At 39.9% G+C, this 144,179-nt stretch overlaps 1 protein-coding gene across 1 annotated transcript; it reads right to left on the bottom strand.

The window, feature by feature from the left end:
- Window positions 1-54,076: 54,076 nt before the first annotated feature.
- STIM2 (stromal interaction molecule 2) lies at window positions 54,077-117,277 on the bottom strand (the record flags this gene model as incomplete). The annotated part of the gene is made up of 12 exons (XM_084233767.1): window positions 117,147-117,277; window positions 105,417-105,531; window positions 78,493-78,604; window positions 75,079-75,194; window positions 72,192-72,369; window positions 71,500-71,677; window positions 66,551-66,718; window positions 66,264-66,287; window positions 65,760-65,860; window positions 65,280-65,518; window positions 58,698-58,962; window positions 54,077-54,554 (listed from the first exon to the last, which is right to left on the bottom strand). The coding sequence occupies exons 1-12, from the start codon at window positions 117,267-117,269 to the stop codon at window positions 54,077-54,079; spliced, it is 2,097 nt and encodes a 698-aa protein (XP_084089893.1). The 5' UTR covers window positions 117,270-117,277.
- Window positions 117,278-144,179: the final 26,902 nt, after the last annotated feature.

Below are 144,179 nucleotides of genomic sequence, written 5' to 3' on the forward strand. Positions count from 1 at the left end.
GATGTGCCACTTGCATGTTTAGGGGTGAGGGGGATATCTTTCCCCTCAGCTACTTCCACTGAGCATCCTCTCTCACCCCAGAATGAGGCTCTGCAGTTCCCAATGCCCCCGGGTTTATTTTATTTTCCCCTACAATTTTTTTCAGCAGCTGGTATGAAAATCCTTCCTCCAGGGAGAGACCCACTTTTGTCAGGTAACTGCTTTGATAACCGCACTCAGGGACTCAGGTCAGCTGGTGCCAGGATTAGAGAAGCAGGTGGGGCTGCTCTGTATGAGATAAGAAAAAGGACTATTCTGCTCTGGGAGGAGGGAGAGGAGGAGGGAGAGGAGGAGCAGACAGAGGACAATCCAGGTCCATGCACATCCAAAGAAGTCTGGGAAGAAGAGACATGTGCATTATGGTGTGAGGTGCCCCAAAACCCCCTGCCTCCTTTATAAAACAGCAGCTATCCCCATGCACTCACGGCAGCCTCAAAAAGCCTGATCTGGTACTAGATTCCACGTCAAGGTCACAGTGGGACTCTGAAGATTCTGATCATGTGGGCAAAGGTGCAACATCTGGCTTAGGATCCCAGCACACAAATATGACAATGACCCAGGTGCCACACCTTAGTCGGCACCTGCTGGGAGCCCACGCTGGGCAGCATCGCACACACATCCAAGGTGAAGACAGCCCCCCCCCCCCCCCCCCCGTCTGCCCTGCGCCTTAAGGGAACAGGTGAGGTTCTAACAAGAATTCCATCTGTGAGGTCCAGTCCTTGTAAACATGTCCCCAGTTCCTTTTGCTTTGCTGGATCTTCCAACCTGAGGTCTCATCCTCTCTCTCCTTTCTCCCTCCTCCACACTGTGCCTTCCTCAGTCTGTCCTCTCTCTTTCTGCCCTCCCACCTCCACCTGGCAAGTTCCTCTCCATCATTCAGATCTCACCTTCCATGCTCCTTTCTCTGGGAACTTCCCCCAGCCCCTCAAGGCTACATCTGTAGCTCTGTTATGTCACCATAATTTCCTGGCTGACTTCAAGCATCACCCTGATCAACGCAACTGTAATTATTTGCTTGCTGCGGGTCTCTCCCATGTAGTCTACATGCTCAGTGAGAACAGGCCGTGTCGTCTTGATTTGACACTGCATCCCTAGCACGAACTACAGTGCCCATCAAAAGGCGGGTGCTCAAAAAACGTCTGTTGAAGAAATGAATAAATGAGGTTCCAAGAAAACCACTCACAGCCAATTCAGTCCCAGTCGGGTCAGCCCAGGTGGGTCCTTCTAGTCAGGCCAATCTTAGTCTCCTGGTCTGGCTGCTCCTGTTTGAAGGCCAGTGGAGCCCACAGCCCTGGCTCTGGCATCAGTAAGTCAATAACTCACGATGCACATGTTAGAAATAGAAGGACACCTGCTCCTGGGGGCCAAAGAACACAGCCTCAGGAAGGTGAGGCTGCATAAAGGGTCTTCGGAGTGGAGCTCTACCAGTCTGAGGCCAAGGGGCACCTCTGAAGACAACAGCAGAGAGAAGGCATGAGTGGCTAAAGGCCCCAGGATTGATTCTTCAGAGAGGGCCAAGGACAAGCCCCAGAAGATACAGGAACTGGTGGCGTCTGAGCAGATGGACAGGATTTGGAAGGTGCTGAGGACATCTAGAACAGGCTCAGCAACAAAGGTGGTCTTGGGAACACCAGAGGAGCCTTGGGGGGCAGCAGGGCAGGTTGAACCTTAATTCTATATAATAGGGACTTTGAAAGCTTAGGGGCTTCCTTGAAGCAGCATTTTTGGTGTTTTGTTTTTCATTTTAATGTTTTGATTTTATGTCTTTATGTTTTAATTTTAACTTGACTTGTGCCACCACCAGCAGCTGGGTGTGAAATTTGCCACCTTACCGGGGTGTTCTGGGAAGCTGTTTCTCCTTGGTGTTTGTTATATTTATTTATTTATTTAAGGACACTAACTTCAGGTATTGTTACTATGATGTATGAAGGGCACGTTTACATTCTGAAAGTCTGTAGATGATTGCCTTTCTTTTCCGTTCCCCTACCACCATCCTGTGTACCCTCCTACCCCCTCGACCTCAGAGACCTTAGGAAGTCTTGATGTTTTACTTTGTCAAATTATCTGTCTGAGTGTCCAATGTTTGTTTTGGTCATTCTAACTTACTTTGCTGCACATAATTCTCTCAAATTCCCCCTTTTGTTGAAACGGTTACACTTCACCCTTTTTGGGGCTGTATAATACTCCATAGTGTGTCTGTACCATGTCTTCTTGATCTGTTCATCCACTGAAGGAGATTTAGACTGCGCCCATGTCCTAGCTATTGTAAATAATGCTACTGTGAATAGGATGGAACATACAGGGTTGTGGTGTTAATGCTGGATATCAAGAGCAAGTATGCTGGGAGGGCGGAGGAAGGGAAAGAAATTGTCAGATGTGGCTGCATCACCTCCATCACATTCTGTTCATAGAAGTGAGTCACTAGGCTGTTCCCTATTAGTCTCCACCTTTCAGAAGGAGAAAGGTCAAAGACTATAAGCTGGGCCTCCCTGGTGGTACAAGGGGTTAAGCCACAGCACTATGAAGCTATCCACAGCCACTGCAGCATGAGTTTGATCCCCGGACAGGGAGTTGACCCACATGGCACGGCAGACCTCTCCTGTCTCGCCCACAACTCCCCTCAGCAGTGTGTTTCAGTCAATCCTCCTGTTCTCCTCCCCACTCTGTCTCTTGTGAATCCTCTCACCCCCACACCTCTGGCCTGTACTCCAGAGCTCTTATATGCATAAATAAATAAATCTTAAAAAAAAAAAGTTGTATAAGCATCACAGAACAAGGAAGAGGGACAGTCTTTCATACCAGATGGTTATTAGTAAAGGGCACCCCAATATCAGGTTCTCCAAAGAAACAGAACCATTGGGAGAGGATAGACAGCTAGATGATTGACTGATAAACAGACACATATACAGAAATACACACATAAAATTAAATATGTATTTTCAGGGATGTAAATGTAGATGATCAGTCTGAAAGTAATGGGGCTGCTGTTTGCTGAAAACCGAGGCAGAAGTTAAAGAATTAGAAACTACTGGAAGATTCTGAGGGAGGGAGCAATCTGACTCACCCCATGTAAAGGCTGCTGGAGGAGGGCACACGCCAGAAGAAGGGTGCCCAGTTTCCAGGCCCCTGGCCCAGGGACCTAGGAGTATGGGACCAAGGACAATGGAGGGTGTGGGTGTTTCAGGTCGGCTGACTGAGCACCATCCACCACCGACCAAAAAGAAAAAATCAAAATGGGGCTCCCATTTTAGAAGTTAGTCTGAAAAGAAATCTGTATAAGGCTCTTGAATCAAAACAGTGGAACTTCAGGACAAGAGTTCATGGACTGGTGTCCGAGCCTGCGGACTGATCAACGAGGTTGGGGGTGGGGGGAGAGCAGCGACCTGAAAGAACAGGGGTACACCACGGAGGGAGACACATACACTCGGTTCAGCTAAAGCATGTCTCATTTATTTTTGGGTTCAGCGGGGCTTTATAGCCGGGGAAAAGCGGAAGAAGCAGGCCAACAGTGCCTAGCCCGTGATGACACACATGACCTTATTTGGTGCGCCGGAGGTCGTCATGCGCACTGGGCCAGAAGGAGCACAGCTAATCCCGGAAGGGGGAAATGTCCCCGATGTCACAGGGCAAGGAGCCAACAGACTGGGGTGTGGGGGTGAGGGTGCAGCCACGGTTCTCGGAGGCCTTGTTCAGAGGTGATGACTTAAACCAGGCCTGAGAGCCTCCCCACAAGGGGAGAAATCCTATCTGCTGTGGGGACAGCCACTTATGATGATCTATTCATGGCCACCAAGAGGGGGTTCAAGAAACCAAAGAAAGAAACAAAAACAGTTTGAAGGGAACACTTCTCTGTTCTTTGTCTCCCGAAAAGACCTGGGCTGTGAGGTGTGAAAGGCAGGTGGAGAGACAGAGAGCCAGGCTGCATGCATTACTTATAAGCCTCCACTGAAATGTAAATTGGGGTGAGTTTATTGGTTCCCTCGGTCTTAAATGGAATCATAAAGTATTCATTGGGTCCAGCCAAGACCTTTCAGATCTGGAGCTCCGCGAGATATATGTGGCTTGCTAAGGTTACATTAATAAAAAATAAATAAATCCGTGTCCAGGAAACTCGTGCTTGTGCACTATAAAACTGCCCATTCTGTTGATATCAATGTTTAATGTGTTTGTAAAAAGCAGTCGGCTTTGCCGAGCACAGCAACAAAAATATCCCACAACCCTCAGTGCTTAACATCTCCGCAAGGCTTCGCCTAAGTGCTCCTGTGCAGCGCCGGCGAGAGGGGCTGCTGAGCCGGCCTGGCCTGCAAAGCTGCTTGGCTAAGGGGAAAGGAGGCCCTTTATCCCCAAGGCAAATTCAGAGTCAAACTGACCCACATCACCTTCCCTGACTTCCGCGGCCAGGACAAAACGCTGAGAAGCAAATGTTTTCAAAACTGAATGAATGCCCAGTGCAGAAACCTGGTTAAAGGAAAGCCCCCAAGAAACAGCAGCCAGTGCTTGACTCAGAGAAGCAAAAATACTTTTCTGCATCAAACCATTCCACCAAACTGACCTTTTGCTAGAACATTTCTAGGTGTTCTAGACACCTGTAGAAGGGGTACACCAGTCAGTGGAATGGGTGCCTCCCCCAACCCCACCACTGGGCAGCGAATAGGTTGTTCCTCCAGGGTAGATCTGTGCTAGGGAACCCCCCACCCCCACCCCAGACCTCTCCTCCCAGCCTCACTTCCGTCCCAAGTATGTTCTTCCTTACATGTCATCCTGAGGCATCACTTGGAACTGATAAGAAAGGACAGGGGCAGTGAACAGAGCTGAACCCTCAGGGCTGGGAAATGTACTTATGTGGTTTAAACAAGCAGCAGGGCCTCCTAACACCCCCCAACTGCCCTGAAAACTGGACAGGTACCTGCAAAGGAGCAATGAAGACAACAGAATTCCTTCTCCTCTTCTCTCTACACATCCTAGAATCCAGCAGATCCATTTTCATTCCCATCCAGAGTTCGCTGCCAGGGTCTCTCAAGTCAAGGACCAAGCTCCAGGGGAGCATACGGAGGCCTCAGTAGCTTGAGAAACACAGGGAGGGGCTGAGCTCTCCTATTTCTGCAGAGAGAGGGAGGCTGGCTCATGATGTCCCTCAAAGGAAGCTTTCTTCTCACACCTGGGGCACTGGGTTAAGTTGTACCCACCCCCTGCACTACTCCCTATAAAAAAAATCCAAGTCCTCATGCCAAAGACATGAACTGTTAGAATAGTGTTAGAATAACCCTAATGCCCACTTCTGGTGGCCAACTGGCAACCTCCGGTGTTTCTCTGCCAGGAGGTGCGTCACCTATCTCATCTTCCATTTCACATGGTGTTTCCCTACCTGCCTCAGTGGCCAGATTTCTCCTTTTTATAAAGACACCAGTCATACTGGCCTAGGACCCACCCCAATGACCTCATCTTAACTAAACCTCCTGCATAAACACTATTTTCAGGTAAGAACACATCTAAGTACCCTCCCTCACTCCCTAGTATGGGGCATTGGGACCTTAACAACTTTTGGGGAGACAGAGTTCAACCCGTTCATCTCCCAAGGGTGGCAGCAAGTGGAGAAGCAGGACTCACGCCCAGATCCTTCTGTGTCTGCCTTCCACCCCAGATCTGCCTTTGGCGACACTTCCTGGAAAGTCCAGCAGAAATGCAGTGAGAACGAAGTACAGTCCACCCACAGGGAGGAAGCTTGGGAGATTCCCAGGGCACGTCAGGCCAGAGGGAGACGTCAGGTTATATCTCAGAGTCTAATGCTGCCCTTTTGCAAATGAGGATGCCGAGATGCACAGAGGGGTGGCGACTGGCCCAAGTCAGCCAGATGGCAGAAGCAGGCTGGGTCTGCAACCCACGCCCCAGGTGCCCCTGTGGAGCTTCTGTCCTCCAAGAAAATCCTCCATTAATCCTGCAGTAGGCACCGGACAGCGGCCAGCGAGCACATTAACACCCTCTACCACAACCCAAGCTTCTCAGAAAGGAGGGGTTTCTTAGATTTCAGTTTCTGAGTAAAAGCTTCAGCCAGCCAGGGGCACCAAAGCCCGGCAGTCAATGGAGAGTCCGCCTCTAACCAGACAAAGAGATTGTTACGGCCATTAGTGTTATTCCAATCCTCAAGTCAGGACTGCCAGTTAAGACCAAGAATGCCTCTTTGCTCCTCTGTCCAGTCTTAAGAAAACAACCCACGGAAATTGAATTACAGTTTCAGCTAAATACATATTTAATTCCTTATGTATTTTTTATATTTTGTTTTGTGCAGAACTGTTTACCTAGTTAATGATGAAGTAGAATCTTATTGTCACCGAGTTTTGGGTTTTTTTTTCTTTCTCAGTCTTGAAGTGCCCCCTAGTGAAATGTCTTTATATTTAAGAAACTGAGAAATAAGCTGAAAATGAGATTTTCTGAGAGCTGAAGAGAATTTTAGAAAGAAATGGGGGCAACGCTGGGGGTAGATGGGATTGCTCCTTTCTTTCGAGGGGATTTGAACGTGATTCCTTTAAGGACTAATTCTAAGTCCTTCTCTACACGCTCAAGGCTGGTTCAAGGAGGTGCCTTGAAGACTCATCCCCGACACAGGAAGGTTTTACCCAGAGGGTACACAGCGGAAACCCTGTGAGCTGGCTGGCAGCCGGGCAGAGGGAACAGCCAGCGAGGCCAGACGGGGACACGGAGATGCTAGGATTCAGCCAGCCCCTCCAGCAGGTGCCCTGAAGCTTCTGCCAGCACTGGGTCTGGGCACAAGCAACTTCAGGGAGTATATTTGCAGAAGAAATCTGAAACTCATCCTTCGGTTATTTCCAGTTCTGCAAATTTGTATTGAAACAGCATCTGTGCTGCTTACTAAAAAATAAAGTTTAAAAAAGTTTTTTTTTTTAACCCACAACATTGGATAAAACCAAGGGAAAAAGTCCCCAAGAAACTAATCATCACAGAGGCAACTTAGCAGCAACTTCATCCACGAGGCAGTTCGCATCCTGGCCCTGCTTCAGAATCACCTGCCAAGTTTTTTAAATAGCCCTTCCCGCCCTGTCTCCACCCTCAGATGTTCACAACTGATTGTTTCGGGGCAGAACAGGCATTTGTCTTCTTTCAAAATTTCCCCCAAAGCATCCTGCTGAGCAGCCTGGGCTGAGAAACACTCACAGAAATGATGGCCTTCACTCAGACCCCAGATTCACCAAGGAACCTTCTGGGTTCTCTTGGGTCCTCCTAAAGCAGGAGGGTGGAAGAACTGCCATGTGCAGGCTGGTATTGTGCAACCATCCCAGGCTGGGTAGGTCACCGGCGGTTCTCACAGTCCTCTCGGAGTCTCAACTCAAAGTGATGCCGCCCAGGACCTCCCCAGTGGCACAAGGGGTTAAGCATCAGCACTATGAAGCAATCTGCAGCTACTGCTGCATGAGTTCAATCCCCAACCAGGGAGGTGACCTACATGGTGCCGCAGAACTCTCCTGTCCTGCTCGCTGCTCCCCTCAGCAGTATATTTCAGTCTATCTGCTCCCCACTCAGTCTATGGTGAATCTGCCTTTTCTGCTCTCCACTCAGTCTATGGTGAATCCTCTCAACCCCCCCCACATACCTCTAGCCTGTACCCCAGTTCTTACAAGCATAAATAAATAAATCGTTTTTTTTTAAATAAATAAAAGGGGCAGTTTCAAGCTGCCAAGTCCATCAGCCTTACCCCTTCTGGGCTTGCAGAGAAAGAAAAGGGATAGGGCTTCTTGAAGGATGAAGAGCCACAGAGGATGTAGTGACAGGACCCCGAGGGCCCTACCTGGTGTGGTTAAAAAAACCCCAGTGACTCTGTCCTGAGAATGTCACCCAAGAAAAAAGAGGGTGTCTCTGTCTAGGACAGGCTGAGTGAGGGGAGCCAGAAAAGGACCCCTACAGAGACTTGTCAAGGTCCAGGGGCCACATGGACATGGAGTCCTCGCTGCCAGCAATGACCGCTGCTCCTTGGCCCCTGATCGTCCAGCCAGAATGACCCGTCCATGCAAAGCACCATCCAGCGGCCCCGTGTAAACACACCCTCCCCTCCAGACAGCCCAAGAAGTCGCGAGCACAGAGGTGGATGGGCAGGGGTGACTGCTGAGGGATGGGGCAGGGGAAGCCTCATCCCCTATTTCAGAGGGAACACACACCTCCCTTGGGGGTTAGGGACACCCTTGATATGTCTGGGACCAGCCATGCTTTCCCTACTGGACAAGGAAAAGCAACATTATTCTCAGACACTCAGCACCTCTTTCCCCTTCACCCAGCCCACAGGGTCTCCAGTCAGAGCCCGGACACTGCCTAGGAGGTGCTGTCCCACCCCCAAGAGGCACTGCCCAGGCACAGTGCTGGCTCTGCAGGACACAGTAATTGTGGGTGAAGGGCCTGACCCAGAGACAATACTCGGCACGGTGTGCAACACCAAGAGTGAAACCTAATGGCAACTATGGATATTTGTGAATGATAATGTGCCAGTGCTGCCTCACCCGCCGTAACCAGTGCACTGCACTGACGCAAGAGGTTAATAATGGAATATACTGGGAGGCAGGGAAGGGGGAGGCTGCAGAGCATACGGGAACTCTCTGCACTTCATTGCTAATTTTTTATATAACATAAAACTCCTCTAAATAATAAAGTCTGGGGCCTCCCTAGTGGCATAAGGGGTTAAGACGCAAGCTGGGAAGCTGTCCACAGCCACTGCAGCATGAGTTCAATTCCCGGCCAGCCAGGGAGCAACACATATGGCACAGCAGACCTCTCCTGTCTCCCCACTGTCCCCTCAGCAGTGTATTTCAGTCAGTCTGCCTCTTCTGTGCCGTGCTCTGTCTCTAGTGGGTCCCCACACCTCTGGCCTGTACCCCAGCTCTTGTATGCATAAATAAATAAATCTTTTTAAAAATAAAAAAAATTAAAAACTAAAAATAAAGTCTATTCATTAAAAAGCAACAAAGGGCACCCCCTACCCGCCCCACCCCCCCCCCATGAGCTTCACTTGGAATGAAAAGAATGGCCTTACCCATCATTTTAAGAATCCTGTAAAATGTCAGCCAGGCAAATACAGTCATCCCAGCACAGAATTAAGTCCATCTGAGCAAACCCATGTGCATCTGCCCCTCCAGCCCTCCTGGCCCCATCAGTAGGTCCCACAACCAGGCAGGTATAAAGTCCCAATGCAAAACACTCCCAAGCTCTCTCTACCCCTCTCTTCTCCCTCCTGCCAGCAGAGGGCCTTGGTCCCTCCTCAATCAGAAGGAGTACTCTGCCCCCTGAAAGCTCACATTCAAGTGTAAATGGACCCATCAGGTGGAGATAGCTGATAAGGACTTTGGTATTAAAGCCGAACTGCTTCCAGGGCTGGGATTTCTGCACCAAGGTGAAAATGTTCTCTAGCATCCCGCCAGCAAGATTCCCTAGCCCTGCATCCTGATGAATGAGGACAGGAGACCACAGCAGGAAATTCTGCACGCCCCGCTGGACGAACCACCATGAAATCTATCCCAGGGCTGATGAAAGCGATTCTGCCCACCCCGACTTTGCCAATTTGTCTGCTTGGGGGAAAAAAATTACGGTGAAAAGAATGGCCAATTTTAAGACAGAGGTTGCTTTTTCATTATTGTGAAACATTTAGTATAAAGGGTTATTTATCACCCTTTGCTCACTGAGTTCCACTCTGCTTGCTAAAAATAAGGAGACCAATGATTCCACTGCCCTGAAAGTGGTTGGGATTGGGTCAGCAAAGCTACCGGGGACTGGGGAACACCCAGGGATATACCAGCAGCACCAACACGCGAGCTGTTTGCACAGCGCCCCCAACAGGTGCCTTCGCAAAAGCAACACCACAACCATAAGTCTGGATAATGAAGGAGGAAGATGCTAGTGGTTTAAAATAATAAATGAAAGCATCCCTAGTGTAAAAGTGTCCCTGCAAGACACTAAGAGAATATTTCCAGGAGGCTGAACCTCCTCTTTTAACCTTAGGATTATCCGCTCACCCACCCTATTCCCTCTGTTCCTCGACCATCTTGGGTAGGTGTAGGTTTCTCCACTTCTGTGCTCAAATGTATAACCCTACAAGTAAAATTCCAGCAAGATGCTCACTACCACTTCCTCTCCCCATTCACGTGCAGGAGAAGCACTATATCAAGCACAAGGCCTGGCCTTGAGGAGGCACTCCGTGAAGATCTGTTGACTGAGCAAAGAAAGATGCAAGCTCTTAGCCCACGTGCTGACAGGGAGGAAGCAGCTCACTCCATAAATGATCTGCTGGCACAACATACGGGCACAGGGGAAAATTCCCTACCCCTCTGAGTTCTTCTCAGATTGGCTGAGCAAACAAATTAACACTAGACAGATTAGTAGGAGAAAAAGAACAAATATAATTACGTATATACGGAGAGTTTACATGACTGTAAATTCTAGAGTAGGTGAAACTGAGGGCTTTTGTTAGTGAGCTAAGGAATGGGATGAAGACTTGGGGCATCGGGAAAGTGGAAGGGATTTCCCTTGCTAAGGAGGGGGTGACTCCTGTTTACTCTGCAAGTGTAGATAAATTTCTCAACTTCATTCTACAGACAGGACTACATTTGCAGAACGCCTGTAACTAAGGCAGTGGCATTCACTTCTCTGATTAGAGGGAAGACAAGAGATTCCCTATTGACATCAACGCAAAATAATCTGCTTGCAAATGCAGCAGGTCCTAAGGAAGCCAGCTCTGAAAATCTTGAGGAGACCTCTTCTGAATACCTTCAATAACAACCCAAGAAGTTGATCGGAGACAGATAAAATCCAGATGATGCTGGCTCTTGATGTCACCATCTGGCCACAGCATCTTGCCTCTGTCTGGTGGCTTTGTAACAGGGTGGTCCCCAGGAAAGGGAGAGGTTCCCTTCCCCACCCAAGGGAGGGTGGAGCTGAGCAGGGAGAGGAGAAGCTGCAGAAGAGACTGAGGAAGGAAGGAAGCAGGATGGAGCCAGAAGACCTGGAGGAGGCGCATGGAGCCTAGAGACACGTGAAGAAACTGCGCTTGCCTTTTGGTCATGGACTGGGTGACACAGATGTGGGTGAGACCCGTGGGGAGGTGACAGTGGCAGCTTTTATCTTGATGTTGATTTTGCTCTTTTCCTTCCAGGCTTGTCTGGTTGTATCTACCCTTTTCTGTGGGTCCCCACTGGAAGGTGCTTTAGACTTGTGGCAGGCTTTGGGGCCTTGCTCTGGGCCATTCCCATATGGATGGAGTTTTACCCACGAGGGGACGGGTCACTTTGGGTGCTTCATTTAGAAACTAGACTCTTTGCCTTACCGTATTGTTTCCTAGTTGTATTAAAGTTCCTTCCCATTAAAGTCTCCTATGTTTTGTGTTGATGCGGCGGATGGCAGAACCCATTTAGAATAGGCAGGTTAGCAGGGTTTGGGCTGCCCCTCTCCCTGTCCTATAACAGCTTCACAGTGATAACCGAGCTACTGACTGATGCACAGTGCTCAGCCTAGACTAGCCAGCAACCGCCAGCTGTGTGCTTAATAGGCCTGCTGCCCTGATTCAATTCCTGGTGATACAGGGCAGTAAGGGACAGCAAAACTGGCCAAGGACAGTGCTCAAATAGTTTACCGTTCACTGAGTTCTTTATCTGGAAGCACAAGTGCAAGACTACTCAGGGTCAGAGAACAACAATAATGGCATAGAGTTAACAAACAAGGGAAAACAAAGAGTCACCAAGGTCACAAATGGACATTTATGACCTGAAGCAGGTCCAGTGTTTTAAAGTCCTATCCCCACAAAAAAGGCCACGGTCCCAAGATGGCATCTTCCAGGCCACTGAAGGCCTGGGGCACACAGCAGCCAGACAATAGGCTGGGATCCAGCTCACAGAGACAAAAGAAGACGCAACAGGAGGTGCTCCCCGGTGCTGCCAAGATGAGCCAGCACACACCGGACAATCAACACTGGAAACAGCAGCTGCAGCAGCCAAGCAATCCCACAAACAGCCACACTCACAGCTCAGCGAGTCGCCCTGGAGCCTGGTCTTTGCCCTCCCTTCTAGGCTGTAACAGCAGCAAAGCCGGGAACACTTTCAGTCTCTCGGCTACCTGGAGAATGTCCACACTTTACTTCTCTGAGATTGGCTGCAATATTGGTGGGGACAGAAATGGCTGACCCTGGACTCGTTGAAATCCTGAAAATACTGAATCATCCCCAAGATGCTGAATCCCCGGGGTGCTTCTGCAGTTCCTTACTGTTTCCTATCAGAGTCTCCACCCCCACCCACACATAGTGCATATTTCGCCTGGGGCTATTCAACCTCACCAAGGCCACCCTCCTGGGACACCACCAGTAACAGCTTTTGGCTTCAGCCCTGGAGTTACATTTGGATAAATGTATTAAAGAAAAGTTTCTCAATTTGCAAGTTCCCCCAAAACTGAATATTGACAATGGCTATACCTCCTGACTGCACGAACGCCACAAATAGTGCATTTAATAAAAACAAAAAATATTTTTTTTATTTTTTGCATACAAGAACTAGGGTGTAGGCTAGAGGTGCAGGGGATAGTGAGAGGATTCACCAGAGACAGAGCGGGGAGCAGAACGGGCAGATCTACTGAAATACACTGCTGAGGGGAGCAGTGGGCAAGACAAGAGGTCTGCTGTGCCATGTGGGTAGCTCCCTGGCCAGGATAGAACTCAGCTGGTAGTGTAACAGGGTGGTCCCCAGGAAAGGGAGAGGTTCCAGGTTCCCTGCCCCACCCAAGGGAGGGTGGAGCTGAGCAGGGAGAGAAGAAGCTGCAGAGGAGACTGAGGAAGGAAGCAGGATGGAGCCAGAAGGAGACCTGGAGGAGGCGCATGGAGCCTAGAGACACGTGAAGAAACTGCGCTTGTCTTTTGGTCGTGGACGGGGTGACACAGATGTGGGTGAGACCCGTGGGGAGGTGACAATGACAGCTTTTATCTTGATTTTGATTTTGCTCTTTTCTTTCCGGGCTTGTCTGGTTGTATCTACCCTTTTCTGTGGGTCCCCACTGGAAGGTGCTTTAGACTTGTGGCAGGTTTTGGGGCCTTGCTCTGGGCCAATCCCATATGGATGGACTTTTACCCACGAGGGGACGGGTCACTTTGGGTGCTTGATTTAGAAACTAGATTCTTGGTCTTTCCTGTATTGTTTCCTAATTATATTAAAGTTCCTTCCCATTAAAGTCTCATGTTTTGTGTTGATGCGGCACATGGCAGAACCCCTTTAGAATAGGCAGGTTTGCGGGGTTTGGGCTGCCCCTCTCCCTGCCCTGTAACAGTAGCAGTGAGACTTAACCTCCTAGGCCACCAGTGAGGCCCCCTCCTCTGCATCTCCAAGAGTGTTCTTAGTGGTTTAGTGTCACTCTGCCTCCCAGCCCAGTTCAGCAGGTATCTGCCACCTCCCTTAGATTCCTCTAGCAAGGGCCTGAGAGATTCCACAGGACTTCTTCCCAGCCTAACTAGATCTTCACTGGCAAACATATTCATTCCTTTAGAGGACTTACATTGGTGTTCATTTACTATTGTAATCATTTGTTCATAAAGCATGCACAGATATTGTTCTGGGATGTGGCCATTAAACCAGGTATGGCAGGGAAGGGAAAAGCACATTTAATCAAAGGAAACCCCTGGGGGTAGGGTGAGGGCGATTGCTCTCAGCACCTGCCACAGCTCTTGACTTTGCAATGCACTCCCTTGAAAACTGTCCTCCGCTGGAGTCATTTGTAAAGCGCCTCTTTTAAAAGAACGCAGGAGGGGACGTGTTCTCCGCCATGACATAGCTGCAGGTTTGTTGTTTCCTTTTCTCAGAATTAATCTCCACGTTCAAGTCGACACTGGCTTTGGCTGAGTCAGCGCCGTTCCTTTAAATGACCTGATTCTGTAATTCCATTATTAATATTATGAAAATGCCTTTCCTCTACCCTGTTTTGTGCTATCAATGGAAAACCACAGTTCCACAAAGTATTAGCCAAGGCCGGCTCCAGGAGAGTTATTTGCATCAATATAAACCGAGTTAATCATCAGCCCATCTGAATAATCAGTCACATGACGCCCTGAGGCTTGCCAGTGGCTCAGCCTCCCCCAGAGCTGCGGAATGTCATTTGGGGCGGGTTCCCCTAAGCACTGCAGATTTTCTTCTCGCTATCCTGGCAGCATCTTGCTATTTACTTTGCAATTTTTCCTCTTCTTCCCTGACAGTGAGGTGAACCCGCGCCCAGCCCCCTCATCAGAAGGTTGGAGGTGGTACATGGCATGTGTTAAAACCAATAAGAGAAAGAAATGTTCATTAGGAAAAATAACGAGCCTGGGAAGAATTAATGTCTGAACAGCATTTCTGACGCCTCTTATTTTTCACAGTATTAAATTGCCTTTGGTGTCTTAGGCCTTGAGGCAATATTTTACTAATTTACAATTTTCAAAACCCAAATTAAGGTAGATAGAGACAAGGGTTGGGGGAGAGTGCAAATTAGATGATAATAGGGGCCTTTGGATGCTGTTCAACCTACTGGCACCTTCTCTCACCTGAACCTCCCAGAATGGCCGGGATTTCCCACTGCTGGTATTCTGGTGATCATCTGAAAATTAGAGTTGGAGACTGAGGAGGAAAAAAACAAGGAGAGCCAGGCCTCCCTGGTGGCGCTGCTCCCCTCAGCAGTGCATTTCAGTCAGTCTGCCTGTTCTGCTCCCCACTCTGTCTCTGGTGAATCCTCTCACCCCCTGTGCCTCTAAACTATACCCCAGTTCTTGTATACATAAATAAATAAATCTTTTTTTTAAAAATGGGGGGAGGGAGAGCCAAGGAAATATTTTTTCCTTTTTTTAAAGATTTATTTATTTATTTATACAAGCACTGGGTACAGTCAGAAGCGCGGGAGGGTGAGAGAATTCACCAGAGCCAGAGCTGGGAGCAGAACAGGCAGACTGACGAAATACACTGCTGAGGGGAGCAGCGGCCACGGCAGGAGAGGTCTGTCGCACCATATGGGATCCTCCCCAGCGGCCGGGGATCGAACCTGCGCTGCAGAGGCTGAGGGCAGCTTCGCAGCCCAGTGCTCAACAGCTGCACCACCAGGAGAGGACCCCAAGGAAATGTTTTTAAAATGTAAATTACATCACTTTATTCCTGCACTGAAAACCTGGGAGTCCCGGACCCCTAGTGTGGAGCTCAAGGTGCTCTCCAAGCTGGCAGGGCCCTCTGCTCCTCTCTCTTTACCCTTCACTCCTCAGCACACACCCTCTGCCCCAGCCCAGCTGCCAATCCTTCCCCTGGGAGATGCCTCCTTTCTTAGATCTCTGCCCTCCGTCCCTTGAAACGCTCCACCTGCTGTCACACTCTTCCTTCCATTTTCAGATGATGTCACTTCCTCTAACAAACCTTCCTTGACTCCAAAAGAAGAGACCTTTGCACCATTTTCTTGAGCTCCCTACGAGTCCCCTATGTAACACTACATTTCTAGCAATTTCTCATCATCAGTAGTGGGTTGAATGGTCACATCAGCACCTCTAGAACCTGTGAATGTGACCTTATGTGAAAGATGGGAATTTATAGGTGTAATTATGTTAGGAACACGAGATGTTATCACCCTGGGTTATCCATATAGACCCGAAACCCAGTGACAAGTGTCCTTATAAGAGCCACCCAGAGGCACAGAGACACACGGGAGAGAAGCCAGGTGAAGGCAGAGGCAGACCAGGATGATTCAGCCACAAGCCAGGGAATGTGGAGTCTCCAGTAGCTGGAAGAAACGAGACGGGATTCTCCCCCACAGTAGACTGCTGGGAACTCGATTTCACATGCATGGCTTTTCAGAACAGTGAGAGAATAGATTTCTAGTGCTTAAGTCACCAAGTTTGTGGCAATTTGTTAGGACAGCCAAGGGAAAGGTCAGCCCCATGAGGTGAGTAACACAGGCATATTGCCCCTCGGCCCTTCACAGAGCACCCCAGGGCAGGAGTCGAGTTCAAAATATGCTTATTAACAGAATGAATGAGCGGGTGATGAATGAATGGTCAATCCAGTATAAAAAAGACCTGGTTGAAACCAAAATATGTGTTTATTTGGAGTTTTGTTAGTCCACAATCAAAAGACATAAAGAAAACTTTGTGTTCCAAGGCTGAACAGTGTCCCAAGTTGCCGAAAAGGGTCAGGCTTACAGGACAATTCTCACCCTGTGCAGCTTGTACATCAAGTTCGGAGTGACAGGATAACATGCAAATTAGGTGGAAAGTTAGCTGAGTCACAGCTGTTTGGGCTTCCCTCCTGGGTGGTCTGTGATGGGCCATGGTGTTTCAGTTCCTCCGCAGAGGTGGATGTGCCTGCGCGTGCTTGGAGTTTGCTGGCTCCATGATAGTTATCCAGACTCAGATGACTCTATTTTGTTTATTTCTTTGTCAGAATGAGCCAACAAGTGGTGAAGCACACAGTGTTAAAGGAAATATAGACTTTGAGACTATAACTCTCTAAGTTCTCTGCTGGAGAAGGTGCATCTGTTTACATGTGATGGCAACTAACCAAAGCCACGTGGCAGCATCTGGGGACAGAAGTGTGGCCAGGCCACAGAGCCCCAGAATGAGTAACTGGGAAGTCATTAGCATCATTGCTGCCCACACATCTCTCATTCCAGCACCCCCCAAATGCGGGCACGCTCACACACACACATGTCATCGCTTCATCCTTCTGTCTTTCAGCACACTTTCCTCTGCTTTTGCCCGAGTCATCCACCCAACCAATATCTCCTAGAGGGTGTTGTAGGGTCAGGTTAAATCAAGTAAAGAGCTCTCTTCCAGGTCACAGACTTCTCATTGTGTGACAGGGCAAAAACCTCAGGGGATATGGGGGTGACCTGGGGTGTAAGTCCTCACCCACCTGCTTAAGAACATAGGAAGCAGACACATAGGGAGAAATAAAATAAAGTTTGATTTATAAGGGAAGTGAAAAGGAGGGGGGAAGGGGGGGCGCAGGGAGAGAGAGAGAGAGAGATTATTTGGCCAGCACATGGCCAGATGCTGTCTGTCCTACCAGCAGTGCCATCTGAGTGGAAACCAGGGTGCAAACCGGAGCTAGAAAAGCAGAGTGTGTGGCCCACTCATGTTTTGTCTTTTCAGTACAACACAGTCACTTAGATCCACCACTAGTTCCCAGCAGACATGCTCTACCCGCCTGTTGGGAAGTAAGGTCCATAGCATGCTGGGAGTTTGTAAAGCAACCAACCCATTCCGGGTAGGTTTGTGAACGGTTCTAGCAGCCACATGCTCTTCGCCGTTGTTTGTAGTCGCTGCACTCCTCCATACACTTCACTCCTCCACCCTCGACACTGCACTACCACCACACGGCACTCTGCTGCACCACCCTTACAAACCAGTCTCTTAGCTCAGGTGGACCCACCTACGCATGCCCACGCCCTACTCCTGGTGCCCGCCATCAGGCATGCATTCAGGACCCCAAGGATCCATCATCTATCCTGATGGCGGGAGGGCAGAAAAGCCTGACATTTTTCCTTACCCTACAGGTGTCCAGTTACTCAGAAAGGTGACTCTCTTTCTCTATCCCAATTTTAAATTCTCAGGGAAGAATCTCTGATTTGTCAAACCTGGGTCAAGTGTCTTTATCAGGAAGAGGCAGGGGAGAAAACACAGCTATAAGAAGTAACATAGTTTTGCATCTCTTAATGCAGAAGGGCTGAGCAGATAACCCAGGGGGGATACCCCACCCATCCAGCTGCCCTGGGCTGGGTGACCCACCCTCTCTAGGGACACCACACCTTCACCACGGCCCCCTTTGTGAGTGTGTGGTCAGTTGATGAACTTGAAAGTTGGCTTGTGTTTAGCCATAATATACCAGACTTCTGTGTGTTCCCCTCAATTAACCACAACCCCCAACTTTCCATGTAGTGTGGCCATGTTTAACTGGGAAATCTCCAGCCCATCATGGAACCAAAGACCAGCCTGGATGATGAGGTGTGTGCAAAGCTCACTGGCAAGAGATCAGCTCACAAAGTGAGAAATGGGAGGAAAAGGCTAGAACGACACCTCCCTGAGAAACGAATGCCCCAGCAGCCTTTGAGAAGTGCTAATAGTGAAGTCAGTCCCCATCTGCACAGGCTGGTGACTCAGGCTCTTGCACATGCAATTAAATCATAGAGAAAGGGTACATTTTTTAAAAAATCCCACAATTGTCACCAGGCCAGTAACCTTAAATTTCTTGCCCTAATCCTGTTCATCCTTGCTCTGTTTCTGTTAATCTTTCAGCAGACAAAATCAAAGACTGGCTCAGACCAGAGAGCTAGAAGACAAGTGTGAAGTCACAGCCTCATTACCATGGTAAAAACAAGCCGCCAGAGCCAAGACAGCCCTGTCAAGACCAAACTTGGAAGAAAAAGGATGTGTACGCAGTTCCTAGAAAAAACATGTATTTCTCTGAAATCCTGCTGATGTGACCCCCTTAGCCCTTCCCCCTCCTCAGAACACCCCATATAAGTCCCCCCTTCCCCAGTTGGGCACCAGGCCTTTAGAGCACGAGTTCCCTGCTCCATTCCTTGGCCAGTGAATTAAAGCCTCTGCTGCTTGAACCTCGTGGTTCCTGGGCTTGTTCAAGCGTTGCATGGGTGAAAGAACTCAACCGGTTGATAACACAATGAGAGAAAACTTAGAGGCACATATCACAATGAAATGCAATAAATAAATGTCCTCTTGAATGAGATTCCACAGATAAAAAGCTTCAATTGCCAGAGGGGGTCCAGGAATGGTCCAGGAATGTCAGGACGGGAAGGGAGCTAACAGGAATCCAATTCAAGGGTCTCCCCTGGACCATTGTGAACCAGCCTCTGGAAACTCCCGTTAGTTTCCCCCAAGTTCCTGGTTAGTGCTATTACCATCCCTCTCTCCTGGCGCACCTGTAAATAAAGCTGAGAGAGGGGGTAACGAAGGAAGGTCACGGTAAAGAAAGAGTAGAACCGAGAAAAGGCCAAGCCAACCATGCAGCAAATCAGAATGTCATAGTATTAGTGTGCACGATGAGGGGCACCCACGGCCCCCCAAAATAAGACACCCAAAGTTACTGATCCCCTCATGGGTAAATGCCCAGCCAGATTGGGTTGGCCCAAAGCCTGTCCCTCAGGCTCAAAAGCTTGGGTCCTGACAGGCCAGTGGACAGAGTGCCCCCAGCCTGCCTCCCAGGAAGCTGAATCTTGAATCTGGGTGACTTTGATTTGCATAGAAAGTATCAATGTGTTCTTTGTTCCCTTTCCAGGGGGAGAGTTCTGAATACCCATGAACCTTCTGTGAAGAGAGGGATAAAGGCGTCTTTTGTTACGTTAATGAAGCGACTTTTGGACCACACCTAAGGATGGGGGCTGTTTGCCAGAGGAACAAACCTGAAATTAGAGGTTGGAACTTGCAATGCTACTCCTTTCCAGCCCCACACACCTCCTCCACAGCTGGAGCCTGAAGCAGTCACCAAAGACTGGAGACTGAATCAATCACCAGGGGCCAATGAGTTAATCAATTATACCTAGGTAATGAAGCCTCCATAAAAATTCAGAAGGACAAGGTTCAGAAAGCTTCTGAATTGGTGAACTTGGGGAGAGTGGTGCATGGGAGGGGGCCTGGAAGCTCCCCACCCTTTCCCCCACACTATGTCATTTGCATCTCTTCCATCTGACAGTGGCTTCACACAGTCCCTGGGTTACATCCTTTTATAATAAACCACTTATCGAGTGAGTAAAATGCTCCTGTAAGTTCTGTGAGCATCTCTAGCATATTAACCAAACCAAGGAGGGTTTGATGGAACCTCCAATCTATAGCACAGGTGACAACCTGGACTTTCATACATACTCTGCCTGACTAAAAAGTTCACAGAAAATGTTGCTATCATCACCATTCACCTGCATTGCATAAATAAGCTCTTTCAAACAACTCTCTGCAGAACAAAGAGGCTTTAAACTTGCTTTCTGTCATAGTTTATTCCTACTGCAGCTAAAATATTCTCTCAAATAAAACCTGCCTTCCACACATGCACTAATTAATGGTCCCAGGCCTCTGGTTCTGTAGAGCTAACACAGACCTTTCCACACATGGTTCTCTGAAGGTTATTCTGCATATTGATGCTCCTTGTCTTTCATTTACTTATAACTCCCTTCCACATTCACACTCACACCAATTCCTTTTAATTAAAAAGGGTGTTAAGTAGTCTCTAAGTAGAATAGAGGCCACCACAGATGGAAGGAGATGAGGAGGGGTCCAATGGAATACAGGGGAGGGGACCGGTGCCTTGGTGGTGGGTGTGGGGTGTTAACAGGCATCTGACGAGGTGTGACCCTCTATCTCTGCATCATATACAGCATTGTAAACCAGTGTTATCTCAATTAAAAAAGAGGTAGAAGAAGGCTTTCAGGAGACCAAAAAAAAAAATATTCATGCAGTCCCTGTTCTATTTTCATGATTAGTGATACAGAGGTAGGCAGTGGAACAGATGTTGAAATCCATTAAAGTTCAATAATGCATTGCCCACGTCTCTGTATTACCGAGCACACAAGGGTCTCTGTCTAATAATAAAGGTTACCCACACTTTTCTACTTCAAATCCAGGGATAGCAATCACTGGTAAGTGCCCAGCATCACCTATGCATTCATTTATCTCCTAGAAAATAAGTCCTTAGCAATTGTCATTTAAACCTGATTAGGATGGGGAAATGAAAGGAAACCAGGATTTAAATAGGTTGGTGAGTTTAAATGTGATTCTATCGAACACACAAAATCATTAGCAAATGTGAATGTGGATGATGGAATACCGCCTCAAGAGCTGTTAAGATCACTTCGCAGTGTTCATTGATGGGAAGGCTGTTCAAACTTCTGTTTCCCCAATTACCCAATTGAGTTCCCCTCCTCAATTACCCACTTTAGTCCTTGATTTGTTTTCCCTCTAAGAAATAGCTACAAGTTGGGCATCCCATCCTACCCAGCTTCTGCTGGGTCCCTGTGACGTATCCAGAACTATGTCAACTGCCAGAAACAGACATGAGACACCATGGTGTGTCTTAAAAAGGCTCATGGTGGAATGTGCTGTAATGGAGAGAGAGAGGTTGAGAAAAAGAGCGAATATTTGGTAGCCCCAAAGCAGGAAGAACACCATTAACTGGGAAATCTTCACAGAGAACATGTTTCTGAAGAGCTTTTAAGGCTGAGGAGTTCACTGGGAGGGAAGGATTCCTGCATCTGAGGAAAACAGAAATTTGAAGGAAAGTGTCTAGTGCCTCACAGAAGAGCAAGCCCAATAATAAGGTTAAAAGAAAAATGATCTGTTGAGTTTTGTATTAGGAAGATTTTTCCACAAGTTCTGGAAGCCCAAGCAGCAGTATCCTGAACCATTAAGATAATTATTGGTTATCAGTAAACAGTGTGCCTTCTAGATGGTTCCAGGGTTTATTCCATGGTTCAGTCATGTCATCAGGTACTGCGGTTCTGACCAACCTTCCCCCGCAATGTTCCTCAGCACTGACCTTCTGCCCTTGGCTTGTTACCTCACAATGAAAAGCTGCTGTGCTGTGCCAGCAGACATCACATCTCCATCCAGTGTCTCAAGAAGGCTGGAAGAGACAGGAGCTAACAGGGCTTTTTTAAATCAGAGAGTAAAAGATTTCCGGAATCATGCTCTCCCCCTCACTTCCTCGTAGGTCTGAAAATAGGTTGTGTGCCCAGGGCCTCCCTGGTGGCTCATGGGGTTGAGACGCAACCTATGAGGCTGTTAGCAGCCACTGCAGCATGAGTTCGATCCCCAGCCAGGGAGCTACCCACATGGCACAGCAGACCTCTCCTGACTTGCCTGCTGCTCAATTTGCCTGTTCTGTTCCTCACTCTGTCTCTGGTGAATTCTCTCACACACCCCCGCCCCGCACCTCTGGCCTGTACTCCAGCTCTTGGATGCATAAATAAATATATCTTAAAAAAAAAAAAATAGGTTGTATGCCCAAGCCTAGCTAATAAGGGAGGCAGGAAATGGAACAGAAGCTCAATTAGATCAGCCCTGATTTGTCCCTGAGGAGAAATGTTTGAGTCAGTAACCAACAATGCTGCAACTGTGCATTATTAATGTTTGAGACACACAAAACAGCATGAAGACTCACAACTCATCACCAGCTGCCAATATACAGTAGTTAAATTCCCCTTAGAAGACCTCCAAGGTTCCTCTCCTCCCTTCTTCCTACCCACGAGGAACAGCCATCACAGTTATTTGCTTTCCTTTTTCCTCCTTATCTATCTATCTATCCATCCATCCCCAAATTATAGAGTTGTTGGATGTATGTAACTATCACATATATATATGTATATATCATACTGCGAATATTCCTTTGCAAGTTGCTTTCTTTTGATCAGTATTATTTTTATGGAATTAATCCACATTGATTCAAAAGTTCTAGTCCATTCCTTTTCACTGCTATGTGGCATTCCACTATAGATATAACACAATTTAATTAACCTCTGGATGGACATTGGGAAGATTTTTAATATTTTACTGTTAGAAACAATACTTCTACAATTGTTCTTTTTCATATCTCCTGACAGGTGTGTGCAGGTATGGTATATGCATATTTATAGGTGTATATGTACAGAGACACATTCATGTGTATGCATGAATACAGATACGAACGTATGCATATATGCATGAACATGTGTGTATATGAATTCATCTGAGATGTATATGTAGAAGTATAATTCTGGGTAATATGTATATGTGTATACATATTTTTAACTTTGTGAGTTGTTGCTAAAATTTTCTCCAAAGTGGTTATATCAATTTTAATTTCCAACGTGAAATGGTGAATAAGAGGTCCCTTCAAGGATAAATCACAGTCACAGAGAGTCCTGCAAGGTTGTGTTTCCTGCTCAAACCAGAGCTTCAAATGCAAAAAGAAGGCAATGAGCTCTTAGAAACAGGAACAACCAAAGAAACTGTCATGGATTGAACTGTGTACACACACATATATACACGCACAACCCACCCACCGAAATTTATATGCAGGATCCTAACCTCTATACCTGAAATGTAACCTTATTTGCAGTAACAAGGTCACTGCAGCTGTCTCAGTTAAAATGAGGTCATACTGGAATAGGGTGGATCTGAGGTTAGTATCCTTATCAAAAGGGGGCAATTTAGACATAAGAGAGAGAGAGAAAATACCAGAAGTTAGGAGACCTGGAAGGTCCTCCCCTAGTGCTTCGGATAGGGGGGTGGCTCTGCTGCCCTGCTCTCAACCGTCTCCCTCCAGAACTGCTGGTGGCACCTGGCTGCTGCTTCAGTCACTTGGTGTGTGGTCTTTTGTTAGGGGAGCTAATTTAGCAAAGCGATTCAGAGATCCTAGCATAGTCTTTGTGCTGTCACTTTTCTTTATTTGTCAACCACATGCGCTGAAAATAATGACAGAGGGAAGGAAAGGGAAAGATGGGCAACTCATAATTCCTTTCTGTTCCCACTTACCCGCAGGGCTCAGGTCGAGAGAGTCCGTGCAAGGTGCGTGGACCAAGAAGGAAAACCACACACAGCTGAGGCAGTTTTGTGCCACATTCTACCGCTCTGGTCAGAACCAAATACAGTAAAATATGAGTTATGTAATTTTGGTGATTATATGACTTAAATGCTCTTGTATTTACATTTAAAAGAGGGATTACACAATATAATGATGAACAATAAAATTCATATTAATAATTCAATGTTAATATTTCATCACCTAAAACAACACAACAGAGCAAATGTAAACCATCATGAGACGTTGGAAACAAGACTACAGAAGAAAGGAAAAACCTCTATATTTTATTACTTTTCACAACACTTTTTTCCTGCTTTTTGACAAGGACCTACATTTTCATTTTGCACGAGGCCCTGCAAATTATATTGCTGGCCCAGTTCTGGAATCAGCTAAGAGCTGCAGGAAATAATATTTCTACTCAGTGCTCTGAACTTTTGGCTTTCCCCCAACTCCAGAATCTGGATCTCCCTGATATTTTTCCTCATAACTATTTATATGCATATAGCAAACACGAATTTTACATAATCACAGAGCTCAGGTGTGCAAAAATGTCACCTTTTCCATTTATCCATAACTGACACAAATTTAGTTCTCGAGACTCCATTTATTACTGATAGAGGGAAGAAATTCTGCCAGTTCAGGAAAACTCAGTGACCTTGGGATTTGAATTCAGTCAATTCAGAATTCTCTCCTTGAAAACTCCACAACACACACACACACACACACATACACACATACACACACACACAGAGCTCCACAAGAAAGATTAAAATCTGGGAAGAAATCCCTGGCCTGTGGTCACAAGCATTATCCACGCTATTTGTTGAGATTGTCAGTATATGACGGAGGGGCACCCAGGAACCCCAAACTGTTAAAAAGGTGTTCGTCCAAAAGGGATCCAGCCATCCACATACACAAAAGCAAAGGAAGCAGACTTTTAGCATGAAAGATCTTTAATAGAATTAGTGAGCATTGACAAAGAAGAGAAGAAAGGATGTTCCTAAGAAAAGTTTCCAAATAAGACCCCTCAAATTACCATCTTCTCATAGGCAAATGCCCATGCAAACAGGGTCAGCTGCAAGCAGGACCACTGAGGCCCAAAATCTTTGCCACAAGTCTAAGGTACCTTCTGTTGGGAAACTACAAGAAGATACTTCCCCACTGAGGGAAGATTTGTTTCAAAGTTTCCTCACTCAGATGTGGCAGGCGTCAAAGGACCTGACCCCGGGCTCACACTACTGGGCCTCCATACAGGGTTAGTTGAAGACACCACAGCCTCCCCAGAGCAAGCAAGTTGGTCAAGAGAATAGATGACTCCTAGGAGAAAGTCACAGACCCTTTATACTCTGTTCTTGAAGTGACATCATATCACTTCTGCCATATTCTATTCTATTTGATCTAATGTGCCACATTGTGTTTAAGGACCCAGCACCACCACATTACTCAAAGACTTTTTAGAAACTCTGACCTCAAAATATCTTTCTTCAAAAAAAAAATTCTAGGGGCCTCCCTGGTGGTACAAGGGGTTAAGATGCAGAACTATGAAGCTATCGCCAGCCACTGTGGTCTGTATTCAATCTCTAGCCAGGGAGCTACCCACAGGGCACAGCAGACCTCTCCTGCTTTGGCTGCTGCTCCCCTTAAATACACAGGAGGGTATTTCAGTCAATCCACCTGCTCTGCTCCCCACTCTGTCTCTGGTGAATCCTCTCTCTCTCACACACACACACACACCCACCTCTGGCCTGTACACCAATTCTTGTATGTATAAATAAATAAATCTTTAAAAAAAATTCTGAGTCATAGTTCTTGCTGAAGAAAGCCTGGCTTTCAAACAGTTGTGTCTCTTTTTATCTCTAAATTCCATGCAGAAGTGTCTTGATGCTCCTCATCATCACAACTCTTTCCTTTCCTGAAGGCAATAAATACTGTATTTGATGAACAAATAAAAAAAAATACACAATGACTAAAACAAAAAGAAAAAAATTAGAAAGAATGACCTTCATCATTATCTTCTAATTGACCCAACCATAGGTACTTGCAAAGCAGCTTGGGTGTCTGCAATCTGTGTGCTCAGGCAAGGAAATCAGCAGATAAGATGAACCAATGTCAAAATTTATTTCTTCACTTCTTAGATAAGTCCTCAGCCAAATGGGAAAGAACTAGGAATCAGTGATGCTGTCTGAGGCTGCTCTGAGCAGGATTCAGAGCAGACGCTGCCATTTAAATATTGTCCTCCTTGTTCATTTTTTACAAATGATTAATTTTTATTTATTTATGCATACAAGAAGTGGGGTATAGGCCAGAGGTGCAGGGGTGAGAGGATTCACCAGAGACAGAGTGGGGAGCAGAGAAGGCAGACTGACTGAAATACACTGCTGTGGGGAGCAGTGGGCGAGTCAGGAGAGGTCTGCTATACCATGTGGGTAGCTCCCCGGCCAGGGATCAAACTTGTGCTGCAGTGGCTATGGATAGCTTGATAAAGCAGAGACTTAACCTCTGCACCACCAGGGAGGCCCCCTCCTTGTTCATTTCTAAATCTATTGATGAACTTTCGATTTTCCCCAGAACCTAAGCTGTATCAATTCCAAAGTGAAACAGGCTTCTCAGGGACATAGTCGCTTATTTCCAACTTACCTTTGGCTTGAAGCACCAAGCAGGGACCACATTCCTTCCCTTTGCTATAAACTGTGACTCCTACTATGTCAATTCTTAAAAAACCCAAAGTATCACTGAAGGAAGTCTGGCAGAATTTAAGTTTATTCTTTCATTACGGCAGATCAAGTGACATTTTTCCCAGTTGTCACTTCATGGGCTAAGTAAAATGCTTGAAAACTCAGACTTACGGTTTTGGTTCTGCCACTAATTGGTTATGACATCTGGAGCGGGTAAGTGAACCCTCGCTGCCTTACTTACCCCATGGGTAACACATACTTCACAGCAGTGTGGCAGTGTGAGACACCAGCAATAGAATTTAACTATGACAGCATTCCATGGAGTGGTAATATTTTATAGTCCTAACGACTTAATGTGTTCCCTTTGCAGACAGCTTTCTAATAAAGTGCTTAGTCTTAAAATACACGCAAAAAAAGATGAACCAATGAATGCAAATAGCCAGAGCAGTGTGGGCAAAAATCTTCCATATTTCTTGGCACCTGAACATTTGGGTTAGCTTTAAATTCCCCCTGAATTACTAGCCAGCAAGTTTTCCAAGAGCAGGAGAATATCAGATTTGCTGCTCTAGTCGACCCCCTTCTTCACCCATTGTTTCTCCTTCTCGCTGACTACTCTGTGGTCCTTATTCAATCCCATGTCAGCAAACATTTCACAAGCACACTTTGAGATCCCGGTATTGACCAAAACCAAAAGAAGGTGGTCTTCCGTCACCAAGAAGACTAAAACCCTTTCTTCAATTTCCTTCTTCCAAGAATGAGTAACAGTAAAAATAACAGCTTGTTTTCTACGTTCATGCCATCACTTCCTTAGACACTTTGAAATGCATTATCTGAGACTTAACCCCTGAGCCACCAGGTAGGTGGTTCTCATTTAATCTCATTTAATTCTTGGGCCTCTCTGGTGGCACAAGGGGTTAAGCACAGCACTATGAAGCAATCCACAGCCTCTGCAGCACCAGTTCCATCCCAGGCCTGCCAGGGAGTAACCCACATGGCGGGGCAGACCTCTCCTGTCTCACTCACTGCTCCCCTCAGCAGTGTATTTCAGTCACTCTGCCTGCTCTGTTCCCCACCCTGTCTGGTGAATCCTCTCACCCCCTGCACATCTGGCCTGTACCCCAGTTCTGTTATGCATAAACAAATCTTAAAAAAAAAAACTCATTTAATTCTCACCCTCACAATAATCCTGCTAGAGATTCTTTTATTCCCCCAGATGTGATTTTTTAAAAACTCAGAGAAATCAATTCATTTTGCCTAAAGGAACCCAAAATCTAGATCCATTGCTATTTGAGTTTATTCTCTTTACAAGGTGACCAGTTAAGGACTAAACAGGAGACACACAGCTTCCTGCAACATCGGTTATCTGTAAGTGCTCCAGGGAAATCTTATTCCCATATTAAAACAAACATGAATGCATTATGTGTGGAAAAATTACAATGCCCAGCTAATGCAAATGAATGCCATGCTTTCCAGCTGTGGGTCTGAACCACCCAGCAAGGTCCCTGAGGAGATGGGTTTCCTGTGGGTTGTGGCTGAAGTTTCCACCATTAAAACCTTCAAGAAACTCTTCACCCTCTGACTCCCCACAAGGAACCAAGCAACAACTTAAGAACAGCAAGATGTTAACTTCTTTTAATTTTTCATTTTTAACACACTTTTGAGTCCTTATGGGACTCTCAACACAGCAGAAATACAGCACAAATGAAAGGGATGGGTGTCTTTCTTTCAATCCTGTCTTCCCACCCTCCCTACTCCCCTCTCCCTGCCTTTTGAGTCCTGATACAATCCTGTTTGAGATCCTTATGGGGGGTGAAATGTTCCGATTTCTTTGTTGATTTCAAAGTCAAATCCCTGGGAAATCACACAGCAATTCTGTCCAAATTCTCCTGAGTAAAACGCTTGTGCTTATTAGAAAACAATCTGCCCTGGGAGGCAGCTGTGCAGGTGACTGAGACCAGCGGTGAAGTGTCCAGTCAGGTGCTCTGACGCCACTGTCATCTCTTAGGTGGGCTGAACTGATATTTGTGAGGAAAAGTGAAGGGCGCAAGGTGGGGGCACTGGACAGAGCACAGGTAACAAGTTAGGCCCCAGTCACTGGACGCGTGGACACTGCCTGGTCTGTAAACTAGCTCAGAGAGGACTTTGTTAGGAACTCTGCCCAGTCCTCTCAGCAGCGCTTTGGGGCAAGAATTCTGATGCTGTATCAACCGGAGACACACTATGCTGGGTGGAGGCAGGGAGAGGAGGGATTGGGGTCAACATAAGAGGGGTGCGATTGTATGGGGAATATAAAAAAAAAGAATCTTAAAAAAAAAAAAGAATTGTTATGCCATTTATTACACAACAATAAAATGAGGCAAAAGATTGGGACTGTCCCAAGAAGCTAAGGGGGGGCGGTATTCCAGGGCAGGGAGAGGGGGGGCAAGAGCCCCTGTGTTCCTCTCCCCTACCTTGACTTACTCCCATGTGTTCCTTAGCTGGAGCCTGTATAATAAATCAGTAAGGGGCCTCCCTGGTGGTGCAAGGGTTAAAGTCTCAGCACAAGCAAGCAATCACCAGCCGCTGCAGCAGGAGTTCAATCCCTGGCCAAGGAGCTACCCACATGGCACAGCAGACCTCTCCTGACTCGCCCGCTGCTCCCCTCAGCAGTGCATTTCAGTCAATCCACTCTTTACTTTGTCTCAGGTGAATCCTCTCACCCACCCCCCACTCCCCAAGAACTGCTGGCCTACACCCCAGTTCTTATATGCATAAATATATAAAAATAAAATCTAAAAAACAAATCAGTACATGTTGCACACATAAAAAAAAAAGGAGCAGCAAGGTGAGGTTTCCAGCTCCTGTCGGGCTCTGCAGGACTGTCAGTCACCCATACTGCTAGATCCTGGAAAATCCTCATTTAGGAAATCATCATTTTCTAACGCCCAATATCAGTGGAAATCTCCCCCACCAGAGTGGAGGTCCAGGGAGCCGCTGCTTGAGTTCATAAACCGGAAGGGCCAGGGCAGTGGGGAAGCTGTCTGCAGCCCCAGTGGGAGTGATTCCCAGCAGGAGCTCATCTAGAAACTGCTACAACCCTTCTGGCAGCATCTGCCCACAACTGTCCTGGAGGACACTGCTCCACTTTGTGTGCGTCTGTTTTTTTTTTTTTCCCCCCACTTTCCAAATTCACTCAAGTGCCCTGACTGGCTGGATAGGAACCCACAACCAACTGAGGAAAGGAACTGTGGGCATCTAGGTCGGGCTTCTGTCCTGGCTATAAAACACCCTCACCCACTCCCCGAGAGGAGCACAGCTGCATGTCTGCTTGGGGCCATGGGTTTTTTCCAAGGACCAGATATAATCTGGCCAGTCTGGGAGACCTGGGGAGAATCTTAACTACATTTTCCCTGACTCCAAAAGAGGCAGGGAGAGGAAACAAGGTTTGCTTAATTAAGAGGGACCCCTCTCCACACAGAAAAGACCTTAAAAACCCTATTCTCTACTGCTGAGGAAAGCTCTCCCACTATTCTGAGACAGCCCCCTGCCCCTGCAGGGTTCTGTCCTGTCACTTCCTAACAAACATGCTGCTGCCTTTATTCTGGTGATTCTGAAGTTCTTTCCTGAGAAACGCCTAGGCTCCTCCAGTGTCACAGCCACCAAAACTTCTTCCCCATAACACAGAAGAGAATGAATAAAGAGAGCGCGGTGACACTGTATGGATCACAGTCATACGGTTCATGACTCCCTGGTAGCACATGGGGTTAAGTCTCAACACCATCAAGCTACTGCCTGCCACTGCAACCTGAGTTCGATGCCCAGCCAGAAAGCTGACCCACATGGTGCAGCAGACCTCTCCTGTCTCGCCCGCTGCTCCCCTCAGCAGTGTATTTCAGTCAGTCCGCCTGTTCTGCTCCCCTCTCTGTCTCTGGGGAATCCTCTCACCTCTTGCACCTCTGGCCTACACCTCAGTTCTTATACGCATAAATAAATAAAAATAAATCTTTTTTTAAAAAAAGCTAACCAGTCCACCCATCGCCAATGATGAATCCCAATTTAAATACCTGTGACTTTAAAGGGACATTTCTTTAACTGAATGCCAACACTGTGTAATTCTTCTATTGCTGCCTCATGAACCACCCAAAACTTAGTGGTTTTAAATAATACCCATGTATTTGGCTCATGTCTTGGGTCAGCAATCGGGGCTGCATGCAGCTGGTCTCTCTCCCGGGTCTGTGGTCAGCTTCCTTCCAACAAGGAAGGAGGGGGTGGCCGCTTGCTGGCTGTGGTGCAAAATGGAGCCACATTTCTGGGATCCTCCTGCAGATTAGCTCAGGCGTATTCCCGTGGAGGCTGGCATTGTTCCAAGGAGGTGAACGGAAACCTCTCGAGGCTCAGACCAGGCTCAGTGTCATTTTGTCCACATCTATTGACTAAAACAAACTGCCAGGCCTGACCCATACAAAGGGCAGAGAAATGGGCTGAGCTGGGGGAAAAACGAGCCCCAAAGTCACAGCCTAGTGGGGCGCGTGTACACAGAGAGGAATGATTACAAATTCTTAAATATTTTATATGCTGGATCAACAAAAATAAAACAGATGATTAAAAAGAATGGCCAAAGAATTTAGGGGAGTTACTCCTCCATTGCTGGGGGGAGTGCAAACTGGTCCAGCCACTATGAAAGCTGTGGGCTTTCCTCAGTCTACTAAAAATGGAGCTACCATACGACCCGGCAATTCCACTCCTAGGGATCTACCCAAAGGACACAAAATCATTGATTCAAAAGAACACCTGTACCCTATGTTTATTGCAGCACTATTTACAATAGGTAAAACCTGGAAACAACCCAAATGCCCGAAAATAGATGCCTGGATCAAGAAGATGTGGTACATAAACACCATGGAATATTATTCAGCAATCAAAAAAGATAATCTCATGCCATTCACAGCAACATGGATGGAGCTAGAAGGAATTATGCTCAGTGAAATAAGCCAGTAGGAAAAAGAAAAATATCGGATGGTTTCACTTATAGCAGGGATACAGGGGAACTAAATAAGACATCAGTGTAAAAAAATAATAACAGTGCAAAACACAACAAAGCAAATATGGACAATTATAAACCAGAGACATCCTGCAGGGGAGGAGGAGGGAGAGGGGTCAGAGGGAGGGAGGGAGGAGCACAGAGGACTGAGGTGATGGTGCACGGGTGCCTTGGGGAAGGAACCTCAATGGGGACTCCACCTGAGGGGGTGAAGGGAAGCAAATATTGTTTTTAAAAAATAATAAATTAATTAATTAAAAAAAAAGAATTTAGGGGAGTTAGTAAATAAAGTCCAACGTATCCTCAAACCCCTCGCAGTCCTCAACGCACTAAGTAGGGCAGGCATCTCCAGAGGACACCCCACCGGGCGCCCCAACATGTGCCTTGCTCTTCCACAGTCTTTGTCTCTGTGGCCCTGAGACTCGCCCAGCAGCGCCCTCCCGTTGTGATTTCCCGGCCATCATCCTTCGATGGGGCAGACAGGGTAATGGGGACGACGGCCTGATGGCATCCCTGGGCAGACTGGAAACCAAAGTGCCACATCGCCCCGCCGCCCTGGGCTCCCGCCCTGGAAGGACCGTGGGGCACGGACGGCTCCCCGAGGTCATAATTGCTTCCAAAGCAGCTGAACGACTTGATGATAACAATTCTTTGCACTTACAGAATGTCTTTCCTCTGAGGCCTGCCAAGTAATTTACAATCACTCATTAATTAATCCTCAGCCCCCTCCTGAGATGAGGATGGGTTATTATGTGTCTTTGGCAGATGTGTGAAGTGGCAAAGGCAGACACAGTGACATGAAGCTTCTGCCCAAGGTCACTTGGTTGTCAGCTGCCCAGGGGTCACCCCGCAGCGCGGGGGACTCCCCAGGCCTGGGTGCCAGTCGGTTCAGAGAAGTCTCGGTTTTCCAGATCTTGCTGATCATTCCCTCGGCTGGGGGGCGTTGTCTCTGTTGTGTGTTGGTGTCTGCGTTGATGTGAGCAGATTAAATCCAGTGTAGGCGTCCGCCAGGACTCGCTTCTAATTGCATTACTTCTGCACTTTGTTCAGACACATCACTGGCTCCCAGGATGCCACAGCCGCTCATGGAGTGTGAACGAAAGTCTGAGAAAAGAGGGGGGGCGCGTGTGTTGCCTCTACCAGGGGCTTGAATTTTCACAGCAATGTCCAATTAGGAGATAAATGTGGATTTGCTTTTCCAAACAGCATGCATTTACACCAGCACTCAGGAAACTGAAGTCCACTTCCCTCAGCTGCTGAACTTGTTCTCAGGAAAGGCTCCTCGCTGCAGAGGAGTCTTTGAGATGGGCTTCAGGCATCATTACTACCCAGTTGTTTGGCAAAGAATCTCTTACCTAAGTGTGTTTTTCCACACGGACAAACCTATCCAGCCAGAGTGGGTCTGTTGTGTTTGGGAAGGAAGAATCTGTGACGTGAGCTATAGGGTGCATTGAAAACTCAGAAACTGTGACGTCATTGGGCCGATGATGAGGCAATGAGAGTTGGGGTGCCTCCCAAGCTGTACCCCGAACCAGTCACAGTCGCTGCCAGCGAATGAGAATAGGCACTCTGGGTGACTTAAAAGCAAGAAGCCACGAAGCAGTGGTGGTGTGATGACTTCAGTTTAAAGGAAGGTTGGTAACGCTCACCACAAAATGCCAATTAAATCAAAACCACAGCAAGATACCACCTCATGCCTGTGAGAAGGGCCCATCTCCAAAAGACCGGAAGCAAGTGTTGCCAAGGAAGCAGAGGGCAGAGACTGCTTGTAATTGTTGGTAGGAATGTAGATTGGTCTAGTCCCCATGGAAAACAGCTTTGGAGGCGCCCAAAATATTAAAGGTAGACCCACCATACAATAAGTAACTCCACCTCTAGGTAGCTACCTGAAGGCTGCAAAGACACTTACCTGAATCTATCTATGCACTCTTTGTTCATTGTAGCACTATTTAGAGTAGCCAAGTTAGGGAAACTAGGCCCCCAAGAAAAGGGGGTGAATTATGAAGCCGTGCCTAGAGGGCCTCTCTGGTGGTGCGGGGGTTAAAGTCTCAGTGCTAGCAGGCTAAGCTATTGCCAGCCACTGTGGCATGAGCTGACCCATATGGCGCTGCAGACCTCTCCTCTCTTGCCCGCTGCTCCCCTCAGCAGCGTATTTCACTGTTCTGCTCCCCACTGTCTCTGGAGAATCCTCTCACCACCCCCTGCACCTCTGGCCTACGCCCCAGTTCTTGTATGCATAAATAAAATAAATCTTTTTTTCAGAAAAGAAGACATGATGATGATATATCCACAATGGAATACTGTTCAGCTATAAAAATAAAAATAAATGAACCCGTGGCATTTGCAGCAACATGCATGAAACTGGAAGGTAAACACTGGATGGTTCCACTCATGTGGATTATAAGGAAACAAAGCAACTGAACAGACAAAACTAAACTAAAACAAAGTTTAGAAATCTGACTGCAGAACTGAGGCTAACAGAAGGGGAGGGGAGGCTGTAGGGGGGTAAGGACCATGGTGGAGAATTATTGGGGTTCTGGTGCTAGGAGTGGTGTAATAACTCCCTAAATCACATGCAGTGTTATAAACCAGTGTCACCTCAATTAAAACATTTTTTTTAAAAAAACAATGAAAGAGCTTTGTAGTCTTTGGAACTTTGAGAAATAATCTCTTGGGCCCGACACAAAGTTATGCTAACTGATGGGACACTTCTCTCCCTTAGCGCACTCTTTCATCACATGCTTACTGGGCCCTTACTTTGTCGAAGGCCGTCGCCTGGGGCTCTGAGGAGGGCCTGTTCTCCACAGAGTCGGCAGCCGGCAGCAGAACATTCAATGAGTTCATGTCCTTAGACCCTCTCCTCCTCCCTCTGCTCAGACCTGGGTAACATACAGCTCAGGTGTGATGTACTGGTGTGATGTACATCACAGGTGTGATGTACTGTTGGTCCCGCTTCTGGCTGATTAGGAAGCAAAGCATAATTCCCTTCTAGAGCACAACCCACTGGGGCTCCGGGAAGACCCAGAAACTCCAGGTCTCCGGGGAAGGAGGCCATGATGGCGGGCTGAAGTTTGAAGGGTGTTTTCCATTAAGGCACGTTATAGGGGTGACTCCACCTCCTCTCCCCCGCCCCCCTTTTCCCCCATCTGGGTGGCAGCAGAGTGGGGTGCAGGGGTGAGAGAACAGGAGGGAGTGTGTTCTCCAGAGGGGATGGGCCGTGAGTCCTGCTCTTGGCTCACTTCATGAGGACCCTGCAGGATCATACCACCCTGCCTTCAAACTTGTGAATATTAGATTTTATTCTAAGTATAAGAAGTCAAATATTAGAATGAGAGGCCTCCCTGGTGGTGCAAGGGGTTAAGATGCAGCCTATGAAGCTGTCACTGCCTCTGCAGCACGAGTTCAATCCCTATCCCCAGTCGGCCAGGGAGCCACCCACATGGTGCAGCAGACCTCTCCTGACTCGCCCGCTGCTCCCCTCAGCAGTGTATTTCATCAGTCTGCCTATTCTGTTCCCCGCTCTGTCTCTGGTGAATCCTCTCACGCCCCACTTCTCTGTACCCCCGCTCTTGTATGCATAAATAAATCTTGAAAAAAACCCAAATATTAGAATAAAATATTAGAATTTTAAATATTAGAAACTTCTAAGTACTAGAATTTCTCAACTCAGTCCCAGGTGCCACTGTTCTCTTCGTCATCTTCACAAGGATCCCGTCTGCTCATCCTGCCTTGCTTGTTCTCTGTTGTCCCAGGTCTCGCTCTCCAATCTGTCTCTCGAGCACAGTTTTCGCTCCCGTTAATTCACACTCAGGTTCTGCGCTGCCTCTTTCCTGCACTCACGTCGGCCTGCCTGCAAGCCCCCCTCATTGCGAGCTACGACGCTTCTCTTTTTTGTTCCCACGTCCCAAGATTAATCTTGCATATCTTTGTTGACAGGTGAATGTATGCCCTTACATGTGTTTTAACTAATTGCTCATTACTGAGTGAAATTTATTATCTTCAACTCGTCCCTTTCCCGCCCATCTGCCCTCACCCACTAAATCCTCGTGATTATATATGTTTGGCTAGTTCCACGCTCATCTCTGCCTTTGCGCTGGTGTGAATGATTTAACTTCTGAGTCTCATTGCTTGCATCTGAGATCTGTTTCAGAAGGTCATTGTGAAAAAGAAATGAAACAACCGATGTAAAGCACTTGGCACAGAGTCAGGATATGTTAATTCTTTCTATACCTGTTCCAAGTTTTTTCTCTGTGTCCCAGGGCAAATTGCTCAGATAACTGTATATTTATTTGACTCAGGTGGTAAGCTGCTTTGTAGAAGAGGTAGTGACAACTCAACTTTAAATTGATGATGAATAATTTAAAAGTAGAACCTATAACTTAAAGTAGAATCTCTATTGACTATGAGGTCACAAAGATAGAAATGAGAGGCATAGCTTGGGGATGGGGCGCTGGTGGTGGGAATCATAATTGATATGAATAGACACGTTCACCAGGACTTAGAAACCAGCTGTTTGCTTATTATCAGATCCTGTAATTTCAAATATTTACACAGCATTTATCAAGTCAACACAACCGTGTTTTCGAAGGTAAACTTCCAGAAAGGCGCCCTGTGTTTAAAGAGACAAGGAGAAATGCTCAATGACAATGAGGCAAGTCACTACCACAAAGGGGTATAAACAGAAGGACCCAAGAGAGCAGAAACATGGGGCATCAGTGCTCGCTTTGGTAGATCCTTGAGTAACTGCCAACATCAGTTTATATGTAAATTAAAATATGTACCCCATAAAGTGCAACGTTTGGCAGACAGCTGAGAAACAGCAACCAGCAGATAATGAATGAACACACACAGTTTGCAGAAACAACTCCATTTTTCCTGACCTATGTGGAAATGAGGGCTAAAAGAGGATAAAAGGAGATTCTCGAAGGAGCAAGAAGAAATTCTACCTCTTCACCTCAATAGTCTGTTGGCGGGTGTGCACCACCACCGGGCATCCCAGCCACAAAAGCTTTGAGAAGGACTAGCTGCCCCTCAATTATCCATCGCCCGCCTCATGACCAGCTGGAGCAAAACCAGGAGCAAATCTTCAAATATCCTCCTGCTTGGAGGCCTGCTCAGCACAATATTTTGATAATTCCGAGCTCTTGGGCAAAGAAGTGGACCCTCATCTGCTTTTAATTCTGAGCCAAATACACTTTGAGCAAATCAAATAGAGATGATTATGCACTGCCCCCGCGCAGCGATGTCAGATGGCTTAATTAAAGGCAGTAATGACTCTGGGGACAGAAAATTCTCAGCCAGTCCTAGCGTAGCACGTTCCCTTACCTCGCAGGGATCTGGAGGGAAAGAGAGCGTGAGGCCCTGGCCGGGGCACTGGGCTCCAGTTTGGAAGGGGGAGGCAGAGAAGCAAAAAAGCAGCAGCTGTTCATCGGCAGAGCCGTGCTCGCATTTGACCAAGGAGACAGGGACACGCTAGTGACAGACGGACACACTGACGACCGCCGGCCTCGCCAAGCGGTGCTGTGCAAGCCAAAGGGAGGGTCTCCAAGTTGGTAAGATGATTGGCTTTGCCCGTGCACACACGTGTGCACACACACCCCCCCCAGAAATATTGACTTTACAGAGAGGTCTACGAATGAAAATGGGATTTTTCTCAGCAGGTGGCATTGTTATAGAGCAACCCCGATATTAAACGGGTTCCTGGCTGCAAACTTGCCATGTCTCACGGATTACAATGTAGTAAGACAAACATAACAGATTTATTCAAATCAATGGTTTTACATTTTATTCAGCAATGGGGGTGGCTTTATTATGGTGGCTGCTGGAGACTACAAATTAGATTTCTGGTCCATAAAAGGACTGCTCTGAAGGAAAGTGAAGTCGAGAACAGAGAATCTGCTGAAGATTTATGTGTAAATAAAGTTCAAGCAAAAATGGAGAAACTGGATCCCTTACTATGACTCTGCTTTAGAAATAGTCATGCAAACCTTTGCACTGAGCTGGTAGCTCAGTGCTGCTACTACCACGCAGGGTTTTCAAAAACTTATCACACATTTAAAAAAACCCACTTTGCACCAAAAAAACCCCACACCACACATGCTAAAAAGCCAGAGTCATAACTAAGCAAAGTTTCCTTTGTTTTCCACCAAGAAAGACTCAAACATTTTGGTTCACCTTTTACATTCTGTGAAGGACGATCCTTTCCTTTATTGCAGAACTAGGAAAAAGCTGGCAGCTGCTTCACATTCTCCCGAACCCCCGGCAGGATGTCGTCACTAGCTCTAACTGAGCACAGTCCTGGGCCGGGAGGGATAATGGGTAACCAGTCCCCAGGTGCTGCCAGCACCGCTCTGTGAGAGCGAGATAGGCCAGGACAATGCAGGTCGCGGAAGCCCAGGTCACCAGTGAAGGCTTTCCAAAGAAGGCAGGCTCGCAGCCAAGCCTTGCAGCAAAGAGAGTCTGCAGAAAATTAGCTGTTTCATATTCTGCGTCTTTGCATAAACTCTTCCCTCTACCTGGAAAGCCGCTCTTGATTTCATCTTCTGGGAAATCACCTATTCTTCCTTTAAGTCTGAAGGGTAAAGATGACTAAGATCATGGCCTCAGAACTCATCAGGGAACATGCAAAATGGAGTGGGAAGGAGCTCAGGCTCACCCGCCACAACACACAGCCTGCGAACCTCGATCTAGAACCGCGAACATCACCCCCTGCAAACCAGGCTCTTCACAGGACTCACTGAGGCTACCAGACCCTGGCTTCCAAGAGGCCAGCTACCCCCACCCTGACCTGCAGGCTTTCCTTCCTTGCGCAGGCTTTTCTTTACCCTTCACAGAATCTCATTTCACCTCTAGAAGGAACCTCAACATTTTCCCCCCCCTTATAGAGGGTCCGTGACGCCTGGATTGTGATTCTCCTAAAGACCCCAAATAAAGCTTTGCTTGCGTTTGCAGACTGACCTCTGACTCCTTGGATTATTTTCAACAAAAGTCAGGGCGACTTCCCAGCAGACCAGCTGCAGCACAGCTCTTCCCTTTCTGTTCCCTCGAGTCATTCAGCTTTTGCAAATTCTGTCAATTACACCAGGAGCATTTTGACAGGAGAGCTGGTTTAACACGCACTTCCAGGCCTGAGGCAAGACGAGATTGTCCCAAGGTGGAAATGCAGACCTCAAGCTTCCCATAACAAGACCCCACTAGCCAAAGGCGATGGTGTTGAAAATACATGCTACCTATAAAAGGGGACTTGGCTTGAAATTTTCTTGAAACTAGAAAGGTTGTCAGAATTTTAAATGCTCCAGAGAAGGTGGATATTTATTTGCTCTAATTCAAATTTCACTTACCCGGTGGTCAGAGCCACTGAAACCCAGAGGTGTGGGGGACATTTCAGATTTCCTCTAACAGGACAGAAGGAGGCATGAGGCATTGGTGGGGGGTGGGGGGGTTCTCCTGGGGGCTTAAGTGTGTCTTCAGGAAGGACTGGTGAAAAACACATGGTCTTTTTTCTTTTAATTTTATTTTTTAATCAGGTTTTAATGACTTATCATTCATTTACAAAACTATATAATTTGGGAGAACTTCAGTCCTCAATAGGTGCCTTGCCTGTGTTTCACTCTCACCAAGCTCCAGTGACAACACCCTCTCACTGGAGCCCTCCCCCGCATCCCTTCTCTCATAACCACCATATTTTTAACCAAGTCTAAGAGTGTGTTTTAGTTGTGTTTTGCCAGTTTGTCTTCTTTGGTTGTTTATATTCCACATGAGTGCAGCCATCTAGTAATTGTCTTTCTCTTTTGATTTATTTCACTAGCACAGTCACCTCAAGTTCAAGCCATATTGTCACCAAGGACATGACTTCATCTTTTTAATAGCTGAGTAGTATTCCATTGAGCCAATATTCCACAATTTCTTTATCCAGTCATCCATCAGAGGGCATGGAGGTGGTTTCCATTCTTGGACATTGTGAATGGTGCTGCTGTGAAAGTGGGATGTGTAAATCTTTTCAAATCAGTTTTTTAAAGATTTATTTTATTTATGCATACAAGAGCTGGGTATAGGCCAGAGATGGGGAGGGGGGTGAGAGGATTCACCAGAGACAGAGTGGGGAGCAGAACAGGTGGATCTACTGAAATACGCTGCTGAGAGGCATAGAAGGCAAAACAGGAGAGGTCTGCTGCACCATGTGGGTGGCTCCCTAGCCGGGGATCGAACTCAAGCTGCAGTGGCTGCCAATGGCTTCGTAGCGCTGAGACTTAACCCCTTGTGCCACCAGAGAGGCCCAACTCATGCAGTCTTAACCCAGGCCCTGAAGTCACACAAGGGAGAGGTGGTGAGGAGTAGGCAGGGTGTTGGGAGGGCCTGGAATTGCCCAGGTCAGGATGACCCCAGCCAGGAGGATGGAAGCTTAGGAGGTCGGTCTGTGCCTCTGAGTGTGCAGGGCAGGCCCAGCTCATGTTAACCAGGAAGTTGCCCGCAAAGGCTGCAGACCCCTTCTCTAGACATCTCCCTGGGCACTGCCGACCGTGACCAAAAGCCAGACTCCACGCATGACGTGGGGACAGGGGGGTGCCATAGCAGAACTAAGGTAAAGCTTAGCACTGGACTTCAAAGCAGTCACGTCAAGCCTCGGAAGGAAGGCTGCCTCTGTCACGGTAGCAGTTCCCGGACAACTCCGCGCTGCCTTCCGATGCCTGGATAAACCTAGGGAGGCAGAGGGGTCTAGCCCACATGCTATTTCTGGTGAAATCACAGTAACTACCTGGGGGCTGTGCTGAGAAGGGTCCAAACTCCTCACTGGACCAAGCTGCTCACCTGGAGGCCTCCGCAAGCTCTGTGAGGCTAAATCCTGTCCCTCCATGAGCCAGGAGTGAGGCCAAGTCTCCCGCCACGTTCCCACCTCCAGGAGGCCCACGCAGGCCCTGGCAGCCCAGTCAGCCCGGGGAAGCAGAACACTGAATTCGGGAGGAGAGAGCGTCTGGAGCTCCTCCAGATGTAACGCGTTAGGATGCAGTTGAGCGGATGACAACAACAAAACTTAAATTCTACTTAGTGAATTCTTGGGAGAACTTCAGTCCTCAATAGGTGCCTTGCCTGTGTTTCACTCTCACCAAGCTCCAGTGACAACACCCCCTCACTTAAGATGTGATAGACCAGGTTTTTACAAAAAGGAACTGGACGGGGCTCCCCTGGTGGCACAAGGGGCTGGACACAGCACGGTGAAGCTGACCTCAGCCTCTGCAGCATGAGTTCGATCCCCGGTCAGCCAGGGAGATACCCACATGGCTCAGCAGACCTCTCCTGTCTCGCCCGCTGCTCTCCTCAGCAGTGTATTTCAGTCAGTCTGCCTGTTCTGCTCCCCACTCTGTCTCTGGTAAATCCTCTCACCCCCCCCCCCACATCTCTGGCCTGTACCCCAGTTCTTGTATGCATAAATAAATCTTAAAAAAAGGAACTCCACGGTCCCTGATTGACCCTCAGCTGTCAAGTGAATTACCCAGGACCCCAAAGACAGCATTTTCAAAACCCAAAATCAGAGAATTAGAGCAGTAAAATGTTAGTGGGTTGTGTTTGAAAATAAACTTGAATACTTCATTTTTGTCTGTCGTATACCAAAGCAAATTATACAAAGTAACTCAGAATGAAATATTTAATTAGCTGCCCTGAAGTGGACTTGTTCTCCAACCATTAATCTAATTAACTTACACGACTTCCCCTCTGCACTTGCCATGTTGAAGGACAAGGCAGACGGTCGCTGGTAGGTTGCCTTGTGCAGACGCACATCTCCCGGAGCCACCCCAGCACACAGACTGTTTGCTGCTCCCTGGCCTCCCATGTTTGTGGGTAACATTCATTAGCCACAAAACAAAATCAAGAAATTGCTCCAAATGAGGAACATTTGATGTTTCAAAGTGCACAGAGGGGGCTGTTTTTCCAGCGTGCACTGCAGCTGTGGCCGCTGAATGCATGTGTACGCACAAACTCCAAATGAACAGCCCGCATAATCGTGACAATTAAGCGTTGCAATATGTTCTGTTGCTACTAAACCACTCAAGAAATTCCAAGGAAGGGAGAAAACAAAAAGATTGGCTTTTTGTTCTTTTAAATATTGGAGCTTATGGACTCTACCTGCCTAATGATAAATTTGACAGTATTGAAAAAATACTGTAATAAATTTAGAAACAAAAATTATTCCCACTGAAAAATGATATAATTAACATTTTGACGGCGGCTGGGATGGAACCTGAGCTAATGCCAGTACAATACTGCCATCTAGAGGAATCTATGAGCAACTACAAACTTTTTTCCTGATGGCCCAATTCCAGATGTGAAAAATGGTGAAGGGATTTGCAGGCTTATCTGATAATATCAGGATAAAGAAACTCGAATGAGGGGGGCCTCCCTGGTGGCCTAGGGGTTAAGTCTCAGCGCTATCACCGCTACAGCCTGAGTTCGATCCCCGGCCAGGGAGCTAACCCATAGCTGATGCAGCAGACCTCTCCTGCCTCCCCCAGCTAACCCATAGCTGGTGCAGCAGACCTCTCCTGCCTCCCCCAGCTAACCCATAGCTGGTGCAGCAGACCTCTCCTGCCTCCCCCGCTGCTCCCCTGAGCAGTATATTAAGTCAGTCCTGCCTGTTCTGCTCCCCACTTTGTCTCTGGTGAATCCTTTCACCCCTTCCCACACCTGTGGCCTACACCTCAGTTCTTCTACGTGCAAAAAAAAGAAAGAAAGAAACTCATATTTTCAGCAATGAGTTCCCTATTATGGCTACATGGCTAACAGGTGAGAGTTCTCCAAACTTTTTCCCCCCTAAATCCTAGGGTATTTGGGAGGTTGGGGTAGGGGATACTGACCAGAGAGAGTTGCTGAAAAAGGAGTCACACTCTCAGCCCCACCCGGGCCCTCAGGAACCTAAGTGAGCGAGCAGGTCCAAGCTTAGTAATGCCTGCTCTTCCTTTTTTGGTTTTTGTTTGTTTAAGGAAAGCTGAGATTTGTATTTGAGTGCCGAAATCTCTAGATATTTTACTTTGGCAACTTTTTAAAAATTTAACTGTGAATTCTGAATAAAACATGTCTAAGGGCCAACTTTGACTCAAAGGCCAGCTTGTTTGTGACACTGGGAATGAAAGAAAAAATATCTTACTACTGAATACTGGCCAGAAAAAGAGGAAGAGAGAAACCAGGGGGTTGTTACCAGCATGGAAATTTACAAAGTGAGATCTTGTGTTGTACGGAGAAACACCAGTCCAGACAATAGGAAGACAAGGTTCTAACGTGATGTTAGCTTTATCTATCCAACTCCAAATTGCAAAAACTTCTGCAACATAGGACTTATTGAAGTGCGAACAGACTTCTGTGAGCAATAAGCTGTTCGTTCACATGTAAAAGTGTCCCCAATGCCGTGTCACCAGTGCGTTAGGCCAGTTCTGTCTCCTAACCCAGGTCACATCTGCAAGATCTCGCCTCCAAATCATGAATCAAGGGAGAGACAACATAATGGGGGGTGGGGGGTGGGGAGGTAGGGGAAGGAGAAGAAAGCTTAGGGGAAAAATTGCCAAAGGCAGAGAAACTATCCAAAAAGCAAACAGGAGTTCCAGGAGTAGCTCAAGGACCTAGAAGCTACCCCTCAAAATGTGGACTGGAATCCTGGAGAAAGCTAGTCACCCTGTTTTACACTCGGATGGCCTCCCCACATTGACTGACCTCCCCCCAGCTACTTCCAGGGCTTCTCCCCAGTGCACCCCAGCACATAACAGATCCCCACCTTGCCTGTGCTCAGTCTCTCTTATTGCAAGGGTCTTGAATAAAGTCTTCCTTGCCTGGAAAGGAAGGAAGGAATAATGAAGGAGGGAGGGAGAGAAAAAGGGGTTTTGTTCTGGTATTGTTTTCAAATTGCAGTGAACGAGTTAAAAATTGTTCACAATACCAAATAACAAAAAAGAGTTAAAAAATATACAAAGTGATGTCAGGCTCTGCTGTGTCTCCACTGAGCAAGTTCATGTCTGCAGGTAGCGAACAGAACCCCAGGCGAGTCTGGATGCTGCGACTGGCTGGCGCTCTTGGGTTGGCTGGTACCAGAGTGCTGAGTGCTCTGTGTTTTCTCTCTTGATTAAATAATCACAGTTTTGTGCTGTCACAGAACAAAGAATCATGCCATGCGCTTCATAATTTATTTAGCTCATTCCACATACTTTTGATAAACAGAGGGGGAAAGGAAAGACATTTAAAGATGTGGACAGGAGAGACCAGGAGGAAGTAGGGACACTGGGATGGGGTTCATGTGGCCAGCACAGATGAAGGGGTGCAGACCCCTCCAGCGTTCCCTTCTTGTTCTTTTTTCCTTAAAATTGATTAATTGATTGATTGATTGATACAAAAACTGGGGTACAGGCCAGATGCGTGGGCGGGTGAGAGGATTCACCAGAGACAGAGTGGGGAACAGAACAGGCAGACTGACAAAATACACTGCTTAGGGGAGCAGCGGGCGAGCCAGGAGAGGTCTGCTGCTCCATATGGGACTCTCACTGACTAGCTGGCCGGGATCGAACCAGCACTGCAAAGGCTGCAGACAGCTTCACAGCGCTGCACTTGATCAACTGCCCACGCCACCAGGGAGGCCCTATCTACTGATATGTTAAGTAATAGATTCATGGGTACAGAACCCAAGCTGACACCCCAGAGACAGACTATAACAGGACACTCAGTCAGGATTCCCAAGACCCCTTCTTAGTCCAGAAGAAGCCACTTTGTAAAAATAAACTGTAGGCCCTGCACCCAGTACAACATGTCATATTGACAAGGGCTGAACAAACTAATAAGGTCAGTATAAATGTGACTACTTGTTTTGGGATATTACTTATTTACCCATCGTGTATTGCAATTATTTTTATCTTATTTTTTGCATAGAAGAACTGGGGTGTAGGCCAGTGTGCATGGGGTGAGAGGATTCACCAGAGTGGGGAGCAGAACAGGCGGATCTACTGAAATACACTGCTGAAGGGAGCAGCGGGTGAAACAGGAGAGGTCTGCTGCACCACCGGGGATCGAACTCAGGCCAACAGCACTGAGACTTAACCTGTGGGCCACCAGGGAACCCCTATTTTTAATGTTCTGTTTTCCTGGCACATCGTTACAGGCCCAGCATGCTTCTGCTGTACCACTCCCTTATCTGTGTACACATGATTAAGCCCTTTGTCATTCCTCTTGATTCATTCCTAATCTTTATTTTAAACAAGGTGATAACAAACTACGATTCATAGTTGGGAGAAAATCCAACTCACCACAGGTCAAATCTAGAGGGCGGCAGGCTCATTGTTTACATACTGTCCCTGGCTCTGTTCATGCTACAGGGGCAGGTATGAGCACAAATCTTACAATGGAGGCCCATAGCCCATATGAAGACGTTTGCTCTCCTTTACAGAAGTTGGTATGCGAGTGCCGCCACCGTAATCGCTACGTATTAGCTGAGGTGAGGTATGTGAAGGCCTTTCCCTGAGCTGGTGCCTACCAGGTCTATCCATTCCGCCCTTCTTTTCCTTAAGAGCTATCAATCCTTCAGCCACATAGACTATCTGGAGCAGGTCAGGTGCTGTCCTGTGGAAAGAGAACTCCCCAGTCTTTATCCAGCTTCACAGATGAGCAAACAGCCTCTGTGAGCATAACTTCTTTGCCCAGTGTCACAGATAGGAAAAGTCAGGGCTATCAAGACTCCAAAATCCATTTTCATAGTCATTTCAGCATCTAGACCTTTGAAGAACAGGGAAATAAGGAAGCAGGATTCGGGCAGGGGAGAGAAGTGAGGAAAGACAGTTCACCAAGATGTATATTAGAAAAGCACTAGACTTCGCTAGTTGCCCTCTTACAGGTAGCAAAACTGTATGTATAAATGTCCCTTAAAATATTAAGATTAAAAAATACTGACGGTACCTCCCTGGTGGTGCAAGGTGTTAAGACACAGCACTGTGAAGCTGTCTGCAGAGCTTGATCCCCCGGCCAGCCAGGGAGCTACCCACATGGTACAGCAGACCTCTCCTGTCTCGCCCACTGCTCCCCTTGGCAGTGTGTTTCAGTGGATCTGTTCTGCTCCCCACTATGTCTCTGGTGAATCCTCTCAGCCCCTGCACCTCTGGTTTGTACCACGGTTCTTGCATGCATAAATAAATAAATCTTTAAAAAAAATTAAAAATACTGACAATCCAGAAAACAAGCATATGTTGAAAATAACAAAGAAGAACCAAGGACCTTTTATAGTTGCTCCCGTCTGCCATGGATGCTCCTTCTCCAGTGTCAGCACAACCATGGTCCTCACCTCCTCCAGGCCATTAGCCACATGATAGAATCTTAGGCCTGGTCTCCCATGTGCACCCACCACCTCAGCTGTCACTTCTTGGGCCTAGTAACCCGGTACTACTTGTGACATAAGTAATATGTCCTGTGACAGGCCTCTCCGGGCTGCATAGCACTTATTTATCTGTTTGTTGTAGCTCCAGCTTCAATGCAGTCCCCAGGAGGGAGCGGCCTTGTTCTCTCTTGTTCATGGTTGCATTCCCAGCATCTAAAATGGTCCCTGGCAGGTGGTAGAAACTCAAATATTTAAAAAGTTTATCTCAAGGTCAGGCATGCGGCCCGAGACAGCTCTGCAGTCACCATTCACACAGCTGCCCTGGAGAGCGGAGTTCCCAAGCAAAGCTAGCCCGGAGAATCCCGCTTGTCCCTGGCAAACATTTCTAATTCTTTAAGTCCGTTCCCCTGCCTTTTTTTTTTTTCATCAGTAGAACCTCGATTGTATGGGAGGGCCGCAGCATAAAAAAATAAAGAAATAAATGGTAGCCCATGAAATCCCCCAGTTTCTCTAGCTGAGAGGGCCCTGCGGCAGGCTTCCCACCACCAGCTGAGAGAGGAGGGGACTGGTTGAAGCTTCCTGAAAGATCTTTGCAAGGGACTAGCATTTTGCCTTTTCTTATCTGGCGTGTGAATATGATGCCAGGCCTAGCAGTTACCTGGGCCTTTAGGTCACTCAGGATGGCCCAGTTCATAGAGTGGAGGAGCCAGTTTCTGAGGACATGCCAGGGCCCCGCCCTGGCCCTAGGCCACCCTCCTCTAACACTGCCATATGATGAAACAGAACACTCTTCTTTTGAGTCACTGCTTAGTTGTGCTTTCTGTGATTTTTTTAAAAAAATTTTCAGATTTTATTTATTTATGTATACATACAAGAGCTGGGGTGTAAGCCAGAGGTGTGGGGTGGGTGAGAGGATTGACCAGAGACAGGGTAGGGAGCAGAACAGGAGACTGACTGACGTACACTGCTGAGGGGAGTTGTGGGCGAGACAGGAGAGGTCTGCTGCGCATGGGAATCAACTCCCTGGCCCGAGATTGAACTCATGCTGCAATGGCTGCTGATAGCTTCACAGTGGTCATATTTAACCACTTGTACCACCAGGGAAGCCCTGCTTTCTGTGATTTGCAGCTGAACTCAACCCTGTTCAAACCCCCAAAGTCAAAACTTTACCTTCGACTGGCCCTCCTATCTTCCAAATGTTAGGTGAGCTTGCACCCTCCCTCACTCCCCAGCCCAGACAACTATATGGAAGCTGTGGCTTCTAGAACAGCAGGGGCCTGGCAAGGCAACAATACCACTACAAAAAGGAAACCAGCTGCATTTCCTCTGCAGGCCTAACAAATGTTGGGTTCTCTGAATTTTTCACATCAAAAGAAAAAATATCCTAGAGAAAGTGGCAAGAAGGGATGAAATATTTTCCCAAAGTGAAGCAGAGAATTTCCTTGACTTACAGGATAAGGATAAAATGTAAAGATAGAGTAAGTGTTCCCTGATTCAATCGGTCACCCCAGGGAGAGTTTTTCAGAAATGTAGATTCTGAGTCCCTGACCTAGAAATAAAACAAAACAGAAACTCCCAGGACGGGTTACTGCTTTCAGTTTCCTGAACATACCTGACTCTTTCCCTCCTGCAGTCTTTCTACACGTGCTGTTTGCAAGCTCTGGACCATTCGGAAATCTGTTCTCCTACTGTTTCCTACTAACACTGCCGCTTTAATGCAAATATCAATTCCTCAGCAAAGCCCTGCCTTCTCTTCCAGTTAACTTAGAGCTCTCTTAAATAGTCTCAGCCCTGTGAACTTTTTCTTCATAGCAATAAGAACAAGGGTGGTAATTTAAATAATTAGGGAATGTTCAACAAGCTAAGGACTGTGTTTACTTTAGTTATTACTGTACGCTCAGCACCCAGCACACTATAGATTCTCGCTAATTATTGAAAAGAAAAATACAAGAAATGATCTACTAATACAAGAAATCACATGAATTACTACATATGTAGAACAGTCATTAAGTGCTGAGCTAAGGACAGGGCAGAGCATAGGGTCTGGATAGGCTAAGGAACCACACAGAGCAAATGGCCTAAATAGAACCTGTAAGAATGTTTGTCCTGTTAGACCTATTCAGACCACACTCATCATTCAGACCCAGCTCTGAAAACGTTTCCCAAAGAAAACATGTCACTCCATGCCACCTTGTTTTCCTTCTTCCTTGGAATCTCCATGTAAGACATTAACAACATACAATGCTCATTTGTACTGGGAAAGTCTTGAACTATTTCTTAACCACTAAACTTGTGAATGCACATAACTCCCTGGAACCTGAAGGCACAAAGTCTATTATTCATTTATTTGTTCATCAGGCATGTGATGTGTTCAGTGCCTGAAGTCCTCAGGAGTGCAAAACTAGACAGGGGAAAATTCAGTTTATTTGGCAAACAATAGGTTTGTGTAACATGATGTGACTCGTGCTGTAAGAAACATATACTTCTATGGGCCTCCCTGGTGGCGCAAGGGGTTAAAAGCCACACTGTGAAGCAATCCGCAGCCTCTGCAGCACGAGTTTGATCCCTCACCAGCCAGGGAGAAACCCACATGGTGAAGCAGACCTCTCCTGTCTCGACCGCTGCTCCCCTCAGCAGTGTATTTCAGTCAGTCTGCCTGTTCTGGTCCCTGTTGTCTCTGGTAGATCCTCTCACCCCCAGCATCTCTGGCCTATATCCCAGCTCTTGTATGCATAAATTTAAAAAACTTCTAGACATTCATAGAAGGGGTACTGCACTCAGGTTGGGGGCCTGCACCAAAGGCTTCCTGGAGATACCAAAGCAGAGGTCCAGGTTAGCATCAGGAGTCTGAGAATGGAGCTGACATCCCAGGCAAGAGCAGGAACAGATTCACAGTGAGGGAGGTGGGTGTGAAGCAGCCCGGCTTATCAGGAGCTGCATGAAGTTCTGTGTAACTGGTCCTGGGACATCCATGATGGCAAATCAGAGGCTGGTGGCACAAGCAGGGCTAGACATAAAGGTCATTTGCTAATCACGGCTAAATGTTATCCTACAGGCAGCAGGAACTCAAAGATTTGCAAGAAAGCGCACCATGAGGTTTAGAGAGTACACTGAGGAGGAAGGGGGTGGGTTCAGTGAGCAGATTGAAGTTGGTAAAATGGGCAGTGAAGGCAACACCCCAGGGCCACAGATGGAGGGGCCTGGCCAGAGAATCCAGGGATTCAAGGACAAGATTTGCTGAGCTGACAATAAATGCACCTTTTTTCTTTTATCTCCCCTCCTCAACCAGGATCACACACAGACCTATTCCCTGGTTCATTTTCTTACCTTTATGGGTCAAAGTCAACCCCAGGAATCCCAGCTCACATTTGCATCCAGGCTTCCTTTTGCTCCTCTCATCCAAACGCCTTTAATTTTTGCTGCTGTACTTTTTGCCTACAGACAAACAGCTTGTGTTCAAACAAGTCGCCTTCTGATTTCAGAATCCTTTCCCAGGTTTTACATGGTGGTGCCCCTCCACCTCCCTAGAAGCTGGTGGCACCACATATCTCAGGGACCCGAGGTCTGCAAGAGCATTTGAGCAGTTAACATTCCCACATGGGAAATGAGTCCATGTGGATGTTGTAGAACTGAGATGTTTGAAGTAAAGAAGTGGTTAGTTAAGAAAGAAAGGCAAGGTATTCTAAGCAGAACTGCAATCTTGGGATGGCTGCTCTGTAAAACAGCTATTTGGGGCAGTCTGAAGCAAGAAATGAATGCTTTTTTTTGCATAGAACTGTGGTGTAAGCCAGAGGTGCAGCGGGCAGGAGGTGAGAGGATTCACCAGAGTGGGGAGCAGAACAGGCAGATCTACTGAAATACACTGCTGAGGGGAGCAGCGGGCGAGACAGGTGAGGTCTGCCGCACCATGTGGGTCACCTCTCTGACCAAGGATAGAACTAGGCCATAGCAATGGCAGAGCTGAGACTTAACCCTTAGCCCACCAGGGAGGCCCAAAAAACACTTTTGACACAGACAGGATTTCTCAGAATCGTTCTTTGACAAGGAACTGTAATAGAACCTGCTGGGCCAACTAGGGAGAATGTGGAAGACAGAAGCAGAAGCAGCAGCTCTGGTATTGCTTTCTGGGTTAGGGATTTGAAATGGCTCAGTAACCAGGGCTTTCCCAGCATGCCTGAGGGCTGGCCTCACCAGGTAGAGGTAAACTGCCTGCCCTATCTTGAGCTTATTCTTCTCACTTATGGAGGCTGATATTGCAGCATATCCAGTAAAAACTGGTACATCAGGATCATGGAGAACCTGACAGTCAAATTTCTGTAACTCGTGACAAGATCCTTTGCATTGACTCAATCCCCCCAAACCAGTAAGAAATCAAGGTGTGGCCTGAGGTCTTGCTACCATATCGTCTACCACAGGAGGGGGTCCCTTTGAGGGCCACTTGGGAGATTTATAACTTCAGAAAATCTCAAATGCTAGACTGAGGTAAAACCCCTCAACTTGGCCTGAAGCCCAGTTGATACCAATTGATTAAAAAAAAATCAGGCCCAGCCGGGGAAATGTGAATAGGTGTGTCTTTCAAAGATTACTCTGTTGCAGGGCTGAGGCTTGGGGCAGGAAACAATCTTTCATCAGTATTATCTGGGATTATGGGGATTGATCAAATGCTGTTTCTCTCTGGTAAACACTACCCCCAAATGAACATCTGCACAGCTGTTAGGTTTTTGTTGAACAAGATTGGTAGTTAACTGAAGCCTGAAAACTTAACTTGCCCTTTGACCTGTTTATCACCCACAGCAAATATCTCCATGTTCTCAGCAAACTGACACCATTAAATTCAATCATCCTTGATTTAATAATTCATGAGTTACATAATACCCTTCCCAATAACGATCATCTCCCCAAAATTGGTCTGTATTTCTATCACTGCCCTTCTTGCAAGGACTTTGTCCTGTTTCTCCTGTCAAATACCTAGTTCCTTTAGGACAGGCTAACGGTCACCTTAGTCTCTAAACCTCCGGAGCTTATCACAATGTTAGGTACATGGTGGACTACTAAATATTTGTTGAGTAAATTAATCAGATACTGAATTGTCTCTTATGTATAATTTTTTGGGGGGAAATCCACCTTAACTCTACAAAGCTAAACTCAATTCAAGACCTAAAAACAGGACATCAGTAAGACTAAAACTTTTCCTTTTGCTTACCTTTTCAATGATCTTGAAAAATACATTGATTTTTAAATGTTTTAGCTGATAAATACAAAAATAACTACATTTGGAAGACTGTGAGCATTTAGAAAAACACTAAATTCTAAGAATTTAATGGGAAATAGGCACAATTCTGGAAATAAAAAATATAGAAAAAACTCTCCAAACTTACTAGATATTATCTAGCTCTTCACTTAGTAAAGTTTCAATAAAATGGCAATTCAGAAATGATGGTGTGAAGCCTAAGGACACCCATACACTCAAGTACTAGAGGAGTAACTGTGTATGTGTACATACATTGTACATACATAAGTACAATACATATATAAACTCAAATTACCTTTATACCTTTCTATTCACTTCTAAGAATATATATTTTAAGGAATCAAAATGTTGAATCTATGTGGTATGACTAAGAAGAACAAGGCTTTATCACATACTAGGTATGGAATCTTCAGCAAAATATTAAATTTCTGGGCTCAGTTTCTTATTCAGTGAAATGGTGATTTGAAAAGGCTGGGGGTGGGGGAAACAGTACCTACAGGGTTGGTGTAAAGATTAAATGAGAATATATTAGTGTTTAGAACATATTAAATAATGTTAAATGCTATTTTTCCATATCAGAAATCATAAAAGAGTAACTAAAAAAATTATGGTAAATTCATATAATGGCATATTACAGTCTTAAAAAGTAATTTTTATAACATTTTTAATGATGTTAGAGATGCATGTATTAAATGATAAAACATGAAAAAGATATAAAATTATAGTATGATTTCAATTATGTAAAAAATATATCAATATATAGGAAATGATCTAGCAGAAAATATACCAAAAATTATAACTGATTACTTTAGGTAGTAGAATTTCACCTGTTTGCTATTGTTTTTCCCTATATTTTTCTAGCATTGTTTTTATGACTTGTAAAATTGGAAAACATCATACTTTTATAAGGTCAAAATAAAGTAATAGCAAATTTAAAAAATTTATAGAAATGCTCAACTATTCATACGTAAATGATATAATACAGAAATTATGGTGGCTTTCCAAAACTCAATTATTTACTGTGGAATTTACAAATATAGAGCATTGTATTGATGCAAAATAAACATTACAGGGAACATAAAGCAGTAAATATCCCTTGTTTGAATCTGTTTACAAACTTGCGTGTGAAATTTGGCACTAGCAGTGTGCTCCCTGACTAAAAATGGTTCACATTCTACTTAGGCAAGCCTCTCCCACCCCCAACAACATGTTTTAGGGCCCAGGTTATTTGAGCCAGAATTCCCTTTTTATGCTGAATGAGCAGTGGGCCTTGCTAGGAACTCTTAGAACTATGCCTTCTCCCAGCTTACTCCACACTCTAGCAGCTTTTACCTTTTCTATCCTTCAAACTACAAATTTCTCATCCTTTTGCAAATTTTCAAAGGGAAGAACTCCTCCAGCAGATTATAGTAAGGAGAAAGAAGATATTCCCTTCAAACTTTGCAAATGCTTTTCAATTCTTTATACACAAATTTCCCCCCTTCTTGAATAGCTTTAGAGCCTATGTGCCTCAACTCTTTACCTTTCAGATTACCTTACCTTTTTATTAGTCCAAAACACCATCTTGGTTTCAATGAATGTTTACCCTTACAGCACTCAGCCTATTAAGTATATACATATCAAGTCTATATAACTATCATTCCAGACTCTAACAGTTTTTAATAACAACAGTACTAAGGAGAATAAACAATCACAATTATAACAGACTTCAGAAAACTGTTCATATTCTTAACACAGTTCTCCTTTGGGGCAAACTGCAAAGAAACTTATTGTTAATGAATCAACATTTCCATCGAAGCAGTACTGAGTTAGACATTAAGCACTTGAGCAATGTTGCTAAAAACCCATCCTAGCTAGTATGTATCAGCTGTTCATCTAAACACCCACCCACACTTTATTAATCAGGAACTCCCCAGATGTTAATAGATTTGGCTGCTCAATCTTCACAGTAAAAGCTATCCTCATAATCACCTATCAGTTTAACCAACCCCAAACTTTACAAATTAATACAACACAATCTAAATGCACCATAAATTTATATTTGTTAATATTGGTATTAGAACATTTAAACATTTCAAACTACATAAAAATATGACAAACAATATAAAATAGAAAGAAATTTTTTGACAATTTACTTCCAAAACATCACTGTTTCCTATAATGCAACAAGACAGCTTACACAATTTTCCAGAAAACATAGTGTTTTCAGTGGAGTGTGATCAACAAAAATCAGCACAGTCCCACACAATAATGTCTCCAATTTATTATCTTTTCCACAGTACAAATTTTTCACAAACTGTAAATCCTTTGCAGTTATTCAAAGTCTGTAAACAAGTGCCTGAATCCTCATATCTACCCTCTCAGTTTAAGATTGTGAATGTTTTAAGTCCTTCAATCAAGTTTCAGTTCTTCCACTTTCATAAGGAATCAAGAGCCTTCTGTCTTTAAATTATTTATATTTTATCATACAGCCTGCAATGCAGTAAATCACAGTGAAAGCCCTGGGGGAAAAAAAAAAAAACCAAGAAGATCTTTACAGCAGGACTTGAAACTTTATAATATTAAATGCATTTAAAGAAGCTTCCCATAATAAAAGCGTGGGTTTTCATTTCCAGAAATCAAGTCAATTAGAAATGCTAGGTTCTACTTAAAAACCCATTTTGATCTAAAAATGAAAACAGTCCCCAATCCATAGTCATTTTATAAACTCTATGCAGTTTCACTTTGCAGAGATTTTTTTTTTTTCCAGTCTGGAAAACAGTAGTGCAATTAGTTTTTATTTCTTTTAAGTTATTTAGTCCAAGATGTAAATAGCTCTGTGGAAAGATAAGAAGATGCTCTGGTAAACAAGAATTTTTGCAAGCCCATGCTGGCTTACTAGTCCATTAAAGCATGTAAGTCCATAGTGGCTTTCAACAAAATATTGTATATACATCACTAAAACAAAGCAAAAATAAATAGGCAGAAATGACTGTAAACTGTCTCATCTCTTAATGATTTTTCAGTAATAACTGGCTTGACGAACTGATTATAGAGTCATTTAAATAAGCAGACAGTAGACAGTTGCCCTTAGGGACATTCCACTATGGCATCCAGTCTGGAAAGCCCCACAGGAGTTACATTCCTAAAATTAAAACAACAGAGGGTTTGGAGGGTAGGAGATAAAAGTTTAAAGATGCCACTTGAAGGGACTCTCCATCAAGTCAAGTCAGTTCACTTAGACTTCTTCTTAAAAAGGCTTTTAATTTTTGATGGCTTTTTGCTTTTCTCTCCATTATGACAAAGGTCATGCGGGATGCTGCTTATCCGGGCAACATTTGGGGCTTCCTGAGCTGGTTTGCCCTCATTGCCAGCTGAGGAACAAGACGTGTGGCGAGCTTTTGGCACCGGGATGCCACTGGAAAGCTGGTTCATGCTACAGGATTTCTCCAAGATGCCATTGTACACTTTGCTCGCGGGACTAAATATCATGCTCTTGGTTTCTGTCAGGCCCGCGCAGTCAGGAGAGCCCCGAGAGACATCTGCGGTGATGGGGGAGTCTCCTCTGGACGAATCCTCGAGGGAGAGCTCATCTCTTGATATCTTTCGAGGAGACAACGTTTGGTATATCTCAAGGCTCGAAGGAGGAGACTGTTTCCTTCCAATGGAAGAATTTAAGGAGTCACATTCTGAAGCTGTGTCTGGCACCTCCCTGCATGACAGAGGCAAAGGTAAAACTTTTAAATTGGCGTGTTCTAACAAGTACCAGCAGACATTCTAAATAATTCTAACTAAATAATTTCCATCGCTTCATATCTATCAAAATTTAAAAGGGGGTGGGTGGGCAGATGCTAAATTTCTATACACATTTCAACAAAATTAGAAAACTACTACTTTAAATCACACAACATTAAAACTCAATGTTGAATTTTTAACAAAAACTAAAATGAGATCTTACATCTAAGAAACGTGGTAATTTAAGTTACACCTTTTTTACTTGTCACAAATATTTTTTCTTATCATTTCAGCTACTTTTGTGTTTTGTCTCAAAACAGTATTTTTCTTTCTAGGTAATATAGTTCACATATTTGAAAAGATCAATTTTAGTCACTACCTCGCCCTTTAAGTTTTTAGTCATTAAATCATGAAATGTGCCTTCCTAAGAAAGGAAAAAAAGGAATATATAGCAAGCTAAATGTAAGTACACTGAAATTAAAAAAAAAAAAAAAGAGGGATGAGTTGCATGCAATAAGGTGGGGGAGTGGAAGGGAGGTGAAAGGCAATGAAAAAAGGCTTCTCAAAAATAGACATTTAATAAATCCTCAGAGGTTTATTCTTTTGTGAAATTTTTCTGGTTTTGACACAGTAGAAAAGGTTTTCAACTCTAATGCTATCATTCATTCCTTCAAAACGTACCTCAAATCCACCACTTCTTACCTCCCCATTGTTACCAGCCCTTTTCCTTAACCACCATGAAGTCACCTCACTACTATAACAGCTTCCTAATTGGTCTCCCTGCTTCTTTTTTAAAAAAATTTTATTGTGGTAATATTAGTTTATTAATATTAAACTTTTAGTATACAGCATAGTTTGACATCTGTATATATCACGAGCACCACCAAAAGTCAAATTTTTAGCCAACACCATACAACTGACCCCCTTCACCTGTTCTGCCTACTCCCCAAACCTCTTTCTCCTGTGGAAACAAACCACTACCTGTTCTCTGATTCCGTTTTCATTCCTCCTTCTTATTTGCTTCTCTACACAATCATTAAAGTGGTTTTAAAAAACTCAAAGTAACATCATCACCTTCCTCAAAACTTTCCATTTTCTTCTCATACTCAGATTAAAATCCAAAGGGTTTTAACCCAAAATGGCCTACACTGCACACCCTGCCATCCTCTGCCTCGTTCCACCAAGGCTTCCTTGCTCCCTTCACAGGTCAATCCTGTGACTCCCTCTGGATCTTGGCACTTGCTGTCCCCTGTCTCACAGTTCCGCTCTCTTCCATCTCCCATGGCTTACACTTCGGGTCACTACTCAAATGTTGTCCCTTTTGGGGTGACTCCTTGGCCCTCATATCTGAAACAGCATTCTTTTCCTTTCACCTGTGTTTAGCAGCCCTGAACTTACCACACCTAACAATAATACTTTATGTGAACTTGTATATAAGTCAGTTTCCCCAGAAGAAAGGAAATTTAATGAGGACAGGGAGTCTTAGTAACATCTATATTATCTGCACTGGAATAGTGGCAAGCTCACGATGGGTGTTTAGTAAATAGTGATGGATCAATGTAATGAATGAATGAAATGAGGACTTGAAGAAAAAGAATATCGTATTTTTTTTAATGTGCCATGCCTGACATCAAAAAATGTTCACTCTATGAGAGAAATGGTTAAGAAACAAAACAGGAGAGTTGAAGTTAAAAATAACCAGAAAAAAAATGAAGTAGGGAAAGGATGAAAGCTTAAAACAAGGCAGACAGTGCTTAGAACAGAGCACAGAGGCTCACAATCCACTGGCGAGGATGAAGCCAGGACATTGTCTCACTTGTCTTGGCAGCTCAAGCTAACAGCAAGTGCACAGCACGCAGCAAAGACTAAATTCCTATTTATAGAATGAATGAACTGAACAATCTATCCTTGCATGACCTATGGCTGCTATTATTACTCATAACATACATGTTTTAGGTATGTATTAGACTGCTGAATATATTGTTACTTCTAAGTACTTCACTCACACATGCATGTGAAGATTGTTTTTATTACACTACAAGCTTTCAGAGGTACAAAATCCCCTGGAATGGTTTCATATTACACAGTGACATGTACTGCATAATTTTCAAGAGCTGATAAAGGGAAGTGCTAACAGAGGAGAAGAGGCAGTACAGAGAGAAAGAAATGATCAGATGCAGAAATCAATCTTAGGTATGGACTTTCCTGCAAGGCCTCCTTCTGGGGTGGATGTTCATAAGTTGAGTAGCATAGATCACTGTTTGCTGACGCTATTCAGATTCCAGAGAGAGAAAATGATTTAGTTACATTTTAGTGAGTTTACTTCATATTCTGCTATGTGCTTTGGCTACTTTGTGTGTGAAATTCTAAGCTACGTTAAAAATATTTCAGGAACTAGTCTCCAAAATCTGAATAATGTGTGAAAAGAATTCTGATCTAAGTTAGGAAACCTGGATTTCTATCATGGTTCTGCCATTTAATCAACTGTACAAACTTGGGCAAGTCAATTAAGTTCTTTAGGTCTCAATTTTCCTGTTAAAGTAAGAGAATTTAATTAATCTCTAACATTACTTCTAGTTCTAACATTCTAGTTCCAAAACAAATAATCCCAAGTTTTACAGTTTTATATTGCAAGGGTATGCAAAAAAAGCTAATCATAACGTGCTACTAAGCAAAGCTGCATCAAAATCTCCATTGCAATGAAGACACAAAATTTGGATTATCTCCTTAGGCATATGCTATAAATGAACGATCACTTGGCAATCGTAAATTTTACTTCTACTAGGTGAAATAACATATAAAAAATGATTATTAGATGGTGATGTCAACTAAAAACACCACATGACAAGAGACAACAAGGGATCATTTAGAGCATCCAGTCCATTCCCTTTGATTTGTTTTTCACATGAAGAGAGTAAGACTTTGGGGCCAGGTGGCTACCAAGTGTCTAAATTAGAAACTAACACCTGTCTTTCTGTCACTTAATACCATATGGTTTCAAAAGAGGAATGTGGTTTAAAAAGAAAAATCCTTAATAGCAACAGGCTTACAGAACTCTGCAGTCCTTAAGGTGGATGAGAATACACTGCCGCTACACCTATTTTGTAGAAATGATTAAATAATAATTTTCTCCTTTCAGTTGCTGGCATTTCCTGAAGTCTATGGCATCTGATACTTCTTGTTTACTAGCAAGTACTGGCACATAACAGAATAATTAGGTGACAACACACTTTCAAAACTCAGTCGTATTTGATAGTTCTTTGTGTTCAAGCATATTAAGCTCATGCCTTTCTATTTTACAAATAAAACTATATGGAAGACAAATTTACCTTCTGAGACTTGAGTCAATTGTGTGTAATGACCACAATTGTGTGTAATGTAATGACTGCAATTATACTCAAAATATCTATGTTTGTGGTAGAGAGAATTCTAAGATGGTCACCAAATTCCCAGCCCCAGGATAGACATATCTTCTTCAGCTACTTATCCAATTAAATATTAAAATAGGTGCTGCTGTGAAGGGATTTTTGCCATGTAATTAAGGTCCAAACCTGTCAGTCTTAATATTGAGAGATTTCTATTGAACTAAGTCTTTTAAATTTGGGTATAGAGAGAGATCAAAGACAAAAGTGAGAGATGCAAAGCAATGAAGGGATTTGATAGAAGAGAAATTCTCTGTTGCAAGCTCCGAAGACAGAGGTCACATGGAGAGAACAGCCAGCAGCTGGCAGGAACTGAGAGCAGCCCCCACTGACAGTAAGACAGAATCAAGGGCCCTGTGCCCCTGCCACAGGCAGGCAAATGCTGACACAATCAAGTGAACTCTGAGGAGGTTCCAAAACCCCAGATGAGAATGCAGCGCAGCCAGCATCTTGGTTTGAGACTTGGGAAAGCATGAGCAGAGAACCTGGCCACATAGGCTTAGACACTGACATAAAGAACAGAGAGCTAATAAATGGGGGTTGTTTGAAGCCACTAAGTTTGTGGTAACTTGTTATGCATCGAGAAAAAAGTGACAGGCCACATCACTGCCACCCGCCACCCCCCCCACCCTACCCCACCCCCGCGTCACTGCCACCCAGCCCAACACCTAGGGCAGTGGTCTGCTCACAGCCAATACCATTGCTTCTCAGCGGAGAAGTAAATGGCCTCCTCCTCCTCTTCATTTCGATAGAGCGCGGGGCAACTTGACACTGACAGGATGTCTGGATCAGGGGAAGGCAACGAATGCTGCGTGTGCTGGGCAAGCCTCGGGTGTGCTGAGTGCGGGGCGTGCAGAGGGAGCTGCGCGCGCTGAGACTGTGGTGAGGCCGGCACGATGCTGCGGCGCGAGCGACACAGGCTGCTGCTTCTGGCCAGTGACCCCGCGGGTTTGGCCATGGTCCCTGGATAAGCAAAATACTCATGAAATCCACTGCTCCTTGAATACACGCTACAGACACATACACGAGAACGGGTGCTAGAATGTGTCACCATTTACCTACCTTCGTTGGTGACTGCACAATTATTACCATCCTCTATACCTACACTGATTCTTAGGAAAGTTAAGAAATAAGAAGCAACCATTTAATAGAAATGAAAACAGGTCTGAAAAATAAACAGAAGTGAACATGAACATGAGCCTTTAATATAACATTTGATATTATTAACCGCAAGGCTAAAAATTTGCCCCCAACAACAAATCTTCAAATTTAAAAAATCCAATATGGCCTACTTGTAAGGAGTTTGTACTTTGTTGCAAAGCTCTGTATGAATTTTAACATCTAAAGAGGAAAACTGTAAGTAAAAAATAGACTGGATTTTCAACAGATTCCTTGATATTTCACAATTTGTTTGCTTAAAAATTTTTAATCAAGAATCATTATGAACAGACATTTCAGTGTGTCCAAAGAAGACACACCAGGGGTCAAGAGATACATGAAGTATTGTTCATCATTACTTATTACTAGAGCAATGAGCTATCACCTCACATATATGAGAATGGTTATTTTCCAAAAGACAAGAAACATGTTGAAGAGAATGTGGAGAAAGGAAAAACCCTTATTACACTGTTTGTGGGAATATAATTGGGTGCAGCATTATGGAAAGCAGTGTGGAGAGTTGTCAAGAAATTAAAAAAAGAAACACCATTCAATCCAATTGTCCTATATTTGGGTATTTACCCCCCAAAATACAAAAACACTAATTCAAAAAGACATGACCCCCTATATATATTGCAGCATTAGGTAGCAAAGAGCTGCAAACAACCCAAGTGCCTATTGATTGATGATTGAATAAAGAAGATGTGTCATATACACACAACAGAATACCATTTGGCTATTAAAACAAAAAAGAAAAGATGAAATCCTGCTCTATGCAACAATATGGACGACCCCAGAGGGAATCATGCCCAGTGAAGAAAGCCAGACAGAGAAAAAGCACTAAGCTTTCACCATATGTGGTATATAGAGAAAATAAACAAGAGAATTAAGAAAAACAAAAAATACACTTTTGGACTATAAAGTAAATTAGTGGTTACCAGAAGGAAAGAAGGGGAGAGGGTGAGGAAATCAGGAAAAACAGGTCAATGGCATGGTGATGGGACAGATATGGACCTCCAGCAAACGAACTTAATTGTGGTATATACACATTGATTCTTAGCGATGAATACTGGAACAGAGAAGAAAAGTAAAATTCAGAAGAAAATGGCTAATAGTTTTTTATAATTGATCGAAAGAAAGAAAAGGCTATTTTAACTATTTTATATCATGTATGATTAATTTCCTTTGCATTTCATTAATCAAAGGATATCTATTATAGCTATTTTGATATCTGATAACACAGACTTAAAGGCAAAAGTATTAGCCATAAAGTAGTCTCCATATTATTATAAAGGGAAAAGTTAAACAGCTACTACATCTGAACCTCAAAATATATAGTTTGAACCTGAATAATTTGATTCAAACTATATAACAAAAATGAGCACAATTTTAAGTTGATAAATGAGAGATTTTAACAAACATCTCTCTGCAACTGAGAAAAAAGCAGAGAAAAATAGTTAAGTATAAATTCTTAACTAATACAGTATATTGTCTCTATAAGAGTAGAAAATGGGGCCTCCCTCGTGGCCTAGGGGTTAAGTCTCAGCAGTATCATCCCTAAGGCCTGCGTTTGATATCCAGCCAGGAAGATTCCACATATACCACAGCAGACCTCTCCTGTCTTGCCCGCTGCTCCTCTTAGCAGTGTATTTCAGTAAATCCACCTGTTCTACTCCGCACTCTGTCTCTGGTGAATCCTCACACCTCCACCCCTCTGCAACTCTGGCCTATACCACATTTCTTCTATGCAAAAAAAAAAAAAGAGTAGAAAAGAATGTAATGGCTATGTTATGATACCAATGTAACCCTGACACCAAAATCTAAGACAGTGTTGAGGAGGAAAATTATTGGCTAATTTACAATTAAAGATGTAAAAACCTCCAAATATTCCAAAACAAATCCAATTTATTATAAAAATAGTACATTGTGACAAAAAATAGTTCTAATAACATCAAAGGAATTTATTTAAACAGATTATAATTTGATAAAATAAATACAAATAAAAGGAGATCAACTCAAAGTATGTAGAATAATTTGGTAAAATTTAGTCATTGACTTAAATGAAAATCTATTATCAGCAAAATAGAAGATGTAATTTCATTTAGTTAAAAGAAAAAAAACATACTTCAAGGTGAAATATTGGAAGCATTCTCTTGACAATCGTTACTGCCTATAATCACCATTTTTATTTAACATTTTACTGGTGAGCTGAGATTGGACAATAGGGGGTTAAGACATAAGGATAAGGAAGGAAAAAGCAAATCATTATTACTGTCCACACACACAAAAAATTCTCATAACAGAATTCAGTATTTCTAAATATAAAATCAGTACACCAACAACCTTTCCTTAAATATATCAGCAACAAGCAATATGAAGTATTAATTTCCTCTAAAGGTAACATGTATTACTACAAAAAAAAAATCTACAAAGGTCTTAGAAATTAATCACTTAAAAAAGGGCAAAAGCGCATGCAAAAGCTATGCAAATAAAATTATGGATTTAAAGATATATAAGCAATCTCAAAAAATGGAATTTATCAGCATCAATTCTTACAAATAAAGCTACAAATTCAAAGGCATTCTAAGTAAAAAGCCCAATGCAACTTTTCCACAATGGAATGGAATTCCATAAATTGATCCTAACAGTCATAAGAACATTTGATCAGTAACAGCAATTCTGAATTTGAATAATAAAAAAATATTTCAACTATCAAATACCAACAATGACTACAAAGCAATATATAAAAACGAAAGCAGAATGGGACCAGTCGAACAAAATAGCAGGCCTGGAAACATTTGTAAGTCTAAGGAAAGCAGCAATAGTATTCCAACTCAGCAGGATAGAGCTGGAATGAGGATAGGATAACTGTTTACATATATATATTTTATATATATATATATATTTAGATTGCTATCTCACAATAAGAACAAAAATAACTTCCAGGCAGACTAAAAAACTAAGGGATTAAAGTAAAACTTTTAGGAGCTCAAACAACAATCTATCATTTTTTGAAAAAGACATTATAAGCACAAATCAGATTTATAAAGAAAAATAACAGTACAGTTAAAAAAAAAAAAAGTCCATAACATGGTATCTGTAACCCTCAAATAACCAGAAAAAAAAATATATATATATATATGAGAAACTCTTACAGATCAATAAGAAATGTGGAGGGATTCCACAGCAGTAACACGCAACTCAGAGAGGAAGAAACATGAATGACAAATGCCAAAAGAAATGGTATTCTACCATTCATTAGTAATCAAGGAAATAAAAATATTAGTAACAGTAAGCAACATATCACACCTATTCAGTTACAAAACAATCTTATTATTCCAAATATTGGTGATACAAGCAGAGAGTCTTATAAATGGTGGGTGTGCAAAGTGATGGAATCATATGGAGAGCAACTTGGCAGAAACAAGTAAGAGCTGTCTTCCCATGCACCCAGCAATCCATTTCTATGTGTCCACCTAGAGAAACTCAAAGTTATGTACAAGGAAAGACAGAAAAGGATGCTTATTGCAGTACTGTTTGTAAGGAGAAAAAGGCAGAAAGACTGTATCTCAGTAGAAAAATTAATAAACTGGTTTATTATCACAATAAATAAATATATATACTGTGGTTAGCTCAAACAGTTACAGTGTCAACTGTTAATTCACGGCCGTTAATAATATCATATAATCTCCATATAACTAATTATATACATAATTCATACACAAGCTGTATGTAAATACGAGAAGTTTCTAAAGCATGCATTTGAACAAAGAGTTACAAAACCATACCTACAGTTTGATGGGGTTTATGTAAATTAAATACACAACAACTGCATCTGTTGGTTAAGGTTATATCTTTATGTAAAGAAAGTACAACAGGATTTATAAAACAAAACACATTACAACTTTAGGTTAGTGGGAAGGGTGGGTTTAGCTGTACCAGTAATGACTTATTTCAGAGGAAATAGGAGTAAGGCAAAATGTTCACATCTGTTTCTTTGTGGTAGGTAAACATAGTATTTTCCGTATTTTAAAGTACATCTAAGGGCTTTATATACCTATAACAATAGTATGTTTAATGGTATATATTAAAGGGCTCTAGTATTGTATATATAAGAAATTTTCAATAAATTACTACTATATATGCCCACTATGACTATTCAGCAGATACTATAAAAAAATAGAAAACAACTCTCCTGTTTTCCTAGACACACAAATTTATCCTCTGATATTTTGTCTCTCTTTTTTTACACATAAACACAGACAATATTACTCTGTGTATAGTTTTACAATCTTTCAATTTGTTCTTCAACACTAGAGGTATATTTCCTTGTCATTATTTCACCCTTACACAATTTACACATACCAATTGTGAAAATTTAAAACTGCTCAAGAGAGTGTATCATGACAAGCCTTTATGTTATTCTAGACACTAGTCCTACTGCCAAGAATTTCATCCTCACCAAGTCCAACAAGTAGCTTCTGTAATTCAGTAGAGTTACTGCCACCGCTGTGCCACTAGGTGGAAGCAGAGCTCTCAAACTGTAACCTTCAGCAAGGGTTATTTTTCAGAGATAGTAAAGATAGTAAATTTGGTCACATCATCTCTAAAATATCAAACTAATTTTAAAATTAATGCTTGCACTTTTTTATATTTAATAGTTCAAACTTTCCTATGTACCACAATCACAGCCATACCAAAGAGTTCAATGCACAGCATTACTTTAAAAAAAAAAAAAAAAAAGGCAGAGGAAAAAAACCCAGTGAATTTAGGGAATACATCTTTATGCATACTTGTGATATTGAGTAATTATGAATTCTAAGAAGGAAATGACCTCTTAAAAAGCTATTATTTTCAAACAAAATTATATACTCACGAATTAGTCTTGCCTTTGACAAGTTTAAGAACATAAAATTCAAGGATACAAAATTTGATCACAAACTAACCAGCTGGCCAGAGCTAGACCCATCACTATCTCACAGTGGGAGGCAAGCGAGCTGAGGTCACTCACTACCAGTATTTGCTGCATTTACAATTTGTCCTCTCCCTCCTCTTGCTGCCTCCCCTGCCTGTGTTATCTATCTGCCATTAAACCGAGAAATAAACCACAAGCACATGCTCACTATTCATTTGTATATTTAGGACTTTATTTCATAAAACTATCTTTAAAAAGTAGAATTCTTTCTAAGTTGTGACTTCAGGAGAGTTGTAACAATTGAAGAGAAAATTTTGAACTGTAAATTGTTTCTATCATGATTTTCCTCAAACACTAAAATTTCCATGTAAGATTTCAACCTATTAATGATTAAATTCTGATGTCCATTGTTTGGAATCTTGTTCTCTCTACATGCTTTCAAATAGGTCACAAGGACTGGGAAAATGAACCATGTGAACGACTGTAAGGTAAAGAGTCTTTCAAATTATTTCTAATATGAAAAACATGCCATTTTAATAAATTCAACTCTTTAACTTTGCAAAAAATCAAAATATTAAATAAATTCTAAAATTTATTAATAAAATTAAAAAATTTCACCTTCCTACTGAAATGTATTCTCTGCTATGAAAAATTTTCAAATGGAGCAGGTACCAAAGCAATGAAAACCACATATTTAAACTCCCTTTGGGAAGAGCCCCATTTGTATTTTGTATCCTTGCATTTTATGCTCTTAAACTTGTCAAATGCAAGACTAATTAATGAGTATATAAAATATTTCTAAACATAAACACAGTTTAATTTTGTTTAAAAGTAAATGGACTCAGTGCTTCATGAATTAAATACAGCACAATAATACTCTTTTAGTAAGAGGAGAAAATGAGAAAAGCAAAACAAAAAAACAAAAGACTTTCCTGTGGGAAATAGCAACTCAAGTAAAATGTAGTCACACAGTTAGATTGTGGCAGAACTAGGACTAGAACCCTAGCTTCTGAGATCTTCTCCTAATTTTTACTTTTCATTACAGATTAAGCTGCCATTGGAATTGAATTAGCATAAAAGATATTTGCCTGTGTGTGTGTGTGTGTACACGCACACATATCTATATTCTCAAACAGCAAATACAAAAATTAAAGAATGATCAAAATTTTTCATACATTTCAGAGTCTTTGTTGAACTCACCACTTACCAGGAAATTGCGACACTATCGGGGGTGTGTCTTCATCTAAGTCATCAACTCCCCCAGCAATTGGATAGGGTGGAATGGAGACTCTGGGCATCACCACCCAGCTGTGATCAGAATAAAGGGAAGAAGTCAGGCTGGGCAGTCCCGAGTTATGGGCTATCTGAAAGCCACAGATTTTCTCAATTTGTTGCCAGCGAAAGAGTCGTTCTCGTAAACAAGTTGTCAGCTCAGAGAGAGCTTTCCTGGAAAAGTAAACATAAGAATTAGTTGTTGCATCAAAGAGTCTTTAACATACCACTGAAAAAAAGGCAAGCGCAGAGACAGAACATGGCAATTAACTAATTTCACGAAGAAAATATCCATTCTTTGGGTGAATATGAACTTTGTAATTATAAATGACTAAATGACAAATTAAAATATAAATTATTTACAAATTACTCATTTTAACACCATGAAAGTAAACAGCAAAAATAATGTTCTTACTTTGCTTCCAGAATTTTGTGGTCTACCTCATCGAGGGAGGAGCTATGTGCCACATGCAGAGTCCCAAAGACTGTGCTTCTCTTCTTTTTAATTTTCTCTGCCTAGAAACCCAAGGACAGGAAATAAGGCTAGGTTTGAGGAAAAAATATACATAAACAAAGTTTATTTTGCTTTGACTATATCAATAATCATACATCAGAAGAGAATCAATAGTCAAGATACAATGCTATTTTCCAAAAAAGAAAACAGATGAAGAAGAAAGCATGCTTTCTTAAACTAGTCAGTAAATTCAAAACTTTGTTCTGGAATATGTTTCCCTTATTTCTATGGTTTAGGAAGACTTGAATCTTTTATTAAAACTAACAGAACAACATTAACTCTACCCTACTGCAAATGGAGGTGTTAGTGAATAAACTATACTTTTTTAAACAAGAAACAGATTAACACTTAATCTTATTTCACACAATTTAATAAGTCAGACATTAATTTCTAGTAACTACTAACCTGAATCAGATATGAAGCAGCAACCTAGAGGGAAAAAGCTCTGTATAAAACATTTATAATAATAATAGGAGTGATTTCTAAATGACATCAAGGTCATTTTGAAAGGTACGTATTTTTTTAAATACAGAAATTTAACTTTGTAGCCTAAGTTTATGACAACCAATTTATGCAATAAGCCAATTCATGAAAAGAATCTTAGATAACAAAAAGATCTGGGGATACAGATCTTTGTATCCCAACTCGTAAACCCCTTTGGAAATTTAGTAAATTTTCGAAGATTATAGTACCTCATCCTTAGCAATAGCTAATTGCATTTCAGCATTTTGTCTTTTAATATTGTAGTACTGTACTTCTACTTCATGTGTTAACTGAAGCCACTTCTGAAGGGCATCTGGAACAGACCAGCTGCTTCTTAGTTCAAATTCTTTCTCAGCCTTTTTAAGAGCCATTCGAACCTGGGAGGGAAGGAGGTAGGGAGAAAAGGGGTAAGGCAGGAAGGGGTGGGACAGAGTAGTGAGAGAGAGAGAGAGAAATTTCTCTTTTTAAAAGATAATAAAGATATTTTTTAAGAAATGAATTTTATTCCAAAATTACAACAAAAGTAATTTATTATGCTATTAATAAATATCTTCTTAAATCACAATGTCTAAAATAATACATTTCTAAGCTGAAGTGCACCTTAAACTCACTAAGCAAAGTTATAAAGTCAGAGGGTAGAGGAAGGGCATTTTACATATTTTAAGTTGCAACGTTAATTTTGTATTTTGTAATAGCCAGACCCACTAAGAGGGAAGAAAATCCAGGCCAGGGCATGTACAAACTAAAACTGACTATACTTTCTCACAATTCATTTTTTCTTTATGGAGTTAAGATATGAAAAAGTATGTTATAAGCATATCTGCCTATTGTAGTCTGTTTGACCAATTCTATTTAATCCACCGATTCTAATATGCCAAAAAATAGACAAGTCACCATTTGTAGACCCTATATGGATTTTAAGATATTAGCTTCTGAGTGAGTATGTACTTGATTAATTTCCACACGAAACTATGTGCAGTCCTTAGTGTAAGGATGTTCAAGTATTTCTTCCAGTGGCCCTTTGGAGGAGTCAGACAATAAACAGAAAACTAAAATGTTTAGTGAGTCAGGTGGTACTAAGCGCTAAGGATAAAGACTTTTTAAAAAATTAAATATATATATATTGTAAAAGATTTATTTTTATTTATGTTTTATCTATTTGTTTATGCATACAAGAACTGGGGTGTAGGCCAGATGTGCTGGGGGGTGGGGAGGTGGGTTTAGAGATTCACCAGAGACAGAGTGGAGAGCAGAACAGAGAGACCTAATGAAATACACTGCTGAGGGGAGCAGCGGGCAAGACAGGAGAGGTCTGCTGTGCCATGTGGGTCAACTCCCTCGCCAGGGATCGAACTCTGGCCATAGCAGTGACAGCACTGGGACTCAACCCATAAATCACCGGGGAGGTCCAGAACGAAGACTCTTAAGGAAAGAAAATACAGAGAAGGAAGAAACAACCTCTTCTGGGGTAGAAGAACTCAAGCTAAAGATGTGTAAAGATACATGATGGGATTTATGAAATGACATATGCACATGCAAGACCTTCTGACACAACAGTAAGTGAACTAAGGAGATCTTGCTTTTGGAGCTCTATAGCTGGCAAATTAATTTTCCTCAAAGATAAGTAAGGTAACTAAAACTCCATTCCCAAACTAACATGCAGAAAAATGTTTGATCTGAACAAACCCAACTTATTTAAGTAAACTTTATCATGTGCCAGAATAAACTAAGAAAAGTACTACACACAAACTTTTGATAAAGAAAATGAACAGCTGTCAGATACTCTAGAAAGAAATTATGGAGAAAACTTTCAAAAATCCAAAAAAAAAAGCTCACAGTGGGACACTAACAGCTTCTGCAGTTCAAAGCAGACATTAAAAGTAAGGGTAAGACAGCACGTGCTCACTGAAAACAAATCCTCAGCAACACTTGCCTGATATGACTCACTGTGCAATGTGCTTGGGACAATATGTTTAAGATGGCTAAGCTGGGGCATCCTTGCTATTCTCTCAGGAAGAGATCAGGTTCTGTGATGTGGAGTTGTAGTTATACTACAGGTCCTTTTTCTCACAAGATTTTAAAGTGAACATTTCTATACAATACTCATTGTTTAGGAAGTATAATGAGAAACTGAATAAATTTCACTTTTTCTCTTTAATTTTAAAAATTTTCCGGGCCTCCCCAGTGGTGCAGCGGTTGACAACGGGTTGCGAAGCTGCCCGCAGCCTCTGCAACGCCGGTTTGATCCCGGGCTGCTCCCCGGCCACTGGATAAGGGTCCCACATGGCGCGCAGACCTCTCCTGCCGCCCGCTGCTCCCCTCAGCAGTGTACTTCGGTCCTTCTGCCTGCTCTGCTCCCTGCTCTGGCTCTGGTGAATTCTCTCACCCTCCCGCGCTTCTGACTGTACCCAGTGCTTGTATAAATAAATAAATCTTTAAAAAAAATTTTTTTTCCTTAATATTATATCCACACATTATTTATAGAGTTCAACAAACATCTTTAATACAGAATTGATATATTTCTAGTATAAACTGAAGTTAAACATTGATTGACTGCAAATAATGGCTCAAAAAAAAGTTGTTACCCAGTTACAGCAACTATTTTAACTGTTTTGTGCCACTATTCAGTTTATCATTTGACCGAAATTCAAACCTTTAGTTTGATTAACACTGTCATTTACAGGGGAGTGGATGTAGTGAAAACTGAGTAACAACTTTTACAAATGAATTACTGGATTGTTTAAAAATATGGTAAAAATCCTTTGCATAAGAAAGTACTCATAACTGCAATAAGTAAAAAAGCATGATGTCACAGAACAGGCTAAACATCTGAAAAACTGGCTTCTGGACCCAACTTTCTTACTATCTTTGTGAACTTTAGCATGTTTTTAACCTTTTTATGACAGTCTATAGTCATAACTTGTCCTACTATAGGCTTCTTGAGACCTTAAAAACAAAATAATTTATGTGAAAAGTATTTAAACCACACAAAATATAAAGTGGTACCATCATCCACTCAGAAGTTCCTGTTTTAAGGAAAATATACAAAACACATTTAATTATAAGTTTAAGTTAATTATCCCCCTAACAAGAAATAACAATGACTCAAGCTGCACAGAATTGTGGATTATGTGACATTTATACACAAATTAATTTCCCAGTTAAACTCACTTGCATAAATAAAATTTTAATAGTAGTATGGGAAAACATGGACTTTGCAATAAGACACATGAAATCTTGCCTTTGCAACATATTAAGTTGTGTGACCTAAGATGAGTTATTTAATCTCTCTACACATTTAACCTATAGATGAGGATACTAACTATGTATAGTGAAGATTAAAATTTATCAGCAAACCACTTGCAGTGTGCATAGCATAGGCTTCTGGCACACATAAGCACAACCTTAAAATTCTGTCTTTTATTTACTATAATCAAAGATAGTTATTTTGACATACCAATTTCCTCTTTTAAACCATCTCTTACTGACTCAATCTCATTATTACTGATATATTTGTAGTGGACATAATATCAAAGTAATCTATGGGTCTACTGGACTATGCAACATTTCTGTGCCAAAATCCTAAGATTAGAATGTTTGTGGTTCTAAAATCCTTTTTTAGAATGTGTCTTCTCCCTCACTGTGAGGCAGTCGCCTGTAAAATACTGCTAAAGGTTTACGTAAAAGAATCCTCATTACTGCTTTCTGATTTGCTCTTAGGAAAGTTTAGAAAAATAGCCAACAAGATTTTCAGCACTGAGAACAAACTACACGTTAAGAGGTCTTGGTGGTAATGGGGAATCCTCACAGCAGTACAGGGTCTCACACTGAATTCTTAAACATAGCATAATACCGGCTAGGCCTTTTTTTCGGTCAACTCCTTGGTTCTTCACCCCATTTTTTACAGATAATAGTTGTGGGTAAATGACACCTAACTGCAAAATATGTGTTAAGACTCAAGAGAACAAATTCCTCACCAGGAAAGGATCCCAGAAATTGATCTCTGGGGTATAAAGGAGAAGAACAGTTAACAAAAGAGAGAGCTACATTTAGCTGAACAAATCCTATTAAAAATGTCAGTCTTCAAGGAAATAGTACTACACACTGAACATTTTCTCTTGGGTTGAAATTAAAACTCATCCATCACATAATCTTATTTCTTATGTAGCATCTGAGAAGGCAACAGTGCATAAAGCAAAGTGGCAGGAGCTGGAGAACAGAGTATCTAGGTTCTAGCTGTTCTACAACTGAATGTCTCTTCAATCTTGATCAAGTCTTTTAAAACTCACTTTGGCCTGCAGTTTCTTTACCAGCAAAGAAAAAGTCAGAAGGAGATGAGACCACAGAAGCAGAGGTTGGAGCAATATGCTTAGAAGATGAAGGAAGAGGCCATGAGCCAGAAATGCAGGCAGCCTGTAGAAACTGGAAAAGGCAAGGAGAACAGATCCTCCAGAAGGAATTAGCCCTGGGAGCCTATTTTTGACTCTGACTTGGAGAACTGTAAGATAATACGTGTGTTGTTTTAAGTCACTAAGTTGGTGGTAATTTATTACAGCCGGAATATGAAACTAATATACCTGCCTATAATTAAATTCTCCCAGAACCCACCCCATTTTCCAAAGGACTTTGCAATGCCTAAATGCCTACATTCCATCTTGAGTAAACGCAGAGTCTACAGAAGCAGACAGTAGAGAGGACATTTTTCAACAACTTCAGAATTTTTAGCAGATTATGTTTGCTCTAAAACCAACTAACATGATTCAAATGGATGCTTAAAAGAGAGGCTTTACCTCTGCAGAAAACCTTAGCACATTAGATAGGCTTTATTATACTACATTAATAGTCAGAAACAAATATATCACAAATGTTAAATTAAATAAACACCTTAAATTTACTCAAGATAACTGGCATGGCAGGGAATAAGATGTCATGAGTAACTACGATGGTAACTTCATCTTCAGTTATTACTTTCTTATTTTGTTATATGACTTTGATCAATGCCAACAATATGAGCAAGTGATTTTTTAATTAGCTAAGGAAGAGTATATGATGGAATTAAATGTAGGAAATTCTACAAGAACAGAACAGGGCTGGGGGGAGGGGGAGGAGAGTTTAACACAAATAACCTAACAAAATAATTTTTTAAAAATGTAAATACCTGCTCTAATTCCTGTTCTGCATATTGACGTCGACTCAATTCACATTCTGCTCCCTCCCTCAGCTCTCTCAGCCGACATGCTTCCTCCTTGGCGTAATTGATTTCATCCATCATTTTGCGCTCTAGATTTTGTTTTTCTACAGCAACATTTCTGTTTTCTTCCTGTGCCTTTTCAAGCCTTATGGAACAATAAAAATGAAAATTCCTCACAAAATTTTCCCAACTTTCATTTCTTAATAAGGAATAAATATGTATCAAACAATAGCTATGCTTCAATCAGAATGGCATGGCATTTCCTATTAATCTTAAATTTGGATAACAAGAATATTAGGTAGCTACATCATAGCTGTTTTGATTATCTTGAGCTCAAAATACAGGGATAGCAGGAAAACTCTTCACAGACACTTATTGTTGAAATCATGCTAAAATCAAACTTAGCAATACATAGAATAGAATCCCACCTCTATTTGACTTATTTCCACTGGTCTTCTACCAATTTATTCCCTAGTGCACATCTTTATAAAAGTCTGTAGTTATGATGCTATTTTCTAAAACTGAAATGAAATGCACATGTTCCTGATGCATGTGCCACCTATATGAAAATATGTAATAAGCACATGCCCATATTACATTTCACAAATTGTACTTTTCTACATAAATAACAAGACCTAGAACTTTTTTCACTCACTCACCTCTCCTGTAAGTCCATCAGACTTTGTTCTGCAGTTTGCAGACTTTCTAAGTCTTTCATCATTTTTGCAACATGTTCTTTTGATGTCTTATTCTGTGTGTAAGCAAACCAGCATCCTCCAACACCAATTACTATAGAAACTGTGAGGATAAAATCCTTCATCCAGTTATGCGGAGGACCTATAAAGAGAAGTAAAGAATATGAATCTTTGAATGTAATAGAATCCCCATACTTAAGGCACTTGAGCCTCCCATAAACTCTAGTCTAAGTCATTTCTTCAAATAATCATTGTGTATTTATTATAACTACCGAACACACTAGCCCTAGAGGGTGGCAGAAATAAAGCTGCATAGATAGAGGCACCAAGGCCCTGCTGGTAGGAACAAAAGTCCTGGGGAACCCTGGAAAAACAACAGCATCTCCAATTACATACTAGCAGAATGGTCTGCTGTAGGGTGAAAAAAGACCATTATCATTCTTTCTTCTTTCCTGCAGTTACTGTTCCAACTCCTTGTACCTTTCCCTCCACCCCCTTTTGCTGTTAATAAAGAATTATATAGCTCAAAATGTGAGCCGAAGTGGGGAAGCTGTGCGTTAAAAGGTCATCAGACTGCTTTATTATTATTATTCATTTGTCAGAAATGGCTGGGTCACTGGAGGGAAGGAACAGAATCTCCTTTCCCTCCTTCAGCGTGGCTGCTAAAGTAAGGAGTAAGGAGTCAGGACCTACAGATACCACTATTCATATAATTTTCCAGTTTATCCCTACAGTCAAATAAACACAAAATATTCAGAGGGTTCTCTGAAGGGAAACACGATGGTAACTAACACAAAGTGAAGAATACCCAAATGCTCACGCCAATAGGAAGACAATGCATGTTTGATGAGATGACGAGCTCTACGGAAATGGCAAATTGCTGTTTGTAATTCTAGGGTTAATCTGTCCCCATGGTGATAAATAGCATGCTCAATGCCAGAGACCCCCAGGGTTGCACATATCCAGAGTACATGCTCTCACCTACAGCAGAAGAGCTGCTATACTGTAGAAGGCTAGAGTCTAGAAAGGACTGATTTTTATTTGTTCAGCATCTGGTTCAAATATAAGCCCTGTCCATATTGAAATATAATCACCAGAAATAACCACAAATATATATTCAAGTACTAAACTCTAGTACCACTAACCAGCAGCATTCAGAGAAACCTTCATATGGCAATGCTTGTTTTTTATAAATCTAACCCAGGTACTCTAACTGTAGGGTTCATTCACACACAACAATTCTTAGGCAAACACATTAAAAAGGTAATGCACCATTAACCCCTTAACTAGCCTGTTTATTAAAACATTTGTTTTTGACATTCTTTGGGACTACTTTAGTTTCTTTTCAAATGATACTCTATTGCTTTTCTAGATTAAAAAAGAAATTTGTTCCTAGATTAATAAAATGTTAATGTTCCAAATCAGATTGTATTTAAGAGAAATTCTATAGTTTGATGCCTATTTTGAGCAAATGATCACATGAAAAAGTCTAAATCTCCTTTAGTACATCTCCTAACCGATTAAGTTGAAAACTTAGAACAAGGAAAGGTGAGGGCCTCCCCTAGTGGCGCAGTGGTTGAGGGCTGGGCTGCGCAGCCTCTGCAGCGCCAGTTCGATCCCCGGCCCCCAGGCGAGGGTCCCACATGGTGCGTAGACCTCTCCTGCCACCCGCTGCTCCCCTCAGCAGTGTACTTCGGTTCTTCTGCCTGCTCTGCTCCCCGCTCTGGCTCTGGTGAAGTCTCTCACCCTCCCGCGCTTCTGACTGTACCCAGTGCTTGTATAAATAAATAAATAAATCTTAAAAAAAAAAAAAAAAGAACAAGGAAAGGTTAGAGAGGGTGTCATCTCTGCGGAATGCTCGGCATTTCAGTAGTCTGCTGTTTCTTAGGGTCTGTAATTTCCACCAACAGTGCATTTCCACACCCTTCACAAAGAGGGAAGTTCCAGCTGTTTTACCAGCTGCTCTTACTGTAGCCAGAGTCAAAAAAGAACCATCAGTAAGTCATGGAATCCATGCCACCACTCCAGTAACCTGTTTATAGCAGTTACCTCTCCCAAGATGGTCTCACAGAGAACTGCAGGTCTCCTAACTCCAAGAATTGAGGGAGAATAAGCATTAGTTTTCTAGTTTTTAATTTGTGTCTTTTTTTTTGGTATTAATTTTGTTCATTCGTTTTGTATCATTTTTGGTTTCTGAAAAATAAAACATAATTCTTCTAAAATGTGTACTCCCCCGGATCTTCCCCCAAGCTTTCTTATATTTGAAATTAAATGATCAGTTTCAACATCCCTTCTGGAGAAAAATCATTACATTAAAATAAGTACAAGGTTCATATCTTCCTTATACAGATGACAAAGCAATTTAAGAACAAACAGCATTCTCCACCTTATGCTTCTGCCAGACTAGTCTGTTACTTTATAAAGTTTCAGTGAGTCTTTTCTTTTGATCCACATCTTAAAAATCTTCTTGGTGATTAGTAAAATCAGGTTAGGATTTATTACTTCATGGAACCAAGACAACTGTTAGATTGCAACAATTTTTAAAGGGATTCTTCAATGACTATCCAGATATTACAACATCAACATTAAATTACCATAAAGATCCAAAGTTTCAAATCTAGAAATTTAAGTCTAAATTACCGTTTTTACAACTTCTTGTATGTGTTTTGAAGATGTCATACTCCATATTTCAAGGTATCAATCTCTAAATCTTTTAAGATAGCATTACATTCTAATAGATTTCCTATTAGATGATTCTTCTTAGTGGACTATTTTATTACACTTTCCTTCTTTAAATAACAAATAAACAATCTGATAATTCTTTTGCACCAAACTCTGTGACAATACTAACGTGTGAGAGGTCCAAACAAAACCACATCCAGTGCCTTGAGCTGAAGTTTCTGTCTGTGACTCCGGTCGCTGATTTTCAACTGAGAGGTCATAAATGAAGGTTCATGCACTGCTATCCTGTTCATTTAAGAAATACACATAATATTAATCAAAAATATTACTAGTATGTAAACACTTGAGCAGCATATTTAATACTTAACATATTAGTGATGATTGCTGGAAGAGCTCATCCACTTTACTACAAGTATTGAAAATCTTTTCAGAGGAAGTTAAGGTTGTACAAAGACTCTGTTAATAATTTAGCTGCTATATGCATGTTTGCTTTCTAAGGTTATTTTTGCTAAAACTCACTATGATTTAGAACTTTATGAAGTTCCAAATACTTTATAATTATCTCTATTATTTTACTATTTTATGAAGAACAAGAAAAATATAGTTTACTTAACATCAATTGACTCTGAAAAAAGTTTTCAATTTAAATCATGCTGCTTTTCTTTAACAATATTTCAATATTCTTTAACAATATACATTTACATTCTACTGTTTAAATTGCTTGAAAATTAAACAAAGTTCAATGAAGTCACAAGTGGGAAGGAAGAACCCATCACTGGTTGGAAATTAAAGAGTGTATATAAAAAGTACTAACCAATTTATCAGCAATGACCAAAGATGTAGGGGAGCAAAAGGCACAGATGAAATAAGACAATAAAATCACTTTGTTTTGGACTTCAAATCCAAGCATCCTAGAATTAAATTTTCTTAAAAACCAAGTATGACATCAGTAAGTATCTTAAAACACAAAGTCTAATAATAATATAATTATTAATAACAATGACGATTAAAACAAGCATGTACTATGTGCCGGGTACTGTGCCAAAGGTTTAAAATTCAAAAAACTAGGAAACTAAGGTATTAAGAGATTGAGTAACTTGCCCACGGTTATATAATTAAAAGAAGTAAAGCAGGGACTCAAACCTAAATGTGTATGATTCCAACAACTATATTAAAAACCACTACCATTTTATTTAGGAAGATATCAAACATCAAAGTATGGAGAAATTACAGGAAATCCCATGAGGCTTCTATAAAACTTTAAAGAGAGTAAAGAAAAACTCTGTTTCCCTTTACAAAACACTTTCCTTCATCTTTCCACAGGTACCTTTCCTGTTTGTTTCTCATACACCTTTAACAGAACACTTATTAAACTGCTTGAAGGCAAAATAACTGTCTTATCTCTATATCCCCAAAACTAGCATGGTGCTTGGCAAAAGTAGATGCTTGATAAATGTTTGGATAAGAGATTAATGAATGCATGGATGGATGTATGAATTAACTAATAGCACACTATCAATAGACTAAATTTAAGAAAGACAATGAGATGTAATAAAAAGGAACTATATAACAGAATTTTATGCAAATTCATCATGAGTCCAGAGGTGGAAGTGATTCTACCTGAGTGGGTGAGGATGTCAGGGAAGTTCACACAGGTCTGAAAGGAATGAGGAGGCATGTGTCAGGTGAAGAGAGCCTGAATAGAAGCTCTGGTAATAAGAATTACAGAGTATAGAAAATACAGTAAAAGGCTTAAGATAACCATTGTAATTATCATAAAATTAACAATTTTGATTAAGGACTGCAGATGTAACAGTACTTCAATGTCACAGAAAGGAAACAAAATAATGACTAATTAGAGGCATGTATACATCTGGAGTGTGTAATACATTTTCTTGTACACAAACCTTGTATCTACAGTCTCCTATATAAAACTCTAACTTACATAGTAGTTTAGTTCATTGACATTGCCCCTGTAAATGGACACATCTAATTGTCATTACCAGATAAAATAGGTCTTGATGAAGAACCTTCCAGTTTTCCCTTCTCCTCCATTCAAATAAGGCTCCAAATGGACTGACCTGAAAGCTAAACTTCTAAATTTATAACTTTTCTAAGATAACAACATACTCACTATTCTAAAAAATTGATCTTGATTTGTGTGTAATATTATCGCAACAATTCTACCAGAATTTTAGGTGTCTCTGATAACCTTTCCTTAACCAAAAGAAAAAAGTGGCTGTAACATTTACTGTCAAAAGATAGAGCCATCCATTTTATTTTACGTTGTTTTATGGAAAGAAAGCATCCCAAAGACAACTTAAGAAAAATATAATACAATGAGCTCCTTATAACCAGAGTAACACATATAACTTGAAAACCCCTAATTCCATTATAATGTTCTCCTACCCTGCTCCTTTGTGTTAACTTAGGAACCTATCTTATATAAAAGTAAGAACTACATCTTATTTAATTGTATCTTCTATGCATTCTATAATACTTACTTGTTTAATTGACTTTCATTCCTAAAATTTTATCAGTCATTTGTACAATAATGCTGGTATATTCAGAAAACATCTTATGGGAAGTATGAAAACTTTCAACTTGATCGAAAGTACAAATGTCAAAGCAACAAAAGCTGCTAATTTTAACAGAATGTGTATACAAATTAATTAGAAATACAATGAGCATATCACATGTATAGTAGTTAGATAGTAAGAAGAGTCTTTTTTGACACTAGAAACAATCCAGGGAGGAATGGAACATAAGCAACCTTGTAAAAGTAAAGTTCTGGTAGAATCATTGCAAATTTTACATTTAAATCTTAAAAATAAGGTTAACTAATTGAGATTTAAAAAATATAATTTAGGAAGTTAGTAACAGTGAATTTTGAACACCTCATGGATAAACTGGGATCCCAGATTTTGCTATCAGGTCTGTCTGGGTTCAACACTTGCTTGGGCAAAATGATTCACTTCTCTCACTAGGTTTATTTAATCTGGTAAATGGGGATAATAATAAAACTTCATTTTAACCATGAAACATAAATAAAATAAAATAATATAAAGTACCTTCATGCAATATATATTTTTATTTATTTTTATATACATTTTTAAATGGTTGCTATTATACTTTATTATACTTTATTAAACTTCATCATTTTGAGGTTTAGTTAGGGTCAAGAAAATTAAGTGGTTATTGTTATTTTAAAAATATCAATTAAGAATAACCTCTACATGAGTCCATTCAAACAGGGATTTTCATAAAGGAAAATTAGTATCAAATGAATAAACTTTTGTCATATTCATCGGATGGTCATAAATTGGTCGGCTGATGCCATCTTAAAAAGATGTAAGTGGCCCACCCTCAAGTTTTCAAAATGACTTCCATGACAATAAACTGACTATTTGAACAAGAAAAATTAATTAAAATGTAAAAATTCATATCTTAAATAATTAAAGGATGGAGACAGATATTTCCTTTGAGCCCTTAACCCAGAATTTGTAGATTCAGCATAGAAAAGTAACATCTAGTATATAATTCTCCATGAGCATAAAAATACATTTGAATAATAATTACTCACCGGGGAAGTGTTGTTCCTTTGACATTATTGTCTCTAAAATTCTTCTCATATTGGGGTAGCTCAACAAATTCTATTAACCACTGCAGGGTATCCTCAAGAGTCCAATTATGAACTGCAAGAGACAAAAGAAAAAGATACATTTCAAACACACATGCTTTCAGAATTTATATAAATTATATAAAGATATATGTGTATACATATATACACATGTATGTATATAGAAACGTGTGTGTGCATACACACTACTATAGCTGTTGAGGAAATAAAGATATTAGATCGAATTTTCCATTCAATCCAATCACCAATAAGTATTAAATTGGCATTCAGCATTCTAAGAGAAGCAAAAAATAATGGAGATATAACTCCTACCCTTAGGGGCTTACAATCTAGATGAGACACATAGAAGAGTACAAAGTATTAGCATGGGTAGTTGTAAAACAAGTGCATAAATAGTTTATACAGGATGAAATAGTACAGTACTTCTCCAGCTGCATAAAACTTATCAGATATATTGGGTTGTAGGAAAAGTCATGATGCATTTTTGCATAGAAAACATAGGAAAAAAGTCATGACTTTTCCAACAACCCAGTAATTTTTCATTCATTTTTTCACTTAGTCATTACTATGTAATCTGTCTGCACCTCAGGTTCCATTTGAAGAACTGGAAGTACAGCAGTAAACAAGATGGATAAAGTTCTTCCCCTCAGGAAACTTAAAATTCCTCTGGAATGGGGTGGGACAATTTATAAAAGAAGGTAGACCCTAAAAGTTTTCAAAACAAGGAGAAAACTTATTTTCTTTATTTTTTTTGTATCTATGAGATGATGGATGTTAACTAAGCTTATTGGCGGTAATCATTTCATGATGCAAGTTAAATCATTATGCTGTACGTGAAAGTCCTGAGAAAGAACATGAAAGAATAATCATCCTCACATGTGAAACAAAAGTATTATGTAGGGCCTCCCCGGTGGCGCAGCGGTTGAGCGCTGGGTTGCGAAGCTGCGCGCAGCCTCTGCGGCGCCGGTTCGATCCCCGGCTGCTCCCTGGCCACCGGAGGAGGGTCCCACATGGCGCGCAGACCTCTCCTGCCGCCCGCTGCTCCCCTCAGCAGTGTACTTCGGTCCTTCTGCCTGCTCTGCTCCCCGCTCTGGCTCTGGTGAATTCTCTCACCCTCCCTCCCGCACTTCTGACTGTACCCAGTGCATGTATAAACAAAACAAGCAAACAGACCAGCAAACAAATAAATAAAGCATGCCTCTAAAAAAAAAAAAAAAAAAAAAAGTATTATGTAATAGTTCACATACAGGCAGCTGGTAATGATCAGGAGTAATTAACAGAACAGTAAGGTGATATGTAAATGTGTCTTTAAAAAAGGAAAAAAGAGGAAGACATTTCAGATAGCAAGCAGCTATTAAAAAGAAAGGAAGATTTTTCTTTTTTGATTTATACAAGCACTGGGTACAGTCAGAAGCGTGGGAGGGTGAGAGAATTCACCAGACACAGAGCGGGGAACAGAACAGGCAGGCTGATGAAATACACTGTTGAGGGGAGCAGCGGGCGCGGCAGGAGAAGTCTGTCGCACCATGTGGGACCCTCGTCGGCGGCCAGGGATCGAACTGGTGCTGCAGAGGCCGCGGGCAGCTTTGCTGCCCAGCACTCAACCACTGCGCCACCTGGGGAGGCCCAAGGAAGATTTTTGATGATGTCACCAAGATGGTGACAGAGGAGGTTCACTGCTTCACTCCCAAGAGGAACACGTAACAATTAACTGAAGAGACACTATATTGAGAGTTCCAAAGCTCAAGATGAGAATGAAGCACTCCTTGAACCTCAGAGACCACACAGACTGCATCAGAGGAGATACACCGACAACAGTACAGCCAAAGGGCCCAGGGAAAGGAAAATGAAAACGATGTGGAGGCACATCTCTTGGTCAAAATAAAGCCCATACAGAGGAGCCAGATTATGAGGATAACAGAGAAGTCTCTCTAGATGACACAACCTCTCCCACACCCCTCAGGGCTGGTCCTGAGTTCATGAAGTGCATTGTGGACAGGAAGCTGAGTGTCAGATCTGGTTGCCCAGAAAGTAGGGATAAGACTTGCCATAAACATGAATCAGCCCCTCAACCATAGCATGCTCTTGACAGCAGTTGGACCTCATGTCTCTCCCTCACCTGTTGACACAGCAACTGCAAATATAGGACTTAGTATCTACAGAAGGCAGTAGAGGCCAAAATATCAAATTAAATCAAATCAAGCCACTGTGCCATCTTCTGGGAAAACAGACCAAAAAAAAAAAAAAAAAAAAAAAAAACAGTTCAACTCTCTACATAGCTGATTCAGATTTTTTTTTAAAAGAAGGAAATTTAAATTAGCAAAATGGGGTAACAAAAAATATAACATATGACAACTTGAGACCTCAAAGGAGTATCACAACACAAGGAGAAAACAACTCTCCAAAATCCAATAACAAATTCATGCAAGATAATAACTCCCTATCAGATAGAGTTCAAAATTGTTACAGAAGGAAGCTCAACAATGCATTAAAAGAATTATACACCATAGTCAAGTAGGATTTATTCCAAGGATACAAGGATGGTTCCACACATGCAAAACACTAAACACTGTATACCACATCAACAAAAGGACAGAAATCACGTGGTTATCTCAATAGCAGAAAAAGCACCTGACAAAATGCAACATCCTTTTATGATAAATCCTTCCACAAAAAGAGTAAAAGAAGAAACAAACCTCAACATAGTACGGCCATATATGACAAATTACAGACATTATGCTCACAAAGTACATCCACTCTCACCACTACCATTCAACACAGTGCTGGAACTTCTAGTTACAATAATTAGACCAAAAAAGGATATAAAAGGTATCCAAAATGGAAATGAAAAACTAAAACTATCAGTATTTGCGGATAACATGAAATATATACTGAAAATTCCAAAGACTAGTAAAATGCCACAATAAATAAGTTAAACCGATGAAAGTTAATGTACAAAAATCTGTTCACTATATACAATTAGTGAACTAACAATAAATCAGAAAAATAATCCCCTCTAAAAATTAGATACCTTGAAATAAATTTAACCAAAGGGAAAGACCTGTACAATAAAAATTATAAGATAATGTTGAAAGAAATAGGAAAAGACACTAAGTGTTCCATGTTTACATCTTCAATGTCCGAATGGCATTCTTCACAGAAACAGAACAAAAATCATGAAATATATTTGGAGATACAAAAAAACCCTGAATAGCAAAACATTTGTAGGGGAAAAAGGAGGAAAATGGAAATATAATGTTCCATGTCTTCAAACTATACTAGAAGGCAATAGTAATTAAAATAGTATGGAACAGAATTGATGAGTCCAAAAATAAAGTCTCAAATATACAGGCAACTAATTTATGATAAAGGAATCAAGTGCTTGCATTGGGGCAGCAAAATCTCTTCAATAAATGGTGCTGGGAACACTGGATAGCCACAAACAAAAGAATGAAACTAGATCACTATCTAACACCGTATACCAAAACACCATATACCAATTCAAAATGGATTAAAGACTGGGATATAAGATCTGAAGCTGTAAGATACATGTAAGAAAACACACAATATATTTCTAGACAATCAGCCTTAAAGATTTGTTTGGTGATTCACTCAAAGGCAAGGAAGAAGAATGCAAAAATAAAATGGGACTTCATAAAACTGAAAAGGTTTTGCCCCATGAAGGACATTTGCATCAAAATTAAACGATATCACACTGAACAGGATGAGATATTTGCACATCATAAACCTGACAAGCCTTTAATAACCAAAATACACAAAGAACTTATAAAACAACCTGACTAAAGAACAGGCAGATGGTCTGAGTAGACATTTCTCCAAAGAAGACATACAGAAGGCCAATACGCACATGAAAAGATATTTATCACCGGTTATTATCATAGAAATGCAAATCAAAATGAGGTATTACTTTACCCCTGTAAGAATGGTTATTATCTAAAAGATAAGACAAGGGTCTCCCTGGTGGTGCAGGGGTTAAAGTCTCAGTGCTATCAAGCTATCACCAGTGGCCTGAGTTCTATCCCCAGCCAGGGAGTAAACCCATATGGCGCAGCAGACCCCTCCTGTTTAGTCAGTCTGCCTGTTCTGTTCCCCACTCTGTCTCTGGTGAATCCTCTCACCTGCCACACCTTTGGCCTATCCCCCTTCCAGTTCTTGTATGCATATATAAATAAAAATAAATCTTTAAAAAATAAAGATTAAAAGGTAAGAAACAAGAAGGATTGGAGGGAATGTAGGGAGAAGGGAAATGCACGTACACACAGTTGTTGAGAATGTAAATGGACACAGCTGTTGTGGAAAGCAGTATGGAGATTCATCAAGAAAGTAAAATAAGGGGACTCCCTGGTGGCACAAGGGGTTAAGCACCGCACTAGGAAGCAATCCTCAGCCACTACAGCATGAGTTCAATCCCCGGCCAGCCAGGGGGCTATCTACATGGTGCAGCAGACCTCTCCTGATTCGCCCACTGCTCCCCTCAGCAGTGCTCTTCAGTCAGTCTGCCTGTTCTGTTCCCCACTCTGTCTCTGGTGAATTCTCTCACCTCCCACATCTCTGGCCTGTACCCCAGCTCTTGTGTGCATAAATAAATAAATCTTATTTAAAAAAAAAAGTAAAACAAGAAATTCATTCTATCCAGTTATCCCATTCTTGTATTTACCCCCAATTACAAAAACACCAATTCATGGAGATATGAACCCGTTTGTTGCAGCGCTACTTACAATAGCCAAGAGAGAGTTGGAAACAACCAAAGTGTCCACTGACTGATGAATCTGACATATATTCACAGGGGACTATTACTTAGCTGTTAAAACAAAAGAAAGATGAAATCCTGCCACACGTGACAACACAGATGAACCTACAACGTACCATACTTGGCACAGTAAGTCAGACAGGGAAAGACAAATACAGTATGATTTTACTCATACGTGGTATTATAGAGAAAACAAACATGAACAAAATTAAAATAAACTTTTGGACTACTAAAAAAAGAAAGGAAGGAAGGAAGGAAAGATGTCAGGGTAAAATTTTCTAAGAAGCTGTTATAAACTGAGACCTAAAAATTGCAAAAAAGCAAACACTGTGACAATCGGGGAGAAGGATATCTAAACAGGGAAAGGTCTCAAGACAAGAATGAACTAGTTGTTTTAGAGAGAGGAAGAAAACAGAATGGCCAGGCCACAGAAGACTTAAAAATCTGGACATTTTTCTAATGTCGTTAAAAAGAAAAGGAATGGACTGTGGGAGGCAAGACTAAAAAAAGTGATAAGGAGAATATTCCTTACATAGCCGTAGAGATAAAAGAAGTTATTGCCTTGAACATAATTTAATAAGAATATTGTGCAAGTGGTCAGATTCATATTCTGAGAATAATGCTGTTAGATGTGCTGTGAAATGAATGGGATTTGGTATCTAGTGGAAAGCCCAAAAACAGAAAGTACAGAAGACGGCGTCAGGAGAGGGTGTGCCATTGACCGAGATAGAAAAGAACAGAGAGACAAGTAAGGGCAGGTGCTAGAGATTAAAAGTTCTGTTTTCAGAAAGTTATGCTTGAATTATATAGTAGACATTTCAGTGTAAATAAATAAAAAGCACTCAGATAATCAAACAAGTCTGATGTTTAGAGAACAAAGAGGTTAGCAACAAAGATAAATTAGGAGTCATCGGAATACAGACTGACGGTCTTTAGATTCAACGAGCTCACCCAGGAGAGTGAAGCTAGCTATTGTGGCTATTAGAAGACTAGTCCCAAATGCTAAAATAATTTTCTCCTGAGTACTTATTTTAGTTAAATCCTTTATAGGCACTTTTTTCTTTTAGGGTTAAAAAAAAAAAAAAACCTTATGAGATATTCTCTATTTTGGAGATGAGAAACTGAGAAGTTAATGGGACCAACAGAGTCAGTGGCAGAACTGTATCTGAATCCAGTTGATGAATGTCAGGACCTGATTCTATGCTATTCTGACAGAATTAAATAATGATAGAGACACAAACAAGGAGTAAAACGGAAACAACTTTTTTCTGCTTAAAAAGTAAGAAGGACAATTATGAATGTATCCAAAGAAAAGGAAGCAGGGTGCTTGAAAGATGAAGACATATTGTCTATATTTAAGTTGAGAGTATGGGAAAACAAAGTGCTAACAGACCATAGAAAAAGTCAAAGAGTGAAGAAAACAAGTGAATAATAAAATGAAATCTGAAAAGAGATCTTCCTGATAAACAACAGAAAATTACTCGCTTTTGCTAGCGAATCTGATTTTTCGCAATATTCCTTTTTCATGAAGTGTTCTTTAGAGTAAATGCTTAAATAAATCATAAATTATATTATATTCAGTGGAAATGATTTTTAAAAATCATCGAAAAATTTTACTTTGAGACAGGGTTATTTATTTTTTTAATGTTCTCTCATGCCATAAGCTTGGACATGTGCTTGAAGCTGCTACATCCATTTAGCCAAATAATTTAGGATATCAGCCAAAGGTTCTGGTTCTGGGTGCCTTCCACTGAATATAATACATTCAAAGTAATCTTTTTACTCTTCAATTTCTTCTTATTCAAGCTGAAGTACATTGAGAATTGCCCTGTCTTGACTGCCAAGAAACCGACAGTGCAGCTGCACCTCAACACACCCACACAAAAACCTCAGCCAAGAACACAGGATAAGAGTCTCTCTGTCATTTCTATGGCTGTTCAACTGATCAACAGCAAAAATCCCTCATCTAAACACTCCAGATCATCCAAATATTTCCTCAATTCCAATAAACCAGCATGGAAAGGAAGAAGAAAATGAATAATACATCATCAAAGTGCCCAAATCCTAGATTACTCTGCCTAGTAAACAGAATATTATAGTGGTTCTAAAATATATTTACAGTGAATATTTAAAATAATAAAATTCTAGTACAGATCACACCATTTTCTTTGGGAGGAGGTTCACTTATTGTGCTGTTTTTGTTTCTTCAGTGATGGCTCATAAATACCTTCACTTCTCTTCTCATGACACAACTTGTATTTTGCATTAGATTTTTGTTCCAAATACACAGCTGTCTTTCAACTCTTACAACATAGCACACTGTCCCAAAGGCCCTACCTCAGGGCCTTTGCACCTGCTATCTCCTAAATAGGAGACCCCTTTCTTTCATCCTTCTGACGTATCTTAGCCTATTTACTTTATTGAGAATTCATATTTTAGCTAAAACTTTGATTTCTTCATGGGAGCCTTCCCAAATGTTGCTAGATGATCCTATGTCACTCTGTACATTCTATGCACATTAAAATAATTATATTTTTTTGTATGTTTATCATCTCAACATCTGTTTATTTCATTGAAGCAAAAAATTTTCATTCTCCATTCCATCCCTAGCACTTGGTACACAAGGATGCCCAACAAATAATTTATTGAGCCCTCTTAATTAGCAAGTATGAACATCTATTTTCACTTTTCAGTAATATAAAAAAAAAATCCAGAAATAAAAATGTCTGTATTTTTAATGGTAAAGGAGTTATTCATTTAAAAATGACCCATTTCTTTATTACATGTCTCTCAACAGTTTTTTCACACGTTGCCAAATAGTACTTCTACCAAATGGCAGACAGAGGAGGACGTGGAAGCCCTTTAAAATATATATTTCCTGCAAACTGCATGTGTTTATCTTTTTTGATTGCTGAGTAATATTCCATTGTGTCTATGTACAACATCTTCTTGATCCAGTCATCTATTTTTGGGCATTTGGGTTGTTTCCATAGCTTAGCTATTGTAAATAGTGCTGCTATAAACATAGGGATAGTGCTGCTATAAACATGTGCCCTTTGGAATTAATGTTTCTGTGTCATTTGGGTAAATACCTAGGAGTGGAACTGCTGGATCATATGGAAGCTCTATCTTTTGTAGGTCAAGAAATCTCCACGCAGTTTGCAGCAACATGGATGGAGCTAAAAGGGATCATGCTCAGCAAAATAAGTCAGAAAGAAAAAGAAAAATACCAGATGGTCTCACTCATAGCAGGAATTTAGAAAACCTAAATAAGGGACCAGGAAAAAGACTAATTAATACAAAGTAAAAATCAAAATCAACAAGCAACTATAAACCAGAGACACACTACGGGGGGAGGGGCGGGGAGAGGAAGGACTAGGGTTAAAATAAGGGGGCGGGGGGGTGCAATTTTACGGGGAATATAACCAAAATGAAAATGCATACATTGTGCAAAAATGAAAAATGATCTAAGAATTATATAAAATAAAATATTAAAAAAAAATTTCCTTCTCTTCAGGGGTTTTTTTTGAAACTTTTTTTTTTAAGATTTTATTTATGCAAGAACTGGGGTACAGGCCAGATGTGCGGGAGGGTGATAGAATTCACCAGAGACAGAGCATGGAACAGAACAAGCAGACTGACCAAAATACACTGCTGTGGGGAGCAGCAGGAGAGACAGGAGAGGTCTGCTGCACCATGTGGGTTGCTCCGTGGTTGGCGGGGATAGAACCGGCACTGCAGAGACTGCGGACAGCTTCACAGCACTGCACTCAACTGCCTGCGCCACCAGGGAGGCACTTACCTGCAGTTTCTATACCATTAACTTACACTGTTTCAGCTAGAAGTGGTGACCAGTATTATAGATTGGTGTCCCTAAGAAATTTTGACAAATTAATGCCACGGCCAAGAGAACGAATTCAATAATGGAAAGCAATCTTACTGTAGTCCCAACAGTCAGAGATCCACTGTGACATCACAGTCAAATTATTTAACTGTGATACACAAAAACAATAAAACTGAACTAGATCATCTTTAAAAGTCACTCAGATTCTTTGATTCTATTATAACAAGTAAGAGTCAGTATTTAAAATACTGCTAACCCATCATTCTAGAAATTGCAGAATACCGAGGGGGAACTTTTGAGAATTTTTGGGACAGCAACAAAAATAGTCACTAACATTTATTATTTACATGATTTAATTATTATTATTTTTTTTTTTGTGGGACCCTAGCGGGCAGCCGGGGAACAAACCAGCGCTGCAGAGACTATAGGCATCCTCGCAGCCACCAGAGGAGGCCCAACATGCTTATTAAAACACCACAAATTTTGCAAATGTTACTTCAAATAATCATTGCAAAAGCCATTTGAAATACTTTTATCATCATATTGGGGTTTATGAAGTTGAAGTTCTTAATCAGATATAACAGATTAGTAAATGGCCAATTCAGGTTTCAGGCCAAGTCTGTTTCCAGAGTTGTAAGCACTGTGCAGTAAGTAATACTGCTAAGGTCTAGTGCCTGATAATCAGATCAGGCACTAGAGGCAGAAAATTTATGTCCCAGCCCTATCTGCAGCTTTCTGAATGCACCGTATGCTACCCCTTAAACCTGGAGTGGCTTCCTTTCCCTTCCTTTTTCTTTGCTAAATGGCTCTTCCTGAGCCTTTAAGACCCAGATCAGGAACTCCCCATTCCATGAAGTCTTCCCAATCCATCTATTTCCAGATCACAGCTGCTCTTCTGTGTGTCCTCTGATCACAGGTACATATACCTGCCATCATCACAATCTCTATGTAACTCTCCATGTCTGTCCTGGCCCCTGGACGATGAATTCCTAGAGAACAGGAACTTTTCCCTTCACCTAACACCCGTGATTATTAACACCATAATACTACATTCCTTGGATACAGGATTTTAATTCTATACTTCTGCATACATTCTGTTTAATCCTATGCCTTCCATAGAAACACATTTATGAGATAGTTATAATCTCTATATATCAAAGAAAACCTAGGCCAAGCAATCACACACATGCCCGTATATTTAATAATTGGGAGAGTTACAATTTGAACTCTAATGTGATTCCAAATTCAGACAATATAGTTACCTCGTGATGTAGAACATTAGCTCATGATTTAACTCTAAGAAAGAAACATATTTTCTCTCAGAAGATGAACTTTCCACATATACAGTACCAAGAGCACTGCAAGAGTTAAATGAGCAAGCTGCCATGGATAAATACACTGATGGACTCAATTTGCACTAGATAAATCCAGTATATACTGTGGCCTAATGAAGACCTGGAGCTAGTAACAGAATAGGTCAATGGAGCTTTGCCAGTTCTTATCATAGGGGTAACTCCTATGGCTTGAAAGACTAGCAGCCTAAAGGCAGAATTTCAGTGAACAAGGGAGTTGGAGCTAGAACAAGGCTCTAGTCCTCCGAGACATGCTTTGTTCCTTATTTTTTCCCTCAGTCATTTGTTGTTCATTCTGTATATTATAGGACCATAGCTGTTAGTAACAGAAGAACTTCTATGCTGGGACATTGTTGTATTTATTGTGGGTTATTGAACAGACAAATGACATCTCAACTAAAGGTTTGGAAACCAAATTCCAGAACATAAGGGGTTGTGGGTACGAGGGGTTATACATCATGTAGGATGTGTGGGACACACATTGATGGATTTTCCCAGGAACAAGGACAGGCTGAGGATTCTCCTTTTCCTTACCCCTCCCCTTTGCAGCCAGCTATCAATAAGGCTACTTCTGTAACAGAGAATGAGATTCCTGATTCTGCACCAAAATAGCTTCCCTGCCTTCCCCCACCTATATGCAGTCAGTCCACCACCAAATAACTACTGGGAGCAGCATTTGGAAAAAAAAAAAAAAAAAGATAACTGTGCCTACGAAAAGAAAGTTTTCAGACAGCAGTAGAGTGTGTAGTAAGGGGGAGAATAAAAATAATAAGATGAGCTGGCAACAGCAAGAGAGTTAAGGAAACTAGCATTCCTATGGCCATGGAGCAAAAGCAGCCTTCAAAAAAAGACCAGCCATGTACAAGCACATCCTCAGATGTACAAACTAGGTTATACATAGAAGAAACACTCCAGCTGAAAGTGATCTCTCCCTCTCATGAATTTCTAGAGTACTTACTATTTCTACCAAATGGCATATATTAGGAGCTGCCTTATTTTGTAGAGTTGGCTTAATTACATCTTATATTCTTATTATATTGTAAGCTTACTTAAGACAGAGACTATTATGTCCAGGATGAAGTTGCCATTTAAGTATCAGCTGAATGTATAACTTACTTTCTTCTTCCTAAAGACAAGAAACTGTTTTGCTTTTAATTAAATGCCTTCTTGCTATCACAAAGTTGTGTGAAAATCAACTCTCAAAACTGTGCAAGAAAGAAGCCATACTGATTTCATTATATCTCAAAGTGGCAATGGAAAATTCTTGATCACAGAGACCTATAACATAATGGAAGTCAGAAGAAGACAACTTATAGCAGCATATTTGACAGTGACAATGTGTGTACTTCCAGTCCATCCTTGCCTTAAGAAATTGTAAAAGAGACAAATCAGTGTGAAAGATCAAATTGAAAAGATTTAAATATATATTTACTTGCTCCTGTCATCTATAAAAGGAAATCTTATAAAAACCAATGCACCCAGTGCACTTAGCCATATACTTGTATTAGGTTACCGTCCTAAAAATACTAAACAGCTTAGTGAAGTACCACCATATAAGTTTTCATCTGTTATATTTAATATAAGTACATGCTGTCCTAAAAACCTTCAAAGATGATTTGTGAAATCACCTAAATACGATAGGAAAAAACTAATTTCTAATTATAAAGCATTTGCGTGTGTATGTAGAGATATGTTAATAATAGCAGAAGCTAACATTTTGTGAGCACTTGGTAATTTCCAGTAACTGTGCTAAATGAATTATCTCATAAAAGTCTCTCAACAACCCTTTGAAGTAGATTTAAGAAGTAATATTATAACCTTTGGTTTATAGATAAGGAAGCTGAGGCTCAGCAAGTCTAACTTCATAGCCCCAACTCCTAACCATTATGCTCCTCTTCCTTTCTTTCCTGTGTATACTGAAAAGGTTTGGTAATGGGGTCAGAGAGGAAAAAGAATAAGCATAAAGGGTAGCTATACTTAAAGTTGGCCATAAGAAATAAAAATTTATTTAATGTTGCCATATGAATTTATTGAAAGAAGTTCTTATATATTGAAGCTTCTCTGATATATAAGCTAAAAACTATTAGCAGTTTGAAAAATATCTGAACTACTGACATGCTTACATGAAGTACGATAGGTACATACCAGCATTAGTACTTTTCTATATTCAATTTCACTGAGATTTTCAAGTCATAAAAGCCTCCAAAGTGCTCATTACACTGACAGCTACCACTTACCACGGGAAACTGCAATTAAGGGCAAGTTTAACACAGTAGAACTTTGGTGAAAATCAAGTTTAACTAAACGTAACATAAACATTAACATTAAAAAAAAAAAACTTTTAACTCCCTAAGTGCAGGCTTTGTGGTGTCACTTCTGTGTGAGATTTCAGAAGATCAGCTGCTCCACAGACTCAAGACAGGCTTATCTTTAGAACTGTGCCAGCATAAGAATGCCTCACTTGCACATTGGTCGGGGGGGCATGTCTTTGTAACATGGACTAAATTCCTGCAACATGCTATATTTGGACACCTAAAAGTCACACCCTGAACTTGGGAAGTTATTAGTAACTAAACCAGAGAGAAATACATACTTTCTCTGAGTCCCTTACCATGTGACATGCAAGAATTACACGTAATTTTTAAGCACACTAAATAAATGTTGGTAAGTGTCTAAACATTCAGACTTAAAAAATAACCAGGAAGCTCTCTTCTCAAGAGGCGCAATGGATATTTTATTACTTTATTTATTGTAAAATGCAACCTAATTATTAAGCAGTTTCCTTATAACATCTATTGATAGTTTAGTGAAGATGGTGAGAAAACAAAGACAGATCTTAAAAAATAAAAATTAGAGGGGGCCACCCTGGTGGCACAGGGTATAAAGTCTCAGCACTATAAAGCTATTGTCAGCCACTGCAGCATGAGTTCAATCCCAGGCCAGGGAGCTAACCCACAACCAACATGGCCCAGATCTCTCCTGTCTTGTCCACTGTTCCCCTCAGCAGTGTATTTTAGTAGATACACCTGTTCTGCTACCCACTTTGTCTCTGGTGAATCCTTTCACACACACACACCCACACCTCTGGCCTACACCGAGTTCTTGTATGCACAAATAGAAAAAAAAAATCTTTAAAAAAATAAAAATAAATAAAAATTAGAGCCATGAGTCTCAAAATTAGAAGACTGATGGAAGATAGAAGGTTCAAAACCATGTCTGCTGTCTTCATAGCCTTAACCCCTCACCTTTAGGCTCCTCCTCCTCTCTCTCCTCTGCATGCTGAGAAAGTTTCAAAATATGGCCAAATCCACCATCAGCCCTCTCAGATCTTGCATTTAGAGAGAGAGACACCAATATATTTATTCTGAATTTCTTAATCACCAACTACTTTTTAGAAACTGCTATTTCTTAAATTTAGATTAGATTAACTATCAAAATGCACCTGTAAATGACTCAGAATTGGTAAAAATGGTCTATAAATGTAAATTATTTTCAGACACAGAATTAGAGTGTTTTTATAATTAAAGAAACTCAAGGAATGCATTCGTTTTATAAATCATTCAATAAAACCAAGGACTCAGTGGACAAAAATGGAAATCAATATTTATCAATCAAGTTTCACTAAGTATCTCGTGGTATGAATAAACATACCACCTTTGGGACAGTGACCGAATCTCTGATTATTCATTCTTTCATTGTTTACACTCAGCAATGTCATGTGTGTGTGCGCGTCTCACTGAATTGAGGATAAAAAAGAACATTTCATGTCAAATGAAAGTAAGTTGCTTAAGAGCCAACAGTATTTCTTAATCATTTCTATAATCCCAACACCTTATACAATGCCAAAAATATAGCAAGCACCAAACAAATGTAGAATGGCACATACACTTTAGGAACAATAAGTATGTCAACTGAGTGAATGGATGACAAAATGAGTCTATTAACAAAGGCTATGAGGGCCTCCCCTGGTGGCGCAGTGGTTGAGACCTGGGCTGTGAAGCTGCCCGCAGCCTCTGCAGCGCCGGTTCGATCCCCGGCCACCAAACTAGGGTCCCACATGGCACGCAGACCTCTCCTGCCGGCCACTGCTCCCCTCAGCAGTGTACTTCATCAGCCTGCCTGTTCTGCAACCTGCTCTGGCTCTGGTGAATTCTCTCACCCTCGTGTGCTTCTGACTGTACCCAGTGCTTGTATAAATAAATAAATAAATCTTTATTAAAAACAAACAAAAAAAAAAACAAAGGCTACGAGAAAAATGTCACCTTCATTCACTTTTTGAGTGGAATTTCTAGATAAAACAACAAACTTTTATAAATATGACTAAGTTTCATAAAATAGACTGCTGTTTCACAAACAAATTTAACAGCTAAAGTCTACTTCTAAATTATAGTTACAAATGAGTGCTTTAATTTTCTATTAAAATTATCAAAAATGTTCTTTTTTTTCTTTTGGAATTTGAAAGGTTCTTCAAAATTTTTTCTGTACAAGTGACTTGGGATTCTTTTACTTAGCAAATATATGCAATATATGCTGAGTATACAGTAATTACTACCAGGCACAGGATAAAATAATTTTAAAACATCAGAGTAAAGAAACTACCAACACTAGCAGGAAGCTTGACATAAGAAAATGTACTGACTTTAAGTGGGAGGATAACAAAAAATGAACATAAACACCCAGTTAATAAATATCTTCTTTCTTTTTTTTTAAAAAGATTTATTTATTATTTATACAAACACTGAGTACAGTCAGAAGCGCAGGAGGGTGAGAGAATTCACCAGAGCCAGAGCGGGGAGCAGAACAGGAAGGCTGATGAAGTACACTGCTGAGGGGAGCAGCAGGCGGCAGGAGGGGTCTGCGTGCCATGTGGGACCCTCGTCCTGCGGCTGGGGATCGAACCGGCGCTGCAAAGGCTGAGGGCAGCTTCGCAACCCAGCACTCAACTGCTGTGCCACCGGGGAGGCCCTAAATATCTTCTTTCTATATGGTATTACAAGCCAGCTAAAACTGAGATTTTGCTGTCACAAAATCACAATGTATAGGGACACATTACAATCAAAACTTATCATCTAAGGCAATATGAGTCTCTTTAAAAATAAAAAAGACCTACTAGAGAGCTCTGTAGTAAAAAATAAAAAACATAGTCCAAACACAACTTCAATCTACTCAACAAAGCATGTTGAACAATCAGTTATGCACAGGAATTTATTAAGCATTTAGTTTTCTAATATTCAGCCTCCAATACTTAATATAGTGCAGATTCCATTAGAAACTACAGATATTACTTTTCTAGGCATTCCTAAAAACCACTCGAAGACTCTAGTCACAGTCTTAAAATACATATCCACCAACTTAAAACTTAACCTTCTCTTTTACAAAGACTTCCAAATACACATCTAAGAGAGAATGCAGTCTAAAGTCATAGTCAGAATCATGCAATTGAGCATGCTCATTAAAAAATGGATGAGAGAAATTTAGACAACTACCAAAGCAAATAAATATTCAACTATCTCACACTGCAATCTGGGATATGCTTACCTTCGCTAAGGTCACAGGCTCTGGATCAGTGGGTAGGGAGCTAGTGCACAGAAACCTATTATTATTCATTATAGTAGAGAGTAGCACTATCATTAAAATTCTGCCACAAAATATTTGTTACATGTAAAATAATGATACTAGAATTCTATATTCTTAAAATATACCAAACAGAAACCAAAGATAAACATAAGTAAGTTTAAAAGATAAGGAATTTTTTTTTTAAGATTTATTTATTTGCAGAACTGGGGTATAGGCCAGAGGTGTGGGGGCAGGGGTGAGAGGATTCACCAGAGACAGAATGGGGAGCAGAAAAAGCAGATCGACTGAAATACACTACTGGGAGGAGCAATGGGCAAGACAGGAGAGGTTAGCTGTGCCATATGTGTGTCAGCAACCTGGCCTGGATAGAAATCTTGCTGTGGCAGTGATTGCGCTAAGACTCAACCCCTGGGCCATCAGTGAGGATCCTAAAAGATAGGGAACTTCTTGAGCCTCCTCACTTTAATTACTCACCCCTTCCTCCTTTTCTCCTTTTCCCAGCCACCTCTATTCCCTTCTAAAGAATTCAAGAAAAGTTCAATTGTTTTAGAAGAATTTTCATTGAAATTCTTCATAGGATATGAATTCTACAAAGGATTTGAAAATGGTTAGTGGCATACCTGTGAATCAGTGCCATCCAGCAGCAGAGAACTGTTCTGTCAACAAATTTCTTGCCTATCTTAAATTCACTTTTTATTAAACTAAGAAAACCTTTTCAATCCATACACCAACTCAATTACACATGAAGAAAGTAAGTGCTGACATTAATTGGAGAGCTGTAATAAGGTAGACTCTCAATCACCAACTCTTACACATAGCAGTAGTGCTTTTTAAACAAAATATGTTCTGAACGGAAATTTACTTTGAATATTTTACTTTTTGAAATGCCAGTAAAATGTTTTCACTTTTCTGAAAGCACAGTCTAATACAACAGCTTTTAAGAAAACTTTTTACTTGATCATACTACCTATTTGCAACTACCGTTCAATTTCCCTCCATTTTCCTCTCTATGCCTTAAAGAAGTTTCCCCAGTGTTTTACTTCATATGTATTCACTCTCTCAAGTCATTTTTTTTTAATTGTGGTAAATAAAACACATAAAATTCATCACATTATCCATTTGTAAGTGTGTAGTTTGGTGGTACAAAGTACATTAACATTGTTCTACAAGGATCACCACCCTCCATCTCCAGAACTCTCTTCAACTTGCAAAACTTGAAATATTTTACCTAATGAACAAGAACTCCCTACTGTCTTTCCCCTAGCCCATGGCAACCACAATTTTACATTTCTGTTTCTATGATCCTTACTACACTAGATACCTCATCTAAGTGCAATCTTACAGTATTTGTTTTTTGTGTTTGGTTTGTTTCACCTAGCTCAAGGTCTTCAAGGTCCATTCATGTTGTAATTGCCTTCCTTTTTAACACTGAAAAATATTCCCTTGTATATACCTGCTGTATTTATCCATTTATCTATTAATGAACATTGGTGTTACTTCTATGTATTTTGTAAAATTTATTTTGTGTTTGACCAATTCCTTATACCAAAGTTTAAACTGACTGTGAACGTTAATGACTTTCTTCTTGCCAAATCTTACGGCTTTTTCCCAGTCATCGTATTTCTCCGTATCAGAACTACTAACCATCATCTCTTCTCTCTCTACTTCAGAGACAGACAAAAAGAAGAAATGACTTACAAACATAGCATTCATGTAACATAAGAAAATAAAACAGGAAGGATATCAATGAGCCAGGGAAATAAAATGAAACTAAGCATGTACAAAATATACTGAGATCCTTAATAAGAGCTATGAAAAGAAGACAAAGAAGATAACAGGACTCAGACAGAGGATGAGCACAAAACATCTCCTCAGAAGCACGTCTATTCCAATTACTATAGAAACCTTAAAGGAACATTCTTCACAAAGGCACTTGGCATATGCTTTACAACATGATCAATTATGCCTACAACCCATCTACCAGTTCTGAAACTCCTCTTTCTAGACTTTCAAGTCATTGTACCTTCCTAGTTCACCTCCCATGTCTCTGACAACCATCACTTATTTCATTAGCTAACCTTCTGCATCTGCCTTGTCAGCAGTATTCCCCAAGTGGCTATTATTCTTATTCAATAGAACTCTCATTCATATGATTTTAACTGTTAGACCTTTTTGTGAGTGAAACACAATTCTGTATTGTTAATTTTTAGAACACAGCCCTTACGCAGCTATAAGTTCTTAGTGATAATCACCTATTTTGTACTTTTTTTTTTTTTAAGCTGACATGGTAAGGAAAAAACTGATTCATTTTCTTCAATAACATTTGCTGTCAGACTGAGCCAGACTCCTACTTTCAAACTAATAACTTAATTAAGCAGTTGATTTTCTTAATGCTATGATTCAACGTATTTTAGTGGTCCCCTATTTCAACATCCTGGAAGAATTCATACTGATACAAAGAATAAGAGAAACAGAAAATTGACCAAATGTTAAAAAATGCCTAGTGAGGATCTTTTTTTTTTTTTTTTAAATATCCTTTTTTTTTTTAAGATTTATTTATTTGTTTATACAAGCACTGGGTACAGTCAGAAGCACAGGAGGGTGAGAGAATTCACCAGAGCCAGAGCAGGGAGCAGAGCAGGCAGAAGGATCGAAGTACACTGCTGAGGGGAGCAGCAGGCAGCAGAAGAGGTCTGCGCGCCATGTGGGACCCTCCTCCGGTGGCCAGGGAGCAGCTGGGAATAGAACCAGCACAGCAAAGGCTGCAGGCAGCTTCGCAACCCAGCGCTCAACCGCTGCGCCACCGGGGAGGCCCCATGAGGATCTTTTTTGAAGAACATCTAAGCCAGTTGAGAAAGTCAAAATAAGCTTCCTTAAAGTGAAAAGATTTTTAAGTATGAGATATATTATGTGCTTTATCCTATTTTTTAATCATTCACTCCCTCACACATGCTTATATAAGAATATACATCTATCTTCCAAAATTAAAGAAATGTTTAGAATTTTTAGAAATAAGCCATGTTTGCATTCAAATTGAAAAGGGTCTCTCTTTGAAATATTTTCATTTTACCGGTAATTTGGATTATTTCTGTTATAGTTGCTCCTAAATTGCTTAGTAATATCCAATGGCAGGGAAGTAAAGACCCAAATTAGCTTAAGACTTATTTGAAAAGAAAAAAGATTTTTGCTAAACTGACCATCTTTAAAAAGGAGATTACTATGATCAACAAAAAATGTCCCTTATTTTAAAAAGAAGGAATAAACATTTTTCCACCCCAAGGAGAACATAGTAAATCTCCTGCAATAACAGATATTTAACATTCAGAAGTAACCATAATCTCTCCTACCCACACTCTTCCCAAACCTAGGATTAGTAAAGCAAACTTGAACACACATCCACCTGGAATTGATTCCCAACTGTTGAGGAAATGGAGGAAAGAAAGAAGAGTAATATGTTCAAGAAAGCCTACAGTTCTCTAGATAGTCCATCACAGTGAAAAGTGGACAGCCCTCATTTTTACCTTCTGCAGAAGGTTCTGTTACTGTACTCCAAACTTGAGGTATCCCTTGAGTCTGTGAACATAGCAGAGGAGAAATGTAGAATAATTCAGGTATATAGAAAACCATAAGGCCCATTTAAAAAAAAAAAATTTTGACTAGTAGTTCCTTCAACTATAAGAAAAGTCTAATCATGCGATGATGGAAAATTTGTTATGTGAGGGGAAAAAAACAACTCACAACATACCTATCTGTGTTTCCACTGAAGAGAAACTCAAATTTTCTATAGTCCAAAGTACAGAGAAATATGATAAGCAGTTGGTCTCTGTATCCTATTCTGATAAGTGGTCTCTATTTCAGAATAAAACCAAGAAACATCTATAAAAGGAAGACAGAGCTGTCTTAAAGTCAAGCATCTTCCACAGATTAAAAAAGTATAAGTTAATTCTAACAAATCCGTATGGGGGATGACCCTAAATTTCCAAAAGTCAAGTATGCTAAAGTAAACAAGTAAGAAGGTTAATAATAAAAGTGAAACAGAAAAGACGACAATAAAAACTAAAAATTAAGCCCTGATGCACAGATCTGAGAGAAGGGGAACAGAGAGACTAAAATGCTAACATAGGTTGATGGTTAAGAAAGATTATCAGCACTTAATTGTGAATGGTCTGAAGTCATGCAGATAAACGTGTAATGAAAACCACTTGATTATAAACGAATAAAGGAAGCACTTTATCAAAGGACAAAAACCAATTCTGATTAGTAGAGAACAGTGTTTTGCAAATCGTGAAGTAGTATTTGTGCTACTCTTCTAGCAAAATACATGTTAATTAAGCACACTTAAATGCTGACTGAAAGAGTAAATAAGTAATATGTTCATGTCAGCTATTCACCTATTCTCTATATACCAGAAATCCTGACCACAAAAGATTTTTGTTAGATGCAAATAAATGACAATTGTCATTCTGAAACTAGACTACTTCTAGAACAGGACTTTGAATAAACCACTTTCTATGGACAATGAAAATTCATTATCTTTACAGGTGGCTAGCAAGTATTATATTAAGTTGGAGAGTGTTGAAAACCTGAGTTAATAAAACAGCACAAGCATCTGAAGCATATCGAGTATTGAGGTCTTTTTTAAATGTATATTAATATATTAATTTGTATATTAATTACAAATATTCTTCAAGTTATTAATCCACAAAGTGTTTCACAGGGAAGGGGTAACAAGAAACGAAAGGTAAATGTCCTTTAAAGCATCTCCTCCAGCCTTACTTAACCATTGCAGGCAGACTAGCACTCACAGTGCCTACTATAAATGACAGAGCACACCCTCTAATTACCTGTTTGGGGTTATTTTTTTCTATAATAAATTTTATTTTTATATTCCCCATACAATTGCAACCCCCTTATTTTGACCCCAATCCCACCCATCCCCCGCCCCCTACCCCCCATAAAGTGTCTCTGGTTCATGGTTTTTTGTTGATTTTGATTTTCACTTTCTTATAGTTATTCATTTTCCTGGTTCCTTATTTAAGTTTTCTAGATTCCTGCTATGAGTGAGACCATCCGGTATTTTTCTTTTTCTTTCTGGTTTATTTCGCTGAGCATGATCCCTTCCAGCACCATCCATGTTGCTGCAAATTGCATGTGTTTATCTTTTTTGAATGCTGAGTAATATTCCATGGTGTATATGTACCACATATCTTCTTGATCCAGTCATCTATTTTTGGGCATTTGGGTTGTTTCCAAAGAGACCTTTCTACACTAACAGATTTAGACAGGTAGAGACAGAAAACAAATTATTTACCTGTATATCTTAAGTGTGTAGGGCAAAGCTTTGCTCATAATAAGTATTTGCTAAAATATGTCTAATGTATAAATCAGTCAAATAAACCTAGTCAAGTTCAATGGGTCAAAATCACAATGGAAAAAAAGGAGAAAGTTGCTTCAAGTCTTCCTTTAAAATATTTTTCAAGATTCATGATTTTTCATTCTTCCCACTCAAATCCACATTGGATTTAAGTCAAAGTTAGTCTTTCTGCCAGTGATGAATTCATCTTCCTATAACTCTTACTACATTGTAAGATTTCCTAGAACAAGAACCTCCTAATGCTGCAATGATGATTAAAATACTAAAATATGCTACCACCCGCCAGAAACACAGTATATCTTGCTAACCAGTAATTTCTACAATAGGATCCTTCTTTGCTACTGAGACAGACACAGATCAAGCTCCCTTAACATAAAGATGCAGACAACCACCATCACTCGGAAAGGGCTGGGATCTCATTTGCCAAGCCTGGAGCAGTTCATCAGCCATTTAAATACAAAGGCTCACGTGTTTGGCCTCATTCTCTGAGACCCTACTTTCCACTGTTCCCCTAACTCAGATGCCTCTTTCAACAATATCAGTCTCCAATGTCCCCACATGTGTCATGTTCACATTGATATCACAAATATAGCTGTCACAAGGGATAGTCATTGATCACTTGCTATGTGGTGGGCTGTATGGTAAGCACTTTACATACAGAGTCATTTCATCCTCAACAACCTTATGTGGTAGATGACTCTTAAGCCCATTTAACAGATGAAACCAAGACAGAAAGGCTAAGTGGTACTGTCAACAGCAAAAGGTATTCTGAGTTACTCTTCTGCGAATGCACTCATCCTATTACATTTTTTTTCATCCTAGTCTCATTTTAACTAACAGCACACACCTAAAGAAGCTGGCAGATTTTTTTAATCTTTAGAGATTCACTTACAGTTTTATAACCAGAAGAAAATCCTTATGAATATTAAGAAACTGTATTAAGGACATAACTGTCCTTACTTTTGGAAATTTAACATCCATGGTCAGAAATTCTTTTCCTTTACATTTCCTTTTATGTAACATTTACAGTTTTGGTGTCCTAAGTAGAAGAAAAATACTCTTGGTCATTCTAGCTAGGCTTTATATAACCTTGAAAACTACCAGTACTAAATCCACAGATCCCTATCAGTCAATTTCATTATGTTTCTTCAAATTTTTAACCCCACCCCTGTGAGATCAGGATCAATTTCTGTGTAACAATATTTTGCTTGGGCAGTCACCTTCAGAGAATTACACACTACTATTCTGATTACCTTCATATATCCATTCACTTTATTAATATAATGAGACAAAATCATAAAACTCTAATAATGGTTAAGCACTTTAATTTATTCAGCATCATTACAACGATAAATCAACATTTAATAAGTGCCTGCCAGGTGTTGCCATGAATTATGCCAGGCACCTTTTACTGTTATTCATTTCTATCTCACAAGAACTGCATTTTACGAATGAATTTTTAAATTTGCCCAATGTCTTAATGTTCACAAACAGTAGGACCAGGATTTAACTTTGCATATATCTTGAAGGCTCACACACCTCTACTTCTAAGAAATTTTCAGGAAACAAACAAACTCCTGGTCATTCCTTAGCACCTATAACAAACACCATCTTCATGTTTAATTCTACAAAATAGTTAATTACTCCTTCCAGTGCACTATCTCTATATCCTAAATTTATTTCTATTATTGTAAATATCACTCACATATTGTAATGATTTGTTTACTTCATCCTTCCTACTCAACCATTTGCTCCTAATAAACCAGAGAAATGTTAAATTCATCTTTAATACCCAGAATCCAGTGCAATGTCTGCTTAGCATATAATAGATACAACCCGTTCTTCTGCATGTGTTCCTGTAACATAAACTAGCTTATGCGCCTCTGAATAGGGATCATGTCAATGACGCAAAAGTCTCAACATTTCACCTATGAGTTTTCCTCACATTGCCATCAAGTAACAACAAATGGATACAAAGTACACAGAATGCCAAAACTGCGAGCTATGAAAATGCCAGCTGCTACTCTTTTCCTCTTAAGTTCTATTTAGCCATAGCTTGTCTTAGAAACTGTTGCTCAGTTTTCATCTCATGTACTTTTCGCCTGTCTTTATAATTTTGCAATCTCAACCCTACTTAAAATCTATTATCTTTAGTTATATCTTTAAAGTGAAGTCGCACATCCACTATACCATTTGTTGATTAAGGATTTAACTTGTCTTTTGCCTGTGCTAGCATTTTTATTAATACTCTTAGTCTGGGTCTCCCAGGTAGCGCAAGGCGTTAAGATGCAACCTATGAAGCTATCCACAGCTGCTGCAACACGAGTTTGATCCGCAGGCCGGGAACCACCAACATGGTGCAGCAGACCTCTCCTGACTCACCCGCTGCTCCCCTCAGCAGTGTATTTCAGTCAATGTGCCTGTTCTGTTCCCTACTCTGTCTCCAGTTAATCCTCTCACCCCTCACACCTTTGGCCTGTACAGCAGTTCTTGTATACACAAATAAATCTTTTAAAAAAATACTGTTAGCAGTCTGGTTACAAAGTTCTATAGGTTTTAAGTAGTGTGCCTCAACCCATTTCCCCAATAAACTTAATTCATAATTTTGCAAAATATAGATTTTTTTTAGGAATACTTGTATTTCATTATCACAGAAATACCTATACTCAAAGTATTTGATGAACTGAATTACTGAGTATGCAATGTTTAGTGAACATTAAACATTTGGCAAATTTTTACTGAAAATCAAAGTTACAAAAAGGCATTGTTCTAGGCACTGGGTATAACATAATGGGCCAAGTATGACTGTGTATGTTTGTGTATGCTTGTGTGAAAGTGTATGAGTACAAGTGTATAAATATGTATTCACATTCAACTAAACAACCTAGAATTACGTGTTATTGCTGGAAGTACTTTCTAATCTCTATATTAATAATTTCCAACCTCTTCACAAGAATCATTTTTTTGTTCCCCAAGATAACTCTTAAACAGACACAAAGAATACCACATTTTAAAAAAAGTTGAATCCTGTGTATTTAGCATGTTCTGTCCATGAGAAACCTCTAGGAAACCTGGCGTGTGCCAACCTGTGATTTCTAAAAACCAATGATCTAGCAAGAATGCTCCCTCTTTACATGATCCCTTTAGTGAAGGAAAAAAAAAGTGACATGTGCTGAGGTCACTATAAAGCTTTTCAAAGAGGCTTATTTCACTCTATTCTTCTCTTTCCCCTCCCTTGCAGCTGCTTTAGTAGCGGTTCTAAGTTTCCTGATCTCAAGCTCTGATCCATTAAAAAGGTTATGTAAGAGGTTTGGGTTTGGAGAAAATGAGAGGAAAGGAGACAATTAGGCCAAGTCTTTTAAGACTTAGGGGGAAATCTCACAATCCTAGAGGTAAAATTTTAGAGGCTGGAAATTAAGGTGACAATCTAGGAGAAGGTATTTTAAAAGGACTTAAGCTGAAAAAAACATTCTCATAGATCACAAAAGATCTCACCACACTCACTAGGGTGAGAAATCACTTGGGTGGGAAATCAAAATTTCCCACTAGGGTAGGAAATCAAAAGGGGACAGAATCCCTTCATATTTGGGACACTTTAAGAAGAAGATAGGCAAAGATCCCCTGCTATCTGAAGTTTACATGCTCAGGCACAGAGTAACAAGAGAAGGAAGACAAACATAATGAGTAAGTCTATTATATAATCTATCTTAGAAGGGGATACATGATACAAGGAAAAATGAAAGCGTGAAGCTGAGTAAGAGGGATGGGGCGTGCCAAAAAGCAAGAGTAAAGGCGGAGGGGGGGATGAGGGGAAGGAAGGGGTGGAGAATGTGGTCTACAGTTTTAAATAGAGTGGTCAGGGAGGAACTCACTGAGAGACAAGCCCTTGATAAAGACTTTAATAAAGGATGTAAGGGAGTTCTCCATGAGGACATCTGTACTCCTGCAGTTATGGAACAGCACGACATCCAGCTGGGATGGAACAGTGACAGAGAGATGAACAGGGCGGAATAGGGCAAGGAAGAGGCCAGATCAGGCAGAGGATGACAAGGAGCCATGGCAGGTTACTGAGGAGATCTGGTTTATATTTACATTTTAAATAGATTATTCTGCTAAATGAAGAACAGACTACAGCAAAGTATAAATATACATAGGGATTACCCAGACAAGGGATGGGGGCTGAATGAGGTAGGAGCACAACATGTGATGGAAGAGGGGAAAGAGTGTCAAATCTTTTTTTCCCTCATTCAATCATAGCCAAATGGGCTCCATTCAACTTATCACAAATCCAAATTCTAAAATGAACCACTAGCAACAGACTGTTTTTTTTAAAGAGTTATTTATTTATGTATATAAGAACTGGGGTTTAAGCCAGAGGTGCTGGGGTGAGAGGATTCACCAGAGACAGAGTGGGAAGCAGAACGGGGGAATCTACTGAAACACAGTGCCGAGGGGAGTAGCGGGCGAGACAGGAGAGGTCTGCTGCGCCATGTGGGTCAGCTCCCTGACTAGGGATAGAACTCAGACCGCAGCAGTCATAACGTGATAGCGCTGAGACTTAACCCCTAGGCCACCAGGGAAGCCTCTAGCAACAGACTCTTTATTACAGTTCCAATTCCTTAAGCAAAATCTACATATTACTGAGATATTTCGTATAAAGTCTGTTAACTAAGTTTTCTGCCATTCTAGCAATTTCTCCTGAAAAATCTGTATCCATTTATTTCTATTCCAACCAATAAAAATGGCATGGGGAGGGGTAAAGGGCAGACACAATTTTTGAGTCAACGTATCTAAGTCAGTAGTAGTATTTTTCCTGCCTTCTTTGTCTTCCTCCCAGTATATTTCAACAGATGCCCCTTTCAAAAAGTGAAAACAAAAATGTAATCAAGCAATAATTTTTTTAATTAATTAATTTATTTATACAAGCACTGGGTACAGTCAGAAGTGCGGGAGGGTGAGAGAATTCACCAGAGCCACAGCAGGAAACAGAACAGGCAGAGTGACGAAACACACTGCTGAGAGGAGCAGCAGATGTGGCAGGAGAGGTCTGCACGCCATGTGGGACCCTCGCCGGCAGCCAGGGATTGAACCGGTGCTGCAGAGGCTGAGGGCAGCTTCACAACCCAGCGCTCAACCACTGCGCCACCAGGGGAGGCCCCAAGCAATAAATCTTTTTATATGTTAATAAAAATACTGAGCACTGGTGGGGTGGCTTTCTATAATTTCCCATTCCCAAATGTTAACATTGGCAATTTAATAAATTTATTACTTTTTTGTATTCCTACTTGGTAATCTATTCCAGCCTCTTTTCATTCTATTATTCAAACTCTCAGAGAAATATATATACTTGACATAATCACTTGACTTTGATTAAAAAATATATAAATATTAGGAAAAAAGACATTTTGGTTGACTCTGCGACTCAATAAATATATAAATAAATTAGCATGCAAGCAAGCTTAAGGGACCTTTTTTTCCTTCAAACTAGTAGCTTCCCAGTATTAGGGATCAAGTTCAGGTTTTAGTAATATGCTTCCTGACATAAAACAATTATTGTCCACAAGGCAGCTGGAGGATTTAAGGGTAGAAAAAGGAAGAAAATATAAATATACAACCTTATCATGAAATATTAGAAGACTTCATAAAGAGCTAACTTAAGGAAAAGCTAAAAGTTCCCTGTCCTCTAAAGACTTTAGAACTGTTCTCCATAACTAAAGCACACACTTTGGGATCCATGATTTTTTGATAAACCTTTCACAATAAAATGGAACAGCTGAAATAATGCTCTACAACTTCAAACTATTTTCTTTCAAAACAGAAAACGTAACATTATTTGCTGAAACATAAATATCCTCACAAAAATGTAACTTTTAACAAAACCATATGCAATTAGTGAGTTAACAATGGCTAAGCAAAGCAGAGGGCCTCAGATCATTAGGACAGTCTTACCTTCTGATGTTTTCCATTGTTTCCAAAGGTCTTCAACAGTTATGTGCTTATCTTCTCTATGCAGATGGCTGTGTTTATTAGTAGCATCTTTATATTTCATATCTTCTCTAATAAACTATAAAAGAGATAACACTAAATTATACATACTTAAATTAACTATCTAAGTCTCCTTTTATAAAGAGAAAAAAATAAAATTTGAAATCCAGTTTGTGGTGATTTTCAGATAACTGGTACATTTTTGGTATTTTATACTCACATTATTCTTACATGTTTATAAATGCAGTTGATGAAATGTCTTCTACTAAACATACGAAGATACCAGCAATAAAAGTACTTATTTAATGCTCATTATTTACTTGATACTATTCTATACTACACAATAAATGTCTATATGCTTATGTAAGCACATGCGCGCGCACACACACATTTAAATTATAGTTATATGTGGAAAGTATTATGTATCCCCATTTTATAGATGAGAAAACCAAGGCCCAGTAATTTTCCCAAAGCTGAAAAAATAATGAACAACAGAGCTCAGACTCCAACCTAAGCAGTTTGGTTAGGCTCAACAGAATAATACACAGCCTCAATAGTATATGTTTTTACTGAAGTTTAGTAACAGGACTGTTTCAAAACACAACAAATACATCAATAACTGCATTATATTTCTATATTTTCCTATATTTAAAGCTATTACTTATGACTGAAAGACCACATTCTGCTTTTGAGTAGAGTTGTTCTCTACTGAGACTGAAAAAGAAAATTTTAATACCTATATAATGTTGAGCCAATCACTTATCTCCTCTGAGTCTCAATGACCTTGGGTACAAGGTTTTATGATCAATAACATCAGTCAACATATGATCAGCGGACTGGTGTCAGCAAATTGATACCAAGCTGCAATATGGATGAGAACAGAAAGCAGTCCTTTAGAAATCTCCATCACAATTAGACAATGTTCTCAAAGCATCTGACTCAAGCATGGGATAAATATATTTATTGTGCAGGTCCTATCAACAAAGATTTGGACATGAAAAAAATCTAGTCCTTCACCACTGAGAATTTGAAAATCACTAATCCAGAAGGTCTATAGTCTACTGTTCTAAATAGCATTTTACTTTTTTTTCTAAATGCCCCTTTTTAAGTTATTTTTATTTTTTTCCCTTGTATTTTATTTTATTTTTTATAATAAATTTTATTTTTATATTCCCCATACAATTGCAACCCCCTTATTTTGACCCCAATCCCTCCTCTCCCGCCCCCTACCCCCATAGAGTGTCTCTGGTTCATAGTTTTTTGTTGATTTTGATTTTCACTTTCTTGTAGTTATTCATTTTCCTGGTCCCTTATTTAAGTTTTCTAGATTCCTGCTGTGAGTTAGACCATCCGGTATTTTTAAAGGGATTCATTGCCCCAGCTCCTCCTGTCTGTCCCTATTTCTACCCATCCCTCCTGCTCTTCCTGGCTGATACCTTCAGAATCTAGTAGAGACAGCTGGAAAAATCACTGCTAGAGAGATGTTCAGAAACTGTGCCTATCTTGGAAGAGGTCCAACAGCTAAAAAGAAATTCTAGACATAATAATGGACAGAGCAGGAATAAAGCCTGCCTTAGAAATGGTCTATCAGTTGGAACAAATAGCAACTCTTCATTTAAGTAATACATAAAGAAAACTAACAATCCATCAATGGCCTAAGAAATTCTACTTACCATATGAATACAAAAAAACCAAAAGTAGGGTTCTTCAGGGTCAATATATTATAAAAAATACTAATTTTCATAAATAGACTAACTTTGGCATTATAGCTACTAAACAATTTAAGGAAGTCCAGAATGAGTGTACAGGTATCTGCCAACAAATTTGCTAAATAAGTAAGATATCAGTAAAGGCAAGTAAAAAAAAACTTATAAAGGTATTTACAGCTAGTATAAAAGAACTATCTAATTCCAAAGAAAGTGAGGTGAAAATTAAAAAAAAATATTTTATTTCCCTGGAAGTACCATTTAAAATTAATACGTACTTCTGTTTTAATACATTACCCCAATATAACACCATTCATATTAACCCATAGATAAATAAAAGTTTACTCTAGTATCTCATAAATCTTCAACAGTTTGATCAGAAAACAATAGAATACACTATAATAAGAATTACTTAATATTAAAACTAAGTTGGAAAATAGCTGATTCAAAATATACTAAAATTATCAGCTTCCATTAAGCCTAATATCCTACAGAAGAACAAGCCATTCTGAGGTAGGCTATTACAGTTACTGAAAATGCAACAACAAATAGTTCTTATTGACTGAAATCCATGAAGTAAGAAGTCTGAAAACAGAAACTGAAATTCTATGAAGCAAATCTGCAAATAATGTACAGGCAAATAAGGCAGACTTCCTTGATAAACACATCCAATTGTTAGCCAACTCTACAATAAGAAAGCCTGAATTGACAATACAAATAAAGGAGTGCTCAGTAAATAAATGACTGCTGAATGCTTCTTTTATAAGATAAAAAAAATTCAGATGATTCTTTTTAATAATAAATTCTTCTAATAACATTTAAAAAATCCAGTTTTAAAAAATTAGCCTTAACATCACTTTCTTATATATTTTACATTATATATTTTATTTTGCATTGTACTATTTTTTGTTTTTATGTTTGTATTTGTATTTGCATTTTATATTTGTGCTCTAATTTTTATTAGATACTGCTTTAATGAAATCTGAAACATGTTATTAGGACATAAATTTTGGGGCTCTAGCCGGCGCATATCTCTTTCCCTAAAAACAAACTACCAAAATTAGTGTAGATCCCTGAATGTGTCCGGTCACCCCCTCCTCTATCTATGACTGCCACAGCTATGTGATCAAAAAACAGACCTTGATACAGAAGAAAACAATCCAGAATCTGACTACTATTATTTCTCACCAAAAAGTATAATGCAGAACATGAAAAGTTGAGTCACTTGGCCACGTCTCTGGATTTTTAAGGTGATAAAGATACTAGTGTTAAAAGTACTATTTTATGGGAAGTCAAGATGGCCGGGCAGTAAGAATAGAGGATGCCAATACACAGAGCGAGAATAGAATGAAGAACAGAGGTGAGCACAGAGAAAGGAAGAAGTGGTACCAGGAAGTACCTAGGTGCTTGGTTACTTTCCAGTGTCAGTTCCATAGGAGGCCTGAACTACACAATTACTGTTCTGATTGTCACACTAACAATGACAAATCTTGTGTTTCCCATTTTATTTTTAAATACACAATTTTAAGACATCAATACTGAAGAAAAGTGATTTATCTTAACAGCTAATTGTTCAGACTCTAGAGTCTGACGAATTAAAGTGAAAACTTGACTGTAGTACTGTGAGATATCTGCAGTACTTATCTTTGGCTTCACTTTTCTGCTCTAGACAATGAATAAAATAAAAAATTACATGTGATCATGAAAACTATTTTAAAATGTATACATAGTACACAGAAGTGTTAGATAATGTAACTATTTTGATGATTTTTATAATCAATGTTGTTATTGCTGTTGAAGTATAAAGAGTGAATAAATGATTTTCACACTGACTATACTGATGGGGTTCAAACACATTTTAGTGAATCAGATATTTATATAAAGCTAAAACTGCCCAATATTCTTAGAGTACCATTTTAGAAATTATGAAACAAAATACATAAAATCTCTCTAGCCTTCCTGCCCCACCTAAGGAGGAATTAAGAAACAAAAACTGAGAAACACTTCTGAAGTTCACAGTCTGGGGAGGGCGGGGGGTCAGACTCACTAAAAACTGAGACCTCGTCATAGGATTACAAAAGGCTTTTACCCCATACATCATATCCAGTTATCAAGAAAAAATTTATAAAGAACTCCATAATAGCAAAAAAAAAAAAAAATTTTGCAGAAATAAAGTATCAGAATCAACCATAGAAGGGATGTCAGAATTATAAGACCAGGAATTTAAAACAACTGTGACTGATAAAGTAGACAGTATATAAGAATATGCGGGCAATGTAAACAGAGATGGAAATCCTAAGAAAAAACTAGAGAAAAATGCTAGTGATCAAAAACACTAATTGAAATGAAGACTGTCTTTGATGAAGTTATTCACAGACTGGACATGGCTGAGGAAAATATCTGAGCCAAAGGATATATCAGAAGAAACCCACAAACCTAGAAAATAGCAAAGAGAACAAAGACTGAGGGAATAAACCCATATATAGAATGGGAATACCAGGAGGAGAAAAAAAGAAAGATATGAAACAGTAATGACTGAGGATTTTTAGGGCATATTCTGTATGATATGTCCAAATTATACAATGTACAACAATGAGTCCTAAAATAAACTACTGACTTGGGTGATTATGACATGTCAATGTCAGCTCATCCTTGGCACAAGAGAAAAAAAATTACTCACCACCCTGGTGAGTAATGCTGATAATGAGACTATGAATGTGTGTGTGTGTCTGGGGGGTGGGGTGAGTGGGGTGTATGGGAAATCTGTTTCTCTCTCTCAATGTTGTTGTTAACATAAAACTGCTCTAAAAAAATTAATTCTAAAAACAAATTTTATGGACAACGTGCACTTAAAGGTTTAAGAAAAGAAAGAATAATGGAGAAATCAAAGGAGAAATAAGTCAGAAACAGAAAAAAAAAAAAAAACACCAAGTTCTTTTCAGTTCCCCCTCACAACACCATACTCCAGTCAGAATGAATTATTTGCTATTGTAAAAATTAGTATCCTACATTCTTGCTCTAGTTCTTGCCCCACTCTAGTCCTTCATCTTGAGGTATCCTATTATCTATATATGTAAACACCATATCTATTTCCAGAGGTCTACCTCAAGGACTTCTATCCCCCCTTTCTACAAGCTTTCCTTGATACTCCCAAAACAGATGTGCACTCCTTCTTCTGAAATACAACAGAACTTCCACAATTTATGTGTATTAATAGTATATAATTTTTCATAATAAGCTTTACATTAAACATATATGACATTATATACCCTAGTAGATGGTAAGCTTAAGGTCTATCTTCATTTCTTCATTCTGCCCTATTTATTAAGAAATATACATGTATTTATATATATATATATATGAACTTGAACACATTAAATGTGGTTTGGTTTTGAATCAGTGGTCAACAATGCCCTTCATCAGAAGTCTAGGCATGTTTCCCAACTGTTTTACAAACTTTCAGGATCAAGGTAAACTTTCAGTTTGGAGAGGTTTTCTTCATCAGTTGAGTTTAATAGTCCTGTAGTTTCAATCCTCTGAACCAAATAACATGGTAAGGAGCTCAGAGAGGAGTAGTAAAAAGCAAGGTCATGAGAAATATCAAGGCCAGGATAGAAAGCCTAAATGAAATACAGGATTAATTAACAATGGAAAGAGTAATCATTAGGGTGACGTAAGGTGAATTCTCCAGCTAAGCTTAAGATAACACTGAAGACAGAAGTATGTTTATGGATCAAGCAGGTATGAGGTCCTAGTGCAAGAGCTGCTATCAGTATCCGGAGCTTTCTGACTAAAACTGAGATCATTAATACAAACACAGTTCAAGAACATATACAAGGAGGTTCTTTCAACATTTAAGGTTAAAAATTGAATACAGGTTTTATCTTTTAAAAAAACCTGGAACTGTATCTAAACATGTTCTAGAAAGTACATTGGGATAGTTGGCTCAGTCTCAGTTCTTCTTTTACACCTTATGTGACCTAAATAACATAATCCCTCTAAGCCTCAATCCCCTCATCTACAAAATAGGGATATCACCAGTCCTGCCTATCTAAAATACATCACTGTAAATAATGTGAGACAGCATAAATGCTTTATAAACCATGATACAATAATCAGATAACATGGTTGGGTTATCTGAGGATAAGATAATTAACCTTACGACTCCCTGTTATATCACAGTACCCAACCTTAAGAACAAACAGACTTATGGAGCAAAAAAGTCTTCTAAAGACCACATTGTTAACAACTATGGTACTAAATCCTGGGAGAAATTCTGACAAACCAAACACTGGATAGGTCCATAAGAAAATTTAGACTATTACATAAAATTATTCAGATATGAAAATTTGGTAAAGTCAGGAAACTTACAACTAAAAAAATTTTTAAATCAATAAAAGGGTCAATGAGCTATTTTATGTTAATTAGAATACACTGTGAAGCAATATTATCTCTGGAGAATAAAATGACAAAAAAAGATCACCTGACTCTAAGAAAAAGGAACAGAAAAATGCCTGACTCTCTTGTCAAGTTAATAGAAAAACAGCTATACAACATAAAGGAATTAAGGCGATTAAACTGAGGTAGATCCAAGATTTTGTAATAGCACAAATTTTTACTCAATGTTGATATCACTATTTAGATAAAAAACAACTTAGTAAAGGAGCAAGACACGGATAAAGGTAAGTTCAGTAAAAAGCAGACTATGATAAGGTAAGGTAATCACACGGCCCCATCCACCTCGGACAGTTCTCACTTTCACCTGTTTTCCTCGTATAAGAGTCAATAGCACCCTCTTTCACTCTCAATAGCATCCCAGTTTGGATGATGAATTATATGGTCACCCCATCTATAGTAACAGCAACACAGGCAGATAAAGTTAATATCACAGCTAATGCTATAACCTTATTTAATGTATTTGTGAAATGGGAATAGGTTCTTACCCACCCGAACTCACAGATCTTCCAGAAGATGAGACAATATGTGAAGTGAGCTAAACTCCAAAAAAAATGCATTACATAAATGCAATGCCATGCTGTGATCCTCAAAATGCCCAGGAAAGGAGGGGTAGGCGAGGCTCAGGACTGGCAGTACAGTCAGGCTAGACTGAGGAGGTACAGATGCAGGTCCTGATTCACACTCCTACGCCTCTGCCCCCTTCCAGTCTGTAACCGTATTTAACATGAAACTCTTAACAGTAAATTAAAAATTAATGAAACAGGGATGGGAACAATTTTTTTATGAAAACATGTAATTACCATGTGGTCTAAGGAAAGCAGAAATAATTTGGAGGAAGGGGCTAAAAGAATTAGTAGTTAAAACAGGGTTTGTTGTTAACTCTTAGAAAGAGGCAAAGGTACTGGCAGTTAAATGTTTCAAGACCAAAAATGATTTCAGATGTTTTCGCTCTTTACAGACAGATTTCACACTACACTTATTACCAGTTTATAAACTGATTGTATTTAAGAGTGTTTGCCACTTGAAAAACATTTTCCTTTAAAACTATTATGGTATTCAGCACAAAAGACGATTTAATACATATGTAACTGAACTAAATAGCAGCAATCGTGTTTCTCAATATTATGTGTCAAAGGAAGAATCAAGAGGAGGGAACCCATTAGTCATAAATCAGAATCTGAGGGGTAGAAAGTGAGATAGTCTGGGTGGTTAAGAAATGGTAGAGGCGGGCCTCCCTGGTGGCGCAAAAGGTTAAGCACCACACTATGAAGCACACCCGCAGCCTCTGCAGCACGAGTTCAACACCCGGCCGGCCGGGGAGCAACCCACATGGCCTGGCAGACTTCTCCTGTCTCGCCCGCTGCTCCCCTCAGCAGTGTGTGTATTTCAATCTGCCTGTTCTGCTCCCAGCTCTGTCTCTGGTGAATCCTCTCACCCCCCTCATCTCTGGCCTGTACCCCAGCTCTTGTATGCATAAATAAATAAATCTTTAAAAGAAAAAAGAAAAAAAAGAAATGGTAGAGGGCCTCCCTGGTGGTGCAGGTGGTTGAGCGCAGCACTGTAAAGCTGTCCGCAGCCTCTGAAGCTCAGGTTCAATCCCCGCCGGCCGGCAAGAATCCCACATGACGCGGTATACCTCTCCTGTATCGCCCACTGCTCCCCTCAGCAGTGGATTTCATCAGTCTGCCTGTTCTGTTCCCCACTCTGTCTCTGGTGAGTCCTCTCACCCTCCTGCGCCTCTGGCCTGTACCCCGGTTCTAGTATAAATCAATCTTAAAAAAAAAAAAAAAAAAAAGAAATGGTAGAGCAAGAAAAACTTCTGGTTTCTATGGTGATTGCCTTGAGGGGCCAGGAGATATATGAACAGAAACACTCTTGGAGAATCTGTTCTTATCAAATATCATAAATAGAAATATAATTCAACAGCAATTAAAAAATGAATGGAATAGTATTAGATAGAGGAGGAAGTCCAATAAAAAGGTACCATAACTGTCAAGGTAAATCATAAGAGGCCAGATTACTCAATTAAATAAACACTGAAGCAGGGTAGAAAACATAGAACTTAACAGTCTAGGTACAATTATAAAATAATGAGAAATTTTCTTAAGACTATTCTAGGTTACAGAACCATCCTACTTCACTAATAGCAAATAATTCCCTCTCCAGAAAACTATACACACAACCCTGCTTTATGGAAATTGCATGCCCAGAACTTTCTATGGAACTTACTAAGAAATTTTTAAGATAGAACTTTTGCAAGACCATCACAATACCATTCCTGAGATGAAAAATACTGTTACAAAAGCATAATGCAGAAACAACTATAAAATTTATTAGCGTACACATCAGAATCACTCAAGGACTTGTAAAAAAAAGCAGATCTTTGGGTCCCATTTCTGATTCAGTAGGCTAAGGCAGAACCCAGAGTTCGCATTTCTAGTAAATTGCTGTTTGTGAAAGGAACATACTTTCATTTATTTCTTAACACAATCTTTCAAAGTTACACCAACCCCTTTTTTATCCACTTCTCTCCTTTGAGGCCCTAACACGTGACTACAGTGATCCACCCTATCATAGGGGTGCCTCACCTCCCTTCCTCATCTTCCGGCTAAATGAAAGGTAGAAGATAGCACCCCAATCTCCTTTCTACTTTGCATCTAAAACACATAAAGCCTCCATGTTACTCCATGTTATTTTGAATAACTCAAATTTCAGTTAACAATAAGTAAAGAGAGAAGAGCTAAGCAAAATGACAAACAGAATTTGGTGCTTTCAAGATTTTGGTGTACTGTAGAATATCAAAATGCCTTGCACATAAGCCAAGAGATGACTTCTTCCTAGATAAGATACGGGTGTGTCTTTCACAGATTTCTACTTAACGGTGTTTAAAATCATTTCTTCGGCGCAACAGACCTCTCCTGTCTCGCCCGCTGGTCCCCTCAGCAGCGTATTTCATCAGTCCGCCTGTTCTGTTCCCTGCTCTGGTTAATTCTCTCACCCTCCCATGCTTCTGATTGTACCCACTGCTTGTATAAATAAATATTTAAAAAAATAAATAAAATCATTTCTTCTAGGACCTCTACAGATCAGTAATTAGACACATACCAACTGAAAACTAAATTTAAAAATTTGCAATAAAATAAAAGGTCATAGTGATAAATTAACAAACAAAATATTTTTCAAAGGAAATAAAGTATAGATTTTAATTATGTCTTCTATCAGTAATATTTAACCACAATGAGAAAAGATTATTTCAGTAAGCAAAAATCAGATGATGTGGAAATAACATAAGAAAGAAGAATTAATATATGATCTAATAAGCAGTAAGAAATAACTGTTAAGTTTCTAAGCTACAGAAAAACACTAAAAATGATACTGATGATGCATAATACAGATGCTTGTGCCTTAAGGCACAAATTAATAAATACCTATGTTAAAATAGAACCAACAAATAACTACAAAGGAATAAATTTTAAGAACACAAATTTTATAGTAGAGATTATCAAATTACAGCCAACTCACTGTTTTTGCAAATAAAGTTTTATTGCAAATAAAGTCACCCCATTATTTCATTATTATCAATGGCTGCTTAGCACTACAATGAAGTAGTGCTAAGTGCAATGAAGCAGAAGTTATAACTACTATTATATGTTATAGCTATTTAATATAGTCATAACAGAAATCATATGACCAACAAAGTCTAAACTATTTACTAGCTGGCCTCTACTAGCTTCCAAGGGCTGCTTTAGCAGAGTACCACAAGCTGGCTAAAAACAACAGAAATGTATTCTCATAGTTCTGGAAGCTGTAAGTCTGAAATCAAGGTGTCAGCAAGGTAATACTGTAGTACGCTCTAGGGGAGAGTCTGTTGCATATCCTTCTCTTAGCTTCTGGTGTCACCAGTACATCCTGTCACTCCTTGACCTGCAGCTGCATAATTCCAATCTCTGCTGCCACTATCACATGGTCATCTTCTCCCCGTGTCTGGGCTTCCATGTAGCATGTTCCTCTTGTCTAAGAAGTCATATTAGATGAAGGACCAGTCATATTAGATGAAGACCAGTCGTATTAGATGACACCAGTCGTATTAGATGAAGGACCCATGCTACTCCAGTATAACCTCATCATAACGATTTGCGTCTGCAATGACCCCAATTTCCAAAGCTCTTCAAAATATGCGTTTTGGGAAGAGACACATTTCAACCTGCAACATGGCCCTTTACAGAAAACATCTGCCAACTCCCAATTTAGAAGAGCAAGAAAGAGGAGAAGTACATCCAGAGTTGCCACCGAACAGTGAAAGATTTCAAAAAGGAGAGCTGGAATTTTGCTTTAGATAAAAAAAAGCAAAAGTGAGATCTAAAGATGCCACACAGAAAGAAACATATGTAGGTCAGAACACTGGACTGGCTGAGAGACGGAAGAATCATAAACCCCCTGAAAATGAATGGGCGCTCTCAGGGTGAATAAATGCTTTATGCAGCAGGTCAAGAAGTGACCTTTACAGAACGTTACTATTAGAAAACAATGTAATTAGATAACAGTGTGAATAGAAGCTGTCACTGTTATAAAACATTAGGGAAAAATGTAGAAAATAATGTAATTTGTTATCATATAAACAAAAAGAGGATCATCTCAACAGAGACAAACATACCAAAAAAGTTGAGCTGAAGAGGTCTGAAAAATGACCAAAGGGTTTTGATTGCAATGAGATCACTGCCAAATAAACAACTTAGGTGGAGAAACTAAGAGGGACATGAGATCACAGAGAAAATGAAAATGTTTAAGAAATAAAAAGTAGACGATTACACTGGTGACCCCCAATGAACCGCAACTCTTGGTATTACTGCCCTTGTATAATCCTCTCCCACTTAGGCTCTGAGTTTAGCCAGATGACTTGCTTTAGTTAATTTCATATTAACAAGCAATGGCAAACAGAGGCATAATAACTTTCATGTAAGAACCTGACTTCTTGGAACACTACCACTTGGAAGCCAGCTGCTCTGCTGAAAGTAAGCCTGAGCTAGACTCCTGAATGAGAGGTCACAGGGAGACAGACTATGAAGGATACGAGGCCATCTCAGATGTTCCAGCCCTAGCCGAGCTCCCAAATGAATGCAACTGTGACAGTGATCTCAGGCCACATCTCAGAGAACAGAAAAAGTAGCAAGCCTAGTCCAAGAAAATCAGAAGAAATAATAAATTGCTGTTTTAAGCCATTTTATTTTGCAGAGGTTTGTAAAGCAGTTATCTATTGATAACTGATAGTGCCAGAATTGAATGTATGTTTGATAAATCAAGTTAATGAAACTGAGCATTCTCATAAAACTGGTAAAGACTTGTATACACATTTTAAAAAAGAAAAAGAAAAAACATACAAAGACCAGGGGTGAAATTAAAATGTAAAGAAAAAACTAAAGATGGTGAAGATGAAGGAGTTGAGTCATATGAGGAATAATGAGACAATTTAAGACTGAAAACTGGGTCATTCTGCTTTATGAGAATACCACAGAAAACATTTTTCACCTACTTCATCACTTTCATCTACTTCAATTCCACCATCTTTGTCATCATCCATTTGTTTATGTATTGTTTGAAGAGCTTCCAGACTAAATCTATCTTCTTCTGTAAAGCAGGGTGGACTCAGTGACATGCAGGGATCTGAAAGAGAACAAAGGGCAATTACTAACTTGCCATATCAAACACAGGCTGCAGTTTAGAATTTAAAACAAAATCAAAAAATTAAATCTCAGGATCATACTAATAGGCTTTGAAAAATCTAGCAAAGGCTCATCACAAAAGTATAATATATGAACACAATCTGACTAAAAATCAATAATCAATTTTAATTAAAACTAAGCCAACTAGGAGTTACAACAGTATTTTCACATTTTTCCACATCTTTAACCATTTTCTTCTTACCCAACTCATATATACTATTACCCACAAAAAAAGATAAACTCTCTCCTTTAGAAAGAAACTGAAATCACAAAACACAAGGAACTATTTTTGTATAATCCAGTTCAATCAAAATGTAAGACCTAGGAAAATATAAAAAATATAAGAAAAAGAAACAGAACAATTTGATTTTTTAAAACTTTTTAAAAACTTTTTTCCATTTTTCTATTTAAGAGAATCCAATGGTCCACCCATATGACTATTTAAAAGGCCTAACTTTTTCAGGCTCAATAAGGAAAAAAAAAAAAAACCGACTTGTTTTAATCTTGTTCCTAATGTTTTCCTTAATATACATTTACTGGCTAATAAACCTCTTTGGAAAATATGTGAATCCTCACATCAAGTTGTTAAAAACTAACAATTTAGAGAAAGCATGGAGTTTTTCATGGCTTAAAATCAGATTGATAAAAAGTACTTTCTATGGATTCAACACTAAACAGTCTATACACCAAAATGGAAAGGCACTGCCAAAATTTCACTAAGCCCAGAGGACTAGTAAATGGACAAATTCCAGGAATTTATTTCCACCAGTCTGCTAGCTCAATAACATAGCCTTTTAAAATGTCATCAGACTAACATATATGTAATGGTTATTGGTATAGTAGAGAGACTAGCTACGGTTTAATTGTCCCCTTAATTATAATTACAAATCTAGTTTATCATTTTGGTCATTATGAACAAGTCTGATTGTGGACAAATCACTTGTGTTTGTGTCTCAGTTTTACCTCAACTCTAAAATAAAACTATTTAATAGCAGAGTAGATGCTTACCATGACCTACTGCAGGCGTTAAGAGCCTAAAAATATCTAATTCTGTGTTTAGGGGCAAAAAATGCAAGGAAAAAAGCCAGTACTAGAGATCTACTATTAATTTTATTTTTTTAATAATGCAAATCTATATTACGCACAAGTTTCAGTGACAGCTCCTCTTAGCAATTTTACATATTTAATAGCTGTAACTCCAAATTTTAATTTCATTAGACTTAGAAGAGTATTATAAAAATAAAAATGCAATTATAAGTTATATGAAATGTGTATGTATAATTTTAAATTCTGATCAAGATTTAATAAAATCTAAGAACACATATGTATGATGTTCAATTAGGATCTCTAATTCACAAAACAACCAGAACCTGTTATGTTCATGAAGTTGAATTTATTTGTAATTTTCTTTTATGTTCTGTCTTCCTGTTTCTGAACCTTTGCTTGCAGCATTTCCTCTATTTAGAGTTCCTTCTCCCACCCCCAACTTCAAAATTCTACCCCTTCTCCAGGCACAGCTCCATTTCTATTTCCTTGTGGAGGCTTTTACTACTGTCACAAACAGAAAAATATTTTCTGGTGAATTCTCAAGGACTTTTAATGAGGCAACACTAATTACATGTTGCCTTAAACTATTACTGGTGTGGACATCAAGAATATGCAATAGTGACTCAATCAGGGTCTGTAAACCCCTCTGATTGCTCGACACATCCTTCTTGAACCCAAATCACAGTTTTATTCATTCCAACACTCTCTCTAGAACTGTGCATGGAGTTAGGTTCCAGACACACAGAAGTTCTGAATGAATCTGTGTAAAATGAATAGATAAATGACTCGTGATCTGTCCACTTAACTAGTTTTCTGGCCTCCTCTCTTCCTAGTCATTTCCTAGTTTGTAAGGATTTACAAACCACCGTGGCCTCTTGAAGAACAGCCTCTCACCGGACTCTGCTCCTGTTGGAATGCACTTCCCAGTATCAGCCTAGTTCACTCCCTCACTTAAGCAGGTATCTACTCAAATGTCACTTGATCAGAAAAGCCTTCTCTGGCCATTTTATATAAAATGAAGCATTTTCCACCATTCCCCTCAATAACCCTGACCCTGATTTGTTTTCTCTTTTTATTATTGAGTAACACTGGTTTATATCATTGTTTGTATTCTGAGAGTACAGAACACCCCGCCCCCCTTCAAGTGTTATACCACAGTGCATACACCCCAAAGTACCCATGAATCATTTGTAATTATTTTAAATAGATGCAAAGTAAAAGATAAGCTCTTAGGTCTCATTACAACATACGGGGTAAAGAAGGTTTATACACAAAGTGTCATTGTCTCCTGGAGACCTATTTTTTATATATATTTCATTTTGCCAAATAAGCACATGAAATGAAAGAATATATGGAAAGGGTCAGCGTGACTCAGATTAAACAGTCTTTGTTGTCAAACTCTCTAAGAGAAGTCCAACAGTAAGGGTTCGAAAACTTTATAAAGCTTTTAAGCGCAAACTGGAAGGAACATATGACCTGGAAAAAAAAAAATACAAGTAAAAATAAAACTGGTAATTTTTTAGTTAAACTAGTATTTAATAAAATACTGTCATGGTATACTTCAGGATATAATTTCCCCATTACATATTTCAGAAATACTATTTCCTAGCAATTACTTCCTTCTCTCCATACCATTCCATCCATTTCACAATTATCTACTGAGCACCCACTTTGTGTAAGGCATTGGAAATGCTGTAGTGAACAAAAGAGGAAAAAAATCTTCAGACAACTTACATCATAATAGGGGAGATGAGTCTAACAAGTTAAGTAAGTAAAAGGCATGGAATGTTGGTGGTGGTTAAGTATTAAGGAGAAACACAGAATAAGGAGAATAGTAAAATGCCAAGGGTTTTCAAATTTTCAATTTTATCATTAGTCTCAAATATCATTCCTCCTCAGTTCTCAATGTTGTATTTGATTAATCTTCAATTACTTTAAGTACCATTTTGTTTATGCAACTAAATTTATGAGTAGAGTAGGGATTATAGTATTCCATTTCACACATGTGCAATATACCCAGGACTTAACACATTTTAGGCCTCTGATAGCTTCTGTTACTTCATACATTAACTAATATCCCAAAAGTCCTAGGCTTCTACCCTGTGCCAACCAGGGACCAACAAGAGGAATTAAAGAGAGAATAAAATCCTGTACTCAAAAGAGTTCACAATCTCGTGAGAAAGAAGGCGTGCAGACTACTGCAGCATGTAGTGTTAGGGATCACTGACAATATTAGCGCAGGGAGTTATGGAGCATGGAGAAAGGTCATCTAAGCCAGACTAAAAAAGTTAGTCGCTTTCTAGAAGTAAATTTGGAGTTTTAAACAGTAGTTGATTACCTTGTAAAAGAGAGAAAAGCATTCCCAGAAAAAAAGGAACATCAAGCATTTAGTAACATAAAAAAAACATGAACATTCAGAAAAAACACAAATGGTTAATACGTGGGAAAAAAGTATAAAATTGATAATAGGCCAGATCTCTAAAAGTGGTTTTTCATACTTAGGAATTTGGATTTTTACTATGAACACTATATAAAGGATTTACAGCAAGGACTAGGCAGATTTGTTACAGATAAATCATTCTAGTGATAGTACAAAATAGGGTGGAGGCCAGCCTGGGAGGCACAGCTGCCAGGAAGTGCTAAGGTAATCCTGGCAGCACCCGGCAGTCCAAGCCGCCAAGGAATGGAGGACGCAAATGATGAAGATTGCTCTCGGGTTTCATGTATTGCCAAGTTGGAGCAGCAGAAGGAAAAGAAAGACAGGAGTTAAAGATAATACGAGTGATCCATTTCTCCACATGAAATTTTATTTCCTTTTGGTGCAATGATTTAAGAAATCTAACTGAGAACAATTGTGAATGCTCACCGTCATTACCTGTTCTAAAGTCTTTTTCCTTTTTTTTCTCAGCTAGAAAATAAGACTTACAGGTTAAGTCAGCACAAGTGATCATTTTAACTCAAATTAGCTGACTTCAATTTCTTTTTTTTTTTAAAGCATTGTTTTTTGTTTTTTTTTTAAGATTTATTTATTTACTTATACAGCACTGGGTACAAGCAGAAGCACGGGAGGGTGAGAGAATTCACCAGAGTCAGAGCGGGCAGCAGAACAGGCAGACTGACAAAGTACACTGCTGAGGGGAGCAGCGGGTGCCGCAGGAGCGGTCTGTCACGCCATGTGGGACCCTCGCCAGCAGCCGGGGATCAAACCGGTGCCGCAGAAGCTGCGGGCAGCTTCGCAGCCCAGCGCTCAACCGCTGCACCACCAGGGAGGCCCTGACTTCAATTTCTTTCAAAATCTACAAATGGTTAAGGTCCATGCCTACAGTAAATCAAAAGACAATTACTAAAATATCAAAATCATTCTCCTTTGCCAACATCTCATAGACATCAATCTTAGCTATGAAAATTGCACCAGTGGGATCATGTATTCCACAGTCAGACATGTCTCTCCTCATAACAGAATTCATTCATTCATTTATAATGACAGGGAGTGCCTGTATCACACCAGGTCCTATGCTTGGTGGGGCCAGCCAATGTGATCACTAAGACAAATTTCCTTCAGTTGGTGCCCTCATCTCGTGTTAAATGCAATATAGTGTGATTTCTCTCTTCAGCATTTACACTGCTGAGCATTCCTTTTCCCCTAGATCAAGACTAGCACTTTCCGCTAAGGAAAATAGAATCCATTAAACACGATTTAACCAAAGTCAACAATCAGCATTTTTAACAACAATTGTTAAATTCCACTTTGTTTTCCTCCACTCCAAGTCAAACAAATGCTCAGTCTGATTCCGCAGAAATAAAGTTAAATGAATTAAAATTATTTCATGTAGTTAAGAAACACCAATTACATTTTGTAAAATCAATGCTATATCGTATACATAATCTAATCCCTGCTACTCTGTGTGGGGCACATGTTGTAGCTATTTCTCAGATGAGGAAATGAGACTCACGAGTTAACATGCTTTAGATCAGACCCCTAAAATGAAATAGACAGAATTCAAGCCAAGTCTCTAGACTCCAATCCATGCTTGAGTGTCAGTCTAATGAATGTAAATGGGTTGGTGTCTCCAGTGTCAAAAATAAAGCACTGCTGTCAAGATATTGCCCGGACCTAACTGGGGTGCTGAGAGCACCTAGCAGCAAAAGAGATCACTAGATATTCCAGGATTCATCTTCTCCAATCAAAAATACACACCTATACTTCTTACATTACTTTTCTTTAGTAATAATGTATCTTCACTTCAAATCACATCCCTCTTGAATAAATCTTTGTAAGTATATTACCAGAGTAACTGACATATTTATTGAATGGTTTAAATATATATAGGTATTAGAAACCAAATAAATTAACTTCCGAATACAAGTCATTTACCCACCAAATATATAAATGCTTGACTCCAGGTTAGAAACCAGGTATACAAAAGGTGATATCAAATAAAGTAAATGTGCAATGACAAACATGCAGTAAGTACATAATAGTGGTAAAACGAGGGAATAGTGTTGTCTACATTCATAGCAAGAAAAGCTTCAAGGAGGAAGTGATACATTGATTCTTAAAAAATAAGATGTATGACGGACAAGAAAAAAAAAAGCTGTTAATTATTATACCAACAAAATAATAATTACAATAAATATCAACTATGGATCATCTATTATATCATACAGATATTATACATTTCACTTTGCTCTTCAGTAAGCTTTATTCCCATTTGATTTGATAATGAAATAACCAGCAATATCAATGAAGGCCAGAGTATGGAGAAACGATAGACTTTTCTAAAGTGACAGCAAAGGAAAAAATAGAATAAATCACTCACTGAAAGCCTCACTTGCAGCTTCCTCTGCCCACAAAACTTTCTCCCAAGTACACCATGACCAGGTAACTCCTTTCCTCCAGGTAACTCCCCCAATATAATACAATCATGAGAGCACAGGTATGGCTTTAATCATTCCTCTTTCCCCAGCGCCTAGAGCAGACTCTGGCACATTAGTAAGGGCTAAAAAAACTAGTTTGCTGAATTACTTAATTGACTTTTTAATATAAATGTTGGAAGAGAAAAACCTTTCAAGAAATTACTATTTGATCAGAAAACTAAGATGTAGGCACTAAAAAAACTGCCTATCACTTTATTGTGTTAAAGTTAAACCTCAGTAGTTAGCAAAAATCTAGTAACCTTACTCCTCTGATTAAAACAATTCAATGAGGGCCTCCCTGGTGGTGCAAGGTGGGCAGCAGTCACTGCAGCAGGAGTTCGATTCCTGGCCAGGGAGCTGACCCACATGGCATATCAGACCTCTCCTGTCTTGCCCACCACTCCCCTCAACAGTGTATTTCAGTCAAGTCCCCTGCTTTGCTCCCCACTCTGTCTCTGGTGAATCCTCTCACCCCTTCCCCATGTACCTCTGGTCTACACCCCAGGTCGTGCATGCATAAATAAAATAAGTCGGGCCTCTCTGATGGTGCAAAGGGTTAAGGCACAACCTATGAAGCTATATGCAGCCACTGCAGCACGAGTTCAATCCCCAGCCAGGTAGCTACCCACATGGTGCAACAGACCTCTCCTATCTCGCCCGCTGCTCCCCTCAGCAGTGTATTTCAGTACATCCGCCTGTTATGTTCCCCACTCTGTCTCTGGTGAATCCTCTCACCCACCCCCCCACCTCTGGCCTGTATCCCAGTTCTTGTATGCGTAAATAAATAAATCTTTTAAAAATAAATAAATAAATAAGTCTTTAAAAACAAAAAAACACAATTGAATGGTCCTTAAAACCTAAATGAATAAAGTCCATTTGGTCATATGTTTAAATGTTTAAGTCATAGTCATATGTTTAAATATTTATAGAACAAAATATATAACATATTATACAAAAATAATCAAGGGGAATGTCGATGTATTTATGATGGTCTTCCTCAAAGCTCTACACTTTAGATGTAAACATGAAACTTCCTGAGGGCAAGAACTAAGCCTGTTTAATTGATTATACTATTACCATTATTATCTGTTATGATCTTTGTATATCATTACTGTACATTGCTACATGTTGTAAATAATTATGTGTGACTTTTACATAAAACAAATGCATTTTCAGTGGCATTCAGAAAAAGAAATTGGATTTTAATCAATACTTTTAGAAAAGGGGAAAACAAGAACAAACTCAAAAAGATGTGCTCTGAGACCCACAAAGAGTAGTCTGGCGAGCAGACTGGTTCTCAACCAGCTGTTCACTGGTTTTCCCTCCTCCTTCCTGTTCACCGCTCCTCAGCAGGACTACAGGCATCCAGTGGGAGAAAAAGGCAAAGGTTATTAAGTCAATTTTATTTTAATCTAGAGAAGAAAGTACAGCCTTAAATCACATACTTGCTATCCAGGAATCCTATTTCAACACTCCACATAAGAAGTAGAAAAATATAAGTGACAGTCATGGTAAGAAAAGGTCACACTGAAATAAGAGAATGGAGACAAATATGACTGGTATTTCAGGTCTAAAAGTACAGGTAAAACAAAGATACATTTCTACGTGGCTAGACCAGACAAACAACATACAATCATAAAACAGGATTCCATTAAACCTTCGCCAGAGGAAAAAATATTTACATCATATTCTGAATATATTGTCATCCCAGCCAATTGATATATACAGGGAATAGAGGTCTGAAACCTAAGAAAATAAAAGTTTAAGAAATAAATAAAGCTCTTCAGAGTTAATTTCCCTCCTGTAATTCCTTCAAGGTCAGCAAATTCACTCAGAAAAGAACAACTTAAGGGAACCATCATCTCTTAATCACAAACCAGTGACTGCGGGCCACTAGCAATGTGCAATATGGCACTTGGCCAAGAACTTGGCTGACCACGCTGGCAACTGCTCAGGAGTCTCATGATTAGGATTTTCTTAATTACTACCACTAGAGAGAAATTTTTAAAATAAATATGTGTATTTAGTACTTTAACAGTTAAAGCATTTATCAAATCAAAAACTTCACTCTGAATATTAGCAAATAAATTGTTGCTGACACCTTCCGAGAAAGTATTTTGACAACATTTTTCAATAAACCAATGATCTGATTTAAGCTCAAAGTGAAAGGAATAATGTCTTCTTTCTCTTTGACATCATCTTTCAGGGCACAGTCTCTTATTCCCCCTACACCTCCAGGGTCTAGCATACCACCACCATCTAGACCATAGTAGGATTAATAGATGTTTCTGGGTGGAAAAATCCAATAATAGAAGCTACAACATACTTTTTGATAACAAAGTGAGTTTCAGCTCATCATCTATTTTGTTTTCTGTTATATAACAGACATTCAAAGATATGCTAACATTTACTGAGAATAACATGCCAGAGTAACAAAGAAAGGGAAAGTTGTGACTGCTGTACATGGTGCTATATATACCAGGAAGCTATAAAATAACAATGAGGGCCTCTTGTATAGAATCTCTTGTATATACTGGAACTTTAACTTCAACAGTTAAAGGAGATACATCTTACCAATACTGGGATAAAAGATCACCATAGCTGTATCTAATTCAGTGTTAGGTGTTATTCTAAACAGAAAATAAGAGGTCTTTGCTTTTAAAATTCCTTAAGAATGACTGTCTCCTGGAGCTCTGAATCACTGACTTCTTACCTATTAATTAGTTTGGAACTCTTGGAAAAAGAAAGACATTTCACCTGGTTGTTAGCTAAAAATTTCTGTAAAAATTTCTAAATTTAACTATACCTCCTAATGTTCTAAATGAGTGATAAAAATTCAGTTACTTGGGTCCTTTTCCACTTTCCAGGGGCATTTTTCAATTTACCACCTGCTGATTATTTCCATCCCACTGATTCCTCCATTGGCCACAAAGCATCTTGTCCTGGCTACCTCAAAAAGCTCCTATGATCTTTTCTTTTCAAAGAGCCTCTCTAAAGGTAGGGGCAAGAAGCTAAAGCTTCAACCTCCAAACTATGATAACATGCAATTTGTTTATGACACATCCCTCTTTCAAAGAATAGCTACATGTATATTCATGGTTAACCAATGCGTTCCTTCAATGTATATGAATGAGCAGGAGTATTCAGGCAGCTGTTTTCGTTTCTATATTCACTGACAGCTGCCTAATTTTTCTCCATTGTATCATGCTATAACCTCCTCGAAAGCAATAATACATCTGTTTATAATACTGTTGCATGTGTCATATGTAGAAAAATATTGCTGAGTAGGTACAAAAATAAAAAAGCAAACAGGTACAATGCATATCCTTGTTCACTTACTCCTGGTTTTAAAGAGGAAGAATTTGGGTACACGTGTGCGTGCACACACACACACACACACACACACACACAGAATTACACAAGTAATTCCCAATAACTCTTCGAAGATCTTGTTGACATAATATAACTAAAAGCAACATGATCAAAATAAGAATCAGGATTCCAAGAAGCCAGGCCTTTTTCAAATAGTATTCTCATGCCACCAACATTTTAATTAGCTACATGATGTTGCCCAAACAGCTTTGCTTTTTTTTTTTATTTGTGTTGTTTTGGAAGGAAGAATAAAATAATTCTGTTACAACCACAATATGGTGACAATATCATTGAATTATACACTTAAAATGGGTAAAATGGTAGATTTTATGTAGATTTTACCACAATCAAAAAATAAAAACTACAGTGCTAAAAGTGAACAAGGATCAATTTGGGAAATAAAGGGAACACTATTCCTGCGAAGTATTGAGCCAAGAGTTGTTTCCCTTCTCTCTCAGTGCAAGAACTTAACAATTAGATAAAATAAAACTAGTTTTATTTATTTATTTTATCCCAAGTTTACAGATGAGAAAGGTTGAATCATCTGTAGGGGACTTTCAATTCATTCTCATCCTGATACATATTGTATAAGCTCAGGAAAATTAAAGTTATTTGCCTTAACTTCCTCACCTATGGAATGGGAATAACAACCCTGCAAGGTTCTTGTTAGAACTAAGTGAGACACTGTCTATAAAACATCTGACATAGTGTGGCACATACTTGGAACTTGATGAACAACATTCAGTAGATAGCTATTACTATTATCCAGTGGTAAAATATACATAAAATTTACCATGAGCTAATACATGGCATAGTTGGATTCAGAACTATGTCTCCTGCAGTCTAAATCTGGTCTTTTTATTATTACTAGCACCTTAACAATTATCACAAACATCATTTTTTCTTAATTGGACTTCACTATAAACATCTTTTGGGTGATTTCAAAACCAAATATACTCAAAAGTACAAAGAAAGAAAATAAAAAGGGACTAGATCATATTGGGGAGCAAGAGTTTACTTGATTATCTAATTCAACCTTTCTCAACAATGCTGCCATGTTGAAATCATACTATCTCTTCTCATGATGAACAAAGCAAGATTCTCTTGGGTAAAATAATTTGTCCAAGGTCAAAAAGCTGGTTAATCATGTTACTGAAATTTAATCCACATTTGTCCAAATGCAAAGAACTTTACCATTCCCTTTAACCCACAATCTGTCAAAAGAAAAAAAAATACTTTACAATTTTAAAGTACTCAGAAACAGTATTGTGAAAGCAAAGTTGAAAAGTGGATTTTTATAATCAATTTCATTAAAAGCAGTACTTAACACAAGTCTGTAATATCCAAAGATTACTATGTAAAAAAGAAATTGTTCATTTTATATATAAATTTTGCTACATGCATACCTTCATTAAGATACAATAATTTCTTTCAGTTTTCTAAAATATTATTTCTAAACATTCTATGATATTCTAAGTGATATTCTAAAATATCATTTTTATAGTTTTCTGAAATATTATTTGAGCTAAAACCAGTGCAGGAAATTATTGATTCTAATAGTGTGTTTTGTTCAGTGCCATATTCCCACCATCTCAACAACAAAACAAGCACCAAATATTTACTGAATGAAACTTAACATAGAAATTTAAACAGCGACCTGGATTAAGCTGATTTATATTTATATTTGCCAAGCTAAATCCACAGTCACTCATAATCATTTCCCTACAAACACCTGTCCTTCTCTCACTTCATCTTTCGTGGTTAGCACCTCCTATGCACTTACACCCATGCATCAAAATGTGGTTGATCACATGATGCCTTAAATCCATAACTACAGACAGCAACTGCACCCTACAGCTTCTGGGTACATTATATCTTCTGGTCTATACATTCTTCCACTCTGTATCACACCTCTTGATTGTCAATCCTCAATGCCTCCTCCCTGTCATTACAGCAAGGACTTTATTTCCTACACTTTACTGAAAGAAGCAATATGGAAAGCACCTCCATAAATTCTCTATCTCACATTGTGTCTCTATCTCATATTGTGTCCCTGGACTATTGGTACAAATGGATTATCCAAGTTTCTATAAAATGCCAATCCCTGTATTTGTTAACTAAAGCTTATCCCATTTAGTGCCTCAAAAAGCACTGCTCCAAGAATTCCTCCTTCACATGTTACTTTCAATGGATCTTCACCACTGGCACAGTAACATTCTGTTTACTCTCCCACCCTTTAAAAAAAACAAAAACAAAACAAAACATATTCAAGGTCACTTCATTATCACCCCATTTCTTTACTCCCATTTGCAGAAAATCTCGAAAACAATGCTAACTTACCATCTGATAACCTCTCCTCCCCTTCTCCTCTCTTAAAATATGCACCAGTCATGCCTTTTTCACTATTCAACCAAAAAAATAGCAACTTCTGCGTCACTAAATTCATATTCAAGTCTCATTTGTCTTGTGACCTGACTGATCCGTAAGCATCTGCCACAGTTGATCACTCTCTTCATTTAGTTTTCAGGACAACACAATACAGTGAGGAGTTCTACTCCTCACTATCTGCTCCTTAGTTCTCTTCCAAAGAACATGAGGAAACTTTGAGGGATGGTGGTTATTTTCATTATCTTGATGACGGTGATGGTTCCACGGGTAAATATAAGTTAACACTAATCAAATTGTATATTCTAAATAGGAACCATTTATTACAATATGCATATGGTCAAGTACACCTCAAAAATCTAAAAAATACCTGTCACCTTTGCATATCATTACTAGGCTCCAAAATTGCTCAGAGATATGAAAACAGAATTGTTAAAGTTGTTTTTAAACTCTTAAATGAAAATATCCCAACCACTGAGAACAGTTAGTTCCTTTCTCATCCTATTCTCGCTCAATAATTTGGATTTTCAATCATTTTCCTAACACAAGAGAATCATATGGATGGTGAAGTTTGATTTTCCCTTGTCATCTATTATCTATTATCATAACAGTATCAGATCTGCTGCCTTCCTTGTTTTATTTTGCTTAGCATTTTATGACTCAAATAAGTCTGGTCTTTAGAATTATAAATATGGTTGACACAGATCTACACTACTTTCTTACTATCAGTTATAGGCCCTATTTGCTATCTTTTCAGAAGTTTATACCACATCTCAATTAAAATCTAATTATATCAGACATCTGACTAAATACTATTAAGAAAGTTAAGTAAAATAAAATTTTAAACATCAAAGTACATGGAAGAAGTAAATTAAAATGTTTTACAAAAATTGAGAGAGAGAGGAGAGAAAGAATCAAAAGGTCACAATAACAAACATTTAGCAGAACTCATTAGCAGTAAGAAACTCAAGGAGACATGGGTAGGACAGCATCAGATTTGTATTTCATACAGAATATTCAGGTAGCTATAGAGTGTGGATTTAAGGACAGCAGACAAACAGGCAGGGACACAAGTTATTTTATTATCCCAACCAATGAGGTCTAAAATAAGGCTTGCCTAATAAGGTGAGATGCAAAGGGCAAATTACAAAGGTAAGTACAAGGCAAATTCTACTAATTCCCAGAACTCTCAATCCTATCACTACGGTACACAACTCCATTAAACACTTTATGATAAAGCATCAAGATAACTACACATTTTTCAGTTGTTGTAACGCAGCATGTTGCCTTTTTTTTTCCACTTTGAGAAATAATTGACATAAATGTTTAAGATATTCAGCATGATGGTTTGATTTACAAATATTGTAAAATGATGACCACAATATACCATTTTCCTTTGTATTTCATAATTTTACAGAAATATATAAACTACACTATGATACATAAACTGAATAGCCGAATGATTAGATGCTAAAACTAAACTCACATTTTTATGCACTTTTTTTTGACCCCATTAATAGCAGGAAGACTTTTCTCGTAGACAATCCACCTACCACATGACAGATTGGAACACAGCAACAGCTTGCTTCCAGCTCAGTATATAAGGAAAGGACAAGATGCAGGGTGGCATCAAATAGGTAGAAAATCTGGCCTAGGAGGACGTGTTGTCAAAAAGACTGACAATTACTGCATTCTTCCTGACTACAGAACGCAATCAGAAATTTCTAAGAAATTATTTAGAATGATCTAAAATGGAATGAAAGAAGCCATTCATAAAACAGTACTCTTTTTAAAGTAGTATTAGCTTTGCTTCCTGAAATTATGTGACTATGTAGGTCCTATACTGAAAAGTCACATTTACATTATCACCATAATATAGGCATAAATTTAGCTTCTACTTAAAGAAACACCTTTGTCACTAAAAGATGAGTGCCATCCCAAATGTTACACTCTTCTTAATAGTTAAAAGGAAAGTTCTTTGCAATCAGCAATCTGAAGATGATCGGGAACTACGTCAGTTTTCTATACACAAACTTTTAGTTCTATTTTTGACAGGAAAAAGAAGTGAGAACAACTACTCTAATGTCTAATTATTAAAAGCTAACACCCAGCTCCCAGCTTGCCATATCTCCACCACCATCACAAGAGACAAACTCATCCCTTCTCCCACAACGTCCTTGTAGTGGTTTCTGGGGTCTATAAAGAGATTAAACCTTCTCTATGGCAGTTTTAAAATAAATTTTCTGTTTTTCAGAGAGGAAAGTGACCAAGTCTGCATGACATCTAAAATAACATAAAATCTGAACTTCGACGTTAAGTCATCAAAATTGCAATTAATTTTATATGAAGTCTTATGAAATCGTCCTATTTAAACAAAAAGATCACACCCTTAGTTCCCATAAACTTTTTATTCAAAATGATTTGCCATATCTATCACTTGATAATAATTACATCTAAGAAATTACAAGTAAGATCAAAATGACTAAGTAAAAAATGTTAAAGCTCACTTAAAATATGCAACACCTATTTTCTACAAAGGTGATTAGGATTTTAAAATTCCCTCAGCAAACCTGGGCAGTTCCCTTTAATGTATCACTTTACGTCTCATCATTTCACTGACAATAAGCTTCCTAGGAGAGAAAGTATAAGAAGAAAAGGAAAAGAGGAAATTTTCAAGTGAGAGTCAACACTATATGTGGAGGTAAAGATTACCCCCTGAAATAAGTGTTCTATCAGATAATGCAAGGATCATTTCATATATGCAAATCAATGTCATATGCTGTATCAACAAATGTAAAGGTAAAAATTAAGAGATGTAGAGAAAGACTTTGATAAGATTCAGTACCATTTATGATAAAAGCCCTTAAGATGGAAACTATCTCAATGTAGTAAGGCCAAATATTACAAAATTACAGTCAAAATAATACTTAAGATGAAAGATTGAAAGCTATCCCTTTAAGATTAGGTACAAGGATGCCCACTGTCACCACTTCTGTTTAATATTGTATTAGAGGTATCAGCTAGACCAATCAGACAAGAGGAAATACAAGGATCCAGGTGGGAAAAGTAGTGAAACTAACATCATTATTTGCAGACAATATGATATTACATGAAGAAAACCCAAAAGATGCCATCAAAAGGTTATTAGAAACAATAAATAAAAACAGCACAGTGGCAGGTTACAAATTCAAGATAGAAAATCTGTTGCATTTTCATATATAATGAACAAGAAAAGGAAACTAAGAAAATAATTCCACTCACAATCACTTCAAAAAGAACTAAATACCTAGGAATTAACATAACCAAGGAGGTAAAGGACTTATACAATGAAACAAGATGTATTAAAGGACAGATGACTGACATAAGGGTAGAAAAACATTCTTGCAGATGAGAAGCAATGGAGTCAAAATGACTATTCTACCAAAAGGAATATATAAATTTAATCCAATCACCATTAAAATCCCAACAAAGTTCTTTAAAAGAAAGTTCTTTAAAGTTCTTTAAAGAAATTGAACAAAAATTCATATAGAACCATAAAAGGCCTCAAATAGCAAAAGCAATTCTGAGATAAAAGGAGAGAAATAGAGGCATCACATTACCTGACTTTATACTATAAAGCAATATAATAAAAACAACAAGGTATTAGCTTAAAACAGACCTATGGATCAATGGAATGGAATCAAAAGCCCAGAAATATATCCACATACATAAATTTGTGATAAAGGAACCATAATCATTTAGTGGGGGAATGAGAATTTAATAAATGGTATTGGAAAAACTGGATGGCCACATGTAAAAGAATGAAGTTAGATCACTTAACTCCTTGCACAAAAACAAATTCAAAATACATGAAAGACTTAGATATAAAACCCACAACAACAAAGTATATAGACTGAAACACTGGTGATGCATTTCATGATATAAAGGTGATTTTGGAGGAGTGACCCTTTTAAGAAGGGAAAATGAAAGCAAAAATTGACAATTAGGACTCCCTCATATTAAAAAGTTTTTAAAATGCAAAAGAAAATATAAGCAGTTTCAAAAGATATCCTACTATGGGAGAAAATACTTAGATCTTATACAACTAACAGGTGTTAATATCCAAGTTACATAAAATATTCACATTGTTTAACAACAAAAAAACTTTAACAAATGGACGGCAGATCGGAAACAGACACATGAAAAAATGCTCATTATCACTTTCAATAAGGGGGTCAAAATCACAATGAAATACCATCTCCCTTCTGGGAAAATGGCTCATTTGTGAAAGGCCTCCAACTAGTAGTGCTGGAAAGAATGCAGAGAAAAGGGAATCCCATGACACTGCCAGTGGGAATGTAAACTGGTGCAGCCATTTTGGAAAGTAATCTGGATTTTCCTTTGAGTAAAAATAGAAATCCCATATGAACCAACAATTCCACAAGTGGCGTTTATCTAAAGAACTTAAAATTATCAACCAAAAATATATATAAGCTAGCCAATGTCTACAACTGGTTAGAACAATGGTTTACAATGGTTAGAATGGTTACATTCTACAATGTAACAATGGTTAGAAGATGGAAACAACCTCAGGAGTCACTAACAGAGGACTGGATGAAGAACACATGGTATATCCATAAACTGGAATAGTGTTCAGTCATAAGGACAGAGAAAATGTTGCCATTTACAGCAAAATGAAAGGAATTTCAGGGTATTATGTGTAGCAAAGCAACTTAGAAGGGCACAAATATTGGACACTGACTTAGTAGACAATTTAACAAAGTAAAATACTTATAAAAACTAGTGGACACTAAGAAATACAGTTAGTTCTCTAAGGTTAAGAGGGGTGGGAGAGGATTTCCTAAGGTTTAAGAGGAGAAAGGATGGGAAAGGAAGAGATGGGAAAAAGGGGGAGGGAGAGATTCAGAGAGCTTGTATCAAATGCTGTAATGGCTGGAAAACAGATAGCCAGCTGACATCAGTGATGACAAAATTAGGCAAATTTTAGGGGAACATACTGGATAGTAATTATAAAAATAAAATATTAAGACTAGAAAAATGAAAAGAGAAGAATGTAAAATGAACATGTACACACAGTATATTCAATTATACAAAATTAAATATGCAAAATAAAAATATTACTGGAGCATTATTATGCATAACTTACTACAATGATGATGATAGACACATTAAGGTGTTACTTTGACTTTTTTATAACAAAATTTACTTTTTAAAACATGGCATCTGAGTCGTTTGGATGACAGTGTGAACTCTGCTGTTCTCTTATACCTTGGACCTGGAAGGGTAATTGTAAAACAAAGGGGGTGCTTGCTTCATACAGCTAGTTATTTTTTAACAGACCAATGTGTTGGGTTCATTTGAGCAATTTTATACCCTGGGGTTGTTCAGATGTATATATTCTGAGGTGATACATGCCCCGAGGGTGTTCAAATATTTTCAAGACTACATTTGAGATAAAAAGAAATTACATGGACAAATTAAGATTTCAAGGAACTAACGAACACAATTATTTTGAAACTTTTCATATTGAATATAAGGTAAGATTTTACTAAAATTATATTGAAGTAATGGTTTTTAAAGTAAGATTTCAACTGAAATTCAAGTACAAAGTTATGCGGCAACTATACAGGGCCTTACTTCTTACTATATTAGATGAATTTTAATCCCTGAAAAGTATAACAAGGTTCTCTTTGTTTAAATTCTGGGACGCGGGGGAATTCAATAACTACTTTGACAGCAGTTTTAATAACTGGTAACTTAAGAAACTAAAGTCTTAAAATTCTTTTTTCCTCCTAAAGTCACATGTACTTTGCTACCTAACCTCTTGGGAATGACACACTCAACTTGACCTAAGGAAGTCAAATTTCCCCCAAGTACCAAGCAAACTAGAAAAATCCAAGGACATGGGAAGCAGGACGCCTGGGTTGTGGAGTCAGCTCTGTACAAACACTTCCTGTAAAATAGCTTCTACTTCCTATAAAATAAAGGACTGAAGCAAATCACAAATGTTTCTTCCAGCTCTTTCTTTGGACATTTTACCCACTTCACTCTTTAAAATCTTTCATTAATATCATATATGGTTTATGAAACATTTCTCAGTTTATTCCCATAAAAACTGTGTGAAACAGCTGATTCACAAATGAGGGATTTGAGGCCCAAGAAGAAGTACATGCAAAATAATGAGCAGAAGTGAAAAACCAAAATATCTAACTCAAAGTCCTCAAAAGATTCCGTAAAGATTTATTATTCAGAAATCTTACACACTTGAGAAGTTATAACACAAATCCAAAGAACTGTATCCCCCCAAATGGAGGCAAAATAACTCAACTCAAACCATTCAGTAAGAAAACTTAAGCAACAACTAAATTTTTCACTTGCAATTGCAAGCTTGTTGCAGAAAATGCTACCTGTCACATACATTCTTCAAAGAACTAAAACCTAAACCATCTGGGAATTTTTCCCATGAAAAAATAATTCTAAGCTCGGAGGGCTTCATTAGTAAGTTCTATCAGGAACACTGAAAAATCACTGTTCTGCAAATTCAGACAGAACACTGAACTTGTGCAACAATCACCGACAGATGCCATAACCATTAGGAGAAAGAGTAACAGAAATTTTAAAATGTGGGGATGGGACTGACAATTCCTGAAGCACCTGATCAGTCTGAAAAGTGAAAGCAGCAAACATGATGTGCCTCATGATACAATGCAACTTAAACCCAGATCAAACCAAGTCACAGAATACACAGAGGACAGAAGTTAAATGACACAAAGAGAAAAGAATCAGCAAAAAACCAAATGAGTCTAGAGGACAAATGACCCAATTTTGGAAGGAATGTTGTTGCGAAGAACACATAACTGAATGCAACAGATCTCATTTGAATTCTGAGTCAGAACAACCATTTTATAAGCTAAATATTAGCCACCTATTATAAAATACTAATATATATATATTGAGTTTGTACTAATACTGATAACTATTAATATTAGACATTAAGGAATTCTTGCTGAACTGCGAATAGTATACCGGTGGTTTTATTTCAAAATCCTTCTAAGATAAAAATGCACAGTCTACAAGTAAAATGTCACAATATCTATGTATCTGATTTGTTCTGAAATATTCAAAAGAAACAATAAGCAAAATTTAGTATCTATGAAGCTTGATTCCAGGGATTTGTTATATCACTGTCTAAACTTTTGTGTTGACTTGAAAATATCCATAGTAAAAACCAATCAAAATCCAGTTAGAAATGAACAAAAGACATGAATGGAAAGAAGAAACAGGGATGGACATTAACATATGGGAAGGTGTTCAGTGCCCTGAGTATTAGGGAAATGTAAATTAAAATCACACGGAGGGGCCTCCTCAGTAGTGCAGCGGATTGAACGCAGTGCTGTGAAGTTGTCCGCAGCCTCTGCAGTGAGGGTTTGATTCCCGGCTGGCCAGGGAGATACCCACATGGCGCAGCAGACCTCTCCTGACTTGCCCGCTGCTCCCCTCAGCAGTGTTTTCAGTTGTCTGCCTATTCTGTTCCCGGCTCTGTCTCTGGTGAATTCTCTCACCCTCCCACACCTCTGGCCTGTACCCCCGTTATTGTATAAATAAATAAATCTTTAAAAAAAAAAAATCACACGGAGATACCAACACATATCTACTAGGATTATCAAAGTTAAAATACCAATAGCACTGGGCCTCCCTTGTGGCGAAGGGGTTAAGTCACAGCATTATCACCACGATGGCCTGAATTCCATTCCTGACCAGGGAACTAACCCACATATGGCCCAGCAGACCTCTCTTGTCTCACCAGCTGCTCCCCTTAGCAATGTATTTCAGTAGACCCGCTTGCTCTGCTCCCCACTCTGTCTCTGGTGACTCATCTCACTCTCCGCACCTCTTGCTTTACACCCCAGTTCTTCTATGCACAAAATAAATAAATCTTTAAATAAAAAAGAAAAATACCAATAGTACAAAATGGTAAGAAGGATGCAAAGAAACTGCATCTCTCATACCTTGCCATTAAACTGAAAATGGTATAGTCACTCTGGAAATCAGTCTGGCAGTTTCTTAAAGAGTTAAAGCTAGCATATGGCCCACCAATCACATTCCTGGACATTTAATCTAGTTCACACAAAATTATCAATGTTCACAGAATTTTTAAATTGGAAGACTCAATATCCGGCTGGATACATGGGAGTTCTATAAATTTTTTGCAACTTGTAAGAGTATAATTAATTCAAAATAAAAGCAATTTTTTAAAATAGCAATCCAGGTGTGAAGAAAAATCATGAAGTTGTGAAATTTTCATGTATGGATCAGAACGTGGCAGGCAGAATTCTAAGATGGCTCTCAAGATTCCTGCCCCCTGGAGTATATACCTGCATATTTCACTTCTCTTACATTGAGAGCAGGACTGGTGAATATGATGAAATGTCACATTACATGAAACTATAAAACTTTACATGAGAACCATTAAAACAGACTTAAACAAATGAAGATATACACCAATTCTACCAAACAGACTGGAAGATTCAATATTATGAAGATGCCAGTGGTCTCTAAATCAATTTAAAAGAATCAATGCAGTTTCAGTCCAGGTTTTCCCTAGAGTCCACAAGCTGACTATATAAAACTAATATATATGTGCAAAAGGCAAAGAATAGCTAGACAGTCTAATAAGAACAAAATAATAAAACTTGCTATACCAAAGTTTAAGACTTCTGATATGACAGTAACTTAAAAGCACTGTGAGCACTTTGTCAAAGCAAGAGACAAGTAAATCAAAGGAAAAAATTGAGCTCAGAGCAGAGCTACACACACATATAGGCATGTGCTATGTGACAGAATTAGCACTGCTGGTTGGTGGAAAAATTCAAACTTATTAAATAAATAAGTGGTTCTCGAAATGACTGCACATCCACAAGTTTAAAAAAAGGAAATCAGACCTACTTCTCTTAAAGCACACAAAAAATCAATTTCTAATGAATTAAACACCTCAATTTGAAATATAAACCACACAGCTTTAAGAAGAAAATACATGATAATATCATCGGGGTAGGGAAGGGAAGGATTTCTTAATTAAAACACAAAAAGCATTTAATCATAAAGCCCAGTTAATGTGACAATATTTACAATAAGAATTTAAGTTCAGTAACACACTACAAAGTAAATAAAAGGACAAGCCACACATTAAGAGATTTCACAATCTCTTTTAAAAGAGAATTCCAAAACACAAGAAAAAGAACCAATCAAAACATGAACAGAAGACTTGAATAGACAATCTCCAAAATAAGAAATCAAAGTAACAGTAAGAAATGGTGTTCAACTGCAATGAGCAAATTCAACTCACAAAAGCATATCATAAAATATGCACAATAGAAGAAAAAAATTTAACTGTAAATTACCACCAATGTTAGTGATGCTAGGAAAGTAAATTGATTCATCTCCTTTGGCAAATTCAGGTTTCCCCCACTATCCAAATGTAGTACTCCTATTTGTTATGATTTGTCCAGTTATTTTGTGGGACTGGGGAAGCAGTTAATTTAAACAGAATAAATTTTGGGTATATACACACACACACCCTCCCACATCACATTCTACTTTTTTCTGTTTCTCTGAAGAACCCTGACTGATGCTGATTTGAATACCAAGAATAGTTTCAGAGGAACAAAATCTTAAAATTGAGTTTTCTGAGCTGGTTCTGAGGTTCCTGAAAATGGTTCTCTACTCTGAATTTGGATTTTAGGGGCAACATATCCCTCCATTTGTGTGTGCTTCTCCAGCCCATTTGCCAAGTGTATCAGTCAGGGTTTTCCAAAAGCACAGCACTCATGGGAAATAAATAAATATATATATATAATATATATACACACTGTGTATTGTGTATATGCATACATAATATAAATATAGTATTACATATGAGAGGAAGAGAATGTGTATATAAACATTAGTGATTTATTTTAAGGAACTGGCTCACATAATTGTGGGGGCTGGCAAGTCTGAAATCTGTAGTCTAGGCAGTTAGGCAAGAAACTCAGAAAGGAATTGATGGTACAATCTTGACTCCAAAATCTATAGAGCAGGCCAGCAGGCTGGAAACTCAGGCAAGATTTCTATACTACAGTCATGAGGCAGATTCCTCCTATTCTGAAACATCTGTTTTTGCTCTTAAGGATTTGAACTGACTAGATGAGGTCCACCCACACTATGGAGAATGATCTCCTTTACTTAGATTCAGCTGATTATAAATGTTAATGACATTTACAATTCACCTTCATAGCAGCATGTACATTTATATTTGACCAAACAGCTGCGCACCACAGCTAGTCAAGTTGATACATAAAACTTGACCATCAAAAAAAAAATAATAAAAAATAAAATAAAAACTTGACCATCACACCAAGTAACCCAAAAAGCTAATGACCCCCCAAAAGAGAAGGCTTTATAACACACCAAGCTGTCCTGCAAACTGCTCTGCCACTTGGGACATACAATCTAGCATATCCAATGGTGTATGAAGTGTCAGAGGCAAATAAATAAGGAGGATGCATGGAGCCTCTGGCAAGTCCATTTAGGTCAATCACAGGACAGACCCTTTGGATTTGGGAGCAAAGCACTGCCTTCCTCTGCAGATACCTCTGCAGAGAAACACTTGACTTTTGAGAAACAGATTTTGGCTTGCTACTGGGCCTCAGTGAAGACTGATACTTTACAATCAGGTGACCAAATTACCTGATGAACTCCGCTGCTCATTAGAAATTGGGAGTTGTCTGACACACCAAGCCATAAAGCTGGGCATGCACACCAGTACTCCATCATCAAATGGAAGTAAGAGATGAAAGATCAAGAAAGCACAAGTCATATGAAGAAGTGATCCAAATGCCCGTGGTCTACATTCCTGCCACCTCATCTTCTCCCTGTAAGATACATGAGATCTGTGACTCATGGGAGGTCCCCTACCATCGACTAGATGAAGAAAGAACACTTGGACCTCATTAGAGATGATTCTGCACAGTATGTGGGCATCGTTCAAGAGTAGACAGCTGGAAAAAGAGACAGTAACCAAAACAAAGAGACACCCCACTGATTGGGAGAAAATTTTTGCACACAACATTAATGATAAAGGACTGTTCACAAAGATCTACAAAGAGCTCATGAGACTCAACAATAACAAAGAAAATAATCCAGTCAAAGAATGCGCAAAAGAGCTAAAAAGAAACTTCTCCAAAGAGGAAATGCAAATGGCCAACAGGCATATGAAAAAATGTTCAACATCACTTTTAATCAGGGAAATCAAAACTACAGTGAGATACCATCTCACACCAGTGCGAATGGCACATATTTAAAAAACTAGCAACAACAAATGTTGGCGAGGATGTGGAGAAAAAGGAACTCTCCTGGACTGCTGGTGGGAGTACAAAGTGGTCCAACCACTATGGAAAGCTGTGTGGAGATTCCACAACCTGATAAAGATGGAGCTTCCATATGATCCAGCAATTCCACTCCTAAGTATTTACCCAAAGGACACAGAAACATTAATTCAAAAGGGCACCTGCACCTCTATGTTTATAGCAGCACAATTTACAACAGCTAAGCTATGGAAACAACCCAAATGCCCCAGAATAGATGACTGGATCAAGATGTGGTACATATACACAATGGAATATTACTCAGCAATCAAAAAAGATAAACTCATGCAATTTGCAGCAACATGGATGGAGTTGGAAGGGATCATGCTCAATGAAATAAGCCAGTAAGAAAAAGAAAAATACCAGATGGTCTCACTCCTAGCAGGAATTTAGAAAACCTAAATAAGAAACCAAGAAAAAGACTAATAAATTAAAAATCAAAATCAGCAAGCAACTATAAACCAGACACACTACGGCGGGGGTAGGGGGGTAGGAGGGATTATGGTCAAAATAAGGGGGGTGGGGATTATATGGGGACTATAACCAAGATGAAAACGTATACATTGTGCAAAAATGAAAAATGATGTGAAAAATGTATAAAAGAAAAAAAGATAGCTTACTGAGGTGAGGGAATTCAGTAGCAATGTGAAAAGCCAACCAAAAACAGAAAAAAAAAAAAAAAAGAGTAGACAGCTGGAGGACTGCAGCCCCTTTCTGGGATACTCCTGAAGGAAAGTGGTGAAGGAAAACCTCCAAGGGAGTGAAACTTCGAGCATTGCACCTGGTTGTTCATTTTTCTTGGAAAAAGAAATTGCCAGAGGTGTCACCGCATATCATTCAATAAATACAACCAATAGTTCACTTATGGTCAAGGACTTGGAGGAACACAATTGGGAAACTGATGAAAAGTGGTCTGTGAAAGAGGTATGTGAATACATCTCTCTGAATGGGGACAGGGGATGAAAACATATGTGTGCCAGATAAATGCTCACCAAGGGTCACCTCAGCAGAGGAGGAGTTTAATAATCAGGGAGACACGAAGACCCACTCTGCATATACCTGTGAATGTCTTTCCTATCACTCCCCAATGAGCCTGTGAAGAAGTTGGGCATGGGAGGGAGGAAGGCTCTACATGGACCGGTAGCCACCATGGCTAACCTGGCTACAGTCACTGCTGAGGGTCCAATATGCCAGCAACAGAGGCCAACAATGAGTGCCTGATATGGCACCATTCCCCAGGGTGATCAGTCAGCTACCTCGTGGAAGGGCAAAAGTTTTGTTCTTACTGGAATAGAATGGAATTGTTTTCTGGATACAGAAAACATTCTGAATACATTCCCTGTATCCAACATTCTGCCAAACTTACCAGGTGTGGACTTATAGAACGCTTATCCACCATGATGGTATTCCACACAGTACTGCCTCATATAGTGAACTCACTTCATGGCACATGAGGGGCAGCAATGGTCCCACGCTCATGGAATCCAATGGTCTTACCATGTTTCCCCATCATTCCGAAGCAGCTATAGCTAACAGAACAGCAGTATGGGCTTTTGAAGACTCTGTCACTGTAATAGTTAGATAGCTGGGACAATGTTCTCCAAAAAGCCATATATGCTCTAAGTCAGCATTCAAGATATATTCAATATACATGGGAATTGTTTCTCCCATAGGATTCATAGATCCCAGAATGAAAGGGTGGAAAAGAAAGGAACAACACTCACTCTCTGCTGACCCGCGAGCAAAATATTTGCTTCGTGTCCACATGACCTTATACTCTATGGGTCTAGAGGTCTTAATTCTAAAAGCAGGAAGGCTTCTACTAGAAGAAAACAGTTCATTGAACTGGAAGTTAAAAATGCCACCAATCACCTAGGGATCCTTCTTTCCTTGCATCAATGGGCAAAGAAGGGAGATATTTTACTGACTGGTGTGATTACTTGACTACTAAGGGAAAATTTGACTGCTATTACACAATGGCAGTAAGAAAGAGTAAGTCTGGAATACAGGCGATCCTTTAAGGTGACTCGTTTAGCATGCCCTATAAAGTCACTAGAAAACTACACCAACCAAATTTACGCAGCACTACTAACTAAAGGCCCAGACACTTCAGGAATGAAGTTTTGGTCACCCAACCAGGCAAAGAATCAAAACCAGCTAGGTGCTTACTGAAGGCAAAAGGAATATGGAATAGGTAGTAAAAGAAGGTAGTCAAAAATACTAGCTACAACCATGTGACCAGTTACAGAAGCGAAACTGTAATAATCATGAGTATTTTCTTATTTTGTTACAAATCTGTTTATAGATTTATATATTAAGCAAATATCTTTGCTTTCTTCCCTCTCTTATTCCCTTATCATGTAACACAAGATATATTGATTATCTTTCCAACATAGTATTTAAGGAACAGGATCCCAAGAAGAGTGAACAAGGACTCTGCATCCACTCCTGTGGAAAGGATTAGCATGTATCCACAGGACAGTCGTTACCATGTTCGGCCAAAGTATGACTTTATCAAGGTCTTTATGTGGGTATCAAATATGGTTCTTAGGAGATGTGTATGAGCATCCATGACTGTCAGAGTTAGTGTTACGTGTCACCTTGGCTAGTCAATGCAGTATCCAATTATTCAATCAAATTTAACTTAGGAATTGTTGTGAAGTTATTTTGGAGACATAGTTAAAATACACAGTTAACTTTTAACAGAGGAGATTATTCTTCTTATGGGGGTGGAAATAATCCAATCAGTTGGAAGGCAAAGGCCTAAGAAAGGGTTTAGCTCACTAGACTGGTGCATATGCTACACCATAATATCCACCTTTAAAAACTGTACGACAATGTCCTAACTCCTTAAGTTATATAATATAGCCTAAACTTTTGTTTTCACATGGATGAAATTTATATTACAATGAACTTGATTTTCAGGATAATGTAACAGAAAGGCCTTCACTTATTTAGGATGTGCATGCATAACCACCTCCGTCCCCTCCTGCCATCTCACAGTGCGCACTCTCCCGTGGTCAAGTCTCCTAACTGGTCTCCCTGCCCCATGACAAGTTTTATAGTCTAATCGCAATGAAATAACCACTGTACTCTTTTAAAAACCTAAGTCAGATCATGTTACATCTCTTCTCAAATCCCTATAGTGACTCCCATCTCAGAGAAATGCCAATATCCTTACAACAATCTCCATGAGACCTTGTACATTCTGGCCTCGTCCTGTCTCTCTGACATAATCCCCTACTCTTCTCTCCATCACTTACTTCACACAAGCCCAGTGGTCTCTTCAGAAGTCTCTCCCAAATCCAACCATGCTTCACAACAGGCCCGGGACACGTCTAAGGGTTACCCACAGCGTTCTGTCCCTCCCTTCCCTATGCCTCCTCTGACCACTGTAAACACAATAGCAAATTCACACGTGTACTCTACCCTTACATTCTCCAGTGCCCTCACCTATTAAATCTCCGTAGTATATGTGGTCTTGACATAGCATAGATTTATTTGACCATAAATAGATTTACTATCTATTTTACCCACTTAAGTGCAAACTTGCTTTGTTTTAGTCATTGCTCTAGTACCAAGAACAATGCCTATAAATGCTAAACATGTTGACTATATCAGCTTTAAGTAAAAATTTCAAACAATCTTCTCAATCATAGAACATGGTATTAAACAGTAAAAGCTTTCAATAGGAAAATTTGATATACTTTCCTAGTT

This window comes from Talpa europaea (assembly GCF_964194135.1).
Source record: "Talpa europaea genome assembly, chromosome: 5".
NCBI lineage: Eukaryota > Metazoa > Chordata > Mammalia > Eulipotyphla > Talpidae > Talpa > Talpa europaea.